The sequence below is a fragment of the Corvus moneduloides genome, chromosome 4 (assembly GCF_009650955.1).
Source record: "Corvus moneduloides isolate bCorMon1 chromosome 4, bCorMon1.pri, whole genome shotgun sequence".
Taxonomy (NCBI): domain Eukaryota; kingdom Metazoa; phylum Chordata; class Aves; order Passeriformes; family Corvidae; genus Corvus; species Corvus moneduloides.
This window is the reverse complement of record NC_045479.1, coordinates 71,134,035-71,276,941: the sequence shown is the minus strand read 5'-3', so window position 1 is coordinate 71,276,941 and position 142,907 is coordinate 71,134,035. Positions and strand designations below refer to the sequence as shown.

General features: G+C 45.4%; 1 protein-coding gene across 2 annotated transcripts; it reads right to left on the bottom strand.

Annotated features, from left to right (window-relative positions):
- Window positions 1–71,206: 71,206 nt before the first annotated feature.
- PRKCQ (protein kinase C theta) lies at window positions 71,207–133,077 on the bottom strand. Of its 2 annotated transcripts, XM_032107203.1 has the most exons (19): window positions 132,780–133,077; window positions 116,644–117,042; window positions 115,377–115,502; window positions 109,881–110,080; window positions 108,687–108,747; window positions 106,888–107,050; window positions 106,283–106,314; window positions 106,101–106,186; window positions 104,898–105,027; window positions 104,128–104,237; window positions 103,850–103,973; window positions 102,301–102,476; window positions 99,055–99,228; window positions 82,574–82,665; window positions 81,029–81,091; window positions 77,304–77,442; window positions 74,451–74,639; window positions 73,742–73,870; window positions 71,207–73,109 (listed from the first exon to the last, which is right to left on the bottom strand). In XM_032107203.1, exons 3-19 carry the CDS (start codon window positions 115,492–115,494, stop codon window positions 72,954–72,956), a joined length of 2,142 nt encoding a protein of 713 aa, XP_031963094.1. In that variant the 5' UTR covers window positions 115,495–115,502; window positions 116,644–117,042; window positions 132,780–133,077; the 3' UTR covers window positions 71,207–72,953. The 2 variants fall into 2 exon arrangements, with proteins under 2 accessions (XP_031963094.1, XP_031963095.1); XM_032107204.1 differs by lacking the exons at window positions 115,377–115,502; window positions 116,644–117,042; window positions 132,780–133,077 and having other exon boundaries at window positions 108,687–108,743; window positions 109,881–109,958.
- Between the last annotated feature and the right edge of the window lie 9,830 nt (window positions 133,078–142,907).

Genomic DNA, 142,907 nt, shown 5'->3' with positions numbered 1-142,907 from the left:
TCTGTACTCCTCTTGCAGGTTATGGATCAAAGCTGTGGAAGTGTAGAACATCTCAGACTGGAAGGCACCCACATGAATCATTACATCCAACTCCTTGCTCCTCACAGAACCTCCTAAAACTAAACCATCAATGCTAAAAGAAACACAAACAACAACTAATAAACATGAACTGTCCAGAAAATCAGTGTTGAAGTGCTAACGAGCACAAGCAAACTGTTCCTGCTCCAAAAGGGGATGTGCTTGCCCCTGTGCAAAGGGAAAGTGAAGTATCGAGCAGCTGCCGAATTCCTGCATTGTTTTGCAGAGTTGATTTGAGATAAACATCTGCAGAACCCATCTCTGGAAGAGGTCTGGGTGTCCAGTTTTGAAGGGTACAGTTCAAGGCCAGGCTGCATGGGAGTTCCACTCTCACTCACCATCACCTCACACTTCAGTAGGCAAATGCCAGAGATCAATATATCTCTGGATGAGAAAACATTTACTAGGAGGGCTTAGGAATAAATCCACCCAAGGAAATGGATCTAATGGCTGCATCAGAATCAGGCTTGGTGTCCTCATGTGAACTGGACATGTTTCAGACAGATCCCATTAGCTGCAACCCTCTCTGGGTTATCATCACCTCTGCTGAGACACAGCACGACGCTGAAGCCATCAAAAACTGATGTATTCCAGGGTGGAAATCCAGTAGCATCCTCTCCTAGGTAATTAACCAAAGGACCAAAGCAACTATGTGCAAAGAGCAAGTTAAATCACTGTGTACTGGTCATGCCTGCAGTAAATAAATCTGCCATGGAGGTCATTCCTGATGCTGGCTGGAATTATTTATAGCCACTGTCTGTAGGAGCTCATTCGAGCAGGCAGGGATCATAGCAGGGCTGTGGCTGCTGGGAGAAATCATCTGTGTTTAAGTCAGGCTGGGAACGCAGGCAGAGCCACGCAGGATTCCTCTGGGTGAGCTTTTTTCCTAGCTGAAAATGTTGGTTTGTCAAAAATTGAAGCCCTCTGCATCAACATGCCAGGCTGTATTTTTACTGGCAAACCAACAGGGTCAGGGCAGGGGTCATCAGTGGTGTTTTGTTATATCACTGGTGTGTGGCCTGGACTAACCAGGAGCAGTGCAGGGGAGGCCACAGATCAGGGATGCAGCCACACTGTACCCATCACCCAGCCTGGGTACATGCATCTGCTGTGGGGGTCTATTGTCCAAAGATACACTCCCAGAATAAATCAGAGTGCTCCAATCAGCTCCTTACTTGAAGCACACTGAGAAGGATCTTGACCACAGGTGCAGCCTGTGGACCACAGGATTGTGTGGATTGTAATTACAGGATCTGTGAACACAGCTGAGGGCAGCAGGACAATAACCATGATGGATGAACTGGGTAGGACTGGGAGCAGCTGGGGCCACATGAGCACGATGCACACCATGGCCACACCATGCACAGCCCCAGGAAAGTCCCAACACTCAGAGGGAAACTCCATCCCCACAGCTCTGTCCCCACCGCTTGCACGTGGAAGGGGAGAGCTGTGGGAAAACACCTGGTTCTACACAGTTTTGGGGCAGATGCATGAAATATTTTCTCTCTCAGCTGCCAGCTCTGGTTGTTGAACCACTGAAAGCTGCCTGCTGTGCTGGTGTCTGAGCATGTGTGTGTGTAAATCACCCCAAGGCATGTCTGGCCTTGATGGGCAGAAAAGTTGTATTTTTGTTATTACTGGTATCATTGTTGTCTTTGTTACTATCACTGCTATTATGTCTGGGAGTGCCATGAGCTCATCTGTGCATCTTGGGAGCCAGGAGGTCAGAGAAGGATCCAGAGAGTGGATTCAGGATAGATCTGTTGGAGCTCAAACCCCGTGTTTGGTTTATTTGTCCAGGAAGGGTCTGACAGAAGAGATGAATTGCCTCATTTCTCACCCTCTGTGATCCCCAGGGATACTTCACTGGTTCCTGGAGGGATAAATTTCTGTTACAGCCTCTAGGAAGAGTCACACACCCACCTGGATCTCCAGCAGTTTGAGTGATTAATGAACTTGTATGGGAAGAGATCAAAGCCAGGGCTCAGATGTGGAGGCCATTCTGCTTTCAGACATAGCCAGGGCAGCATCTCTCAAAAGAGAGACAAGGTGGAAACAACAAGGAGCCAACATCCCCCTCCTCCCCATGGTCCCAGTTATGGATTTTCTGCAATCCTGAGACCTGCAGTCCCAAGCAAGCAGTATTCCCACAGGGCATGTCAACCTCGTGCTCTCACCTCACTCTGGTCACTGCCTTCTAGTTTAGGATCTGCTGGGTTTGGGGGATTGCAGCAGAAGGGATGTTGTCTGATGGGGCAGATGCTGACAGCATCACAGGGTGGTTTGGTGCTGGAAGGGACCTTAAAGATCATCTGGTTCCAAACCCCTGCCATGGACGGGGACACCTTCCACTAACCCAGATTACTCGTTCAACCTGGCCTTGGACACTTCCAGGGATGGGGCAGTCCCAGTTTCTCCGGGCATCATATTCCAGTACCTTACTACTCTTTGAGTAAAGAATTTCTTTATAACCTCTAATCCAAATCTCTCCTCTTTTGGTTTAAAACCATTCCTCCTTGTCCTACCACTATCTGCTGATGGACCAGTGGAGTCACAAAGCACAGGAGAACCTCCAACTGATGTCCAAACTGGATATTTACCCTTTCTTTAGCTTCTTGGCATTGCATTTATTAGTGCTGATGCTTTGATTTACAACCTGTGCCTTGCCTGGCAGGTGCTGCCACTGGCAAAATTTGCAGCTCCTTTTACAGTTGACAACCAGGCTTTAATTGTTGTATTCCTAACTCTCCACCAGGCTGGAAAAGCTTAACAGCAACCAGCCTAAGCCATAAAACTGCTGGACTTCAGGTGCATTCTGTCCACCCATTTCTCCAAAGCCTTCAGAAGGCAGGCAGGTTTGGGTCCTCCCTGGAAGGAGGAATCCTGCAGGCAGCCAGGGGCTGTGAGTGCAGCGGTATTTCAGGCTGTGGGTAGTTATTCCTCCGGCAAACGCAGCCCTGTCTGTCACACGTGGTGAGTGGAAGAAGTGACTGAGATTTGCATCTTCGCCTGGCGCTGGCTCAGCCACTCAAAACCGGCGTCACGGCTGCATTCACATGGGGAGAGAGGGGAAGTGAGGGGGAGGAAGTCACCACATGTCACAGTCAGCCTTTTCCAGTAACTGGTATGTGCTTAGGCAAAGCTCATGTTTAATTTACCACCAGGCAGATGGTGGAGAGCTCTCCCTCTGCTTGGTCACAGGGCTTGAAGTCTCCTTTTTCTTCTCTGCTGTTGCCACAACAGAGACAACCAGCAGCACCGATCTCGTGATCCATCCCTACGTGTGCCCTCCTGGTGAGAGGGTTTCTTCCAGTTAATTCACTGGAGTTGTGATTGAAGGGCATCCTGAGCTACATCACAAGAAGCGTGGACAGCAGGTCAAGGGAGGGGATTCTCCCTCTCTGCTCTGCTCAGGTGAGACCCCACCTGCAGAGCTGCCTCCAGATCTGGGGTCCCCAACACCAGAAGGATGTGGAGCTGCTGGAGTGAGTCCAGAGGAGACCATGGACCTGCTCGGAGGGCTGGAGCCCCTCTGCTCTGGAGCCAGGCTGGGAGAGCTGGGGATGATCACCTGGAGAAAAGAAGGATCCAGGGAGACCTTAAAACACCTCCCAGTACCTGAAGGGGGCTTATAAAAAGGAGGGTGATTTTTCACACAGGCAGATGGTGATAGGACAAGGCAGAGGGTTTTAAACTAAAAGAGGGGAGATTTAAGTTAGATAAAATGAAGAAATTCTTGACTCTGAAGGTGGTGAAAACCTGGCACAGGCTGGCCAGAAAAGTTGTGGCTGCCCCATCCCTGGAAGTGATGGCCCTACCACTGCCCCTCATCTAAATTGCACGAGATGGGGTCAGGTGCTTTGGGTTACCTGGAGGGGGGCTCCTGGCTCAGCTCCTTCTGATTTTGCTCAGCAGGTGGATGTCAGAGGTCCCAAACTGGCTCCCTGACTCCAAGGACACTGGTGCCTTTGGAAACTCAGGTCCTCAAGCCAGTAAATTCCAGGACAATTAGGTCACGAGGGCAATACCCAGAGGCTGACCAAGATTCCACCCTTGGTGCACGGGGACTTCCGTGGGTGTGGAGCTGCAGAGAGGCCTTTGCCATGCTGAATTACCAATCCACATGGTTTTTGTGCAGAGCCCAGGGGCTGCACTGGAAAGGCAGTTGTGGGTGGGTGGGAGGGAAAGAGATGAGGAAACAAACCATACCTATTGTTTAGGTGCATAAATCTAGCAAATTCCTTGCCAGCCAGTGTTTGCTTTACAGAACAAGCTGGGAACAGAGTTTGTTAGGTATGCAAAGCCGCTTGATTATGAAAATAAAATCTCAGACAAGCCAAGCTTACCTGTCATGAAGTCCATAACAACGAAAAAAAAAACAACACCAAAAAAAAAAAAAAAAAAAAAAAAAAAAGGTTTTAGAGAGAAGCAAAACCAGCTCTCTGCTGGGAGAAATTGCCTGGTTGCTAGATCCAGGACTGTGCATCAAGTCCAATCTCATCTCCCAGACAATGCAGCGGCTCCTCGTCTCCTCCTCCTCTTGCCCACGGGATGTTTTGACTCCGGCACTGAGCAAAGAGAAAGGCATATGTGACCTAAATCAGGTTTTACTTCTGCTCACATCCCTGCAGCCCGAGTAAACAGCAGAGGATGTGACTGAGAGCACATACGGTGCCTTGTCAACGCCTCCTCTGCTCCAGGTCTTCTTTCCCCTTCGCCAGAGGTGAGTTTGACTCACTCTGTATTTAGGGAGATGCTTCTCCTTTCCCCACACTGCTCATTAAAGCTCCCCCGATGAGCCAGTCCCCAGCCCACCTCTGCAGGTTTTCTTGTTACACAGAGCAGCGTTGTCCGACCCTGCCTACCAAATCCCACCGGAGGGCTGGGAAAGGACGGGCAACCCCCCCGGAGACCGACAAAACAAACACAAAAGAGACTCATTTAATCAGCCTGAGTGCCAGCCCCACCCTGGGGTGTGGAATAAACACTGGCAGGTATTTATTTATTGCCAGTCAGCATCCAAGTATTTGTTTCTCTGTGTCACAAGGGCACGCACTCATTCATGGATGATGGATGCCTTTGATCCCAGCAAACCTGGGCACACTTTCATCTGCTAAGGCAGGGGAGGAAAGGAGCCTGCAAGATTTGTTATAAATATGCTGGGATTTCTAGCAATTTGACATCTAGATGCGCAAGCAGATTTCTTTTTGAATATTTGATCTTCTCTTCTGCACCACACATTTTTCTATCCATTTCTAATCTTGCACTCAGACATTTTTACATATTCATGTGTGTATGCCAAAGTATTTAACACACACGCATATCGATCCACCCACCTTCACCTACGTACGATACACAGTGCTGGAAATTATAATCTGGGTGCCTTGGCATTAATAATGCATAAATCAGATGTTTGCAGGAGGGAGTGCATGACAGATGATGCCATTTCAGTCTTGGCACACACACATGTGCATCTTTCTCCATCTGTCTAGTTATGAACGTTTAGGTGTGCTTAACACCAGCATGGGCTTTTATGAGGATGTTTCTGGGATGAATTAAGTTAGCACACAGCACCAGTTATCCCAGCCAGAGTAAACCTTAGCAGGAACAATTAATTGAAAGTCACAGAATAGTTTGGGCTGGAAGGGACCTTAAATTCCACCTCATTCCAGCCCCCTGCCATGGGCAGGGACACCTTCCACTATTCCAGGTTGCTCCACACCCTGTCCAGCCTGGTCTTGGACACTTCCAGGGATCCAGGGGCACCCACAGCTTCTCTGAGCAGCCTGTGCCAGGGCCTCACCATGCTCACAGGGAAGATTTTTTTCATAATATATTATCTAAACCTACTCTCAGCTCAAAGCCATTCCCCCTTGTCCTGTCACCACGTGCCCTTGTTCCTGCCCATAAAAAAAATCATACTCCTGTTGTATTTGACAGAATCAATATGAATCCAGTGTGGGCATCAGTGTCCTGATCATCTCAAGGTAACTGCCATGAGGAGAATGAAATGTCCTTATGTGACTAAAGAGGGTAAGTTCCTGGCTTGACCCCATGACCACTGAAGAGCTCCAGCCAAGGTCTGATTTAATGAGGCTGCAGGTGAAACGTGGAGGTGTTGCAGCTGTGAGCAAAGCTTCCCCTCACTGTGAGCACACGCAACCACGTGTGCTGTCTTTTGATCTGTCCCAGCTTTATTGATGTTAAGGGAAATGTCTTTAGGGCAAGCAAGGTGGAAATATTGACCATGGAGATTAGATAAGGGGTGTTTATTGAGAAACTTAATTTCCTGTCTAAAATGGTCACAATGACCCGCGATGTGATGGGTAACCGTGGGCTGCTGGAGGTCAGGGAACTGGCCCCAGGGGAAGGTTTTTCCCAATGTCTACAAGGGTGTGAAAGGGAGGGGATTTCTCAGCTATCCTGAGTACTTTATGGAGCTGGGGTTTATCCTGATATGATCCTCGGGGTATTTCTCCACTGCCCTGGTGAGACGCCTGAATTTGATCAGGTGACTCGAAGAAGCATTAAGGGCAAGGTGGAGATTCTTGTCTGGCCCAGGCATGGCTGCTCCTGTCCTCACAGGCAATTTAGGACATATTTTATCCTTATCCATTTTTACAGCCTTTATGACACCAGTTTGCCAGGAACACACAGTACTTAACTGAGGCGCCCCAGCACCTGCAGTGCCCACATTGCAGTTTAACTTCAAGGGAAAGGTGGGTGATGCCCAGCTCCCAGAGAAAGCAGTGAGTGGGATGCCCATTTTAGGCGACAAAATGCCCGTGTGCCTTTGACTCAGTTGATTGGACAGGGAGCCAGGATCAGGCAGATCTGGGCATCTCCTCAGCTCTCTCTGAAGTACAGAAGGCACAACTCATCTGAGTCAAGCCGGAAAGTGTTTCAATATGACACATGCTCCACCTGAAGTCATCCTTCCACTGCTCCTTGCTTTGGGGCACCTGGAAATGTGCATTTCTTCCACCCAGCAGTGGAATAGACAGTAACTTGCATTTTTTCAAACCTTTGTGGTCCCAGACCTGAGTAACCATAAGGTACAGCCTCCTCCAGCCACACCACCACGTGTATATCACCTACAGAGCAGGCAGAAGGAATATCTTCCTCTGCTTTTTCCTTGAAACCATCAGAAGGATAGGCAGGGAAGACTAGAAGGTCACAACAGTTTTTTTCAGCCAGATGTGTCACATTCCACCTAAGGTACAGTGTGTTCTATCAGATAAGAGGAAGTAGGATGGCTTCTGACCTGGGAGCTCTCACAACCCCCAGAGGTCTCATGGTGACAGTGGCAGACAGAGCCTTGGAGCTGCCTTGCAGCACTACTATAATTGGAGACACTTCTGAAGCTATAAATGTAAATTGCCTCTGGAGAGATTACTGAGATCAGAGCAAGGAGCCATCAGCTTCTTTGTGGCCATGTGGAACCCTCCAAATAGACTGGTAGTGGAAAAGGCATTACACAGAGCTGCTGTCCAAAACCAGGGATCTTCTGTGGTTCCTGGCTTGTTGCCATTTTCATACTCCCAGTTAGACCCTCTAACCATCATCCACAGCATGTGGTCCCAAAATGTCTCAGGTTTCAGCGACAATGTCTCCCTGTGCTCTGCTGTAAGAGGGGAACAGAGCGGGGGAAGGTTTTTTGGGAAGCCCTACAAGGTGGGAGTGGGTTATCAGGGCTTCTTGATGGGCTCCAAGGTCTTCAGCGCCATCTACTGCCACGCCACGTCTTGGCTCCCTTATGATCCCTCCAGGAGTGGATTTATAGGATACTTTCAGGATCATCGGATTGAACAATTAGTAGCTAGACCCTGTTTTTATGGGCTGACTGCAAATTAAAAACAAAACAAAAACCAGTGTCTGGAGATAAAAACCTGGTGCGATTTTCCTTACAAATTCTTAGAAAAGGAGAAAGAAAATACCCAAGGACTGTTATCTGAGAGGCAGCAAGCTCCAGGCAAAAGATAATGACTGGGAGCTACAGTGCAGTTCTTTCTGATCTGTGTCTGCCTATAGGATGTTCTCCACTGTCAGCATAAAGTTGTGAAGTGAAGATTGAGCTGATCATCCAGTGAAGGTCAGAGGGAAACAAAGAGATGTTTCCCAGAGAAGCTGTGGCTGCCCCTGGATCCCTGGCAGTGTCCAAGGCCAGGCTGGACAGGGCTTGGAGCAACCTGGAATAGTGGAAGGTGTCCCTGCCCATGGCAGGGGGTTGGGACTGGATCATCTTAAAAGTCCCTTCCAACCCAAACCCTTCTGTGATTCTGCAATAGGGAGGTTATCAAATATGGGTTCATTGAATTACCTGTGAGCAGATACAAAACATCCCTCCCATTAAACAGTGAAGAAATATTAGAGGGACACATGATAGGATAGGTGTGGCTGAAGCAATGGGTCTGTCTCTATGTCATGTTCCAATCCCAACCAACTTGAAGCAAATCAGTTGAACTCAGTGAGGATATATTGAATTTCCAGCCCTTGTATTAAGCACAGAACTTGATTGTTTGTGCTCTTCCCACGAGAAAAAACCTAGAGGTTCAAAACTGTTCCTGGGAAAGATCAAATTTCTGATGTGTCCCAGGATTTCCTCCTTGTGAGCAGAGCCTTGATGGCTAGCCCCAAAATCCATCTCTTCAGCCATTTAGGAGCTGGAGTTGTTCTAAGGCATTGTGTGGGCGTGTCCCTGCCCTTCACTCTCAGGTGCAGCAGGGGTTCAAAATACACACATTCCTCTCCACCTGCTCAAGAATGTGGTTATTAATTTTATAAAATGAGGTCTCAAAATTGATTCTGTTCAACTCTTCTCCTGTAGATGAAGCCAAAAGCCATGCAGAAGGTTTGGCATCTCCCACTCCTCAGCAGTCCACACTCGAGGCAAAGGGGAAGATGAACCACAAATTGTGAGCGTTTTACATCATCTATAACATCATCAGAGAGTATTAAAAGTATATAAAAGTATAAAATTCAACATAATGGAAATGAGCAGCACTCAGGTCTCCTCTGGTGTGAGCAAAGATGTTTGGGGCTCCAGAAAAAACATCAATCATTTTTAGTTGAACTTGCCCTTATTTACAGAGTACAAAGCCTTCCAGATGCATAAATGACTGATCCCAGCTCAGTAACATTTTATGCTCTTGTGTTTGCCAGTAGCCAAGATCAAAGAATCCTAGGATGGTTTAGGTTGGAAGGTAAAGATCCTTCCTTATATGTCTTAAATACCTATAATATAAATATAAATATAAATATAAAATCCTATAATACCTTAAAGATCAGGTATTTCCAAATCATTGCCATGGGCAGGGAACTTTCCTCTAGACCAGGTAGCTCAAAGTCCCACTTTGATTCTTAATCACTTAATTCTTAATTCTTCTGGTTAGTGAAACCATTATTAGGAACTTTGATTGGTTTGACCAAATGAGAGGGGCTGTGGGATGGCTCCAAGTCACAATTTTGACAAAATGTGCACATTCAACTTTATATTCCTCTCCTGTGACCCATGAGCAGGGCAGGGAATCCTGCAGGTGACCTGGAGATCATCTAACATCTTGGTTGAGAGAGTTGGGAACTGATCTCAACATGCTCTCACGCCACACAAACAAACAAACAAACACACAAACACTTTGCTTTCCCCAGGGTCTTATATGCTGTCAGATTCTCTGAGTCCTGGAAAACTGACGGAAGCAGCTTTAGAGGAGCTCGTAGCCCAAAAGGAGGGTAGATTTTGGAGGATGAACTGAAAATTGGAGATTGAGATTATTAAAACCAGTTTGCTTAGTAACACCAGCAATCATCTAGGAGTGCTTGTGGACTGGGGGTTAAATACCATGTCAGGACCTCTTCCTTGCTCTTCTGGTGAGGATGTGATCAATCAGGACATCAGTAGATATTAGAAACAGTTGGGAAGCTCCCATTAATGAAGTTCAGAACATAGCCTGGCATAATTGCAACCTAAAATCTTCTGCTGAGCTCCAGCTGGTGTTGATTCACCACCAGCCTTCTGCTGCAGATGGTTGGGTAAATTAGGAAGGCTGTGCATAGCAACCTGTAGGCTTTTTCCAAGGAAAACAAACAAAAAACCTCAGTGTGGTTTCTGCAGGGATGAAACTCCAGCTGTAACATTGGCTTTGTCCCTCTTATGCAGACCAGTCCTGGAGACCAAGGCTAAAAGAGGATGAGAAATGCAGACTCCTCTCAACCATGCATAACCTCCTGAAAAAACGTGGTTTTCACCAAATCCTGATTAGCATCTCTTTTAACTAACATGCTTGTGCTGCTCCTCCTGGCATGCTAAACGTCTGGATAAAGGTGCACTTATGCAAACACACCCAAATTCCTCATGGGCATTGCCCAGGTCTCCAGCTGGGAAATTTGACATGCAAAATGTGACCTCGATCACATGCTGAATGCTCCAGGGATGAGGTGTTGCAAGCAGCCTTTCTGGGATGGCTCTTGGGCATGTGATAAGATTAACTTGTGTTCTCACCCACCTTTGGTGTCCCGGTGTACATCCCCCTTTGGCATTCCAGCACCTTGGCATGAGGAGAGCTGGGTTTCAGGAGTTCACAGCAACCTCTCTGATCCCAGACATGCCTGTGACTGAAAAGGACAGGCTTGGGGTTGAGTGATTTGACTTTCCAGTGCTTCCATTGATGTAGATGTGAATTACTTACAAGGAATCCTTGGAGATCTCTGCAGACTGCATCATGCCTTGCTTATGTAGGAGTTAATTCTTCTAATTATTATATTCTTTTTACTACCAGTGATTCAGCACAAAGGAATCTACCTGAGGTGATGGGATGAGGAGCTTTTGTCAGTGCCCCATCAGCAGGTTTTAGGGAGGAGACATCTGAGCTCTGTTTCTGAATCTGTGGCTGAGACTCCTCCAAGACCTTGGCCAGGAGGTTGAAACATCTCTGTGGCTCCGGTTACCTGTGTGTAAAACAGGAGGAACACTGAGAACTCCACAGGAGGGACGAATTCCTCGCTGTCTGCAGCATGACTGAAAAAGCCTTGGGTGCCAGGGAATGCAAAGATCCTTATCATTTTCAGTTTGTGGCTTCAATTTGTGACCTCAGCATACATGCCATGCTCTGGAGCGGTCTGTGATCACAAGTTTGGATTTGTTTTATGACAACCAACAGGAACAAAGGGATCCACACTTTTGATAGAAAATGCTCCAAAATCAGGGGGAAAAAGTGAAAGCTTGGACTTCTCTGCCCTATTCAAGGCCAGGCTGGATGGGGCTTTCCACCTGGTCTAGTGGAAGGTGTCCCTGCCCATGGCAGAAGGGTTGGACTAGGTAACCATTCTAAGGTCCCTTCCAACCCAAACCATTTTGTGATTTTGTTCCAAACACACAATAACAGAGATTTTTAAAGATTTTTATATTAATAGTCTCTAACTTGATGAAAAAGTGACTCTTCCTCAGTACCCACAGCAATCAAATTCTGCTGATGTGGTGTCTGGTCTGAGCTAAGGCTGCCTATTGTGCTCACTCTACCCGTGGGTGGTTTCTACAGTGTATTTCTCCACTGAGAAGTTGCTTCTCTTTTACTCCAGCACAGCTTAAATTAGTCTGATGATAACTTCGGGCCACCTTCCCAGAGATGTGGCTATTTCCAGACTTACGGAGATAAACATTTCCAAGCAAAGAGTTAAAAGCAGCTCAGATTTCCTCTGTGGAAGAAAAGGGACATGTTTGATCTGTTCTTATCCACCAGAGGATCATCTCTTACACCTGCTCTTCATCCTTTGCTCTCCGTAGTGCTTTAGCAATTTTTTTTCTTTATTTCCTTTTCATTTTGTTTTTCCACGTTCTTGTCTATTCTGAGTTATCTGTGGAAGAACTGTAAGAGTAACAAAAGATCCTGAAGGACACAGTTTGCCACGTCTTTCACCTCTCTTCAAGGATGACTTGGGGCAGAATTGTCTTTTCAGTGCCATTTTACACATGGATCAAATGAAATAGTGGTAACTTGCAGTGGGAAATCCCACCAAAATCATAGGGAATAAAGATGAGTCACACGTGTGGAACAGTTATCCAACCCAAAGAGTTTCCATTATTCTCACCACTCCCTCATGTTTAGAGCCTGCTAACATGGTGATGCTTGAAACAATAGTGAACAAAAACAATTCAGGGAGAGGAGTGATGTTGAAGTTGGCCAGGGCTTCCCAGGAGTTCAAAAGCACCTGAAGATTCTTGGAAGAGAATTGTAAGGGCAAGAATTTCATTATTATCAGTTTAAATTCTGCTTTCCAGGCACATGAAGTAGCAAAATCCCAAGGTCAGGGCAAAAGAGAGCTGCACACCACATGCAGCAGTGGAACTTGATCCTTGCTGCAGGCTGAGCTGCTATTTGGACTTTGTACCACCTCAGACAACATTTCCAGTCACAGGTTGCTTGCAAGAGTTGAAAATGGAGTTTTAAAGCAAGTAAATAATTTGTCAGCCCAGGACAAAACCCCTGAGATTTAATTCCGAGATGTTCTCAAAGGCACGAGGCAGAATAGCACTGTTCTTAGCAAATTAATCTCTTGGTGTGGGAGCTGACCTGGACTTAGCTCCTGGAATATGGGAAAATTTTGTCTCACCTTGCAGGCATTATTAGCAAAATAATGGATTTTGTGTGTGGTCGTGTCTGTTTGTTGCTTTTGCTTTTCCTTCCACATCAGAAATTTGAAGAAATAAAACCAAAAAGTGAAACTGTATTTGGCAAATGAGGAGCTACATGTACCCACTCCTGGTCATGGAGCAAGGAAGGGCTTGATATGGGCTGCATTGTGGAGCTCATTGCTGAGGACTGCTGGAGGAATGATTTAGGGATGCCCTTGGCCATGAAGTGCTCCAGGCACTGCAATTGCCTCTGGCTCCAAACTTAACTAACAAAATAATAATAACAATAAAAAAAGCCGTATTTTGACTCATTGACCAGAAATGCTTTATCTTCAGCAGGAATGGTGATGTCAAATGGAATGGCTTTTGTCACCAGCTCTTCCTCTTGAGCACTGCACAAGACCCTACAGGTGAAAATCAGGTTATTTGGTCCCAGGCACCACTGTGGTGAATGCACTGACAACCTGAGCTGAGAAGTGATAGTTTGCAAAGCCCAAAGTTCCTTTCTCCTCTGTGTTGTCCCCCCTCGGATCTCTGGAGCTGGCCCAACTCCCCAGGCTCTGTGAGACCTCCTTGGCCTAAGTTCAGGATGGGGGGAAGAGTCAGCTCCTCCCCTGGAGATAACCAACATGTGAAAGGGTGACACCTCTACCTGGACCATGTGCCTGCCAAAAGGAGTCTTCTAAGAACTCCCGAGGTAAAACCCAGGTGTGACTGTACAGCAACAGCTGGGTGATCTTCCCATGGACCTGCCATTTCCTTGGGCCCAGCAGAGCTGAGGAGGGAGACTTTTCCTTCCCAAAAGCTCCCATTGTCTTGGTGAGAACAGCACTGGGAATAGAGCTGGTCTTTCCCTGGTGAAACCTTTCAATCCCCCTCCTCAAGACCTCCAGAGGAACCCCTCCAGGTGAACATGTGGCTGGATGAAGCCCATGTTCCTCCTGAGGAGGAGCAAACCTGTCACCAAGAGAAATTCAGTGGGAGATCTCTTCAAGGATCAACCATGATGGGTCTTAGGACTTACAGCCCTGCAGGACAAGGGGAAGGCTGGAGAAAGAAAGAGAGACATGGATCCAAAGTGGATCCTGCAGCCTGGTAGTCTTGAGTTATTGCTACACAGGTGCTTTAGTTTGTGCAGGGGCTGAAAATTATTTTGCATAAGAAAATGAGACAACATGAATGAGAATTAGTCCCCAAGCTTTTGCTTTTGGGTTAGTGTCACCCAAAAAGTAAGGCTGGATTCTGCTTGGCTGACCCTGAAGGCTGGAGAGGGACTTTTTGCAAGGACATATAGTCATAGAACAAGGAGGGATGGCTTTAAAGTGATAGAATGGGTTTGAATTGGATATTAGGAATAAATTGTTCACTTTGAGGGCACAGGTTGCCCAAAGAAGTTGTGCATGACCCATCCCTGGAAGTTTCCAAGGCCAGGCTGGATGGGGCTTGGAGCAACCTGGGATAGTGGAAGGTGTCCCTGCCCATGGCAGGGGGTTGGACTGAGATGAGCTGTAAGGTCCCTTTCCAACAAAACCATTCTGTGGTTCTGTAATGACATTTCTGTCATTATAAGTGACATATAAATGTAAATTCTTTTGGGGCCATGTTGCACTACAGCAGCTGACAAGGACAACATGGTGCAAGACAAGTGACAAGACTCATTTTCTCATGTACTTGTGGGATATTTCCACCCAAAAGGAGAGGGACACAATAACATCACCTGCTGCAGTCCAAGCCTTTGTGAGGCCTGGGAGGAGGTGTTGATAATTAGGCTCGTGACTCATGCCTTGGGTGCGAATTTCTGCTCTAATGCTCTGCTAATTAGCGCACACTTCCTGATCAATGGCGGGGTAATTACGGGATTAGGGTTAATGGGTCAGACTCATTGAAGGCTTCCTCCTCTATGTCAGATTAGTCCTGCTGTCATTAGCTTTACCTTTCCAGGTTGCTGGATACAGACAGAAGGAAGCACCCACAGGGACAGAGATGAGGCTCCGGGGACCAAGTCGCTGTCAAGGGAGTTTTGCTTCCATGACTGTGCCAAAAATCAAACTTTAAACATACTGAAGTCTTCCAAGTGATGTTTTTCATATACCCACAGAATCTTTTGCTTCTCTGCTGCATGGCAGGCAAAAGTGGTTCCTCTGCAGGATTATTCCAGTGAAGTGGTGTGAGGGGACCTATTTTGCTACAACAGGCTCTGTTCAAGTAGCAGCTTGTCTGAGAAACAGATATTCATCACACAGGTTGGCGGAGTTCATATTTCCCTTGCAACAGGATCTGAACCAAATCTTGACATTGCCCTGACAGTTTCAGTCATTTAAAGTATTTTTTCCTGTAATTTTTAAGGTTTAAGGAAGAGTTATTTGATCCTGTGATATCATAGAACCATAGTTAAGGTCAGAAAAGACCTCCAACATTAAGTCCAACCTTCAAACAAATACCACCATGACCACTAAAACATATTGAGAAGTGCCACATCTACAAAGTTTTTTGAACATTGACAGGGATGGTGACTCTACCACTTCCCTGGGGAGCCTGTTCCAGATTCCTTTTTACACTTCCTCAAGATTTTTTCCCACACCGTTTAAATTCCAAAATTATTCCATTGCCTTTAAAGTCTCAGATTTTTTTTTTGTTGTTTCCAGGAGTCACAGCCACGTTGTAGCCTCTCTTCTGGGATACTTGCAGCCAAACACTAAAACAACCAACATACCTGGCAGCAAAATCTCAGGTCTGCCCACGAGGACATACAACACAGATGTGACTGCTTTTAGACACTCCAGGACATGGGGACGCAAAGAGTTTCTTATCCAGCACACCAAACACCTGGATTCACCTGCTGCTGCCCATGCAGCAGGACTGTTCTTCACAGAGTTATTCCAGTAACACAGCTCAGGCAAAATCCTATTTATTTGATAGTAGTGGTCCCATTAGACATCCCCAAATAACCCAAATCTGACCATAGAAAAGGAACAGTGTTAACATCTGAGGCTTTTCTGTGCTGTGTGCTGCTCTTGTCTTTCTCTGGGACCTTCACCCCAATCCTGGTGCTGCTCTTGGAGCTGCAGCACCTTCACCTGTCTTTTTAAAGCACAGGGGATGAAAAAGCAAAGCTCTGTGTATCCACAGATGTTCTTCATTGCCAGGGACATATTTTCCATCACCAAATATGCCACGGACACAGTCCTGCTGCTTTCAGGGTTTTGAAAGTTATTTGCACAAATTCACTGGGACAGCATTCAGGAAAAATGTGACCATATGTTTATCTTGTCATATTTTCCCTTAGGTCACTGCTGTCAACCAAAATACTGGGCTAGATGGCCCTTGAGTAGTCATTTTTACATTGTTTTCTACAAATAAGTACAACACTTGTGTTTGTACTCTGGTTCCAGCCCACAGTGCACAGGATGAGCACAAGAGTGGGGTGAGAGAGGATCAGTCCAATGTCGTCCCTGAAATGAAAGGAAACAAACTTGTAAGAACAGGACGAGCATGAAAGCAGCTGTACAGGATCACACTGATGGTCCATGTGAACCACTGCCAGCAGTGACTGAGCAGAATATGGGAGCCTTCTCTTAGGAGAGCCTTCCAGTAATCTGCGGCAGTGAGTCACAGAATACTCATGGGAGGGGCTGAGGTTGGAGGGAAAGTCTTGGTCTGAGCTGCTTGGAAAGTGAGGTTCATCAGCTGTGGACATAGTTGCTGGCTGTTCTTAATCCTGTTTCTTCTACACTGGGTCTCAGCTGTTCAGTGTAAAGCACTGACCTTAAAAATCAACAAGGAAACTGTGCAGAAATTCATGGGGACCTGTGGGACCGTGAGCAACTGGTGTCGGGGTGGTTGTGTCTGCATTAGACACTGGAGAGGATAAACTGGGAGAGCTGAGAGGGCTCAGGGCAGAGGACAGGTTCACCTCTGCAAGCACTGAAGAGGTGTTTTGTCACCTTCAAGCCCAGTCCCAGAAATGTGGGAAGCATCTGGGAGAGATGCTTCAACCTGCATCCATGACAGAGGGGCAGAGGTGCTGCTGACCCATTTTTTGCCATACCTGGCCAATGAACCACCAACCCTAGAGAAAAAGCCAGCCCAAAATCCCTGCCCTGAAAGTTTAATATCAGCCAAAATCTCCCATTCAAACACTAGGCAAGATTTCCTCACCTGTACATGTCTGCTCTGATCCCTCAACCCCAAATTCCCCAAATAGTTTAGACATTGAAAAAGTGCCTGTTTGCATTTGCTTAGAACATTATTTCTACCTTTTATGAGCAGGGTGGCAGTTTTCACAGAGAAATAATTCCAGACAGAGTTATTAAAAGATTAAAAAACACACCCAAAAAGGAAGAGAAAAAAAAAAAGAAGAAATCCAGGCTGAAAAAACAAATATCTCTACCAGAACTCCGGGCGTTTCTCATAACATCTTGCTTATGTTATGAAGTCTGATTTTTTTTTTTACTTTGTTTTTTTTTTTTAATGGGGTGAGGTAGATCCAATTACTTTGCTGAAATTCATACGACCTGCTGATAAATGAGATTAAAAGTCACCTGTTGCAGCCTTGAAGTGCTGCAAGAACCTCCTCAGCTCTGTAATCTTGTTGGTTCCTGTGCTGACAGGAGATGCCTGGCTCGCATTTCCAAGAGGTTCATGCCTCATTCTCATGACAGCTCAGAACTCACCCCCTGTGTGAACACGTGTTACCTGTGGCCTGGCAGGTCCCTGGGGCTCGTGACTCCTGGCAGAGCTGAGTCACAGCCCCAGGTAGTGCTTGCAGGTGTGTCAGCTTGTCCTGGAAAGAAAAGGTGATGTGGTTGCAAGTGGCTCTATTTCCACTCTGGCTGAAGAATTGAAATATCAGGGATTTTTTACCTGAAAAACCTGCAAAGAAAAAAAAAATATTAAAAAATACAGAAAAGTTGTGATTTCAAGTAAATATCAGTGGAAACTGAGAATCTGCAAAATGATGAAGGATTTTAGGTGACTTGTGCTTAAGCTGGTGCAAAATTTGCTGTACTGAAACCCACTATGAACAGTGTCAACACTGCAACTTTCCATGGAATTGTTCAAGGCCAGGAGGGATAGGGCCCTCCGCAAGCTGATCTGGTGTGTGATATCCGTGGCAGGGGCTTGCAACTGGATGATCTTTAGAGTCCCTTCCAACCCAAACCTTCCTATGATTCTCTGACATTCACATGCTGCCCCAGCACTGCTTCACCTCGCCCGTGTGGGATGAGATACTCGCTCCTTTTAAAAGTAAAAAGTGAATGTACAACATCAAGCAGGGAAAGCAGATGTATTTATAGAGTTACTAATGTTTGCTTGAGCCGGCAGATGCTGGGCATGTCTGAAATATCTTCACTGTTTTGTTTTTTTTTTTTTTAAGTTGCAGAGTCTCCTGAGCTGAAGTCACTCTCAGGGTGACTTCAGGACACGGAAATCACCTCGAAGCTCCGTTGGACTTTTGCCTTATGTCTATACCAGGTGTTCTGCAGCACAGTTTGCTTTACACATACTTCTGTCTCTTGAGAACCAAAAACAAAGCCCAAAACAAAGCCCTGTGATCCCCTTTCTCTCTCTTGGTCATTAAAATCACAATGATTCCTTACAGCAGGCATGCTGCAGCTCAGGTCTAAATATGGTTTTAGAGGAAACTCAACATCCTCACTCAAAAGAAAAGCCAAACAACCTCCCCCCCTTCCTCCCCCGTAATTACAGTTTGACATAACAAGTGGTGTTTATTAACTTCAGCTCTCAGAGCTGATGTCACAGCCGAGTTGGGGTCCGGGAAGTCTCTGAGTCATGTGGAAGGTGCAGAGCCAGGAAATGTCAGCAGAAGGAAAAGGAGTAAATATTAAGATGAAAGAGGTTAGAAGCTGGTGGCAGCTTCCTGTAGGAAGCTGTGGGATGCTGGTCAGTGCTCGGAGCAAATCGTGGCCTTGGGTTAAATGTCAATATTCAGCTTGGTTGACAAATTAAGGTAGAATATTTCCCTGTGATGATTCCCTAAGGATGTAAAGGAAAAAGGAGGCAACATGCTCGAATGTAACCTGAGGTCCTGGACTGCAAACTGTCCTTTCTCTTCAGCACTTCAGATAACTGAGAAAGCAATCAGTGCCTCCGTGAGGTGATGGGGAACCCATTTCCTTCTCTCTTCATTTTTCTACCAGACCCAGCCTTGCAATACGTGGGTAAGGACTGGACGATGCTGAAGGCATTGGTCTCCCAGCGACTTTAAAGGCTCAGGACTTGGGCTGAGAGGGTGGTCTTGGCATGAAGCAGAGCTTCAGATGGGCAGAAGCTCACTGTGGATTCTGCATGAATTCAGCAAATGATCACAGATGTAGAAGAATTTGGAAACATAACCTTCTTAAAAGCTGGGGTGCAGACATCTTTTTATAGTCACTGCCTGCTAAAATCCATGCAGTTTTAATTTTTCTTCCTCATTCTTACCCACTGTATTGGTGGGAGGTGTTTTGTCACTAGATATGTAGAAGAGAAACCAATGACCCATGAGACCCTGATGCTCTGCACTAAGTATAAATTCAGACTGAGCTGCCCCTGTTCCAGGTGGCTTGATGGGGTGTCTGAAACCACACGGGACTAAGGCAGACTGTGGCTTCTGAGAAGGTTGAAGAAAACCCACAGAACCAAACCATGAACAAAACCCCAAGGCTATTTTTTTTTTAAACTTTTCTCTTATTTTAAATTCCAGTTTTCCCTCATGAGGTCTTCTTAGTTACAGGGGTGCAGGGCTTTGTACAGACAAGCACAGGACTGGGGAAGCAGAGAAGATTTGTCCTCTCCTGCATCAGTGAAGAGAAAATGTCTGTCTGGTGATTTCGGGTCAAGCTGGTGGGTTTCTGCTTGATCTGGTGAAGAAATTCGAGTTTCACTTCACTGTGGGAACTTTGCCTGTGGTCTGAGTTTGCCGTCACTTGCGGCATCACGTAGATTTTGATACAAAGCTTTCGTTCACCTGTGCTGAAGCACGGCAGAGTTTAATTTGATTTCACCTCTGCAACTGCAGCCCAGACTGGGGAAATGGAGTGTAAGCACAGGGAGAGCCCAGGACTTTGGTTCCAACACTGGATGTGCCTGGTCACAGAGCAGAAAGGACATGTTCACACTTCCCTCTCAGCCCCTCTTATGTGGCAGCACACTGCAAGCCTGCGACAAGGAGGAAGCTGCTGGTTTATGTTTCCTTTCAGATCTGTCCTTTTACAGCATGACTCATTTTGTGTCCATCTTTGCCATGTAATTTCTAACACCTTTTTTGTCTAAAATAAAAAACTCTTTAGCCACAAAGAGCACCTCTTGCCTCTGAGGGATGTGTGTGTGCAATATAGAGGTGATGGAGTGGTGTGTGAACAAATTTAAGAGGGATATCTCAATGAGATGGGCCTGCACCAGAAATCATGAACCTTTTCTCCAGTTCCTCAAAGTTATTGAGAGAAGCTTTCTATAATCTCCAGCCTCTCAGAAATCCCAAAGTTGATGCTGTGCCTTGGTTGCATCTCTTTTAAATGGAACTCTCTGGATGTAAGTGGGTTGAGGCAGATGGGAATTGCAGGGGCTGCTATCAGACCGTGCTTCCCCCGCTCTCCTGCTGCCCTCCCTCCATCACATGTGGCTCCATCCCTCACTGAGTCCTGCAGCTGCACAGTCTAGACAACCTGCCCTTCCACAAGGTTCAGAGTGAGCGGATACAGCTGCACTTCATGTGCCCTTCTGCTCAGTCTCATGCATTTGCATTTTTTTATCACGGATCCTTCTTGCTTTTTGTCCTCGTTCTGCTCTTTCGAACTCCTGCTGACCTCCTGTGAGGCTTATCTCTGCCTCATGCCAACTTGTGATATGCTCTGGGAAGCTGGAACAGCTGACTCTGGATAAAGCAGTGAAGGTTGGCATAATCTCTCGTAAGTATGTCTGGAAATAAAAAGTTTGAATAAAATCAGGAGAATTCAGGTGTTTGCAATTTCCCCCTTTTTGGCTAACTGTGAAGAAATCTTTGTCCTATTTCGAAGCACAGTGAAAACAACTGGACATTCTGGTTCTCTTCAATGCACCAAATTTGATACAACGAAAGTGATTTTAAAATCACTCCCAAAGGGCTTTATTCCCCAAAAGGCTGGGATCAAAGCCTTTTGCAGAGTAATTCCTTCGAGACTCAGATTAATGCTATTTACAAGATGTTTAATGATTAAAGGACAAGTTTAGCATTAAGCTCTCTGGTGCATTAATGCCACATGACTTCATGTAGCTCCAACATTTTGGCCACCCTTCAATCCCAGTTTTATCTCTCATTGCTATATCCCAGTTGAAAAAAAGGGCCATGGGAGGCAGCAACAGCATTTCTGGTTGTTCTATCTCTAATAAAGAGCCTAAAAATGTGAGACACCATGTATTGATACGTGGTGGAAAGGTGAAACCAGGACCTGACTGATCACAACTGCTCATCTGCCCTTCTAAAAGGATCAGTTACACACAAGGGGTTTCTCAGTGCTTTTATTTAGCCTGCAGGACACACATATTTCTTACCACGTGATTTTTGAAGTAAAATCAGCACCCATAAAATCATGCTCTCTGCAAAAACAGAGAAAAAAATCCCCACTGAAGGCTGGGTTCTCCTTCAGCCCCACCACGTCTTCATGTCTTTAAGTGGTGACACAACGTGCACTGATCCAAATTTAGTTTCTGTTGAACTTTTCCCTCTTGTTTGTTTCCATTATGGGATGTGTCATCCTAAAACAGACACTCCAGTGTCTGTTTTAAGGAGGTGTTTGAGTGAAGGCCTGCCAGGCAGGGAACAGGGTGTCCTGAAGGAGGAATTGGGGTGAGGACAGAGGCATAGAGTGGCTTTATTCCTGAAGCAAAGGCTGCATGGATGGAAAAGGGTAGGAAATGAGAGCAGATGTGTAACCCTGTCCTGATGGGAAGGAATATGTGAATGTGATGCAGAAGATGAATGGAAGCTTAAAAGTCAGGAGAAAATGGATATCATCTGATGTGTTTTGGGTGGAGAAATAGGGGAGAACTTGCAGGAAGAGCAATAGGGATTCACACTATTTTCATTCTGATGTCTAGGACTTATGTGTCTACTATAGAACTATTTACATATTTTAGTGTAGGATTCTGAACTTTTACAGATATTTGCTCCAAAGTGGGACTTCCCACCTTCTTCATCTGCTCCTGACCCCCCAGAGATGATGCACCACATCTGCAAGTCCTTTGAAGATGTTTCAGGTACCCAAGGGTGTCTCAAATGGTGCTGGGTTCCTCTGTGCTATTGAAACAACCAACTGCATCAGGTTCCTGGATTTGGTCCCAGCCAACTCCACAAGGCAGAAGGGACCATAAGTGGGATTTTTGTATCTGCTTGGAAGAGCTGATTAGTGGGATCTGGATGTGTCAAGGCAGTGAGGTCACACAGCTGTGAGTGAGAGCAGAAATAAAGGGCAGAAGGGAAGTGCTTTGTTAAAACAGTTCTCTACACTCGTTCTGTGATTCCTTCCTCATTTCACTTGTTTCCTGTTTCAAGCACTGGTGCTGGTACCATGGTGGACCGTGCAGAAAACTGTGTGTTTTGGGCACAGAGTGTGTTGGAATGACAAACTTCCCTCCTGCCAGTCTGTGAAAAAGTCAAAGGAGGACACAGTGCAGAAAACACCAGCAATGGACAACTTCCCTGCTTGAAAGAGTCGTCCCTGCTATTTAGTGGCTCTGTAAAACCCTGAGGGTTGCATTAAAGTGTAAATTACAGCTGTGACACTTAGAGACCCATATGTTGTGCTATGGCTGTTGTTTGAAGGCTGGGAAATGGAGCCTGCAGGGCAGAAAAGTTGAAATCTCACATTTGGAGGGCACAGGAAGGTGAAGCAGAGATGAGTCTGGGTCAGTTTATAGCTTATTCCTGCCCTGGCTGCGAACTGGGCTTTTCCATCACTGAGATGCATTATGCAGAGTTAAAATTAAATGAATATCACACATTTTTGAGGACCTGTGGGTGAAGATGCCAGCACAGCTTGTGGGGATTGCTGCTGGCAAGGCTTTCTGCTTTACTTTTGCACTCACCAACTCCAGGTGAATTGGCAAAAGATGTTTAGGGATGGGGCAGTAATCTCACCCCACTTCAGGACCTTGATTCATGAGCTCAAACTTGCCCCAGGTATGAGACATCCATGTGGAGCTGGCAGATACAACCCAGGATCTATGGAATCTCAAGGCTATCTTTGGGATTGACAGCTGGAGATTGTGTTGGTTGACACTGGGTGTCCCCTTCAAGGGAATTCCCCACCATAAGGGTGGTAAGAATGGAATTCTAAGGGCTGGATCCACAGGGATAACGGGGTGTGGTCCCTCTTTTAGCACTCAGCCACCCGAAGGTCTTTATGGAGGCTTTATCTGACTCACCTGCACCCAGGGGAAGTGGCTGCTCCAGCTAAAGCTGAGAAAAGCAGTCAGAAAATTCTTAGGAAGCTGCCCAGGAAGCCCCAGGGATGTCTGGCACATTAGGAACACAGTGTGAAAAAGCAGCCTCTGCTCTGAACTGCTGTGCGTGGGGCTTGAACATCAGCTTTGAAGAATGAGGCTCCTGACCTTTGTCTCAACCATCCCATGAATTAAAAAAAAAAAAAGGAAAGTTACAGCTGTAATTTAATAAAGCTCCCCTTTCCCATTTTTCCCTCTCCTACCTAAATTGCTTTCCTTATTCATCTCAATTTTCCCAGACTTTTCAGTGCAGCAGCTGAGAGTAGTTTTTATATTGAACCATTTCCACTGACAGGACCTTTCTTCCAGTAAAATCACAGCACATTCCCTTTGTTTTCAGACTCGTAGACAATCACATTTATCTGCTCACTGCCCTTCAATAGCAAGCAGCTTCTAATGGATTTCTGCATGAGGACTGTACCCCCTACCCACTAATTGAAATTCAGTGCACAGAGTCACATCAGTGCACTGGGGTGGTGGAGAATATCAATGCACAGAGCCAGGAGGGGGAACGGGCAGAGGAAATTTTCAAGTTTTCAGTGCCCAGCAGCAAATGAGAGTGGGAATTCCGGGTGCATCAAAGCAGTGGGTTATAGTCACGTGCTTCAAACCTTCCTCTGAGGGTCCCAAAATGTAAATGAGATGGACATCTGTCCTCAGTCACTTCAGGAGTGAGGCTTAGGGGCTTGGATAAACTGAATGTTGGAAACTTCATTATTTGCAACCTCTGGTTATGGGAAAAAAGGAGCCCTCAGCCAGCAGCTGGAGTGCACTAACTCCTGTGCTGGATCTGAGGATCGGAGGCTAGGATAAAGAGCTACGCCTCATGGTTAGAGGGCCTGGATTGATGGCCAAGAGAACTGGGCTTTTTTCCCAGCTCTGCCTTCTGGACGACCACAAGCATCTCAGGTCACCTCCCTGTGCCACACTTCCCTCACCCGTGGAACAGATCCTTTTCCTTTGGAAAGTCATTTGGGATGCTGCTGGAAGACAGTCACAAGAACAGAGGAGCTCATAAGAAAGATGATGAGGGATTTTTATGACCCAACAGAGATAGGATGCACTGGATGGATGGGATTTCTCTCAGAGGTTAGGGACATGATTCCACTTCCCAACAGAGGTGTCCTGTACCATATGTGAAGCTCTACACTACCTCCCACCTTCCACCTGCCACTCTGAAGGGGAATTATTTTCCACAGGTCTTATGTCTTATGTATTTGTGCTGCTTTGATGCTTCAGGTACGTCAGAACATCTCACCTGACTCTTGGCAGCTCCAAGTGCTTGGTGGAGCCACAGGCCCGTTGGGGGACGCCTGCACATAGAGAAGGATCTGCTGCTTAAACAGAGGTGTCTCTTGTCACTTGAGATGTCCCCACATGAGGCAGGCAGATATGACAGAGGTCTGCGAGATATCCACGCCTTGGGGAGCAGCAACTGGAACCTTCTGGGAAAGTGTGGGGTGGAAAGAATGACACACCATGCTTATCTTTACTCAGTTGAGCCCTGTCCCTTTGTCACCTTAGGCACTGTAGGTCTCCCATACACCCCAACACTCTGGTGCCTTAGAAAACAAATGCCTGCTTTAAAGTAATCCCTAAAAACACCAGCTGGGCTGTGATTGGCATGGAATCCCCAAGGAGACCAGCCCAACCAGATTCCCTTAGTGAGTCTCCTTGGAAGCTTGACTTTAAGAGGTGGGTTCTCCTGGGTCAGGTGGTCCAGGCAGTGACACCTGTAATCAAAACCTCCCATCCCCAAACTCCAGTTTAGAAGAAACCAGGTTTCTGCTCCTCTGAACTAGGAAGGCTGAGCTTAGGGAGATCTTCTGGTAGGTTTTGGGGTGAGTTACTTCATCTCCCTGTGCCTCAGAAGGAGATGGCAATGCTTCACTCTTTCTTATCTACTAGGAGATAAAACTCCTTGATAAGAGGAGTTATCTCTCAGATAGATAATTTGGGCTGCACTTATCAGAACTTTCTTGCATTTCCTGAAGTCCCCTCTCCTTGTACACACAGGGCAACCTTGCTGTTACTGGAAAGGACTATTTTTTACCATTTTTGTTTATTTTTGCCCTGGGAGAAGGGACCATCTCTCACAATATTTGCAGACAGCCCTTGCTAAAAGGAGATCTGATCTCAAGCACAGTCTCCAACCAGAACTACAATTTGAGTGGTGATAATAATAATAACAAACACAGCAATAATCATGCCCAAATATAGCACTTGGCACTGCTTTTCCTGTTCAAATCCCAGTTCCTGTGACTGTCATTCTTTGCACGCTCCCAAATGCTGGCATTTGGAAATGGCAGCCGCTTCCAACAAGGCCTTTTGTCCCAAAGAGATCATTTCCAGTCGAGTGCACTGCAAACTGCGATGCTGCACTTCATCCCTCCAAGGTAGGGATGGGGACAGCGTGTGACTCATGCCTCTCATATGATCCTGGAAAGGGAATGTGTCCTAGGTACAGGCTTCAGCTGAGTGCTCTAATTTCAACTTGTGCCTTCCCCTTTTAGACAAGGAGAAGTCCACTCTCATGATTTCCTCTTTTGGCTCTACAAGCTCTCCACAGATCCTCTTTCCCCATTTTTCTTGCAGCGCTTTCCTCAAACTTGCTCCATCTCTTGCACCCACCAGGACAGGAGCCAACCTCTAAAGAGCCTGGGCAAACTGTGTTTCTCACGAAAGATGTGGATTGCCCAGCTCCCAGGAGGTCTGGAGATGCTGAATGTGGGACTGTGTTACAGCCAGTCAAAAAAAGAGCTGCAGGCCCAGAAAAATGCCCTTATTTTCTTCCCAAGTTAGTCAAAACCAGTCTGAAATATTCTCACTTCCAGAACAGCTGTCCCTCCCTTTAAACATGTCTCTGGAAAGACTTTATTTTGGTATTTCTAGTCCAAAGGAAATATTTTCAAATTCCTGGATTTAATAATGTTTCAGTTTGTTTGGGTTTGGTTTGTTTCTTGATTTTTTTTTTTTTTTAATTATTAGTTTTTGTTGTGGGTTGTTGTTGTTTTATTTCATTTTTTCCATAACAATTAACCTGAATCTTTCTGAGCTGTCAGAGACCATCTGTGTTTGGGTTTAATGGTATCAGGCTCCCCTCTACCCCCAGCTAGACACTGCATTCCCCCCTTTACTGGATGAACATGGACACGGTGCAAGTCAAGGTCTAGGGCATACCAAGGAAAATGTTGTCTATCCTGGAATGTTGCCTCCCAGCTGATGAAAAAGGTCTAAGACACTGGAAAACACTTTTATGAAGACCCTGTGTAATGAAAATAGGCGGAACATGAGGTCAGCATGACCCAAGCAAAATGCTTAGTTTCTGCTTAACAAAACAAAACAAATGGATTCAAGTGATCTTAAGCAGAAATGAAGCGGTTTGTTTTCATTTTCCCCAAGGGAAAAGAGTAAAACTGTGCGTACATGTGGGAATTCAGACTTGCAGGCAAATTATATAAACCTCCAGCCATACAGAGACTGTATTTTCCATTAACCTAATGCACAGAAATGGGTAGAAAATCCTCAGGCTGATGGAGTGATGGAATTTCTCAGCCATGCTTGGTTTCATGAGCATTCGAGAGAAATTAATGGAAATTAAAAAAAAAAAAAAAATTAAAAAGCCTCTTTATCCAGGAAGAAGAATGGACTGCCAGCCTCACTCACAACCTGGAATGCAATTAGGAGAAATAAAACGTCCTCAACAACCTCCTAGATGGGTGGGAATGTGGAGGGCCAAGGACAGCAGTGAGGAGGGAGAGTCTAAGAGACTGAAGGAAGAAATAGACAAAGCAACTTCTCTCCCTACACTGTTTTGGATAGGATTTACTGCACAGATGAAGAGGGATGGACAATGCTAATGAAGTTTTCATCTCTTCTGCCCCACTGTGGCTGGTGTAGCTCACACTGACAGCATGGCATTGTCACACAGACCCTGCTCTGGGCTGGATGGAGAGGACTGATGCCTTCCCAGGACTCACAGACATGAATTCCCTGTGGTGTTATGGCACTGGAGTGCCTTGGCCTTGCTGCAAGGCAAAAGGAATGACAGAATCACAGAATGGTTTGGGTTGGAAGGGACCTCAAAAACAATTTTGTTTCATCCCCCCTGCCATGGGCAGGGACACCTTCCACTATCCCAGGTTGCTTCAAGCCCTGTCCAACCTGGCCTTGAACACTTGCAGGGTTGAGGCAACCCCAGGTTCTTTGGAAAACCTGTGCAAGGGCCTCACCACCCTCACACTGTAGAATTTCTTCCTAATACCTAATCCAAGCCTGCCCTCTGTCAGTTTATTGGCCACATCCAACACACCCGTGACTGCCAGGATTTATTGTCTCCCTTATCAATTCAAGCATTTTCAGTGCCTAAAATCATTGAGCAGGATCTGGGCACGATGCTGTGAATACAGTCACTTCACTTGGATCAAGGGAAAGCAGTGGTTTGTTTTTTGTTGCTACGACTGATATTCTGGATGTCAGGTGAAATAGCTCAGGCTCACACATGCCTTTGCACTTCAGCACTGAAAGACCAACCCATTAGTGTGGGCTCTCTGACCCTTTTTGGAATGCTGGTTTTCAAATAGTCACAACTATCTGCCAGAAAGGAGCATCATGATAATCTAACCTGGCCTTCACACCTGTCAGAAACCAAGTGATTTCATCCTGTGTTTTCAATCCTGCAGCGAGGTCTTAGATCAGCATTCCTTGGCATTGCAGTTGAACCTATAGGCTAGAAGAGGAAAGTTCTCTCTTCCCAGGCATGGAAGGACCAGAGAAGAGATTTGAAGGCTTCTCCTGACCCCTAACCTGGTGTATTCCCCTTCCCAGGAGGTGAGAAAGAATTTGGCACCACAAAAGCTGAAGTAAAGGGACAGAGGTTTTCTTTTCCTTCTCTCCTAATTCCACTGCATCCACGTGGTTCACGTCCCATCCCAAGAAGAGGGATCTTCACTGAGAAGCCAATGCTGACCATGCCTGTTGGTTTTACTCACATTGGGAAGGCTGTGTCCTTACCTGCTGTCCTGAGTGAGGGAAGCCAAGGGTTGTGGGGAGCTGGCTGGAGGCAAGTTGGACCTGCCTTCCAAAATCTGTGGAGCTGTGGGAAACCAAGAGGGCAAAGCGTAAAACCCAGCTGTTCACCTCCCACCTGTGTTTCCTTCCAGGGATCCACTCATGGTGAACACTTGACTCTCCTGCAACCCCAGGAAACCACACACATCCAGGAATGATGTGTGACACTGGAGGGGGACAACATTTGCTTGACTTGTTATCCCCAGACAACAGTGTTTAGTGTTAAATTGCACTTTCAGTGTCTGCTGTGCAGACATCACCTCAAGCTAACCACTGACAGCTTCCTTCTTCATCCCTGGAAGACGTCAGACACTTGGAAGTGTGATTCATTTGCCCTATTTAGATTCAACAACCCTCAGTCCAAACAGTTTCTCTTCACTGACATTGGAAACAACTGGCTCAGATGTTGGTACAGTTGACTGTGTTTGAGCTGTTGAGCCCCATCCCCACACCTTAAATCAAGCAGGATATTTTCCTACAAAGTGTCCAGCTCAATCAGGACAGCAGAGCTGAGTCACGGATGAGATAGCCACAACGACCCCCTTCAGGCTCCAGCCTTTGTGTCTGTGAATAATCACTGCTGAGTGGCAAACTCGGGGTTTTATGAGATCCAGGGCTGCGTTCTTGGATCTCAAAGGTCAGTTGTCGTCCTGCATCTCATCCACCCTGAGTCCAAGTTACACTCAATAATTGCAGAGCTGAGTGATCAGACCAACAGTGGCAAGATCCCTCATTTGTCCCTGCTCTGTCAGATTTACTGTACCTATTTATACAGGGAGGGGGGAAACATCAAGTTCTAAGATTTTTACATTTTTTTGTGTGTGTGCTTATATGTGGTTATTTTATTCTTGCTGTCAGATTTTCTGCATTAGGAAATTCCTTGAAAAAACCTCTTTTCCTGGTCTTATCTATGCTGTGAGGTGTTTGATGGTACTGATTGTGTCCATAACAGTGCAGGCCCCATCAAAGGCTGCTGGATTTATCTTCCTTTTGTATCTTATCCTGGATCTGACAGTGCCTGATGTTATATACTTCAGCATAAGGTCAAACAAAAATCTCCTTTCCTCACTCATCCCTCTCTTTCCCCTTTTCCTGGCCTCTCCAGATGGATTCAGCTTCATGCTTTGGCACAGGTGTGACTCTATGCAAGCAGATCACTTGCCTTGCCTGTCATTCCCCTAGTAAACCACAAAATTTTAAATTATCCCAGCTCAACTCTTGTTTATCACCACTGCTGACAAGTTTCCAGCTACCACAAGCTGTGATTCCCACATATATTTTTGCATTTCCATTGTTTTTTCCACAACAACCCAATCAGATGGGGATGGTTATTGCTCTGCATAAGAAACCGGTGTCAGGTGTAACAGAGAAGCTCAAGGGGTATTCAGGTGAATTGTTTTCCTGGATTTAGAGAGGAAACATGGAAGCTCTTCCCTGTAGCTGGAAGTGCTGGATGGCTGGTTTGCTGAGACTGAAAAAAATCTCTCTTTGGGCAAGATGGGGAGTGGTTACAATGACAGAAGAGAAGACAAAGATAGAGGAAACAGACATTAAGAGTGTCAGAACAAAGAAACAAGTTTTTTTCCTGCTACTTTTATTTTTCAGGCTGCTAAAGCTCCGCTTTAAATTAAGCTTAACCTTTACTTTTAGAGACAGCTGAGGAAATGTATTTTCAGCTGAAAAACAGGCGGTTGCTCTCTGAGACAGACTTCCCCTTTGGGGCTGCCAAATCTCAATGCAGCTCTCAGCACTGTCCTCACTTAACCTCTCCCAGAGCCAAAAAATATCCAAAAAACATCCAAAAAACTGGCTGCCTCCTGCCCTGGCCATTAACACAGCTCACACCAATCAGACAAATTAATTCCAGTGCGTTTAAACGAAGCCCTCCTGTGGCTGTCAGACAGCCAGCTGAGTCCCCCAGTTTTACTGGAAAGAAAGAGGGAAAGGTAAATAATTCCAATCAAAAGTCCTCTCCAAGAGTGTGAGCGTGGCTGTCCTGGGAGTCCTCTGGAGGTGGAGATCCCACAAGCAGGGGGACCTTGCTGTCCTTGAGGGGCACATCCATGCTGACCTTTCCTGGGCCAAAATGACCAGGACATACCTGGATTTCTGTGATATGGCCAGGGGTCCTCTCCTGGAATTATAGAATCACTAAGGTTGGAAAGGACCTCCAAGAGCATCAAGTCTTCTTTGTAATTATCAGAGTTAATACACCTGAGATCACAGTGTGAGCTTTTCAGAAAATTGCTTTTCAGCGTGTGGCATCTCTTAGGTAGATACAACTACAAAACCCCATTTTTTTGGTATCTACATGTTGTGCAGGAATGAGAAGATGAATGTAGAAATCCCCTAAAGGCTTTTAGGCAAAGTGTTAGGGTAAATCCCAGTCAGAGTCTCCTTGATATAAATAAGTCAAATCTCCTGAAAACCAGCGAGATGTCCATGGACACGCATACATATATAGAGAGATATATAGATATATAAATAGGTAGATAGATAGATAGATAGACAAATAGACAGACATTTACACACACACACACTCTGCATGGGTGTATATATAAAAATATATCTGATAGTGGTTAAATATCTGGTAATATATTTCATTTCTGATCAATCTTTAAAGTCAGGATAGTATTTTAAGCCCCTGGTGCAGTAGATTTAGCTTCAAAGCACTGGATTGCTAATAAAACTTGTGTTTGATATAAGCAGTTCCTGCAGATTGATGTCTGGTGTGACCCCAGAAAGAAGCATCCAGCATATCTCGTCTCGTCTCATCTCATCTCATCTCGTCTCATCTCATCGAGGGAGGGCCTTTTTAAGGAGGAGGAGGCACTGCACTGAAACTTAAAATGAGGACCCAACACAGAAGAACATCAGTTCTACACCTTTCAGCACTGATGACAACTTTTCCTCAGCAGAGTGTAGACAGTGAATACAGAAGGGCTTGTGGATTCTCTTAGTGGCCCTAGTGGCAAAGAGCTTCTTCGGATGTAATAAAATGGGAGACATAAACTATAACCAACACAGATAAGGTGGGAGAACATTTCCAGGCTCTTGGCACTGCTCAGGCAAAAATCCATGTACAAACCTGGGTTTGGGATCCCTCACAAGGGCTGAGGGAAACAGGCACTGTTGTCCCCAGGGAGAGGTTGTCCTCTAGCATCTCTCTGTGACTGCATTGGCCAATCCCACCACACTTCTCCCTTGGTTTTGCTTGGTTTGCTACCTGCTCAGAGGTCACCACCTGCCCATGGGACAGAAACCCTGGCAGGGCTGAGCAAGTTGCTGCCCCAATCCAGCATCCCTTGGTGAAATTTAGCTGTGAAGTGGCATGGTGCCCTCTGCAGCAGATGGGCACAAACATGTTGTCACTCCTAATGCAGGCCCACGTCCCTCCCAGGGGAGCTCAGGGGGAGTGCCAGGCTTTGTCTGGGATGTCACCTTCTGTCCACCCATATGCTGGTTCTGCACTCACTGAGTTACCCCAGCTCAGAATACACTGTGTCATGTTTTGTCCTCCTGAGAGCCAATATTTACATCCACAGCACTGTGAAAGACGTTAAAGGGCCAAGCAGATGGTCTCCAAGGCTGAAGGCAGCCCTGCCTCTTCCCTCAGCTCTGCTCCGATTTAATTTCCTACTGTCTTCTCCAATCCTTCTGACTCACTGATGTCACCTGCAGCTGGGGCCACCCTGGCTCATGGTTTCTATAGCCATCATGGCTTGAAGAAAACAAGCAACGTGGGACTTTTGTCCCTATCTTCTCCCAGGTGCTCTTTTACCCATAAAAGATCTGTATCCTTAGGGCCAAGGACATGTCCTATTCACCAGGACAGAGACTTCTGTGACAGCTTCTCAGCTAGCCTGGGGAGTGGGGAAATTGATCCTGCTTTTAAACACACCAGCTTTTAAAAAGATGCTGTAGAAACTTAAGGTGGGGATTGGATTATGGGAAGACTATGGGATGGACCCTGGAAATGCTTTGTGGCTTCATGTTTCTGGGGACATTGAATTTAGGGGTTTAACTGAGCCAAGGCGAGAAGTGGGCAGGTGCCAATCAGGAAAACTGGTCGTTTGGGAATGCAGAACAGGTTAAATTTGTCTAGCAGGAACTGGCAGTTACTGGATGTCTTTGATTCTCTTTCCCAGCTGCTTTCATAAAGGGTTTGTTGCTGTCTGAGTCTGTCCCAGCCTGACTGTCTGCAGCAAAGTCAACAGCCCCGAGTGTGCTCCGGCGGGAGCGTCTCCGCTCGCAGGGGTGGTGGCTCTGCAATACCTGCCCTGGGCTACACGGGATGAAATCCCCTCCTGCCTTTGCCCTCCAGCTCTGCACTCTGCCAGTGACCTAGAGTGGCTGTCACACAGCTGTGCTGAAGTCCCCTGGCTGGATCAGGCTGCAGTGATACATTTTTTTAGTGAATGAGGGTGCAATGAATGATCTCACAGTGTTTTGTTAATTTATTCTCCTTCTTGCAGGCTGATAACACACACACACATACACACACACACACACAAAAAGGATGAATTGTGTATTGTTGCCTAATTCTGAATAAAACCACTGCGAATTTCACAAGATGTGCATAGCATAGACTCAAGGGGTCCTTTCTAGCAGATGCCTGAAGCCAAAAGCAGATAAAAATTTTTAGCAGGGTCTGATTTATGGTCTGGTTTGACAAATATTCATATGGGTGTGAAAAAGCTTCTGAAGAAGTGCCACGGAGCATTGCATCCCCTGTCATCTTCCTTGCTGCCTGCTCCCCCTCAAATTAGATTTGGTAATTCAAGTGGTTTCAGCTTCAGGCTGATTTTTCTTGCTTCAGTTAAATCTCAGGTTTCAAGCTGATGATGTTTCACACATGGCAGATTGGCACCTGTTATCTAAAGGTCCAGCAATGCTGACCATGATTGAGTTTGTCCCAGACAGCACGCTGGAATAAATCAACATGATGGGTTGGAAGGGCTGTTGCTGGGCTGTTTTACACCAGGCCGGTTTTACTCCCAGCAGGATTAATAACAAGCAATTTTCTAATGAGCCCATAAAGCTCTGCCTTAGTGTAATGTGAGATCTTTGCCCTTTGCTTTCTCAAAATCCTGCAGTACGGTTCTGTGGCTCCAAATGCCACGGGTGGCAGAAGACAATCTCAGTTTAATTGCCCAATTGTGCAGGCAGCAGCCATGCAGAAGGTGCATGCCCAGCACAGGCAGCCAAGGACACGGCAAGAGGAGGAGGCAAAGGAAATGTGTGGTTATAAAGCAATAGAAAGAAAGTAATGCAAAGATAAACATTTCATGCACACACAAGGCACCTTTGCTGCCTCGAGTAATATCCAAAAGGATGTCAGCTATTTCGGAGTATTTTCTGGAGTGTTTTCCTTTTTTCTTTTTGGCCTGAAACAATGAGCATTGGAAACCCAATTTCATTATGTTTTGAAACAAAAGCAAGGCAGCTCTCACAGTCTCTCACGCACTGTGTAGAGTTCTTTTCCAGTGTTAATGATTCCATGATTCTCTAACAGCAGCAATAGTGGCTGACAATGTTTCCCTAAAAGAAACACCTGAAGCTTGGGTAGCAGGTGGAGATAAAAAAAAGCAAAACTTGCCCAACAGCTTGATTTCCTTGTGTGACTAATTCTGTGCCTGTTCACAGCCTGTTTTCCTGAAGAGCTGGGGAATGACTTAAAAACAAATGATGTCTTTGCAAGACCAAGTTCCCTTGTTTGTGCAGGTAAATAATAAGGTCGTCAAGGTTTTATGTAGAAACTTCAGCTCTTGAGCTCAAAGATCTTTACAAAGCAAGGGGTGAAGAACCAGGTCCTCATTTTACAGAGGGTAAAACAGAAGCATAGAGAAGTAAAATGTCAAGTCCACTCTGAAGGTCTCCTGCAGCTCATGCTCTGGCTGTGCTGCTTCTATCAAAGACCTATTTTTTCAAAACTTGAAGAGAGGAGGTTATCCAAATCCCCCCTGACCTGACTGAGCTCCTTGAATCTCACTTCCAGCCTAAATATCTGAGGTTATTTATGTGAGAAAAAATTGTTATGCCTACTCTAGGAGCACAGATCCGATGAAAGACATAGACTCATTTGGAATTCTCATCTTAAAGCCATTTAGTGACACACACATTTTACCAGAAATGTTTAATGAAGTCTTTCAGATGGACAATTTCCCTGAGCATGTGACAGCTCACACTGAGTTGTTTTTGGATATGAATATGAGCAACAAGCCAAGACGGGCAGTCAGCAAGAGGCAGGGGCAGGAGTGGGTCACTGGGACACCGGGAGCTAGAGCTGGAGGACAAAATGGATCTATGAAAATCAGCTCTGGACTTGCAGGAGGAGTGTGAATGCAGCCTCTCTTTTTAATCACTACCCTCTCTGTCCAGCCTGAGAGGATCAAGAGAAACTCCCTCCCCAAAAGCCTCAGAGTACAAAAACCTTCACAGAAGCCACTGTCACTTATTTTTTTTCTCTGTTTGGTTGCATTACAACTTTGCTCAAATTTCTGAGAAATACTGTCTCTGTTGGAGTTTGTCTCTGGGCACAGTTACCAACCCCCTTTGTGGTTTGGGATAGGAAGTGTTTAAAATTGACAAAGTGGAGCATCCCTGGATTTGAAAACTTTGACTTCGTCAAATGTATCTGTTGGGTGCAGGAAACAAGGAAATCAGGATGAAAAAAAAAGGAGAAATAAGTGGCAGAAGTGTAGCCAGGATACCCCTCGTGCAATTTTTCCCTGTTGATATTTTTTCCCATGCCTGCTGAATCAGCATTTTCCATCTGCCAGCCTGTAAACAAGAGAATAAAGAGGCTGGTGACCTTGGCCAAACAAGACCATTCCACTCTCCTGGAAGTCCTTGGATCAAGGAGAAAATCTTTGTCCATCTCAGGGCACAAAGCCCAGCCAGCCCTCCTGGAGTGCCCAGTTATTGGTAAAAGGCTTTCCAAGCATGCAGAGCTGAGACCTTTGAATCCCTCAAGAAGGGGAGTGAAGCCAACATTTCAACAGAAGCTGCCATCCTCAGCTGTCATTGCCACAGTAAAGATCGTGTCTCAATACAAAAGAGAAAAAAAAAACCAGGACAAAGAGAAAAGGGCGTTTCAAGGCCAGAGAAGATCTTGGAGGAGAAGTTGCTTCTAAGTTCACCCCGAAGTAAAATGTAACACCTTGCAGAACTGAGACTCCTTGGTGCTTTGCCATGTAGGGCTGAAAAGAGCTTTTTCTTTGAATTCAGATGCTAAGTAGACCCAGAGCTGCTCAGTGCTTGCACGTGAAGACGCCACAAGCGTAACTGCAGAAGTCGGGGTCAGGCGCCCTACTCCAGAAAATGCTGAGATAAAAAAACCCAAAATCCACCCAAGAGGAAGAAGAAGAAGAAGAAGAACAACAACAACAACAACAACGTCTTCCCAGCAGCTTTGGGCTGGCAGAGGGGGAATGAGGAGAACTTTGCCATGCTGACTCATGGGGTACAGCCTGCGTGTTGTTGACTTTGCTCTCTGTTTCCAGGGATTTCCCTTCTACCAGCAAAGGAGCAACTGGGCCTTAGCAAAAAGGAGAAATTGATATTTTGGTCACATGTCAGTGGCAAAGACAGTGTTGACAATGAGCTATTTTCCTCTTGCATTGAACAAGGAGCCTCAGTTACAGGGAGAAAACAATATCATCTGAACAACTCTCTGTTTCCTCGGCTGGCAGAGGCTATCAAGGGTCAGGCTGGCTGGGAAGTGTCTGGACAGAATTATTTCCAACTCCCAAATCTCAGATCAAGTGCTTCTAAACTGTGGTAACCATGAGGTGCTGGAGGCTGAATAGGGATGTGTGTGACATATGATCTTGCCATACACCACTAAATTCCCAGAGGTTTTCATAGTGAATGGCAGGGATTCTCTGCCTCAAAGCAGAGGGAAAACCTGCTGGACCAGTGTCAGTCAGCAGGGACACAAGAAATGATGGGGACCTTTCTATTTTGGGGGTGAGAAAAGCTATGTCAGGAGACAGGCTGGCTGTGTAGGCTCCCATTTGAGGGCTCCTGGGAAAACTGCTATGAACATCCTTGAGAACACAAGGAGGGACCTACTCTCCACTGTTTTTGCGTTATCATTGGGTCAAGAAGCCAAGTGGCTCCCAGTTTCACCGGCTTATTCATCATCTGAAGGATAGGTATGAAGTGGCACCTGCTCAAGAAGCCTTTCCATGGATATGTCATCAGGACTGTGCATCAGCCAAACCTTCTTCCCTCATAAAACTGCTTAATTGATGACGCATCATTAGAGAAAATTGTTTAGGCCTCTGTATGTTTCTGCAAAGCTGGTCAGACAAACAGGGCTTAGCATTCCCAGTGGGATGCAAATTCCCCCTCCCTCCGTGGCTCCTTTTGGAGGAGGGAATGTATCTGTGAATGTATAAGCTGCAGTTCATGACACATTTGCTCAGGCTCCAGGGTTGATGTGTTTGGCAGCCTCTTGAACTTGGTCCTTCACCAAGAGAACGCATCGGATGTGTTGGGGTCGGGAGGAGGTTTCACGTGCTCCGATCCCTCCAGGCTCCATGAAAGCAGCGCTGTCTTCAGTCAGAGCCAATTTGTGGGACACCTCGTCAAAAGGCAGGCAGCAGAGAGCACCCACAGGCTGTTTCCAGTGATGGTCTGGAAGGCCTGAGGTCTCCAGAGAAGTGGGCAGGCACCTTTTTGTAGTGTGAGGGAGAATCGGCTGGCTGGAAGTACGGAACGAAGAAACCTTTTGGAGCAGATTCTGAGACCAAAGTTCTGTGGCTCCATAATGATCTCGAGTGCAAGCCACATGGGCTGTCCAGCTGGTGCTCATGGCCCAGCCTGAGCTCCCCAAAGCCATCAGTCAGGTCTTATTACCCCAGTGGAGGGACTGTGAGTGGATGCATGCATGGCGCCCTCCGGTGAATTTGGTGGGTAGCAGATCCACTTCCCTGGAGACTCCTGGTCCGTGCCCAGGGGCAGGGAAGGTCGGTGATGTGTCACCTCCTGGTGTTGGTGCTCTGGGGTTCAGCTGGGGGCCTATGGACGTGTGTGTTCGCGCCCCCATCTAGTGGCTGTCCCCAAGGCTGCACCGTCCTCTCCTCTACCTCAGGTGACATGCAGCTCCGAGGGGAGAACTGTGACTCTGCTGGTGGTGGTTTTGGGGTTCTGTCTGGCTTGGGACTGTGCCCTTTTGCAACTAGGCTTTGTGGCACATTCCCTCGTAGTAAATTACTCGAGCACAAAACTCCTTGGGGGGGCAAAAAATCAAATTCTGATAAGATGAAATGCCTGTAAGTGCAACAGGATTGTGTCTCTTACTCCTTTCCATGTTCCCAACACACAATCTGGCACTGAGGAATGTGTCCTTGCATGGATTCCATCACCTCAGTGAGAGCTTCAAAGAGGGGATGAAAATATTTTGGTGATGATATATCAGGTTTTCCCTCACCCTCATGCTTATGACTTTCTTTTGTGTAAGCAAAATTCACTTTGCAATGTGGTTACCTAAAAGAAAAAAAGTGATAAAATCATTGAATGGTTTGGGCTGGAAGAGACCTTAAAGACCATCAAGTTCCAACCCTCCTGCCATGGATAGATTGCTCCAAATCCTGTCCCACCTGGCCTTGGACACTTCCAGGGATGGGGCAGCCACAGCTTCTCTGGGCAACCTGTGCCAGGGCCTCACCACCCTCACAGGCAACAATTTCTTCATAATTTCTAACCTGAATCTCTACTCTTTTAGTTTAAATTTGTTCCTTTCTTTCTTATCACTGCCTGTATAAGAAGACTCCTTCCCTCTTTTTTATAAACCCTCAAAAGTCCCCTAAAATCATCACCAGCAACAAAACAAAGGACTGTGTGTTCAGACGTGAGCTGCTTCCCCAGGCACGGGGTGAGCCTTCAGACAGTGTCTGAAGTGAAAGTGGAAGTTGTGTGTAAACATTTGGCTGCTCTGTCAGAGGCTGGGGAACAACACAATATGATTTTAGTGCTGAGTGTAACTGGATTCTCCCAGTGAGCCTGAGACACTCCAGCAGTCATGTGTCTTTCCCACAAGCTGCATCACATATCAGCTGCAGTAGTGATATAAAGGGATTTCTATTTTCTGTAGGTATTTTTACAGCTCCTGTTACAACATTATCTCAGCTCTTTACAGCCTTTATTGTATCTCCTCCCACTCTTCAGGCAGGTAGGTAGAGTTATTTCTGGGAAAATTGAAGTGCACAGAGAGATGTAATGAAGATCCCAGAGGAAATAACCAGCAAAGAATGTAGGGAATTAAACTTAGATCTCTGCTCTCCACTGAGCTGCCTTATCTTAAATAAAACCCTAAACAAAAGCCACAGAGCCTCTTCAGCAAGGGCAAGTTCCTAAAGATCTTAAATTTGTGAATAGATATAATTTAGGTGCATCCTTAAGGCTTTCTGGTTGGTTTTCCATAGCGTGCCTTGGCTGCTCTTGCAGGCATAAAATAATTTTCAACAGGAGAAAATCATTATCTTTCAGCTATGCCTGCCTGATTTAGCAAGTGCAATCCCTTGTGAAGAAAAACCACTTGTCAGGACGCATGGATTGGGGACTGCCAGCTCTGACAAACACAGCGGCACAGCCAAGGCTCAGGAGCTGGAGGTGGGGTTGGTGTTCACTCTGATTTTTTATCTAACAGCTCTTTCAGGCATTTTATTCCACTTGCAACACCCCATTTCTAGCTGAAATGCTTGATTCCTTGAAATTCAAGGTCAGATCTGTATCTCAGCCCTCTTATTGCTCCTCTCTGTATCTCTTCCAGTTTTGCTTGTCTTTTTGGAGAACAAGAATTGTGCTTCATTCCACATTCCAAATGTGAAGAAGGGCCTGGATGTCTGTGGTACCCTGATCTTTCCAGTTACATGCTGACTTTCATTCCCATTCTTCCAATGTCCTTCTTCACCACCCACCTTGAGCTGTCCCCAAATTTCTCCCCCGTCTCTCTGGGTTCTCACATGGCAAAGTGGAGAGGTGAGTAGTTTCTGATATACAACCTTCTCAGGCCTTTTTCTGCCCAAAATAACAGCAGCACTGAGTAAAGTCTTCCAGAATTAAGTTATTCAGTCAACACCTTCCTGGAGGCATGGAGGAGAGCAGGATGATCTCGTGAATCTCTTTTCTCTGCTCTCAACCAAAGGTCACTGACTGGGGAGCTGTCTTGGCAAAAACTCTCCAATCCAAGGGCTAATAAACAAGCCCTCTTGGATGCAGTATGGTTTACAGTTGGGCTGGAAGAGAGAGGAAGAAGTTTTCTTTCCAAGCCCTGCAGCGATCCCAGATTTGATAAACCCACTCTTTTCCTTCCCTCTTCTTCCCTCACCTCCCAGGGGTACAGCTCCAGTATTTATGAATGCAAATGCTTCTTGGGTCAAAAGCAGGTCAGAAGATGCTGTGCAAGCAGGATAAAACATCCTCTGTTCCACCAGGGCACATGCTGCAATGTAGAAATGCTGCCCATGCCTCTTAAGCGCTCTGTTCTCACTTCCCCGCCCTGTCCTGCTCTGTGGAGGGTTTGGCTTTCTGAATTCATGAAGGCTGAAATGATCAATATTATCCTGATCTGCCGAGCCCTGGGTCTGCGTTTCTAAAAATGGATGGGGTTACATAATTTTTTTGGCGGGGAGGGAAGTAAAGGATGGAAAATCACCATCAAAAGCTAAGGCTGTTCTCATCGGCTGCAGGTCACTGCTAAGGCAGAGAGGTTTCTCAGGAAATGCACAAACTCAAAGCCTCTGTGGCAACAAGCACTTAGTGCCCATGGATTTTGGAAGAGAAAACATGATCCTCGGCTTCCCAAGGCACAGTGCCTATGCAGATTGTGGGCTAGGCTGAGCTCTTTGGCACCTTGCTCACCTGCCTAAAAGCCTCTTGAAGCCACTAGGGAGAGTTTTGAGCTTTACTCCCTGCAGTTGCCAGCTGAGTGTGGAGGAGCAAGGTCTGCTCCTTGGCAGGGAGCAGCCTGAGCCTCCCCTTCCATCCCTCTTGGTCCCCTCAGCAGTGCCAGTTATCCAAGCAGGTTCCTGTGCTGTGTGAATGGTGCTGTGAACTCTAGAAGACACTTTAGTTTGGCTTTCATTGAAGTATGAACCCAGAGAAAACCCTCCAGATCCACGCCAGCATTCCTGCCTCGACAGACAGTGCATCCCTGCGTCGTTCCATGTTTCTGCCTGCCTGGGGGACATTGGCATCTTATTAACTAATTGGTCCTCATGACAGTCCTGTGCTGCATCTGTTCCAGGTCAGGGGGAGGGAGAAGCTGATTTCCATCATTGCCTGGGGAGCTGATGGGGAGCACAGACCCACCCTGCCCAGCTGGCAGGCGCCCAGCCCTCTCCTGTCTGCCTGTGGTGCCTTCAGAGATCCCCCAGTGCTTGTAGCAAGGTCGTTTATGAGTGCTCGTCGTGCTCAGCCCCCTGCAAAGGAAATACAGGCAGAATCTGAGCATGATCACAGTATATTTATACACTAGTTATTCCTTTAACCTTGGTCACCATCTGTAAGTTCTGATTCTATTTATACACCGGCTGTCATGCTAAGTAGAGTTGTGCTGGCCCAGCTGGCCTCCTTCCTGCAGATAATGATGAGATAATCTAACTTATCATCCTGCTTCCTGCTTGTAAGACTAAAAAACATATTTAAACACTGGCAGGTGGGAGGGTAGGGTTAATTGTCACCCTCACTGATGCTCTAAGAACCAGCTTGCAGGTAACCCAAGAAATCGAAATCATCCCTTCCCTTTTTGTTTTCTGCTGAGCAATAGCTGACACAGATCACGCTGCTCAGTGAGCAGTGGAGGCCACGTTCAGTGGAGAAGAGAGATGACTCCTGAGATTGCAAAGTCACCTCTGGACCAAATTCAACTCTTGATGTCAGTGGAAAAGCATTTCCAGCCTGGGCTGCACATGACACTGCCCTGCATTAAAGTGATCTGTGTGTAAATGAGCCTGGAGTTGCACTGGTTGCTTAGAAAAAGGCAATATGGAAATAATACATAAGACCTTGTAGAACTGATTAGATCATCCTCCTCAAAGGTAAGGCTAGCAGGGGGAGGTCACCCTCCAAAGCAAGTCACCCTCCAAAGCTCCTGTCACTTTTACTTCATCACAGTTCTTCCTTCCCCAGCAGAACACTGACCCATCCTTGAAGAGCTGCTCACCCTGTGTGTGGAGGAGAAAGACATTTTGGGGGAGAAGAAGCTGAAGACCTAGTCCTGGTGCGTGAGGAGGGCAAATTGCACTTTCCCAAGGATCAATCATCTGTCAGCTTCCAACAGTTTGCCATCACAGCTTGACAGCTCACTTATCTGATGGAACATATCAGAATGTAATCCACAGTCGTGCAGGCACAGATTAACTTCACTAAGAGCACTCATGGCCTTTACAAAGAAAAGGACAGCCAAACGAAATTCAGTGGATGTATTTCTACTAAAACCCATGTGCCTGCAACTGTCTGGGTTAGAGCACGCACAGCCTGGCTGCAATTCCCCTCCAAATGAGGTCATTTGAAACGCTACAGCAAACATTGCTAATGCTGCTGCATCATGCTGGGCTGTCAGACAGATCCCAGGGCTTTAATGCAATGCTATATATATATTTATACAGTTGCCCATACTTATTTAATTAGGAGATGCAAATGCTGGTGAGAGACAAAGCAGAAAATGCCAACAAAGGCAGACCATGCTTCCATTCACATGGAGGCGGTCGCTCCTGGCGGGATACAGCTGCATCAGCGGCTTCTTTCGGGGCTGTATCTGCCTCTGTTAAACCCTATTGATTAGCAGTAAATTGTCTGGAGTGATGTCATTTTCCAGGGGAAGCAGAGGGGTAAGGGTGGAGGGTTGGAGTTGTTCCTAAGCTGACAGCTCTGTGGGGGGGGGGGAATGTGCTCACAGAATCACAGAATAATTAAGATTGGAGAAGACCTCTTATATCATTAAGTCCAACCATTAACCCAGCACTAAACCATACCCCCAAGTGCTACATCTTTTAAATCCCTCTAGAGATGATGACTCCACCACTTTCCTGGGAAACCTGTTCCAGTGCTTGGCAACCCTTTTGGTGAAGAAGTTTTCCCTAATATCCAGTATAAACCCAACCTGGCACAACTTGAAGCTGTTTCCTCCTGACGTATTATTTGTTACTTGTGAAAAAAGCCTGACCCCCACCTGTCTACAACCTCCTTTCAGGTACTTGTAGGGAGTGATAAAGTCCCTCCTGAGCCTCCTTTTCTCCAGACTAAACAACCCCAGTTCCCTCAGCTGCTTCTCATAAGACATGTGCTCCAGACCCTCAAGGCATGAGACAGGACTGTCTGGTCTGAAAAAGCTCAAAATCTCAGAAAAACCTTGTGAAAGGTTGGGAAAGGCTGCCTGGCACGGGACAACATGGAGGTGGCTGTCCCTCCTTGGTCTGGTCCAAAATTTCCTGGTGCTGCAGCTGTGGGTGGGCAGGGGCATGAAGGGGATGAATGTAGTGTCCTTTGCAAAGCACAGAGTGGGTGTGTGGGATGGGGCTGCAAGGAGCAGCTTGGATGAAACGAGCTTTGGAACAGCTGACCCTGATCATAGAATCATAGAATCAAACTATCATAGGCTCATAGAATGGTTTGGTTTGAAAGGGACCTTAAATATCATCTAGTTCCAACCCCCTGCCATGGGCAAGAACACTTTCCTCTAGGCCAGGTTGCTCCCTGTTTTTCTTGGCTGGGTGTGCCCAGTCATCTGGAACATGTAGTGATAGGAAATGTCCAAAATTTGGATAAAGAGAGGTTGATATTTTTGCTGTTTGCTGTGAAAATGGGAAAGAAAGGAAGAACCCAACTGCAACACCTTGTCAGGATGTCCAGACACCATCACACATCATGTTCCACAGCAGGTTAAGTCTGTCCCAGTCCATACGGGGAGGCATCACTCCCCCAGCAATGGTGTAGAGACAGATCCTCCAGGCACAATGCCCAGATGTGCAGCAGGGACCTGGTGGACAAGATGGAGGTTGACATAAAGCAAGCTGATTAACCTTTAGGACATTCCCAGTGCTCCCATTTGCCATAGCTTTCCTCAGAAAATTGCTTTCATGCCATTAGGAGTAGAGTGCTTGAGGGATGGGACCGATTGCAAGGCTGTGTACATGCTTCAGACTATGGAAAGGGGTTTGGGATAGATGAACTTTAAGATCCCTTCCAACCCAGGCCATTCTGTGATTCTATGAATTTCATAATAGAAAAAAAAGTAAACCAAAAACCCAACAAGGAAACAACCTGAAAGCTCAGCCGAGTTTAACTTCATCTTGTACAAAAAATAAAACTATTGCCTGTCACCATATTCATTTGGGTCTGAAGAAGAATCTGGAGTGAAACCTTCAAATTAAAAATATCATCTCTCTATCTATTGATCTTGAAGGCTAACCTGTCCCAGAGCTGTAGGATGTTCATATTCTGCTGAATGGCACAGCTCAAAGTGGAAAGATTAAATACTCATGATTCTACTATCTCAGGGACACGTCTTCATGGCATTTAGAATAAATGTTGCTGACATATACAGAAGTGCTTCATATACCAAAATCAGTGTGGCTGTAGCAGAATGGTATTTCAACTAGAATTCCAGTGTAGGCAAGTCCTTGGTGCAGAGGCTTAAACTAGGATTCAACTCTGGTTGAATTTCCAGCCAGCCAGACATTTTTCACTTCTTTATTTTTCTTGTGAAATGTGTAAACCCTGAGGTTAATATGTTTGCTTCTCCAATCTCAGTGAACTTGATGTTATTCTCCTGAAACTGCTGGATCCTGAAGTGTTCATGTGTACTAAATACCCAGAAAGCTTTACTTTGAAGCAGTGGTGCTGGGATAATATTTGATACCCAAGAGAAGATTAGGAGAAGACTCATTTTTCTGCCAAAATTAAAGTTTATCAGAATTGCTACACAGACTTAGAACAGAGTGAAACTTTTTGGAAGATCTTCTTAGCTTTGGCTTTGGCAAACCCTGCTGTTTTGAGCTGCCTCCTATTCCCCAAAGAACCCTGAAAGTAAAAGAGAAAATTGTTTCCAAATAAGAATAATTAAAGCTTGCATAACACAGACTTGCATTCAGTTACAAAGTCAAAGAAATCAGGGCATCTAGCTTGTACAAACAATGTCTTAAATTGCATGGAGGAATGTTTTGTGATACCCCCAATTTCAAAAAATATCCGGCTACACTTTGTTCTAAGTTTGAAAGTTCAAAAGAGTCACAAAACCTAAACAATACTTGTACTTTGTCCCACTCCCTCTTGCTAAAGACCTGCCCTGAAAACCAATTCCTAAAGTTTTGGGTTGAGAAAATACAAGTAAAACCATCAGTTTTGCCCTTGAATTTCTCTGTACTTGCCCCAAGGTCTTTTGTAAGCAAATAATTTTGCACTTTTACACACTGTTTTCTTTCCTCTCTTTTTTATTTCATCTTTTTCAGGCTGTACATGCTTTAGGTGATGGATATATGTGTTTCAAGTGTTTTCTTTCTAGTTGACTAGCATGTAGGGAGACAGGGATCTCTGACTGCAATATTCCCAATAAACGAATCATGAACAATTCAGCAGTGGTTAGTTCTTTGGGGCAGAACACTGTAATACAGCTCACCCTAAATAACTCTCTCCAGTCATGTTTTGGGAATAGGAGCTAATATAATAATTCTGGGGAATTTTTTTAATGAAAGCAAAGGCATGCAGAGCAATGCCCTCCTACTCTGAAGAGCATCTGCCAACACCCTGGGATGCTGCACGGGCATGGCAATTATTGAAAAGATGGAATAGGCTGGCAGTAGTGCCAGCAAATTCCATCCTGTTGAGAAGGAGGGTTGCAGTCTTGGTAAAAGCTGGATCAGATAAACAGAAGGGCTGCTTTTCAATAGCTGGTGCCCAAGGGCTGGTGCAGTGTAGCTCTTCCACTTGAACATATCGAAACTGAGCAGCCTGCAAACATTTTTCTGGTGAAGGAGATCAGCCCAGGACGGGGTGTGCAGCTAGGAATCCAATGCAGGTCCTTGTTCTCCAGATACAAGTTATGGTGTGATGTGCCAGCAGACCTGACAGCAGTTTTCACAGTTATCCACAGTCTGGGGTGCCTGGAGCATCTGCCTTGTCCTCACTGCCTGTATAGAAACCAAGTGACCATTTCTGACTAACTGGATGTCCCTTGGGAAAAGTGCAGCTCTGTTCTCAGGCACAGGGGGTTGTTCTTGCAGCTGTCCTGTGCAGGGCCAGGAGCTGCACTCAATGGTCTTTGTGGGTCCCTTCCAGCTCAGGACATTCAGTGATTCTATGTAGTTTCACCTCTCCAGATTTAAGCTCCACACATTTCCAAGTAGGAGAATATAAATGTATTTTCCTTGGTGCTGCCGTTTCAAAGAAGGAGGAACACCGGGCTCTTGCACAGTCATGTTGGAATAGCGTAACACAACCTACCCTAAAGATCATCTAATCTGGTTTAAAAACAACTTCTATTTTCACAGTGGTGATGAGCCCACCTGTTGTGTCCACAGAACACTGAGGGACCTGCAAATCCCAGGGCCAATGGCAAGGCAGGAGAAATTTCCATTTACCTTTTTTTCCTTCCTTTCTGTGGAGCTCAGAGACCACAGAAGTGTTCCATGCTGTTCTTTCCACCTCACAAAGCCAACTCGGGGATCAGATTCTTCTTAGTGATACAGGCACCCAGTGCAGGCATCCAGAGGTGTCTCCTTGTGATTTAGGAGCCCAAAGGAGATTTAGTTAAAATAGACAACAGAATCTGGGCAGGGATCCAACCAGTCACATGAAGGTGCCTGACACAGAGTGAGTTATGTCACTGCCCAGATTATTGATCATGATGTTCGATTCAGTTTTCCAAACACAGATGTGTAGCAGAGATATTGTGTGCTAGGAGTGTTTCACTGGCTGTGGAGGGTGTCTAACCCTGGTGGTTTTTATGCAGAAGACATCTGTGAGGGGTTGGTTTGATGAGCTCATCACAGGTAAGGAGGTGACAGGAGCAAACCATCTCCATTGCATTACTTTGAAAAATGTACAGGACAGACAGATTCTTGTCCCTCTCTTCAGATTACGACAGCAAGAGGTTAATCTTCATTCTTCTGCTTAGATAATTAGGGATAAATATCTCCAGTTCTCTTGCCTGTTCCCTCTTCCTCTAAATCCAAGAGGAAAAAAAAAAAGAGATTTTGAACATCCCCAAGGAATATTTTCAAGAGACAAAGTGAGTTTGAGTGGGGAAATCCTCTCTGCCAGTGCTCCATTTTCAATTAGTTTTATGAATTTCTGCAGTTTGTGTTTATTTCCAGAAGATATTAAGGCACTGACCTGATCCAACATGAGTAAGACCGAGGTCCTGTAGACACAGAATGGTGTTCAGTACCATTTGTGGTTTGCTTGAAGCCCTGGTCACCACCAACATACCTTAGTTTCCTGTTGGGACATGGGGTTCAGTGTGACACCAAGAGCATGAGACCCAGGCCTGGGCAAGAGGGGAACCAGAGTTATGGGGCACACAGCCCATCCCCACAGCCAGGGATCCTTCCCAGTCCTTCTCATGACCTTCTTAAACTATCCAGAGTCCTTCCAGGACAGAGGGAGCTTTGTGGGCACAAGCCACATAGGTGGGGAAACCCAAAAGGGAGAGCTGAAGGTAAGACAAGAGTGTGAACCTTATAGAAACCCCTCCTAGGGGCAGAAGAAACCCTCTGCTACAGCCAGGAATGCCAATAATGTGGGACAAGCCCTTGTCCATCATTTTCCATCAACATTTCCTGTATGGGAAGCATTTTGCACTGAAGGTTTCCTTAGTTGCAGTGTACTCTGTGTGTGGAGCCCAACATGGGAATTTATTTTGCTTTGGGGCCATGGCTCAGCTTGAGAATAAATTGCCTTTGGGTGGACACAGGAAGGGAGCAGGGTACATGGTGTCCTCCAGAGTTCCCCCTCACCTTCCAGGCCGGGCACAGGCAAGAACAATAAACAAGATCCATCCCCAGTGCCCCTCCTACCTGAATTCCCATGGCACATGTTTCTCTCACGTGGCTCCTACCTGAGACTGAGGAGCTTCGGTGCGAGTTACAATAGTTCCAGTCAGTGCCTCCCCTCTGCCCCTGCACCCTGTGATCTTATCTGAGTGTGAGAACCACAACTGAGAGCTCTTTCTTGCAGAGGGGAAAACATCAGAGGTGTTATGAAATGTGTTCCTGGTGCTTGCCTCGCTCCGTGGTGGGTGGAATGATTGAAAAACACCAGCGCTTTCCCTCTCTTACCTGGCTCCTCTCCCCACCAGCATCCAAAACCTCGCTGGAGGGCACTGAAAAGCCTCCCAGCTGGAAATGCCTGAGTGTTTTGCAGACTTGTAGCTCCTTCAAAGTTGTCTCCATGCTCGGACCCTGGCCCTACTCATCTGCCAACAGAGCAAAGCACATGCCTGCCAGCTTTCCCCATGAGTGCAGCGAAGCTCAGTTCCCTCTGCCCAGTCCCAACATGTTTCAGGTCAGATCAAAAGCTACAGAAGCCTGATGCTGCCTTTAAATGAAGAGATGTGGGTTGATTACCAGGGAGTGGTCACTTCACTCCTGCTTTCTTGGCAGGGGTAAGGGGAGAGAGGGAGGAATACACCAGAGAAGGGCAATTCACTCTGCCAGAGTCTCCCTGTGCACAAAACAGAAGCATCTCAGGTATGCAAGCTGAAGCAGACACTCAGGCAACAGTTGCAGCTCTTATCTCAGGAAATCTAATTTTTTTCCTGGAATTTGTGAGGCTGGTGACACTGACACATTCATGGGAACTGCCTCATTTTTGAAGCCTGTCAAAATCTCACATTTTTCCAGCTCCTTTCCCGATTTCTAGCTGTGAGGATGCTGGACAGCTGAGGTGAGTCCTTCCACCCCAATAGCTTTGGGATGCTACAGACTGTTTAAACTGAACCTGGCAGAGAGAAAAAGGCTTCAAAAGTACTGATTCCAAGGAGTTTAATGAAAGAAGGTAGCCTAAAGGAAGACAGAGAATGTAGCAATTCCCCCACTGAAGGAAGGTCTATGCCATGAAATCATTCCGTACAAGGCACCAAAGAATTCAAATTAGAACCTGAGGTAGAGGGAAAGCCCCACTGGAAGCTCACAGGTATTGAAAATCCGACCATGAGCTTCCAAACAACAAATCCGGGCAGGCTCTGCCATCCAGGAACAGTTTGTTTAGCCCTGGTTAGAATAAAATGGATTTAGAAATAATAAACAAACTTTCCCTCCTGCCCCACCCAGCTTAGGCTCTGCTAGAGGCTGAGATGGATTTACATTTTCATGGATGCCTTTCCCAAGAACCTGAAGGCTCTGGGCTGCAGCTGCTCAGTCTTGTGGAAACGTTGCCGAGGTTTTTGGGATGATAAACACGGTATTATTAAAATGTCTTTCTGTGATTTGCCTGCCCATAAATAATAAGGTGTTGTGCTTACACAATTATTCAGTTTTCGACCACTTCAAGGAAATAATATTCAAAATTATGGCTTCTGTCAGTGTGGGGGAGAGGAAGGAGTCTCTCTCTGTTCTTCTTCTGGAGAGAATAGATGAAAACTTGGGAGGAGCAGGTCTGGAGGGTAATGCTGAAGGAATTTATGGAGTCCTGAAGATGAAGCACAAACACATGCCAGAGGAGGTTTTAATCCTTATAAACTAAAAAGATCTTCAGGACTTAAACCATTGCATGGGAAAGGAGAAGAAGCCAAGAGCTCAGGGTCCCTGGCAGGAGAAGAAGGGTCTTCCAGATCTGGACATTGAAGATATAGGCTAATAAAGTAATTTAATAGGCAATTAAATGATGAATCCCTGGAATTTAATGAAGAATCTCAGCTCTTCCATTGAACAGGAGACAGTAAAACAACTCTGGAAGAAGAGTGGTGGTCTGAGGATTGACTGCAATCAGGCTGTGGAGGAATTCAAACACCTGGATGTGCAACAAATGAGTTCTTTGGCCTTGGTTCTTCTTCTTCATCATCATCTTCATCTTCATCTTCATCTTCATCTTCATCTTCTTCCTCTTCATCATCTTCATCATCTTCATCATCTTCTTCTTCTTCTTCTTGTTATTAATGTTATTAATGACACACAGAGAGCAGAGGAATTTCCAGCAGTCCAGGAGAAGTCTTGCTCAGGGATGTAACACAGGGAATTTTGCTTCTAAAACTAAAACACCTTACAGTGGATGGAGTGAAGGCGGGTTACAGCTCCCATTGTAAATGTCTGGTAAATGAAACCCTTGGGGAAGTGGGTAATGATCCCAGTCCTGGAAATTTCTTCATTCTTTCTGCCCCTGCTTATTCATCTCTTTTGTCCCAGTCCCCCCCTGGATGAAGTTTTGGGAGATGTGATCAGGACAACCCCTTTTCTGGCTTCTCCTGTCTGGAAAAGAATATTTTTGAGGATGTAGCTCCATCTACTGCCATAAAGGGAAATTTCAGTCCTCCACCAGCATCTGTCTTGGTCCCTTCTGCTGGTGCATTAAACAAAGTGAACTCACCATAGAAATGTCCCACTCAGCCTTTTTCTGAATAAAAATAACCTTAATCGATAAGAAGCAAATTGTCATTTCTCAACATTCAAAATTCCAATGAAAACAATTCTTTTAACGTAGAAAATAACAATATGAAGACTTTTTGGGTGCTTAGACCTACAAAAGCCATTTTACCGGCAATAATTATCCAAAATTGAGGAAGGCTCTGAAAAATTTGGCCTGAAACACTGTGTCTTAACCTTGTGTTGGCCATGGTCAGTGGGATGGGTTTGCTTTCTGTGGGTCAGTTTTCCTCTGGGTTCTGTCAATGAAAGGGCAAGGTCGTAGTGCAAAATACGTAGTTTGGTTCTCCTTGTGGTCAATATGGAGAAGATGACAGTTCCAGAAGGCAACTCATCCTCCTCTTGGATCCCTGGCTCAGGATTTCATGGCTTCATGTTTGAATTTTTTTTCCCCCCCAAATCTGAGAATCGTTATAGTTTTTATCAAGGACCAAACAATACCAGGATGTTATTAATGACACAAAGACACTGAGAGCAGAGGAGATCCCAGCAGTCCAGAAGGAGCCTTGCTCCGGGATATAACCCAGGCATTTTGCTTCTACCACAAAAACAGATTCTTGGATGGTTTCAAACAATTAGCTGATGCTTATTTGCCTGGTCTCCCATTTCCCAGCTCAGTTTTTCACTAGAAAAGGTGTTACTATACCCAGGCAGTGGTTTCACATCACACCAGAAGAGCTTCTAGGAGATGCTATGCTTTCAAAAAGGGTTATGTGGGAGTAGGAGAAAGGAGTACATGATCCAAGTGTGGTTGTAAGAAGTCCTGCTGGGAATAAAAGACACCTAAAAATACTAAAAACCTGCTGAAAATCTAACCCTTTATCCTGCATTCTCTGAAATGCTCAGAAAAAGGCGATCATGGATTTCAGACTTCTGAGGGACACGCGCCGGGGCCCCGTTTGGATTCAGCAGTGCCCACTGGTAATACTTATATTGACTTCAACAAAAGCAGGAGCCAGTCTCATTTTGCAGAATCCAGGGACAGTGCTTTGGTCACCAGAGACAATGACAGCCTTTCTGTTGACTTCACTGGGCTCAGGCTAGGGCTGTGAAAGCTGGTCTTGTGCTGTGCAGAAAGGGAATGGCTTTGGGACTGCATAGCTCCAGGGATTAGTGATAAACAAAGAGCCTTTAACTTCTAGGTCAGTGCTCTGAAGCCCTGCCAAGCTTCTGGCCAGTGAATGCTGCTGCCATTTGTACAGAGGCAGCTGATGAATGAGTTTGACAGTTCTTGGCATGGTCCTGAACAGAAAATGTCCATATCAGTGCAAGGCCAGCATTCTGTGCCCTCCTTTAGGAATCAAGGGGACTTGTGAGGTGCATCATTTTGCTGCTGGCAGTGTTCCCAGGTGTGGGGTACCTGATGACAAGGGAGCACAGAAGTGCTTGGCCTTTGAAGAAAGATGCCTCCACCCATTTTTCTGGCCACTGATATGGTCCGGACAACATGTTCTTGCTTAGCCTCTGGTGATAAACAGATTAAATGAGCAGCTGTAAGGACCTGAATTCCTGACAATCCATGTTTTCTCCTCCTGGACAATGCCTGTTGCTCTCTGTCTCCGCTCCAACAGGTGGAACCTGAGCTGTGTGTACATCCTTGCAGGCCTAGGTGTGTCCTGGATCCCTGAGCCTGATATCCAACTCTCTTTGAGCTGATACTCACTTTTCCCTGCTCAGACATGTTGTGAGCTTCCCTGATTTAGCTCTATTTCATAGGATCACTGGATAATTCCTCTGGGCTTGTAGTCTGCTCATCCTCCTCACTGGGTAGGGTTGGACATAGCGGTAGGACATGATGTACAATTGTGGTGTTGAGAGGAATCCAGGCTGTTTGCCTGGAATTGCTTTTTGGCAACTGAAAGTTCACGTGAGTACTTTCCCACTTACTTTGCACTGGTTTCCATCCCATCCAGTATTTACCCTTTCTGGTACCATCCATGTATCTTAAAAACAATCCAGAGTGTTGGACTAGTGAGCTGTGTGTGAGTCTGCCTGTGAGTGACTTTCCCCACCACATCCGTGTTGGAACCCTGGGTTTAGAGAATTTGGGTTTCTGGGATATAATAAAATATATATGTGTAATGATATGGAGGATTTTGGGTGTGGATTTGTTCCTTCATCTTTTCTCCTTCTTCTTCACAAATCTGGCTGTTCTGGTATTGGGTCAAAAAACCCACACTGCGGGTCATGAATAGATAGGTAATGGATCATAAATAAAAACATATTACTTCATTTCATAATTGGTTGATTTGGCCTTTAAATGGCCTTGGAAGTTAGAACTTGGAAGTTAGAGGCCATTTTCCACCTTGTTAACTAAGAAGCACATCTTGTGCAGCTGTGCTATAGATAAGAAAATTATAAACATCAATGATAAGAAAAGCCTGGCATCTTCTGCATTTTAATCCAAACTCTGAGTAAAAGAACTCGTGGTTCAGAGGCAAAATGAAAAAAGAGAAAACTGACACATCCCCAGTCATATGCTATTTATTTTAGAAGTATAGGCTGGCCCAGAAATAGGGACAGAAAGGAGGATGCTCGTGTGACAGCAGAAAGGCCTTTCCAGGAGGGGCAAGTCTTTCCAAAAAAGTGATCCTGAAGATAAACCAGCACAAAGAAACAGATTGGTTACTACAAAGATCGAGGTAATTGCAGGGAAGGGATGGCTAAGTGGGGATCTGAAGAAGGATGAGGATTTGACCACAGGATTCAAGGCCCACCCACTGAATTGGTGAATATCTGAGCCATCCTGCAATTTTCCACTGCTCGGTTTATTCACCTCTAACCACCCAGCCATCAATGCTGTCAAATTGCAGGTGAACCTCAGAGCCCAGACTGAAAAATTACAGGCTGAAAATTTACAGCCACTTCCAGGGGAGGATTGGCTTTTGGTAATACATGTCCATGCCTTTTAGGAGGAAACCTGGAGACTTCTAGGAATGGCTTCAAACCAGTTTGAGGGGTCTGAGAGGAGAAGGTTGGTTTGGTTCAGGGTTAGAAATATCAGTAACAGCTTGTGGGTTTTCCCTGTGTCACTGACACCCACATGGGTTGCAATTTGGATGCTCCCAGGATGGCAACTCGAGACACCTCTGCTGGAGCTGGATTTCGGTGGTCCTTGTGGGTTCCTTCCAGCTCAGGGTATTCAGAATATTCCAAGATCCAGTGGCATGGCTGTGTGAGGGAGAAACTATTCGGGTTTTGATGGGAAAAAAAGAACAAACTGTGAAAATGTTAAAGCCACATCTGTACAAACCACAGCCCCTGGTCCTGCCACAGCACCATGAAGATGGGAAAGACAGAGATCTAAATTATCTACTCCAGACAGGGAAGCCAAAAAATGAGGGGTGGGACAGGGCTAATGCAGTAGAGTCACTCAGAGTCCAAAATCACGGAGCAGCTCTCCCTCCTCATGGAAAGAACATCTGCATTATGTTTTTTAATGTGTGGGAAAGTCTCCCCAATGAGGAAAGAAATCCCCCTTTAGCCTCATTTCCTTTGGAAAGAGACTTACCCAGTGCTGTGGGTCCCACCAAGAACCACTGAACCACTTGGCTGGTTCCAATCACAGTCAGCAGCGAGGGAGATGTCTCCCAGGAATTGGCATGCCCATGGATTTTGCAAGCAAGGGGCTGGCTGGAAAGAAGAATCTCTATGGGAGCCTCTAATGAAGGGGAGACAATCACTGGGCACAAAAAGCCCAGCACAAGAGCAATGAATATAAACAAGTGGTTCATAAATGTCTCAGTCACATGCCTACAGGGTTTAACCACAGAAGCCAAGTGAGGAAGGATTTTGACTTTATGAGGAATTGGTTTCCTCATTTTCATTAAAATTTGTTAGTCTAGCACATCTTTTTTGGAGTAAGCCTCACAAAATCACACGGCTCTGGGATCAGTGAGTTGCCATCTGCTCCATCTCCCTGGTAGATGACGCCTCTTTTCCCCGGGTTCTTTTTGATGTAGGCTCAGTGTTGTCCAGTGGCTCAAGTCTCACACACATCAGTCAGAGCTTTTCCTTAGAGAGGTGCAAAGAGCTGGGAATTTTCGATGTATCCACAGACTGAGAAGTCTTTCCCAAATGCTGACTGGGGTGGGAACACTCCAGACAGAGCAGCTCTGAATTTGGTTACAGTATAATCTCGGATAGTGCATTTTTTTGTTGCTAGATTTTGCTCAGCTTGTGTTGCATTTGCCATCTGGCACTTTCTGCCTGGACTAATGAGGATTTTCATAGAATCAGAGCAACATTTAGTTTGGAAAAGATCTTTAACGTCATCAAATCCAACCATTAACTCAGCACTGCCAAGTCTGACCCTAATCCATGTCCCTAAGTGCTGCATCTACACATCTTTTAAATCCCTTCAGGGATGGTGACTCCACCACTGCCCTGAGCAACTCATTCCAATGCTTGGCAAGCCTTCCAGGGAAGGAATTTTTTCTAATATCCTATCTTAACCTCCTCTGGTGTGATTTGAGGCACGTGCTGGGTTTAGATGTACTTCATCTGGGTTATTGATCCCACCACAGTTTTTGGGGGAGAAGTCCAAATTTCTACGTGACCATTCTCAGGCATTTCTAATAGCTCTCATTTTAAATCCCAAGAATTGGAAGCAGTGTAAAGCTACAAGCAAGGCCGGCAGTTCGTGGGTGGCAGCACCATCTTGTGTTCACTTCTGGAGAAGGGACAGAGGCTTTTTTTTCTTCACTGAAGAGATTCTCTGTCTCTTTGGCAGCTTTCCTGAGAAAAATAATAACTATTGGCAAACTCTGGATCAACACAAGACAGAGGCAAAAAGTCTAGACCAGGCTTGATCTCCATCCCACCCAGTGTCTCTGGGTAGTATTTTAATTTTTTTTTTCACATTAAAGGTGTGTGCCACTCGTATCCCAAGAGGTGCTCCAGCTTTGTGCTCATTCCTGTCATAAATGGTCTGGCAAGTCACTACAACCACCCTTTAAAACCAGATATCTGATTATTTTTCCCACCCTGTAAAGTTTCAGTGCATAGAAACTTTGCATTATCTAGTCTGTTGGGCTATATCTGGACTTGATTATCATGTTATTAAATCCAACCAGCAACTCCCTCCCAGAAAGAGCTCTTGAAACTATGAAAGACAGCTTCAGCCTGTTTTCAAAAAGCGGGGCACTGCCACGTTAAATCCTGCCCGGTCAACCTATGTGTACAACAAAGTTGCTCACAGCACCATTTGTATTTGTCATTCTGTGCAACTCCTGCCATGCTGTCACCTCAGTGCCCAGTTTCTGAACTAGACCTGCACTAGACATTCTCAAGAGAAACCAGGCAGATTTGGCCAGATTTGAAGCAGTGACAGATTTGCTGCTGGTTGCAAAATACATCTGTGTCATAACTGCTCTTGTGAAAACTGTGAGATCAGAGGCCATGGTTTTGAAGCAGGGGTGAGATTAACCACCATTTACTCGTTTATGTGATCTGCTTTGAGGGATAATTAGGAATTCCCACTGTGGACCAGGTCTCCCTGGTATAACTACACCAGTACAGGTATACACCCCGTGTATAATTATGCAGACAAAACTGGTCAAGGGTGCTGGAAATATTTTTTGCCACTGCCAATGTTTGTGAAATATTAGAACATCCTCTGGCAGAAATTTGGCTTATTTCTACTAAGTTACCTCCAAACCATTCACACATCTGGCAATTAGTCCAGTCCAGGGACCAGCTGGCAGTTTGTTCACAGTACCACAGAGTCAAGGCATGATGTTCAAGGTGGTCCCAGTACATGGGAGCATCCCCTGCCACAATTATTTCACTCATTAGTGTGAATGGTTTTAACCCCACTGCACTGGGAAGATGGGAAGTTTTATAATCCAGACAGAACACAGGAGAGGAGAGGTTGATACAAGGACAAGGAAGATGCAAACAGATACCATGAGTGGGAAGAAGGTTTTGCACTGGCATTTCCTGCCCTGTTGGCCACCAGGCCATGCCAGCGTGGGAAAAGATAATACAGCTGGAGAGCTTTTGGAAAAGCCTCCCCTTTCCTTTCCAGCCGCAGGGTTTGGTCACTGTGTTTAATGACATGGAGACCTCAAGGAGAGGGATAAAGGAATTTGGAAAGATACAAGATGTGATATAAATTGTCATATTTCCCAGCCATGCAGCTCTTGCACAGGCAGCACAGAGGAGGTTCAGAGAGAAAAAAGTCAATTGTGGCCCTCCCTGAGTGCATCATCATAGAATCATAGAATCATTTAGGCTGAACAAGACCTCACTGAGTCGAACCATTTAATCAGAAAACAGTTCAGAGGAGTGTGAGTGCCCTGTTCTGCTGCCCTGAGCAGGGGTGGCAGCTTTTTGTCCCTCTGAGCTCAGAGGGGGCCTGGGATGGTGCATGATTCCCACCCTGTGGATCCGAGATGAGACCAACCTCGCTCATCCACCCTCAGGCTTCTCTGCAGGGAATCATGAGAGGGTTGGGAATTATTGGTGAGGCCTCTCAGCAGCAGGAAATGAGCTGTGGTTGCCAGCTGATTTTATTGTTACCAACAAATGGCTGTCAGATAAAAATGACTTCCTTTCATACCCGACCTCAACTGGATTCAGCAGCTGTACAAGTGAAGTGGATGTATAGAACAGACTCAGACAACTTCAGCACTCAGGAATCATGGTTCCAGGCATAAAAATGCCCCAGATTTAATACATCATAGCAATTACTGTCAAATCAGTGCAGTGGGTAGTCACTCTAATTTCCAGACACGCTCACAACTGATAGATATTCTTCTGCATTTACCTTCTATGCATATTTTAGCAAATGAGTTTGCTGGCAGAAAACTCCACTCCAACAGCTAATTAAAGCAACTCATTTGGAGAGCAGATTTCAAATTTACAAGAATCAAACAGGCATGCTGGAAATGTGCTCTAAGTGCAACACTCACCCAGGTGGGCACAATAAAAATGCTGTGAGTGACCTTGATGGGGCTCACGGTCTCACAAGGATGGGCACAAATCAGCAGGCTTGGTCACCCAGAGCTACAAAATGTCTTCTTTAATTCCTTGTTTTCTCAGGAAAAAGCTTTGCTAAAAAGCTCTAGCAGAAGGTCATGATCTTAGAGCTATTTTCAACTCAAGGGCGTCAGATCCCAATTAGTGTGGTCTCCACTTAGAGTCAGACTAAGTTTGTGACAGAGAAGTGTTGCTTGTGGAAGAATTACAAATAATTCAAGGGAATTCAAGGGGATTCGAATCTGAAGAAAAATCCCCATCTGCTGATTCCAAGAACAAGGGAAAAGAGGGAAAGAAGGTATTTCAGATTACTGGCCATGTGCTCCCTGTGTAGCTCATGCTGTCCTCCACTTTAGAGCAGTTTGGGAAGGATCAGCTTCTTTCAGAAAACCTCTCCTCACCTCTCCTCTCCTCTCCTCTCCTCTCCTCTCCTCTCCTCTCCTCTCCTCTCCTCTCCTCTCCTCTCCTCTCCTCTCCTCTCCTCTCCTCTCCTCTCCTCTCCTCTCCGGCTCTGATAGGTCAAAAGCAGAGATATGGAGTAATCTGGCAGTACAGACATGGTTCTTGACTTGCCATGAATGGGCACATTTTAATCACATCTGTCTGGCTGTGTCCATAGCAAGAAATTGCACAAGGCCTGGATTGAAAAGGTTCAGTTACCAAAGTGACTTAAAAAAAAACCCCAAAAAATCAAACTCTCGCTGGCTGAGGTTCTTCCAGATGACTTTCACCATCCAAAACTTAGCATGGGTCAAAGGGCAGTTCAAAAGTCAGTTTTGATGGGATCTTTCTTGGAGGAGAAAAAGTTGCACTTGATGGAGATGAACAGGTTGTTGTCTGGGACCTCAGGGCCGTAGGAAGAGCCCTGACCATGGTGACTTTCCTTGTAGGCACTCTCCTTTTTCTGTTTATTAATTTTGTTTTCAGTAGATCCAGAAGTTGGACAGAGCACAAGGAAAACGATAAGCAGAAAAGAAATCAGAGAACAGGATTGTTAAGTCTTATTTAACTAGAAAAGGAGGAGGAAGAAAATGAAGACTGAAATTCTACCTTTACTCAAATTGGTTTAATGCACTGTCTGGTGTGATACTTCTACTGCACTGAATTATGTTAAGTCTGCTGAGTTCTTAAGTCTAGGTTAGGTCCTAAATTCAGCTCAGGTGCCTGAACTTTAATTGCTTTTTCCTCTTGAGTGTACAGGATGGCAGAATCTGTAGACTTGTGTTTTAGGTGGCCATAATCACTTACTGGAGGTATCAGATAGCCATGTTGATTGAGTTCGTGTTTACCTTTAGGAGAAAGGTAATTATCCAGGTGATTGATGTTAGGCTCAGGATCAGGCTGCTGTTCTGGAGTCAGAGTTCCACCCCTCTCCTGGCTGCTCTCTGTTATTCCTTCTTTCCTTTGTCAGGAGGGCACTGACACGACTATTTTGAGGAGAAAAAGTTGACTACAGATGGGTATTGCTGGTTCTACCCTTTTCTATGCAAAGGGTTTAAGGAGAGAACTATTTAGAGCCAGTACAGTAGCACCAAATATGGCTGACAGTAGTCCCCTTGAAGCCTTTTTCTGAAATTTTACTGGAAATTGGTTGATTATGAGCCAGCTCTGTCTTGGGGAGCCTTCTTTCATGCCATTGTTTGCATTTGAACTTGTCTCTTCTTTATTTTTGAATCTGACTCAAGTATACACAAGGGTGATCAACTTGCAATGTGGTTTTCTGTTTCAGAGAAAAAAAAATTCTGTGAACTATAAAAAAAAAGAAAAGGCTGGTGCCATTGCCATGGGAATAAGCTGCTGTAGTTACAAGGAAGAGGGGTTCTGAGAAAATAGGATATTTCTCTGGCACGCAAGACCTGAAAAGTTCATAAGAAGTTTTCTGCAAGGCCTTCCTTTGCTAACAAGCTCAGACTGGCAGTGAGATATTCTCTGCAGTTTTGGCTTGTTTTATACTTTTTAAAAATTTATTTCACCCTGTTCTCAATCTGAGGAGAACCAGTTTAGGAGGGACAAAATCCACAGACCAAAGTACTAAGCCTAAATCACGATCCACCAGGAGAAGCTTACAGTGGACATGAGTCTTGGATTTAGATTTATCTCTGTGCTCAGGCAGGGCTGCAGATAAAACCGAAGGGTTTTAGTAACTAAACACCAGGAATTCATTAGATGAAAACAAAACATGTAGTTATTCCTGGAAATAGAGTGTCCCCTTTAACCAGAAGAGATGTTAGTTCCAGGTTTTGGCTAAATAGGGTGGCCTAAAAGTGAAGAGCGTTATGGACTCATAAACAGCAAACAAAGGAGAAGATCTACAGTGAGACCACCACCCAACCAGGCTAATTAAATGCAAATAAAGACAGATGTTACAAAAGAATAAGCTACAAAGATCAGTGATGAGATGGCTGCTCAAAGCACTCCTCAAATAGCTGTGACTGACAAATGAGTTGGTAAAAATTAAGTCTGTGCACAGACAATTCTTAATCAGAAGATGCTGTGATCTTTTTTTTTTTCCCACTATTTTGATTTTTTAGCTGGCTCCAGTGCTCCAACATCCAGATGCTGCATGTACAGCTCTGGAGCTTCTGTCTTTGCATATATTAATTACTATGCATGGAAAAATGAAAAACATTATTTCTTAAGTTCCAGTTATGTCTAGAGAGTCCATCCAAGTCTCCCCTGAGTTTTTATAGAGGTACAGACAGGGAGAGGGTAGATCTGTGCCAGAGAGCTTGGTGTAGTTACACTCTACCATGTCATCTATGGTGAGTTCAGGTTTCCAGTTTCTTAAAGGAAGTTAAGCATCTCAATATTCCGAAAATGTAAAGCAGTGAGTTACAGTTGATATTGAAATGACACCTAATTACATGAAACCAGTCTTTGTAAGTAGACAGCATCTCTGAAGGCTTTGAAACATCGCTGGGAAACACAGAACACATGTCTTGGGAGAACTTGGGCTGTCTAATCCCGTCCTGAGGAAATCTGATCCTATTCTAGCTGGGGCCTGGATATCTAGAGGGTTCAGTGATGGCTTTTGTGCTTCCATTTTCTAAGCACTGCTGGAAACACATCTGTAACAAGCCAGCCGTGCATGGAGAAGGCAAGACATGTATGAGAAGGGTTGAAGAAGTCGGATGGCATTTTGAGCTCTTATATGATTCCTTCCTTGAGCTAAAATCTGGCTGTGCTCCTTGTGAACCCAAAAGCTGTCAGTTCTGTTTCTTTTCCACCACTGCACATGCTTTTTGCTAGTCTGATTTTCTCTGCATATTCAGAATTTATTTACAGACATCCACACTTAACGAGATTAAAAGGAAATACTGAATAATTCTTTCGAATGAAGAATTGAACTGCAGTGACCTTTATGTTAATAAAAGTGCCCCTTTCCTCTGTGCAAACACTTTAGCCTTTGCAAAGCAGGGAATTCACTGCATCTGTTGAATTCACAAGTGGCTTTTTTTTTTTGTTTCTGTTTGTTTTGTTTTAAATAACTGCCTAATAGCTGGAACCAGCATTGTGTTCCTCCTGCTGACTCACTGGTTTGCAAAAGCTCTGCGATGAGTGTGACATCTTTAAACACCACAGAATATACAGTTTTCTTTCAGCCATGCATAATCTGCAACAATTCAATTCCTGTAAAAGAACCATGTGGGGAAAAGTATCCCAGCTGAATACGTCACCCTCCATACCTCCAGCCTCTGTGCCTTGCACCCGACGTGCTGCTGTGCCATTCAAATGCTACTCACTATGGCAATCGGTGAAAAGATTCTGCCTTTGTTTCAAAAATCATGCAATGGACGCAGAATTTGGCTGAGGCAAAAGAGTCCATGCTCATTAAAGTGGATAATTTCAGTTCTTGCCTCTGCTAGGATGTGGAGGGTACTACACTAACTACAAAGTCCTTATATAGGGGATGTGGTCCAGGGGCACTAGGACAGGCTGGAGAGGTGGGTCTGTGCAAACCTTGTGAAGTTCAAAAAGGCCAAGTGCAAGGTCCTGCACCTGGGTTGAGGCAATCCCAACCACAAACACAGGCTGGGGGGAGAATGGATTGAGAGCAGCCCTGAGGAGAAGGACTTGGGGTGTTGGTGGATGAGAGGCTCAGAATGTCTGGGCAATGTTCACTCACAGCCTGAAAGCTCAGCCACATCCTGGCCTGCATCTCAAGTGTGACCAGCAGGCCAGGGGTGGGAATTCTGCCCCTCTGCTCTTCTCTGCTCTGGTGAGACCCCACCCTCAGTGCTACTTCCAGCTCTGGAGTCCCCAGCACAGGAAGGACATGGAGCTGCCAGAGTGAGTCCAGAGAAGGTCATGAAGATGCTCCAAGGGCTGGAGCCCCTCTGCTCTGGAACCAGGCTGGGAGAGCTGGGGGTGTTCACCTGGAGAAGACAAGGCTCCAGAGAGAGCTCACAGCCCTGTCCAGGGCCTAAAGGGGCTCTAGGAGAGCTGGAGAGAGACTTGGGACAGGGGATGGAGGGACAGCACAAGATGGAATGGCTTTAAACTGAAAGAGAGCAGGTTTTCATTAGATATTGGAAAGAAATTCTACCCTGTGAGGGTGGTGAGGCCCTGGCACAGGTTGCCCAGAGAAGCTGTGACTGCCCCTGGATCCCTGGAAGTGTCCAAGGCCAGGTTGGATGGAGCTTGGATCAATCTGGACTGGTGGAAGGTGCAGAGAGTGAAACAAAATGGTATTTAAGGTCCTTTCCAACATGACTCTAAGATTTTACATAGGGAACTCTTTATAGGGTAGCACATTGTTTGGAGTTATCAAAGAGCAAAAGGCCAAAAATCCATACAATAAAAAATCCCTAAATCACTACCTGGCAAAAAGCATTGAGATCTATGTGCAAGGATGGGTATTCAGGGAGACCAGAGGCTAATTTTGTGATTCTTCTCTTTGCTCTCTGATTTAGAGCAAGTCTCCTCTGTGGCCAGCATCAGCTCCATGTCTGGAAAATGAGGACAGTATTGGATCGATTTTTTTTTTGTGCACTTCGACCAAACTCTCCACTAAGGAGGTAATTTCTCATCTGTGCATCTACAGAACTGAACACAAGAGGGCTTTTCTTCTGGGTGAGATTTCAAGATACGCTGCAAAATAAAGAATTTGTGAGTTTTCTTGTGTTTATGTGCAAAACCTTTTTATTTGCTTTTTGGAGACTGTTTGAATGTTTACTTGTAAGAATGTCTGCAGGAAGTTAAGTTGTCAGGAGAATTGGTAAGAATAAATATTCATGAGAATACACTCCTTTCAAACACTTTTGCTGCCATCTGTAAAAGCTTTTTTATTATTCAAACAATGCTGAGCTTTTTGCAGATAATTTGCCAACAAAAAAAAGGAAAGGCCTTTTTTTTCCTTTTTTTTTATTTTTGAGAGGCAGCTGATGCTGTAGTGGCAAAATCATAATTTCTGATGTGTGATTTAATATCCAACAGTGACACAAATAGCCAGGAAGGAATAACGAGAACACGACTGATGCGCTATCAGAGAGATAAAAATATGTTTAAACGAACTATTTTGAACAGAGAACAAATTAGTAAAAATACCACCTGTTTGTGAATAATTAAGGCAAACAAACAAAATATTCTCGATACATCAAATAAGTTGTTTATAGCAGCAATTCTCTTTAATGTTGCTGTGATGCCTTAGTGTTGTTACACAGCAACCTTCTGCTCATAAGGAAAATTCTTCTCTGTGGGAATTTTCTTCTTTTTTTGATGTGAACCAAGAGTAACACAACTTAAAAAACTTTTCCTTTATTGGTCTTTTTATCTAATATCTGTGTTTTTCATAATCATATCAGCAGATAATCTCCAAAGTGCTTTGACTCTGTACTAACCACACCTGGTTTTTAAGGAAGACTGGTAATCTCTTTTTCATAGGAAAAGAAGCATGCAGAGGTAAAATTTGCCCTTTGCTAAAGGCAAATCTGGAAAATAGGAATATACCCAAATCTCTCTGTATTGCCATTGCCACAAAATTATCTTTTCTGTTGATATTCTATTCCTTCTCTACATTAAGTTAGGAGCTGAAAGAGAGGGAAAATTAGGAGGACCCCTCTTTTTTTAGATTTTCCCTGCACAAGGACGTCTCACTGTGGTTGGGAAGATGATTGTGTAACATGAGTTCTATTGATCTGACCCAGCTATGAGTTTTCTTATCATATATTTTCCCATTCCACAAATGTTTTTGATAAAAATGACTAAAACATTTGGTGTGCTGTTAAACTCCACATTATCCTTCAGCAGCGATTTCCTCTAGTTAATTATTCATTGCAGGCAGTTTGTTTCAAAATCTTTAATTGATTTGTCTTCTTGGTTATGAGGCTGTGTAAGAATTTTTGCTTCCCTGAAGTGCTGTGTATTCCAGTGGGCCCATATCTCAGATTCCTGGGCTGTCGCTTCTGCTGAAAGTCCTGGGGCCAGATATTTAATTTATCTCTTCATTGTGAGGTAGAATCTGCTTTAAAAGTCTTTGGGATCTCTCACTTTTTCTTTAAATGAGGATTTTTCCAAAGCGCCTCGAATCTGTGAGAAGTTTCACCTGAAAACATCCCAAGGGCATCTGTTCAGGGCATTCCAATTTTTCTGAAATCAGTCACTGAAAACCTTGAACAAGCCAGAGGTGCAAAGGAGAGAGTTTCCTCCTGGCTCATTGCACCAGGGTAGGAAGAAAGCAGGGAGACGTTTCGTGGTGAAAGCAGGGAGACATTTCATGGTGAAAGCAGGGAGACATTTCATGGTGCCCAACCCCACATGACGGGTGAAATTCAGTGCTCAGGAGATGAAGGCAGTGAGATTCCAGCATTTTCTTGTGCAGCAGCACTGATGAACACTTGAGGGAAGCAATGTCCTTCCAGAGGAGTCATCTCCAGCATTCCAGGGGACAGGGCCAGCCCTGCCATCAGTGTGGGTGCACCATGTCCTTGTGCACCTCCTTGGGTGAAATAGGTCAATGTGACAACAACAGGGAATGGGTCCGTAGGAAAATCCTGTTTTCTCCCTAACAAATAACTTGCAAGACCTTTTATTTCCTCCCTTCTCCTCCCTTTTTTATTTTGTAAAAATATCCGGTTCCTCATCTTGAGCTATTATTATAACTTTGAACACTTCTCCTGCAGTGACTCAGTCTCTGCTGCAGACTTTGTCCTGATTCTGGTTGATCAGCAGAGACATGGATCAGGAAAACATGGCATTTGCACGAGGGATAATAGCAGCCCAAGCTCAAAATGAATTTTATTTCTCCAGATCTCCTCTTTGATACATAACCTTAGAATTTTAATCTGTTTTTTTATATCTACCATGATAATTGGGAGTCGCAACCAGCTGGGTACTGTGTGGTTTGTGGCTGGAGGAACAGATGGATTTTAAGCATGGACTTCACAAAGCTCTCAATTCTGAAGGGCTTTGTACATATCAAACCTAAACCAAATCAATAAGGATGCATCTCATCCATGGCTTTATACCATGCCCTGCCTTAGACCCCAATTTGGATGTCACACACAGCAGTAAGTTTGGGCCCAGACTCTGAATTTATGATGAACAATAAATTTCCCTCCCCACTCCAAACAAAACTGGCTCGCACTCTGCAGCTCCTGTCCTCCTGCTCTCTCTCCCGCATCAATTCTCTTTTCCCTTTCACACATCAGCTGCAAACATCTCATTTGGCTGGGATGCTGAAGGCAGGCTCATCTCTGGCAGTTCCAGACTGTTGATTCAATCAGCTCTTACATCAGCACTAACATAAGTAAGTGGAAAAGGCTCTTGAATTTCATCACCTTGCTAAAAAACTTGGATGGATTTCTGGGAGGATTATTCGATTTGCTTCACTAGGTTTTATAAAGGTTTGTACACAGCATTTAAACTATTATTATTTACTTTTAACAAGCTATTTATGTCCTACTCTCAACTGCCTAATCAATACTGCTCTCCCATCTGTTCCGAGATCCTGACATCAGCAAATTTCAATTCTCTGCTGAGTGAGTAAAAAGGAAGGAATAATTTAAACACAGTGAGTGAATGAGAGAAAAAGACCCAGAGAGAGACTGGGATGAACTAAATCTCCATGTCCAAAGACAGCCAGACATGCAGGAATTGTGGATCCAAATCCTCAACTTGCTAAGGACATTGCTGAGAGCATTGAAGGAAGGATTCAGGGTAGATAAAACTGATTTCTTTCACTCACAGGAAGAATATTTTGATACTCATTACAGCTACTTGAATGAATTTTATTTAAAGTTAATTTATTGAGGCTTCTGGATTTTTTTTTTCTTTGCCCTGGAGCAGAGCCAGAGGCTTCACCTGGGCATTTCCAAGTGCACGACTGGCACAAAATAACTTCTGAAATAATTCTGGAGAGATGAAATCCCTCCTCTATAGGCTGAAAGGTGAGAGGAGGATGAACATCTGCAGACGCAGAAGAGCAGAGGGGTGAGCCAAAGGGAAGAGGTCTCAGCCTGTTGCTGCCCTGCCATTGTTAAGGACTCAGGAGATACCTGGAATGTTTTACAGTGGTGTGAATCTGGAATAATAACTCTGAATTTTTTGGATGAGGTCACCTCAGGATGGGCTGATTTCTCCTTATTTGGAGATGGCAGATCTAGGAAGTGAGGGATCAGGGTAATATTTTCAGCCTGTTGGTGTTATCACCAGGAACTTAGCCAGGATATCATAGAAATCACAACTGGGTTTACTTCACAGCATTTTTGGTGCTTGCTATCGAGGTAATAAATACTTAGCACTCCAGGGGCAGGCCATAAGAGGGTTATAAGTTTCTCTGACAGTAATAATTAGTCCTTAGTGACTGTAGAGGGAGCTGAGGTTGTGCTTATTCAGGTACGAACACCTACACTATACACACTCTACGACAGGTATAAATCACAGACCTAATTTCTACAGCATTTTAATATTACCTGGGCTGCAGATGTGTCACTGACACAATATTGGCTCAGTCCTGGTGTTGATCTTACAGGCAGCTGGAGAGTGTTTCACTGGACTTGTCTGTTGAACCCCTGTTTGGGATGGGATCAACCTCCCTCTCTATGTGCCTCTGCTGATCGTGTGGGGAACCTCCCTGTCTTGTTGAGCTGGACCCTTGGAATACCTGGCAGTGCTGGATTAATGGCTGGAGTCCATGGCATTAGAGGTCTTTTTCAGCCTAAACCATCCTATGATTCCATGATCCCTATAGCTAAAGTCAGATGAAAGAAATAAGGCCTGTCCTATCATGGAAAATAGATTCCAAACTTAAAATTAAACTCAGGTCTACAGACCATGAAAAAAAGGGATCCTTACCATATTAAGCAAGGTTTATGTTGTCTGCAGAGCCACACTCAAATAAAAACACTTTCCAGACCTCTCCTCTGTAGCAGAAGCAGCCCAAGATTAATCAAAAATCTTTAATCAAATGAACAGGCAGATGTTTGGGGCTGATTCCCGAGTGTATATCAGGCGTTGTGCCAGGGACACTGAGCTACACCTGTGGTAGGGCATGGTCGAAAGCTGCCTCCACTGGAGTGCTGAGTTATTTCTTGGGAAAACAAAGAGCTTGGTCAGAGTTTCACCGCTCTTCAGAGTGTTTGGCTGAGCACTGGTGGCAAGGAGGAAATGTGCATTTCAGACAGTGACTCCACAGCCACCAATCTTTATTTTATACCAAGAAGAAATGCACATTTTCTCCTGCAGTGGCCCTCTGCAGCCCCAGCCTTGAATTTTCCTAGTCACCTTCTCAGCTATGTCTAGACATAAAATTTTGGAAGACTTTGGAAGCATGAGATCTTAATCTCCCATATGCTCCTGTGCTAATAAAAAACCCCATCACATTTCCCCAGAGCTCCACTGGAGACTCTCCATTTGGAACATGGGAAGTGCTGCAAGGTGGCTGCAGCTGCTAAAAGCAGTGGCTTGAGCTGATACAGCTGTCTCCCTTCAGTGGTTGCTCCACATAAGTCTGTGAAATTGTTGCTGATTCTCAACCAGGCTTTTAATTGAAATATTAAGGCACTTAGTCCTCATTTCAGAAGGTTCAAGCCCTGCTTTTGGCTGTTTTTTTCAGCCAAAGCTGCTGTGGTCTTTTGTGGAGGCTTTCTATTTATTCATTTCTTTTCAGTACCCCCGAAGAAAGAGAAGCAAGTCTGTGATTCGGTGTAGAGACAGCCCAGCACAAAGAAACAACTCTTCCCACCTGAATTCCAGTGTCACTGGATCTCCTGAAGAACCAAACCACATTATTAAGCTTTAACACCTTTACAAGAAAGGTCACTTGGTGTCACTGCTGGCTTCTGCCTCACCATCTCAAAAATGCCACTGTGCCCAGGGATTTATTATCCCTATGATAATTGTGTGCTCCATCTCCCCCATTTCGTCAGGTTTTTTCACTCTTTTCATTCTGTCCAGAATGACCAGAACTGGGTTGATTTGCTGGGTGGATTATTTTGTCCCTTTTTCTCCACTGCTTTGGCCCCATGACATTTTTTGGGCAGGAAGAGGGGAGGCAATGAGAGGTTATATCTTGAACAATTTCACCCTGGTGGAAAATACCAATAACTTAAAATAAATATGCTCACTGAGATATCACATTATCCTGCTGAGCTCATGAACAGCAGAGATAAAATGGCTTTTTTAGAAGTGATTTTTCTTTCTCCACCAGCTGAATGGAATATCAAAATACACAATTTAAAGTAACTGTTAGAAAAAAGGTTACACATGATGCTATCAACAGAAGGGAGCTGAAAATTAAATGGAAATGATTACCGGAGAACTCATTTCCTTTCCTACTGGGAGGCTAACAACAATAATAAAATAGAATTTAGACGTGAAAGCTGAAATTCTTCCTTTGATGTCTGAATATTTTCGGTTTATGTTCCTTTAAAATAAAAGGCCACATCATAAATTAAATGTGATACTTAATTTTTATTTTCTCTCTACTCAAGCAGCATGTTTTCCTCTAGGTGATTATTAAAATAATGATTCACCTCCCCAGCTGCTGTGCACTGGCAGGTTTTTATTTAGGCAGAGGAGCAGCATGAGTTGAGTGATCACTGGGTCCCAGACAGGAAGAATCCAGTTGACTCCTGGAACAGAGATTAAGGGGTTTTGTTTTGATTTAACATGTGAAAATGCAGAATGAGAAAGAGCTGATGCCTTTAAGCTTTGTCTTAACTGAGTCTCTCCTATGGTGATCTCCTGTGACTGGATCACAGAATCACAGAATGGTTTGGTTTGGAAAGGACCTTAAAGCCAATTTCATTCCACCCCTTGCTATTCTACCTTCCACTATCCCAGGTTGCTCCAAGCCCCATCCAACCTGACCTTGGACACTTCCAGGGATGGGGCAGCCACAGCTTCTCTGGGCAATCTCTGCCAGGGCCTCACCACCCTCTGATTAAAAAAAATAAAATTCTTCCTAACATCTGATCTAGACCTACCTTCTTTTAGCTTAAAAGTGTTTCCCCTCAAGAGCAAAGACAGTTCTCAAAAGATCGTAAATGCTGAGCTTTGTGTCTCTCTCATTGTCATTGCTTTATTATGGGAGAAGGGAATATGCTTGCCAGTGAAAATAGGAATGCAATGTCCCCTGGTCCCCCTTAATGAGGATGTACCAGGAGGATGGAGGATTTCCTTCATGAAGTTTCTTCAGCAACTGCAGAAATCACGTTGATAAGTAATTTTTGATGTTTCTTCCTACCAGACTTGACTGGCTGAGTGCAGGTGCCTGCTGGAGGGTGAACTCCAGGCCTGATTCTGCTGCTTACAGAGAGGTGTCCATGGCTGTTGGGGGTGGGATAAGTCACAGGTTATAGGAGAGAACCATATTCAGCAGAAGTCCTTCAGGATAACCCAGGGTGTCTCAGAGATGCTACCTGACTAAAAGTGAGCAGTTAAACTGCATTCCTCTGCTATAGACAGCCTAATTAAAATATTTTATTGGGACCTGAATCCAGATTCAAAGCAGAAATATCCTGATTTCTAAGGGAGATGCCAGAGCAGGAGTGGCATCTCTGTACTACCTGGGAGGCCAGATCAGAGCCATTCTGGTCTCAGCCTGTCCCATTCTCTGAAATCTCCAAAAGTTCTGTGCTTTGGCTACAAAAGCAACTCTAGGATGGTACGAGTGGCTTTGAAGGAAAACAGCAGAGCTCTAATTGAAACCAATGGATGAAGGGAAGTGTTACATAATACTACACCAACCTATATCCCTCTTTTCTTCCTTACTTGCCTTTTCTGCTCTTGCTTCACCTTCCATGACTCGATGCCGGTTTTTTCTTTGTTTCACTTCTCATCTATTTTTAATTCTATCTTTACATACATAAACATTGAGGGGATGTAAGAGATAAAGGACTCCAAGGTGGCTGTCACAAACAGCGGAATGGACCCCACTACAGCGCGTGCAGTCACTGAGCTGCACCCAGTGCCAGTTACAGAAGAGCCAAAAATACACTTATTTCCTGTACTTCACCAGCTCTGCATGTGCTGTCTTGGCTGCTGTGATGTACCAGAGATAAAACTTCTGTGTAAGCAAGGAAGGTAGAAAAGCTTCCTGAGGCCTGCACTGAGACCTCCGCTGGCTTCACACCACAAGACACATCATTGATGATGATCTGGTGGCTGCAGGTGATGTGGTATCCCTGGAGTGAGAGACCACGTTAGGTCCCAGCTGGGATCTCTCTCTTGGGTTTTAGATAGCTGAGGTACAAATATAATTACAAAGGGAAGAGCATTTCGACTCCCAGGACCCACTCTTTGGAGTTGTGTTGTCGGACAGGGACTTTTGGTGACACCTCTGCACTGCAAGAATGTCTTGTAACCACTGGGCAAAGTTGTCTTTCCTTTCAGCACAGGCTGCAAGGAGCATGGTGGGGTGTAGGACAGAGCTTGGTTTTGTCTTCTGAACGCTGAGGAGCTGTGAGACCAACCCACCTCCTCTTGGAAGTCTTTGCAGGAGTCCTGAAATTAGGGCTGTCATTTACAGGTGACTCCCACTCATCCTGATTTGGTGGATGCCAACAAGTAGGAATTCATATATCCATCAGGTGTGGCAGCAAGACCAAGTAAGGAGCATTTGGGTGCTTTGGGGACTCCCAAAGCTTGAGTTGAAACAAGTGGTGCTGGAGGTCAGACCCTGATGTTTGCTGGTGCCATGGCCCTGCAGTAGTGCTGTGATCCCACTGGGCTCCAGAACAGGATTGAGCTGTCAGGAAATGAATCACCAAACCTGGCAAGCCCCATCTACTATGCCATAAAATGAACATTTTTACGGAGAAGGGGAGAGAAAAAAGGGAAAGAAGATGGGAATGGAGGTGCCATGTTCAGCCAGGGCAAAGGAGCATCTTGGTGAGTACCTGGGCTCCTGCTCATTTCTGCGTGGGTGTTTGGCTTTCAGCCCTCCCTGGCTGTTATCTCTCAATCACTGTCACCACAGGAAAGCGTTTGCTGCTTCCCACGTCACTCTTCACACCCCACAGGCACAGCTGGGAGGCTGCTCACACAGTGGGACACACAGTGAGCACGTTCGTGGTGGCTCATATCCACCTCTCCCCATGTCCCTGCCCCCATCCTCAATGGGTTTACTGGCTTTTTAAGCTGAAGACGCCTTGCAAAGAGAAGCAGGTGCTTCTTCTTGTGGTTTGCATCACAAGCTTCACACTAATCCTAACGCTATGCCTGCTCTAGCAGTTACTCAACGGGCTCCTTCACAAGGCACTCTTACGTGTGGCTGTATAGAACCACAGTAGGAGTGCAGAGAGCCTGGCCTCTGATCAGAGAGGTGTTAAAGCCTGTTCCTCTTCAGTGACTTAACCACAAGAGGTGAACCAGCACCCTCCTTCTTTAGTCTATGCTCTTGGGTTGTCCCTGCATTGGCTTCAAGCCCAAACTGCTGTGCTGCTGCAAAGAGAACATCCCTCACCATCATTTAGGGATACTGCCAGTCTTCAAATGCTCAGAAATGCAATCCTAGTCTGGATCAGGCCAGCCAGACTCCACCAGAGTCATGGACACACTCAGGCCCTCGCAGGACTTGGATGACCCAGCCTCATTCGGGTGTTGAAGGAAGATGTCCCGAATCACTCACTTTTAGTAACAACCTGGACACATCTCCTCTGCAACCCCTCTGAGATACCCGACCCCATTCAGTGCCGTGTCACTTTTTGGCAGTGAAAAGGAACATTTCACTTTCTTCTTGGATACCTTTGCACAGCACCAAATCCTTGGTTTAACTATTGCCCTGTGGAGTAGTTACAGTTATTCAAGTGCTTGCTGCTGCTGTGTATTTATGGGCTGAAATTCCCCTGGGGAACGTTCCCCAGACAGCACAGAGTGATTTTAATGGCTTTTCTAAGCACCTCTGCTCTTTGTCCCTATTTAATCACTTCAATGCCTATTTCCCATTTATACACAACATTTTATTAAACTGTACAAACAGCACTGGCATTTAAAAAATTCATGTTAACTGTTCTAATTAAACACGATGACCAGCTCCACAAACTACGAGCACAGATGCCCCCTCCTGCGTTTCATACAGCACAAACAAGGATTTCATCAGAGTCACTGGACTGAAACCTTTCTCAGGGTGTTCTGCTCTTCTTGTCCACCTCACACACTTCAGCTCTTGTTCCTGCTGGATTCTGTGCCTGCAGTCACTGCCAGTGATATCCCAGTGCTGCCTTCAAGGCTGCATACATCCTGTTGGGAGGTCCAAATTGACAGCCCAGACCAGCAGAGCCAGGAAGGCACCTCTGAAGGGAACCTGAATTTGGGATAACTCACCTTCTAGAGCTTTTCTTCTTCATGGACATGAGGTTGATGCAACAAAGCTCCAAATGTATGTTCTTCAAATAGACCCCAACACCAACTTGAGCAGCTGTCTAAGCCTAAGTTGTTACAAAATCTTCTTTTTAGGCTCTGACTTGATTTTGACCCAGCTTTTAACAGGTGTCTCAGCGACAAGGAGTAACTGGGTGGTTTCACAAATCTCCAATCTCAGAAGAGAGTGCACCTTTATTTAAAAAGATCCCATGATGAAAGGATCACAGAAAAGACTTTTTTCAAACCCATCTACATTCCCACAGGCTGCAAAGGGGTAGAACACACAGAAAAATGTCACAAGGTGAAGGTGAAGGCCACCCTCACCTGATGTGCCTCCTGCCCTGTGACCATCGTGTGCAGCTCGTTGACCTGTACCAAAGAGCTGGCACATCATTTAGAGAAACAGAAAGTAAATCAGCCTTTGCAGGACCAGTTATTACCTTTCAAGTGAAATACCCCAATTCTGTGACTTTTACAATGCTTAAACAATGGTTTGAGGAAACATGCTGCACTTTTCTCATGTGGTTTTAAGTTAACACGTCAGAAAGCCCCATCCAGACCTTGCCCTGAGTTTGGTGTGTGAGAGGACACTTAAAGCTTTAGAACAGGGTTCTCGAAGCATTCTGCAACTTCCCATCCTCCCTGCTCAGGCACTAAGTGTAAACCACTGTTTTTCTGTACTGATCTTGGCACTTCCTTTGGTAACGATCCATTGAGATGTACAGATGGTGGAATGGGCACCTGAAAGTCTCTTTGTCCCATGGAGAAAAATTGAGACTTAACACCTATGAACAGTGTTTTTAAAAGGTGTAGGGAGCAAATTTCTGCTTCAAAACTGTGCACACATGGGCAATTCTGCATATGGACGAGAGGAGGTTACCAAAGCATCCAATCAGGCCTTGAGCAAATCACTTTTCCTTCAGAAGAAGGTGGGTCTGAGTCAGAGTTGCAGAAATGGGCACTGAAATCACCAGAAGCTCAAATATACTTATTTTTCCTTACAGAGAAACCTGTTGGCTGCGTGTACAAGTAGTGGGGAACAGGTTTTGGCACCTCCTCATTTTCAAATGCTCTCAACTTCAAGAACATTGGGAAGAGAGAGAAGAGACACCAAAAGATACCACAAAGAAACTTTATCATCAGTGAAGAGTGGGCTGGCATCTGCTACGGACTGGAATAACTCAGAAGCCTCCAGGCATGGTACAAACTTTCACTGAGGTGCTTTTTTCTGGAGGGTTCTTGATAAAAATAACCATGCACAGTCTTCAGCTGACAAAGTGCTACTCAAACCATTACAGAGAATTCCTTCAGTAAGGCAGATCTCAGGAAAATATCTTCTCCATTTTAGGGTTCACAAAAGAGAAGTTGCTGAACATATTTTGGTCCATGCTGTTAATCAGTGCTCTGTCGGCGCAGGAGAGTCTGGGTTTTTCATTTAGGAATTCCTTGTCGAAGTTGCTACAGTCACTTGGAGATTTCTTCAAGAAAAGGAAAAAAAAACTGATGTCAAACCACTAATAGTCAGATCTTCATTACAATGGTACCGGCCCTATCAGGCTGCTTCCTATGGGCTCAGCTCAACCTTTAGATGGGAGCCAGTAAATATAAATATTATAAAGGAGGCACTGAGCTTGTGATCCAGGAATTCTGCCAGGCAGGGATGTTACAGCTTTGTAACATGGCAGACTGAACCCATCAACTGAATAACACTTGTGAAAGGCTGTAAAATAAAAGTATGATGTGCTTGTCAAATTAAATTCTATTATTGCTATTAATAGGAGTATAATAATTTAATTAGACTGTTATTAATAGTCAGAATGATCCTGATTTAGCCAAACACCTGGTTCCTGAACTGTTTTACCTTCTGCAGTTCAATGAAAGATAATCCTTTCAGAAGGGGCTGCAGTTATGTGGTGAAGGGAAAGTGTTACTCTGCTGCAGTAACTGAGAAAGAGATGAGAAATTTATGGTTTCTCAGGTGTAGGCGTGCCAAACCTGGGCTTGCAGCCACCACAAAGGAGTAGTTGTGAAGATCAGGTCAGGCAACCAGCAGAAATGCACAGTTTAGAAGACCTGAGATGCGTGGAATTGAAAGAAGATCCATCCTTACCACTCTCGGTTTGAAAGGAGGCTCCATCCTTCTCTCTTCCAAAGCTTCCCAGTTGATTTCCCGGAAAAAGGCGTGCTGGCGGATGTTCCCTCTTGCTCCCAGTCTCCTCTCAGGCTCTCTTACAAAAAGCTGGAATGTTGATTCCATAGGTTAAATTCTCTGCTGATAATGCAGACATTAAGCAGGGTGGAATGTGTAATTATCTAGAGTCAGTGCCATGAGAAGAACCCATAATGGAGAAAATGTTGGGATTTTTTTTCCTAAACAAGGAAGCTTATTGATTGGTGTAAATATGATAATTATCTCTAATCCTGACAGAAATACAGGCTGTTTGTGCAGAAAGATGGCAGTGGGTGCCCCAAAAAGAGATGTTCAACATCTCAATCTGCTTCAATCAAAGCCCTTAGTTTGAAGTATCTTTTCCAGGAGGTAACATGCCTGGCACCTTAGGGAGTGCTCTGCAAATAAACTGATCTCTGCTGGTGTCTGGTGCCCTCTGAGGAGCCACCATCACAACTCAGGAGAAGGAAGACACACAAATCTCCTCATGACATAGGTCATGTGAAGTCTGATGCCCGCAGAAAAGACAGTGACTCTCCCTGGTCCTAGGACACTAAATCTGTTTCTCTCTACAACAGCTGAAGATAAAAAAAATTGAAGACAATAATTCTGGCAGAAAGACTTTCGTTTGATGGATGGTGATTCTTACCTTCACCAAGATGTCCTTTGCATCCTTGTCCAGCCAGCGAGGGTAGAAGGGGTTATCCATACGGATGGACTGGAAAAGCTCCTCCTCATCTTGGCCATGGAAAGGGGATTGGCCAATGAGCATCTCATACAGAAGGACACCAAAGGACCACCAGTCAACAGAGGTGTTGTACTTCTGCCCCAGCAGTATCTGCCCAGAAAGAGGAGCAAAAATGGCAGAAGTAAAATGTCTGACATGAGTTTTTCAACTTCAGACGGGTGGCCAGACCATGGCCTTGCAAAAGCTGCTCTGCGGAGCGGGATAGCAGAGGTGCTTCCCTCTGCCTGCAGCAGGAGCCAGAAATCTGCCAGTGGTGAGGGGCTTGTGGCTCCTGGAGTGACGAGGCACAGCCACACCTGGGTGCCAAAACAGTCCCTGGCACTACAGACAACGGGCTGCATGTAACTCTTAAGTTATATGAACTAATCCTTGGCTACTGGAGAGTTCTCAAATATAAAAGGTGAGACAAGTTGTCTTTAGCCTGTTCTCTAAGGGTTCACTTCAGGCTTGTGAAGCCCAAGAAGACGAAAGGCTAGGTATTAGTGTTTTGGGATTGATTGAAGTCATACAAGCTGAGTTTTAGAACTACAAAAAAAAAAGCATAAGGGTACTTTAGGACCATCACTCAGTTAAAATGTTGTGACTCTACCCCAGAAAAATCTTCCCCAGGAAAGACATGAAAGAGGTTGCTGATCTGTCCTCTTGAGACCAGCTGAGTTTTAGGTAGAGGAACAGGAATTTGCCCTCAGTCAGTCCCTTGGTTTGTGCCTTTCAGTGTCACCTATAAAGTGACATCCAGCTGGAGTGACAACCTTGCCAGAGTCTAAAGGACCATCACCAAGTTCTCAAACTTCCCTTCTGGAGAAGCAAAATTAATCTCACCTGCCTTCGGATATCTGTTGTGGAGATACCTAAAGCTGAACCAGTTATCACTAGCTCCTTTTATAGCCAAGGAAGGGAATAAGCCCAATTTTAAACACCCAGATAAATATCTACCTGTTGTAAAATACAACCCCTGTTTGTCTCCTTTGGTTCTCAAAGAGCCTCAAAAACTTGCTCATATATAGATTTTTCTATTGCAGATATCTAAAGGTTCATATGATCACTGTTTTGTGTAGGATTCTCATCAGAATTTTAGAGCTGTAGAGGGGAAAATTTCATTTAAAGGCACAATCTTTACTTTTGAGCCCACAGCTTGGTTGCAATGGGATGCTTTATACTACATCTGTCTCCAAAAGAGGAGATGCAAAAAGGACAAAAAAGAAATTTGAATATATGATGTAATATATGCAATGAGTTCCACTCAGAGCCAAAAACCAAAAAAAATCAGCAAGACCCCTTAGTATATTTTTTCTGAATCACTTACAGACAAAATCATCCCAACCTTTCCTTCTGAAAAGGGAAATTATTTTTACAAGGCTTTATCTTTTAAACTCTAAAATATCTGGAAATTGAAATTAAAGTGTTTCATGGCAGTCAGAAAGAAAAAGGTTTATTTTGTTTGAAATTCTCTGGGAAAAAAATAAACTCAGCAATTTAATTTCAGGCTGTCTTTTTTTTTTGTCAGGTATTTTTTGAAATGAAAAAAGTTGCTTGTCTACTGACCCCAAAACCCCTTATTTGCACGGCTGTGGCCAAGTTGCTGGGTCTGTAACAAAGAACAGTGGTAGCAGCTGCAGTGAAATACTGACAGAGTCCAGTGCTCCTGCCTGTGGCAGGAGAGACAATCCATAAACTCTAGAAGTGCTTTCAATTTAGAGGTAAAAGGTTTTATATGCACTCGTTGAATCCCTAAAATAAATACGGTGCAGAAGTAAAACTCTGAGCTATTTTAGTTTTTCTCTTTTCTATAAAATAAAATCACAGATAAAGGATCAACACTTGGCTATCTTTTTTTTTTATGAGCAAAAAATAGCATTTTTTTTCTTAAATAAAGGCATGTTGAAGTGGAATAAAAGACAATTAGCTTGATTGCAGAGTACACTTACACCCATTCTTAGGCAATAGAAATCCAACTGATTTGAAGAGACCCTTGAGCCAGCAGTGGTGTAACCTTGGCCAGAATAGAGCCCTTAGTGCACAGTGAAGGACCAATGAATTATAGTAGAGGAAAAATAAAACCCTGAAGGCTTTGACAGCTCTTTGGAAAGCACCAATATCCATCATGAAAACACTAAAATTACCAAATGGGATCTTGAAAGGTAAATAAATGGATATCAGACCGATGTCAGACATGATGCATGGATGACTTGTAGGTTTTTCTCTGAGCTAAGAAACATTTTCTTTGGCCACCTAATTAGTCAAAGCCTCTCCACAGTAAGATTTATCATTGTGTGAAGTCATCAGGTTAAGGAAACTTTCTCTTTTCTGGAGGGATCTAGTTCAAAACACCTACGTTTTCTAGGGGAAAAAGAAAAAGAACAAATTTCTCTCTGGTTAAAAATTGAAAGAAATAAGGGAAGGGCACAGTCAGCGTTCCTCGTGCTGTGTCAGTCCCTGAATTGTAGGACCTCTTGGAGTTTCTTCTGCCATGGCCCAAACTGAATTTCCATTAAGCATTCTGCTTCTTGGTTTAAGCCAAGCTCCACTTGTTTCCCAGAGTCATTCGCACAAAAACAATGAATTAGCCACAAAAATAAGCAATGCCAGACAGCAACACAGACTCTGAGTCAAGATGAAATCCAGTTCCTGGCCTGGAACTGCTCCAAACCAGGTTACTACCCTTGGCAGCCTCTACCACTGCACAACAGTCATGTCTTAAGACATATTTCCTGTCCCCCAGCACTTGCTGATCTCCCTGTGCCCCACACCTACCTCAGGGGCAATATAGTCAGGAGTGCCACAAAAAGTGCTTGTCTTCGCATCACCAAACATGTTTTCTTTGCACATCCCAAAATCAGCAATTTTGATGTGCCCCTCATTGTCCAGGAGGACGTTGTCCAGCTTCAAGTCTCTGTGGAGGAAGACAAGGAAACCCCCTTCTTTAAAGTGTTCCAGAAGCACACAAGTTACCTCAGCAGGTTACACTTATTAACTTGTTCTCTGCCCCTGTGCAGGGCCTACATGCTGGAAATACAAAGGAAGGCTGAGGGATGAATGAGGAACTGCTCTCTTGGGCTTCAGTATCTCTCTTCCTCATTTCTCTTGTCCCAGCACTGATTTATCTCTTGGAGAAGACACAGAATCATGGAATCACAGAATGGTTTGACTTGGAAGGGACCTTAAAGATCACCCAGTTCCAATCCCCTCCCATGGGCAGGGACACCTCCCACTAGACCAGGCTGCTCCAAGCCACATCCAGCCTGGACTCGAACACTTTCAGGGATCACATCACCCAAGACAGCTTCTAAAAGCTGTTTCCTTCAAGGATGCAGAATAGTGAAGCTAAGATGGACTTTGTGCCAACTTGTGCTTCAGCCCTAAGACAGCCCGGAGAACGAGAGCAAGCAGTGACCAGGTAATTCTCACTCTCTCCTCCCCTGGAAATCTCAGTATTCTCTCTGAAGCTGCTGCCAGATCTCCCTCCTAGAGCAGGCTCTACAAATGTTGCATGAGGTAAGGACCCACAAGCTCTGCAGAGGGTTAGAATAATCCCAGACATCAGCAGAACCCCCACCACTGCTGGGCTGCACCATCTGAAACCCGGGATTTACAAAGCCTTTCACACTCAGCTGCCAGGCTGTTGTCTGATCAGGGTCTCAGCTTTTGAGCTACTCCAGGAAGCAAAGAGCCCAGAGAGAGGAAGAAAACAGAAAAGCACAGAGAAGGAAATAAAAGTAAATGAGCTGATGACTCATGACCATTGATGGAGAACAAGGAGGTCCTGAAGTGGGAACTAACTACGAAAGGAGAGAAAAGCTCGTAAAGAAGAAAAGGTAGAAAGAAAGGAAGACTGGCATGGTTTCTATGTTAATTTTCTTAAATCTTACCTAAAAGTTTTGTTTTTCATTGAGACAATGACTCAGGTAGACATTTGGATCAGTGATGCTGAACTTAATCGGGGATGTGGGTAGAATTTGGGTGACCTGGTCTGTGAGCACACACATTCCTGCACTGCCTGGCTTGTGCTATCAATCACTGCTCCTTTTCAGTTCCAAAGCACCCAGACACATTTGCTTGTACCCACAGCTGAGGGTGTAACCGTTCTTTTTCAACCTCTGCTAATTCACGGCCTACACATATTTTGGCCAAAAAGGCCAAGTTGGATGGGGCCTGATCCAGTGGGTGGCATCCCTGCCCATGGTGAGGGGGCTGGAACTAGGTGGTCTTTAAGGTTCCTTCCAACCCAAACCACTCTGTGAATCTGTGATTATATGATTTTCCACACCTCAGGCAAGAAGCCTAACCATGAGGCTGCTGCACAGCCACCCTCCTGCTGACGACTGCTTTACAACGTGGGTTTCTTTTCAGAAATGTTCCTCAAAGAAGGTAATTTCTAATGCTTGATGCTCCTGAGATGATGGCCTGCAATTGCAGGAAAGATGATTCTTCAGCCTCCCTCTGTGCAAAGCTCCTTGTCTTGCTTGGGCTGGTCCTCAACAGTGTGGGGGACATTGTACTGTTTACACACTAAATTGTTGCTGTGGGGCCACTGTTCACTGCTGCAAGAACATGGCCCAAAACAAAATGGGAGTCATCAATCAAAGAGAAATACAGAGAAAACTGAGACATTTGCCTTCCAAGTGGCAGACACTCATATTGTCACAATTTCCAGCTGGAATGACTTATTTTAGTTACAACATTGAGATCAATCTCAGGCTGCCAGCACTGCTTTTATTCACCCGATAGATCGAAGCAAAACAAAGAAACCCATCACCTACAGTTCTCTTTCATTATTTTGATGAGTCTCAAACTCATTGGCTCCAGGGACTGGAGTTTCTGCCAAAAAACGCCTCAGCTCATTCGTTAAAATTTAAGCCAACATTTCCAAACGTGGGTGCATGAGACAGAACAGCTGGATTCATTATTCTTACAACATCACAAGAGATGTAGTTTCAAAAATGATTTCTATTCACTTTCCAAAGTGCTTAGTTTGCTCTGACAGAGATACTGATGACTCTGTGTTCTCAGCTGACCTCGTTGTCATTGTCTTCAGTGAAAAAGGGAAAAGAGAGTAGGGCTGGTTAAACATTTTCTCTCAACACTTGATACCCAGAGCAGTATCACCAGCTCCTGGGAATGAGATACTTTTTCCTATACACATGCTACCCAATGCCCAGATGTCCCAGTTTTCCCTCAATTCCCAAGGCTCCAGACTCTAAACACCCCTCTCCTTTCAGGAGGAAATGGGTCCCAAACCCCAACACAGCACTGGCGCAGTGATTCCAAGTAAAATTGTGAATTATAAATAAAATGTCAGCATTAGCAGTCCTGCCATAAACTCATCATGTCCTGCAGATATTTTAAATCAGATTTTCTGAGAAGATGGACTAAAAACAACAGACATGGCCAAGTGATTTGGGCACTTCAGAAAATTTTTCCTTTCACTCATCAAGAATAGTAATTAGAGCCAGAAATTTGCTGAGGCACCAGAGATCATCTTAGCTTAATGCCACTGATATTGATCGCATGTTTATGCAGTCACCATCATCGGTCAATAAAGACTATAAATGGCTCCCACATGAGTACTAATAGGAATCAAAGCTCGTGCTTTAAAGGGAGAATGGATTGTGAGCAAGCCATCCACTTTCAGCATTTGCTCTAATGTTCACACTACATGACAAACTCTGAAATAAGCTCATTTTGCGTTCAGCAAACATTGTTTGCTGTAGGGATCTTTCTCATTTGTTTGTGACAAGTTATTTGTTTCCTGCTTTTAAAGAAGGCTGCAGTGTAGTAACTGAATTTTGCTGTGAAGGTGAGCTTGACCAGAGCTCCCTAGAAATTCAGTTCCTCCTTTCAGCCATGGGAAATCAGACTGTGGCCTAATTTCTGGTAGAAATGGGTACTTCCCATAAACATTTTAACACAGGTTTGATGAACATAAAAATGCCCTCTGCTTTCTGCTTACTACAAGAAGAACTTGACAGACAGATTCACGATGGTGAGGCGAATCCCATCTCCCCATTGAACTGCGCACAGTAGAGCTGTTAATAATCCAAAATTAAGATATATCACTGTCTCCCTGCTGTTATTACATGGCTTGAGCTTGTCACCACTGTCCCAAGGTAACCAGCACAGCAGATGTACCAAATTTCTCGTGTCTAACTTGACCTTACACACCTTGATATGTTGAAAGCTTAAACAGGTTGCCTATACTGGGTGCTGTGTGAATGACTCTGTGTAAATGCATCCAAGGGTTTGTTTTAATGTTAACTGAAATAGGACAGAGTTCTGAAAGAAGGATCAAAACTGCCTTCTCTATACTATCTTTTCAAATTAAAACACCCAAACTCTGTGAAAGGGAAATGGGCAGAGAAATTCAATGCCAGTAAGCACAGCCAAGAAACAGCCTCTCTGTTGCCATCAGTGCTTGCAGGGAAAAGCAGAAAAAGTTTAGCATTTAGCATATTAATTACACTAAATTACAGTAAAATTACCTGTATATTATGCCCTTGGAATGGAGGAACTGGAGCCCACAAATGATTTCAGCAGCATAAAACCTGAACAGCAGAAGGAACAAATTAGAACAGGAGCTTCCCAAAGGCGCTTTCAACTGGACCCAAAAAGATGGAAAATATGTCTCCACAAGAGCCAAAATTGCATTAGGTTCCCAAAATGTCTGGGGTGTCTCCAGAAGGCTTGGGGTGACTGTGTTTTACTGGTGGGTGATGTGAGATTCCCAAAAGCAGGTGGGAGTCTGGGATGGGGAGCACAGACAGACTCCCTGGCTTGTCAAACTGTCCTCTTCCCTGCTCAGATTTATGACCTGCTTTTCATAGAATCCAAGAATTCTGGAATCGTTTAGGTTGGAAAACACCTTTGTGAACATTGAGTCCAATCATTAACCCAGCAGCGCCAAACCCACCACTAAACCATGCCCCAAGTGCCACATCCACATTTCTTGAACACTTACAGGGACAGTGATTCCACCACCTCCCTGAACAGCCTGTTGCAATGCCTGACCACACTTTCAGTGAAGAACTTTTCTCTAATTTTGAAAGCTTATCCATAATATGGGCCTTTCTCTGGAGCCGTTTTGAGCTTGAAGTCTTTGTTCTCAGCACATTTTTCCCCAAAGGACACCACTACATCCTGCTGCCAAGAGGCAGTTTCAGTGTGAAGAATGAAAGTGCTCTCCCAGGAGGGAATGAAACCAGAGGATCATAGCCCCTCCAATGTGGCACAGCTGTGCTCCCTCAGTCTTCAATGCATTGACCCTTAATTCTGGACATTCAAATGCTTTTGAAAAAAATCATCACTGATTTAAACGACAGTGTGGGGAATTTTTTATTAAATTATTAAATAAAAAGTAATTCCTATAGTAGTTTCAATATTGACTTTCAAAACACCTTTTGCTTGCAGAAGGATTAAAGGCACCTTTCATTTATTCTAATTCTTCTATTTACTTTAATCAAAGCTAAATACATTTTTAATTCTCCTTTGGTGTATTAATTTTTTGTTTAAATTTACCTTTTGTGCTTTTGATAGGTTTTCCCCCCACCCCACTGAACTTTAAAAGGGAAAAAAGGGAAAATCCCATTACTTCTAACAAACAACAGCTTCACCCCTGACCACTGGGCTGGGAACCTCAGGTTAAGCAGGTCCTGCAGCCTGGAGCCTACAGAGTGTTGTAAAGAAGCAAGGTCATGTCTGAGTGAAACCAACTGTGTGGATGGAGCCTAAAAGTCTTCTGTGGGAGGGAAAAGAGGATGGGAAGTGACTCACTCCTAGTCCTTCATTGAGGCAGGGGGATGACCTGCATGTCTTTGTTGAGTTTGGAGAGAGCTGGGATTGACAGTGACTTAGCTTCCAGCACAAGCATCATCCCCAGTTTGCAGCTGGGCAAGGTGAAGAGAGGTTAAATAATCTGCCCAAGGTTTCCTCTGCAAGGCAGTAGCAGAGCTGGGAATAAAATCAAGTTCCCAGTTTGCTTCTCTCTCGTGTGCACCCTGCAGGCCCAAAGGCAGTGATAAACATCTTACGTTGCTCTGGGAAGGTCGAACTTATGGCAGCTCTGGATATGGAACATGAGGTCTCCTCCATTGAGGTATTCCATCACAAAAAACAGGTTTTCCTAGAGAATGAGATAAAGTGAGAATAGATAAGGGGAGGTGAAGAGCAAGGTAAAAGTTTATATATATTTAAAAAAAAAAAATCAAACTGCTCAGAAAGCACCCAAAAAGAGGAAGGAAAGTATTACTGTGAGGGTTTTGGAAAGAAAGCAGCTTCTTTTTTAGATTCCTCATTTCTCCTCTTGGTTCCTTAAGCCTATACCCACCCTCCCTGCTCTGATTTGTATAAACACCATTAGCAAATATTGCAGAGCCACTTAATAGCCAGCTGGGGCTGTGGATTTTTACCAGCAGAGCTCCAGGCTCACAGAAAGGTGTCAGTAACTCTACAGTGCCTGTATAGCAGAAGGACAGATGGACAAGCTTCTCAGGGGACTAGTGGAAAAGGTAAAAATCAATTGTAAGTCTCCTCTGGTCCCCATTCCAGTACATTATCCATCCAGTGGTGTGACATCAAGCTGGTGTCAGCTGCATTCCTGCACATCTTCCGTGGAGGCACATGGGCCTGACCTTTACAAGTTATCAGAGACACTGGCCAGACACAGCAATTTGTTTTAAGCACATGCCTGATTTTAGCTTGAGAGCTGCTCTGTGTAACTTGCTGGTAGGAAAAGTAATGAATTAATCATATTTCTGGATACCCACTGAGCACTTGCACATCAGAGAAGCCTGGAAAAAAGTCCAGTCCTTGTCCCCAGTTGCATGCAACCATCAACTGTTCAACCAGGGCAGTGAAAAACTCTCCTCATGGTACATAGAAATGATGGAATCTTTCTCTGTAATAGCAGAAGAGATCACTGAGGTTTCCTTTCCAATCCTTGATACAGAATCATGGGATCACAGTATGATTTGGGTTGGAAGGGACTTTAAAGACCACCCAGTTCCAACCTCCTGCCACGGGCAGGGACACCTCCCACTAGACCAGGTTGCTCATGTACATGACACTGATTCTCTCACAGCTTCATCAGCCAAAACTTCACCACCAGAAGCCTGCAGAAGCTGGTTTGATTGATTGATCCCTTCCATGCTGAATTGTCTCCACAAAACAGAAAGGACACCTTTTTCTGGAGGAAGAGCATCTGAACACTGAGTTATGCTCCCAGTTTAAACTTCTGTTTTGGGAATCTCACCTTCTGTGCATAAATGAAGGAATAAAATAAAATGGGTGCAGTATTTTTTTCCCTTCAAAAGCCTCTCTCTGTTCTGTACACACCTGAAGTCAGTCATCTTTAGGCTGTGCTAAAAAGTTTAGGAATATCTTCCTTTCCCTGTTGCCTATTTCCCATTACATTTTTTCTGGGGGGGAAATAGAGTTATTTTCACTTATATTTTTAACAGTTGAAGACTTTTTATCCATAAGATCTAATGTAAGTGTCTCTGGCAGCAAGCCAAGAGCTGTCTATGTTAAAAAAACCACAAAAGTGCTTGTGCCTTTCAAACAACAGCTGTCTGCTCTAATTTGTGCAATTTCTTTAGCCAGATCCTCTTAATTACAGCACTCTTATTTAAATGGACTCACTGGAAACCCCACCTGTCATCCAACAAGCTCAAAGCCAGATCTGGCCTCCTGGGGAAAGAATACAAATTCCATCACTAAAACAAATGGGTTCAGGTTCTCAGTTTGAAGTCCTTGCATCTGCAGGGGGCCGTGCATGTAAATGAGTTCCAGCAAGTAAAAAGGCCAAAGGAAGATGGGCAATTTAGTGAAGAAATGTAAAAATATTGGAAGCAACGTGAGATCAGGAGCCCATTCAGGAAAATACTTGAACAGATGCCCTTTGGGAAGGTACACAGGGAGGTGATGGGGTTTAGCCAGCAACACACCCGCAACCACGTGTCCTGCTGGGACTGAAGAAACCTCATGGGTCTTGAAATGAGCCAGGCTCAGCTTTAGTGGGCTGGGAAGGAGAAAATCTCTCAGTCTCCCTATAAAGTCCACTGATTTTGGCTACACCTTATCACACATCTCTAACTGTAACTTGAAATCCATGTTTATTCAGCAGAATGAGCAGTCACACTCTGCTTGCTCATGGATTTGAGCAACCATCTGATGCACCTGTTTAACTGAACCAGGGACTCTGACTTCCAGTTGGGGACTTTGGCAGCATCCTGGAGGGAAGAAAAGGTGGGACAACCCCTCAGATTAATTTACATCCAAATATACAAACCCTGTTGCTCAGCTGCCTTAAGTTATGAAGCTGGAGAATACAAACTTTACTTAGGCATGTTTCGTGCTGAAGTTTATGATATATCAGGTGCTATAGAGTGGTACATAAACACTACTGAAAAGACAGACAGAATCACTCTGGCCTTCCTCCTCAGGGGTTTGGAAGCTCCTCTTGCTTCTTGAGAAGTGCAGATGTCTGGAATAGCTCGCGAAGGAAAATTGGTTGAGATAAGCCCTACGTCATTTTAAGTAGTGAGGTGTAACCAAGCAAAGTGCAACAAGTTACTGGAGTCAGATTCCTAAACCTGAGATCCACAGAGCCACAGAACACATTAAAAATGGGAAGTGGCAAAACCCATTCTAGAAACCACCAAAAATTCAAGAGAGTGCTAGAGGTCAAAGGGTTAGAGAATGTTCTTGCAGACAGGCTCCAACTTCACTTCCTCTTGTCCTGGGAAAGTTAACTGATGGCTCATGCCTGCTGCTGAGAGGCTCTGGAGTCTGTCAGCACTTGGACCAGGCAAGGGGGCTTAAGGGGGTGTTATCTACTTGAAAATGTCCCTGCTCACCGCAGGGCAGTTGGACTAGATGACCTTTAAAGGTCCCTTCTAACCCAAACCATTCTGTGATTCTCTCATTCTCAAGACTCTGCCATGCCCTTATCCCCTGCAATGGTCCTGCCAGTGGATGTCAAGCAAACAAGCAGGAATGTTGTTCCTCAGTGGTGAGACTCACAGAGCTCTGCAGGAGGCTTGGAAAGAGTGCCCTGCCCCTCTGCCTTGCAGACAGGTGACAGACAACTTGCTGACCACCCATGGGAGCATTCCTGGAGAGCAAATGCTCAAGACAAACTTCTGGTCATGATTCCGGACTCACATGACAGAACAGAAATAGTTTGGTCTCATGGCAGAGCTCGGGACAGCCTTTTACAACCACAAAGCTCAAGAAGAACTGAAAAGGCACTTACTGCACCAGGATAATTATAAAATTATAGAAAAATTCTGAGTTGGAAGGGACCAACAAGGATCATCAAAGTCCAACTCTTGGCCCTGCACAGGGCACCCCTGAGAATCACACCATGTGCTGGAGAGTGTTGTCCAAACACTTCCTGACGTAGCTGGAACCGGTTGTCTTGAGAACATCCATGTATCAGCCATTCCCTACTTCTAGGCCATCTTCCAGGGGCTTTCTCCATTGCAGCACAGGGAACAGGACAAACCCTCCTGTGGGAGGGTGAAGTGCTGCTCCTACAGCAGACAGAGCCCTTCAACACGATGGACAACACACCGACACGGCAGCTGTGTGTCCTGCACAAAATAACACAGTTCCTGCACACAAAACAACCCAGTTCCCAAGTCGAGCCAGTCCTGCCAGGTGCTGAAAGCCTGGATTACTGCAAGAACTCAATTTCCTGCCCTTTCAATCCCTCAGTGCCTGCGCTGAGCTGACTCCTCCCCACAGAGCCACCTGCTCCCTCTGCCTGTCCAGGACACGGCAGGGATGGAGTTAAACCAACCTGCTCCTGCTCTGCTTCGACTGCTGTGAGAATGAATAGTCACTATCAGAGATGCTTTCAACTTTATAAACAATGAGTATAAAGCATTTAAATTGATCTTTTGAAGGTACATCCTTTAATAGGCTCTTAAAATCCTTTAACCAGCTGGAAGCCCTCCAGAGCACTTTTCTGCAGAGATTTTCAGATTTTGTTTTCTTTGCATTTTGAAAGCGCTTGCATACATACAAATAGGCGATTTAACACCATTTACTGAGAAGCAAAAATTCTTCTTCCCAGGGCTTCCAGGAGGATGAATGTCAGAATAATTAATGCTGCAGGACAGGCTTTACCTGTGTTTAGAGCAGTTACCCTAACGAATGGCTCCACGTGGAGAAGGCTCCAGATTAAGTGACCTAATCCTGCTGCATTCCCACTGAATTATGCTGTCCCTGGCCAAAAGAGAAAGGCTGGACCTGATGCAATTCCTGCAGCTGACTCTTGTCTCACCTTTTCATGCAGCTCAGCACAGTCTGGGTGCTGATCCACACTTCGGATCTACTTTATTTCGTGAGATAGTTGACAGCCAAAAGCATCTCAGCCTTTTTCACCACATCACTCAGTGTTGCAATCCCATCAGAGCATCCCATCCAGTAGGAAAGAGGGCAATGCAGTCCTCACTGTGTCTACTGCCATGAGGAACAGTTAACACAGGGTTACTCCTTGCTAGGAGGTGACTACAGGCGTTCACCTGCGCTGGAATTTGCACCAGAGCAATCACAGGTTTAATTTTGTTCTCTGGTTTAAAGACTTTTTCCCCCTCTTATGTAATATCTGCCTATCTTCTGGAGATGGCAGCATTTCTTACAGCTGCCCAATAATCCTGTCCAGCCCCTGATCTCACTATTTATTCCTCATTCTAATCTTTCCACTGTCAGCATTTTTAACTGCATGTTAAGATGCTCATTTGGGATGCTCAGCATGGTGTGCCCATCTGCTTGGTACAAAGCATGGCAATATATTTATACACATAAATAAAACACATCTGCAGAGATAAAGGTGCAGACTTGGCTGGCAATAGCTCCTTCCAGTCAAGCTCTAAGATCCCAAGACCTTTGCTCACACTCAGAGCAGACAGAGTCCATCACTCACTGATAAACTGAGGTACTATCAGCCCATGTCTTGCAAGAGGAAGTGGTTTTCCCTATCAGAGTCCAACACAATCTTGGAGAGGGACTAATTTTCTCAAGTCTAGAAAAAGATTTGTCTGAAGGTTTGTGGATTAAAAATAAAATAAAAATCACCAGACCAAAAACTAAACAAAAAATAGACAAGTTCGTGAAACATAAATATTTTAGCAGCTGAAAAACAGGCAAAAAATTTTAATGTTTTCATTTTAAGAAATTTTTTTTTTTTTCAGGATAAAGTGCAGCTAGACTGCAGATTTTTAGAAATCTCAGGCAAAGCTGAATGCATTTTGGGCTGATTTTCCTCAGGCTGGACGATGGGAAGGCAATGACAATATGTGCATTGAATATGGCAATCATCTATCACTTAAAAAACCTCAATCCAGTTGTGAGCTGTCCTCCTCTTTTCCTGGCCAGTGCCTTTCCCCTGTTCACACCACATGGGCTGACACCATCTAGAAGAGTCTTGCAAAAACTTCATATACTTGATATTATAATTACATCTGCTCACACCTTCTCTGGCACAACCTTGTAGAAATCCCAAAGCTCTGCTGAGATGCTGCTATTTCTGCTAAACCACGTTGAAATTTTGGCCAGAATTGAACAAGGCTTTGCCAGTTTTCCTGCCTGTTGGCTGCAAGAGGCAAAATCCTCAAAGCTTTCCTCAACTTTCCCATCAGCTGGTTCAAATTTGGCCTTGAATCAGATTTTTTCCAAGCTCAAAATATTACGAGGATGGACAGATGTTTTCAAGCTGATGTATCACCCCCAAAAAAGGGGGAGGATGGAGCTAGGGGTGTTCAGTAGGTCCATGGCACAAACAGGCAGTAGAGCTGAGCATCCTAAAGGTGTGAAATGCCCATGTGCCAACCCCATGCTCCAGTCCAGGGCAAAGAAATCAGCCCTGCCCCTCAACAGCCAGTCAGAGAGAGAAAAAACCTGAAATTGCACTTGGAAAAAAAAATATTTCAGGAACTGAAGTAACCTCTGAGGAGATATTTTGGTGAGAAATCTGAAAATACTCATGGAAAACAGAGCCTGAGAATTTTCAAATTAGGACCACACTCCCGTTTTACAATTCTTTTCTCCTTCCTGCCAGTGTATGAGATTTTTCAGTCAGTATTAAGCCCATGAAGGTAACAGAGCATGTGAAAAGGGCTCACCATCAGGAGCAAACATACCATACAACAGTAAAGCAGAAAATAAACATTTCTGTAATATTTTCTTTTAAATTGCAGTAACGATTACTTCTCTTTTGGGTTGAGATAGTCTCCTCTGGTGCTATTTTGTGCTACAAGTCAAAATGCTTCAAGATTTAATTTGCATTTAGGTAAAGGGTGTTAATAAAACTTGGTCAATGATGTAAAGAGGCAGTTAGAAATAAAAGTGACTTTCAGAAAGGGAAAGCCTATTTTTATGGCAGAAGATCAGTGAAATGCAAAAAAGAATAAAACATAAGCACTGGGGTGCTAGTCACTGTTTGGGCATTACTGATTTTAGGATCTCACAGAATTATAAACATGTTTTTCCTCCTCTTTAACATAACAGCATCCCTTCAAATCTAATGCAGCAGAATATTTCTCTGAGCTCGTTGTTAAAATTCACACTATGTAATTGTGTCAGCTGAGTATCTGGATACAGAGATGACTTCAGTAAAATAAAACAGTCAAATTCAAAAAGAGATTAGACAAAAAAAACCAAACACCATGGGCTTGCATTTATTCTCATGCAGTAAAACAAGAAAGGTATTCTGAGTTTTGAAAACACTGATCATTCAGACCCCACAGGAGTGAAGAGAAGCTTTAAGTGCCTGGTACCAATTAAAACCTGTCCAGCTTTACACAACTGAGCACTCATTACCTGGGTGGAGGTGAGGAAGAATCTCATCCCAGAGCTCAGGCAACTGTCAACAGATTACAGGGCTTTTTTTGTTTTCCCCTTCTGGAAACATGTGGACTACTGAGGTCCTTGTTTTGGTGTAGGAATATTCCTGTTTTTACTGTCCTTTGCAGAGACACTCAGCACCTGGAGCAGCTCAGGTAAGCCAAAGCATGAAGGATTCAGAAAGGCATTGGCACATATGTTTCTGTTTGAACCTACTTGTCTATCCAATGAAACTTTAAAAAAACAAAAAAATGTCAAATTTTCAATAATAAAATCCATAGAGGGACTCTACACAGCGGTGCTGTGGCGTCTGCCCATGGCAGGGGGGTTGGAAATAGATGATCTTTAAGGTCCCTTCCAACCCAAACTATTCCATGATCCTAAAATGATTGCTATAGAAGACATTCTGACTGAACCACGCTGTCCTTTGAGCCACGAAACACCATCCAAGGCTTCTCACAGCCCCCCTGCTCTGGGTGGCTTTCATGCATTGAGTGATCGCTGCTGGCTTGCAAAGGTCAGAGGAGAAAAAACAGGAGCTGAAAATTAATCAGAGCCCAGAGCAGCTTTGGTCTTGGCAGCCCCATTCCGGCTACTCTTTTTGTGAACTTGGGGGAAAGATGGGGAGATCACACAGCTTTAAGTGGCAGTGAGGGCTTGGGATGAGATGGATGGAGATTCTTTCTCCATGACAGGATGGCAATCCTGTGCTGCTGCCCGTAAGTGTAGAAATAAATTGACAGGGTTTTTGAGCCTGGCACTATGAATTTTTCAGTCACTCATTGCTTTTCCATCCTTCAGGTTTTCCATGGCTTCCAGGCTGGAAGCACACCCTTAAACGGTCAGTAAATCCCACCTGGATCCTGACACGACTCCATTTGGTCTCTCCTCTTTTTGCCATGGTCTCATAAGGGAAGTGGACACTTGCAGGCCTGCACTGCCTGAACCCAGAGCTGCAGAGTGTCCCTACTGTGTCCATCCTGAACCTGACCTACAGCTTCCAGACCAGGCTGGACCAGGCTGGAGCACAGACAGCATGGTTCAGCTGCTGGCCTCAGTCAGCATCCCTCTGGAGATACAGGCAGCATTCCCTGGAGTAAAGGCCCCCTCATAGAGCTGTGACTACTGTGAGCGTTTTGTCTCTTCAATTAAATCTTGATTGTCTTTGCTTTTGGAGTTGTGGCATTTGTATTTTTCTCTGAAAACCAGCTGCTCTCAAGTAGGGAGTTAATTCCTTTCCTTGCCAGTCAAGGATCCATTCCCAGGACACACTATCCTCACTGTCAATCCCAAAGGAGTTAAACATGAATGCCTGGGCTCGGTGTCACCTCACCTACGGCAGCTCCCAGATGTTCCCTGGTATAAATTTAACCTATCTTTAAACAGGTGCCATATCCCACAGATGATTGGGATATACCACAGGGGTTATATTTGTTTCTCCTGACCCTGCACAAGAGTCTCTCACTGAGCAGGTCCTTACTTCACACTGAGCAGTGGCTTGTGCCACTAAATCCTGAGGCTGAGCAGGGACTGGGAGCATCCTAAAAAAAACCCAGCACGAGGCAGTGCTGCTCTGAATTGGAGATAAGAGATATCAATCATCTCTCAGGAGTTGTTTGAGTAGGTCGGACAGATGAGACAAACTCTCAAACTTCCATTGTTTCTTTCTACACCTTATGTGTTCTTTGGTGTTAAGACTAATGGTTGTGGCTGTAGGAAAAGCTCTGGAAAGCTAAGCAGCTGGTGGATGTTGGCATGTAGGGCCATGAAAAGATGTGTATTACTTAAATGTCACTTCAGTTTTGATTTGGAGTCACAAATGAGATTTCAGGTGATGCTGCCCCTCTGAACTGCAGAACCACCAGTGCCTGATGCCATTTAACAGTAACTGGGGGCAAAGAAGTGAGTGATAGCATGTTTGTCCTCCAAACCCAGAGATTCTCAAGCTGGCTTTGATCCAGGCTAGCTGCATGTTGGGGTTTTAGTTTAGTCTGTTTTTTCTCTGTTAAAGGAATTTTCTCCCATATGCATGTTGCTAGGGGACAAATAGCTGTACTTAAGAAAGACAAAAGGGGAGTGGGGCGGACCTGGCTACTCCTTTGTCTACACCTGGGTGTGGGGTCAGTTCGCTCTGAGCGTCCGGAGAGAGAAACTGCAGAGAAAGGAGCTGCTGCTTCTTTCTTTTTGGCCGTTCTTTCTTCCTGCTGGAAACAACGCCGGGACCCCAAAAGCCGCTTTCCCTGCCCTGCTGGAGACCGAGCTGTGGCTGCCCTGCTCCGCTGCTGCTTCGAGCTTTCGCTACGCTGTAGCCCTGCTCGCCCTGCCTGCCTGGGCCTCCGTGGGTTTTTCCCATCTGGATACATCTCGTCTGCCACCCGGGATTTGCGTTTGTCCCTGCCGTTTCCAGCCTGCTGTTCCTGAGAGCCCGGGATCAACTGCCCAGCGGTTTGTGAAGCCTTTGTTCCATCCCTTCCCGGGATCCCGGTGCACCGGTGCCGCGTGTGTTCCGAGCTCGCTCCGGAGCGCCCCCTGCAGCCGCGGGGGAACCATCGCACCTGCCCTGCTCACCGGGAGCCGCCAGCGCCCCTGCCGGCTGCGAGCGGAACTGCACCCGAGGGGAAATAACCTGACAGCCGAGAAGGCTGGCACTGGGTTTGTGATTGCTGTTACTGCCTTTGTTGTTGTTGTTTTGTTTGACTGGTTATATACATATATATATATATAGTAAAGAACTGTTATTCCTATTTCCCACATCTTCGCCTAAAGGCTCTTGATTTCAAAATATAATAACTTGGAGGGAAAAGGGGTTATATCTGCCACTTCAAGGGGGGCCTCTGCCTTCCTTAGCAGACACCTGTCTTTCAAAACCGAGACAGATCTTGGCGCCCAACGTGGGGCCTAAGGGCATTAAGAGATAGAGGTGAAAAAGGAATAACAGTTCCTCGATAACTTTATTTTGTGTGCTGGATATTGGAACCTTGTTAGGCAGCACTATGTGGTCTAGTTTACCCTGGTTCGGGTGGCATGTGGCCGTGGCTATATTCTTCCCCTTTGCAGCTCCTTACTTGAATATGGGTCCTCTGACTAAGGCTACCATTGCTGTTATCCAGCTTGCGTTATGGGTCGAGAAGGTGAGGAATTCATGGGTTTTTAACTTCCTCCGGAATGTGGGCACATGGATAAACAGCTATCACACACTGAGCACATGTTTTTGGGGTTATGTTAACAATGGTACCTTCTGTGAGGAAATGACACCAGGGGAAGTTTTCTCCCAACCCCTCAACCAGTTCTTTGGGCCCACCCCATCAATTTTCGAAGGGTTTAAATTCCCTCTGAATACTAACCATCTGCTGCTGATAGGCCTACTCTATTTAGCATTCAAGGATAAGTTGAGATTGGCTTGGATATCTACCCGGACACCAGCCCCAGAGACTAGAGATCCTACCCCAGAGCCTGATCCTGCCCCAGAACCTGACATGGCCCCAGAGAGTAGAGTTCCTACCCCAGAGCCTGATCCTGCCCCAGAGCCTGACACGGCCCCAGACACTAGAGATCCTACCCCAGAGCCAGAGCCTGCCACAGCCCCAGACACTAGAGATCCCGCCCCACAGACTGATACTGCCCAACAGTCCACCTCAGAAATGGACTACCCAAACTGGGTGGGGGTACTGGCAAAAGGGATGCAGGAGATGTGCCAAGAGATGGGTCAGGTGCGCCAGGGGATATGCCAGGAGATGGGTCAGGTGCGCCAGGAGATATGCCAGGAGATGGGCCAGGTGCGCAAGGAGATGTGCCAGGAGATGGGCCAGGTGCGCCAGGAGATATGCCAATTGCTAAGGGAATACACCTCCTCAGCTAGTGAAAAACCCTCTCCCTGCCCCAAAGAGGGTGAGTCCGATGGTGCAGCAGTGGAACCCACGGATGTTACAACCATCCAGGCTTCAGCTGAACCACAAGGACAACCACAGCCAGCAGCAGTCGCCCCTGTGCAAAGGAGGAAGTATAAGACCAAATCAGTACGACCAGTTAATGATGATGGGCAACCAGGGCCCTCACAACCAGCAGGAGAGCCAGAGCCAGAAGTCATCACTGAGTCCCTGTCGCACGACAGTCTCCGTGCTATGCGAAACGACATTGTGCGAAGGGGGCGTGAGCCTTATACCACCTGGCTGCTTCGGGTTTGGGACCTTATGGGCACAAGTGTGCAACTGGATAGTGGTGAGGCAAGGTATCTGGGATCGTTGACCCAGGACCCAGGTGTGGACCAGATATTTGTGAGGGAGCCAAGGCCTCTCTCTCTTTGGGAGCGGCTCTTAATGAGTGTGAGAGAAAGGTTCATTCACAAAGAAAGAATGCAGGAGTATCATCATAGAATGCAGTGGAAGACACTCGAGCAAGGGATCCAACAGCTAAGAGAGGTGGCAATATTAGAGGTACTCTTTGGGAAGGATGGACAGCATGATAATGACCCCGATAAGGTCAGGTGCACAGGACAGATGATGTGGAACCTGGCAAGGCTAGGGCCATCACAATACACCACCTTCATTGCAACGATTGATGCTGACAATACCCGAGAAACAGTGGGCTCTGTTGCCAACAGGCTCAGGCATTATGACAGCATGATCAATGGCCCGCTGAAAGCTCATGTCTCTGCTGTGGTCCAGGACCTCAAAGAGGAGATGAAGGAGATGAGGGAAGAGATGAGGGAGGAGATGAGGGAAGAGATGAGGAGGGTCAGCGTGGCACCAGTGCGAGTCACAGGCCCCCAAGTCAGAGCCCGTCGTCCCCCTGCGAGAGAGAGAGGGTACACCCCACGAGCTGAGCTGTGGTTTTTCCTGTGTGAGCATGGGGAAGACATGAGAAGGTGGGATGGGAAACCCACCTCTGCCCTGGCAGCGCGGGTGCGTGAACTCAAGGAGGGAGGCACTAACCGAGGGGGTTCCGCTAAGGTGAAGGTAGCCTCAGCCTCCCGTGACCGAGCTGCCAGGCACTACAGAAGGGAGGATGATATGTCGGATCCCCTTGAAGGTACCTCGAGCATGTACGCCCAGGGAAAGAATGATAACCAGGGCTAGAGGGGCCCTGCCTCTAGCCAGGAAGAGGCACGGGAGAACCGAGTTTTCTAGACGGTGTGGATCCGATAGCCTGGCACATCAGAGCCACAAAAATATGATGCATTGGTTGATACTGGAGCACAGTGTACTTTAATGCCATCGGGACATGTGGGGGCAGAACCTGTATCCATCGCTGGGGTGACCGGGGGATCACAGCAGTTGACCCTTTTGGAAGCTGAGGTGAGCCTGACTGGGAAGGAGTGGCAAAAGCATCCGATTGTGACCGGCCCAGAGGCCCCGTGTATTCTGAGCATAGACTTCCTCCGGAATGGCTACTACAAAGACCCAAAAGGACTCAGGTGGGCATTTGAGATTGCTGCTGTGGAGGCAGAGGGCATTAGGCAATTGAACACCCTGCCTGGACTATCTGAGAATCCTTCTGCAGTTGGGCTCCTGAAAGTGGAAGAGCAACGAGTGCCAATTGCCACCTCGACAGTGCACCGCCGGCAGTATCGGACAAATCGAGATGCTGTGATCCCCATCCACAAGATGATCCGCGAGCTGGAGAGTCAAGGGGTGGTCAGCAAGACCCACTCACCCTTCAACAGCCCCATCTGGCCTGTGCGCAAGTCTGACGGGGAATGGAGATTGACTGTGGACTATCGTGCCCTGAATGAAGTGACTCCACCGTTGAGCGCTGCCGTGCCAGACATGTTGGAGCTCCAGTACGAGCTGGAGTCCAAAGCAGCAAAGTGGTACGCCACTATTGACATTGCCAATGCATTTTTCTCCATTCCTCTGGCAGCAGAGTGCAGGCCTCAGTTTGCCTTCACCTGGAGGGGCGTGCAGTACACCTAGAATCGACTGCCCCAGGGGTGGAAGCACAGTCCCACCATCTGTCATGGACTGATCCAGACTGCACTAGAAAAGGGTGAGGCTCCAGAACATCTGCAGTACATTGATGACATCATTGTGTGGGGGAACACCGCAACCGAAGTGTTTGAGAAAGGAGAGAGAATAATTCAAATTCTCCTGCAAGCTAGTTTTGCCATCAAGAAGAGCAAGGTCAAGGGACCTGCCCGAGAGATCCAGTTCCTGGGAGTAAAGTGGCAAGATAGACGACGTCAGATTCCCATTGAGGTCATCAATAAGATCACAGCAATGTCTCCGCCGACCAACAAGAAGGAAACACAAGCTTTCCTAGGTGCTATAGGTTTCTGGAGGATGCACATTCCCGAGTACAGCCAGATCGTGAGTCCTCTCTACCTGGTTACCCGCAAGAAGAATGATTTCCACTGGGGCCCTGAACAGCAGCAGGCCTTCGCCCAGATCAAACAGGAAATTGCTCACGCCGTAGCCCTTGGCCCAGTCAGGACAGGACCAGAGGTGAAGAACGTGCTCTACTCTGCAGCCGGGAACAAGGGTCTGTCCTGGAGCCTCTGGCAGAAGGTGCCTGGTGAGACTCGGGGCCGACCACTGGGATTCTGGAGCCGAAGCTACAGAGGATCTGAAGCCAACTACACTCCCACAGAGAAGGAAATCCTGGCAGCTTATGAAGGAGTCCAGGCTGCCTCAGAAGTAATCGGCACAGAGGCACAACTCCTCCTGGCACCCCGACTACCGGTGCTGGGGTGGATGTTCAAAGGAAAGATTCCCTCCACGCATCACGCCACCGACGCTACTTGGAGCAAATGGATTGCCCTCATCACGCAGCGCGCCCGAATTGGAAACCCAAGTCGCCCTGGGATCTTGGAAATAATTACGAACTGGCCGGAAGGTGAGACTTTTGGGTTATCTTCTGAAGAAGAAGAGGAGCAGGTGACACGTGCCGAAGAAGCCCCACCATATAACGAGCTACCAGAGAGTGAAAGACAATACGCCCTCTTCACTGATGGTTCCTGCCGAATTGTAGGCGCTAGCCGGAAATGGAAAGCCGCTGTATGGAGCCCCACACGACAAGTTGCACAGGCTACTGAAGGAGAAGGTGGATCGAGCCAATTTGCTGAGCTCAAAGCTGTCCAATTAGCTCTGGACATAGCTGAAAGAGAGAAGTGGCCAAAGCTCTACCTCTACACTGATTCATGGATGGTAGCCAATGCTCTGTGGGGTTGGCTGGAAAGGTGGAATAAGGCAAACTAGCAGCGCAGAGGAAAACCAATCTGGGCTGCTGAAGAGTGGAAAGACATTGCCACTCGGGTAGAGAAGCTATCCGTGAAGGTCCGTCATGTAGATGCTCACATCCCCAAGAGCCGGGCTAATGAAGAACATCGTAACAACAAACAGGTAGATCAGGCTGCGAAAATAGAGGTGTCCCAGATAGACTTGGATTGGCAACATAAAGGAGAACTGTTCCTAGCTCGATGGGCCCATGATGCCTCAGGTCATCAGGGCAGAGATGCCACCTATAAGTGGGCACGAGACCGAGGGGTGGATCTAACCATGGACAGTATCTCCCAGGTTATCCATGATTGTGAGACATGCGCTGCGATCAAGCAGGCCAAGCGGGTGAAGCCTCTGTGGTATGGCGGGCGATGGTCCAAATACAAGTATGGGGAGGCCTGGCAGATTGATTACATCACACTGCCTCAAACCCGCCAAGGCAAGCGCTATGTGCTCACAATGGTAGAAGCCACCACTGGGTGGCTGGAGACCTACCCTGTGCCTCACGCTACTGCCCAGAACACCATCCTGGGCCTGGAAAAGCAAGTCCTTTGGAGGCATGGCACCCCTGAGAGAATCGAGTCTGACAATGGGACTCATTTCAAGAACAGCCTTATAAACACCTGGGCTAGAGAACATGGCATAGAGTGGGTGTACCACATCCCTTACCATGCACCAGCAGCTGGGAAGGTTGAGCGGTGTAATGGACTGCTTAAAACCACCTTGAAGGCACTGGGTGGGGGGACTTTCAAAAACTGGGAGATGCATTTAGCAAGAGCCACCTGGTTAGTTAACACTCGAGGTTCCACCAGCCGAGCAGGCCCTGCCCAATCTGAACCCCTACAAACAACAGACGGGGATAAGGTTCCAGTGGTGCACATGAGAGGTATGCTTGGAAAAACTGTTTGGGTAAAGTCTGCCTTGAGCAAAGACAAACCCATCCGTGGGGTTGTTTTTGCTCAGGGACCAGGTTGCACCTGGTGGGTGATGCAAAAGGATGGAGAGACCCGATGCTTACCTCAAGGGGACCTTGTTTTAGGGTGAACTACCCATGGCTCTGTACTTGTATCAGTATCAGCATGTATATTTGTATATAATTTGGGTAATGCATAGATTTATATGGTTAAAAAAGTTAAGTTTCATGTAACATGTTAGTATGGGAAAAAATTCGGGGTGGATAATGTTGGGGTTTTAGTTTAGTCTGTTTTTTCTCTGTTAAAGGAATTTTCTCCCATATGCATGTTGCTAGGGGACAAATAGCTGTACTTAAGAAAGACAAAAGGGGAGTGGGGCGGACCTGGCTACTCCTTTGTCTACACCTGGGTGTGGGGTCAGTTCGCTCTGAGCGTCCGGAGAGAGAAACTGCAGAGAAAGGAGCTGCTGCTTCTTTCTTTTTGGCCGTTCTTTCTTCCTGCTGGAAACAACGCCGGGACCCCAAAAGCCGCTTTCCCTGCCCTGCTGGAGACCGAGCTGTGGCTGCCCTGCTCCGCTGCTGCTTCGAGCTTTCGCTACGCTGTAGCCCTGCTCGCCCTGCCTGCCTGGGCCTCCGTGGGTTTTTCCCATCTGGATACATCTCGTCTGCCACCCGGGATTTGCGTTTGTCCCTGCCGTTTCCAGCCTGCTGTTCCTGAGAGCCCGGGATCAACTGCCCAGCGGTTTGTGAAGCCTTTGTTCCATCCCTTCCCGGGATCCCGGTGCACCGGTGCCGCGTGTGTTCCGAGCTCGCTCCGGAGCGCCCCCTGCAGCCGCGGGGGAACCATCGCACCTGCCCTGCTCACCGGGAGCCGCCAGCGCCCCTGCCGGCTGCGAGCGGAACTGCACCCGAGGGGAAATAACCTGACAGCCGAGAAGGCTGGCACTGGGTTTGTGATTGCTGTTACTGCCTTTGTTGTTGTTGTTTTGTTTGACTGGTTATATACATATATATATATATAGTAAAGAACTGTTATTCCTATTTCCCACATCTTCGCCTAAAGGCTCTTGATTTCAAAATATAATAACTTGGAGGGAAAAGGGGTTATATCTGCCACTTCAAGGGGGGCCTCTGCCTTCCTTAGCAGACACCTGTCTTTCAAAACCGAGACACTGCAGCACAACGCTTCATGGTCTGAGAGGTTCAAATAACACATCAGTGTGGGCACATCCTTACCCTGGCTGCAGGTGTAGCCTTTGCACATCCTTGGCCCAGGGTACCAGGATGCAGATTTTAAGAGCAGATTTTACCTCAATGAGCCTGGGATGCCATAATCCTCAAATACACCATCCCACCTCCAGAATAATGTGGAGAAAGATTAAATTTCTAGAGCCACTTCCCAAGTGCTTAACCTTCCCTTGGCACCACATCCTGTCCAAAGTACACCCCAGAAGGCTGAAGCCCTTCACCAAGCATCCGTATTTCAGTAAAGCATTCTCAGACTGTGGAAGAAAGTGGAATATCCTTGTCTTACCTTGGTCTGGAACGTGCAGAAGACATGGGTCAGGAATGGGTGTTCCCAAGCCAAGGAGAGGACTCTCTTCTCCACCATCGTACACTCAACATCATCATCCATCAGCACCACGTCCTTCTTCAGGGCTTTCACAGCAAAATACTGGTCTGTGCTCTTCAGCTCGGCCAGGAACACCTAAGGTGGAAACAGCTGCTCAGAAAGAGGGATTATCTCCTCTGAGAACAGCCATGTGAGGGTGGGAGCTGAGCTCCTGGGAATTCACTGGGGTACACTTTAAAAACCTTAATGTCTAAGGCCCCATTCTGCCATTAAAGACTTTGTAGGCTTTGAGTTTGCTCCCCACACCCAGAATAGTTTTCTGAAGTTGAGCCCTGGGGAAGGATGAGAAGTTCTTGGCAATTGCAGGAGGAGGGTCCTACATGCCCAGATGGACAGGACAAGCCAGAGAGCCAACACCTCTGATAACAGAAACCATCCTCATGCAAATGCTCCCGAGATACATTTCCTGTTTTCTAACTTCAAATAACAAAACACAGAATATTGCTTTGTCAGCATTTGAAATGCAAATACCCTGCACCAGATCCTCAGCAGCTGGAAAATTATGTCCACCAGTAGTTAGACCAGTTTTTATATCAGATGCCTTTCTCTCCTTCCTCCCAGTCAGCAGGTCTGAGCAAACAGGGTGAGTTCCCCATGCTTTTGCAGAAGTTCTTCTCTGAGAAAACACATCCCGCAGGAGTTACAACCTCTGTCTGTTTTTATAGGCAGGGGAAATGAGGCCTGGAGCAGAAGAGAAAGGTTTTGTAGAGACCACAGAGCAAAGAAGTAGCTGCTGGAAGGCAGTGACAGTCCTGATCATCACACTAACAGCCTGTTGACCCTGTTTCTATAGACTGACTAAATGTGTAAGATTCATCAAAGAGGTCTTTGAAGTTCTTTACCAGACACTATTTACTGAGTGAGCTCTGACATGTTTTAGCCCTGACAAAAGTTTTATTTACCCTTTTGGCTACTGCTGCATTTCACTTTGTAGCACCAGACAGAGAGTAGAGCCTCCCTCTGTCTCTGCACTGAATGACCAGAAATGCTCACTGTGCTGATGCTGCAGGCACCCTTTTTACCCTCGTTTTTGTGCTGGGCACTGCTCTCCTGGGGAAACTGGGGAATGTGCTACATTTGTGACCTGTGCCGTGACTTCCAAGGAGCAGGTAGGCAATGCCAGACCTCATGCAGAGGTGGTGGTGGGACACATCCTCATGGATCTGGCTCCCAACCTCCCAGGACCACGCAGAGCTGGAGAGACCCCCCAGGCACTGAGATCTGCACACCTTGTCCCCTCTGTGGGGAAGTGAATCTCGCTCCAAGCAAATGAGGGCTCCAGGAGCGACACCAACACAGGAAGCTTGTGGGTGACTTTTTGTTGCAGAAAGACACAAGATGCCCCATCCTCTCCACACCCGCAGTGTGCACTTCAGAGAGATGCAGAAGCTTGCAGGCTTGGAGAGTCCATGTCAGCATGAGGGCTAAAATAAGGCACAGAATCTGCTTCAGTGGAGCCATTCAAACACCTGAGCAACCTCATCACATTAGACCTATTTTGAGGAATGGTTTAGATTAGAAGACCTCCAGAGGTCCCTTCCTTCCAATAAAAATGTTTCTGTGATATCTATGCACTTGAGTCCAGGATCTGGAATGTGGGTTTTGGGGTATTCTGGCTTAGCATGAGATGCCTCAGCTCTGGTTCCCATGCAAACTGTGGACATGACAGGTAGACACAACACATTCTAGTGGAAAATATCCCTGAGTTGGAACTAGGTGATCTTTAAGGTCCCTTCCAACCATTCTATGACTATGATTTTAATGAAAAATGAACACAGCAAAATTTTTGACCACTTTAAGAACTGGCTGCAGCAATTGCTCCAGATCATTTAGCAGGCAAAAAGCAGCCCTTTGTCAAGGCACAGTTTCCCCCTTGGAAAGATGTGGGATGTGAGCAGTGTGATCCATAATGATAATCCTCCTTATTGGCTGTGAAAATACAATGGTGAGTCCCTCTGAAATTCCTTCATGCAGCTTTGTGCTGGCACTGAGTAATATGAGTCCCCTTCCAGGGGAAGTGCAAGTGGATCTGCAATGAGGAGAAACAATCCACAGATCATCAGGATTAATTAATCCACTGAAAACAGGTGGTTCTTGTTTCAAAAGCACAAATTCTTGGCTGTTGCAAAATTTGCTTCATGCTCCAGCACAGATCAGAGCTGGGAAGGAGAAGTTCCTGTTCCCAGCTGGGGACCTGCTGCTCTGGAGAGCAGAGGTGATCCACACTCAGCTTCTCAGCTCATGCTTCCACCTCCCTATGAAGAGGGACAGCACAGAGACCTGTCCCACCAGCTCTCTGTGGAGGCCCAGGACCCATCAACCTGTGGAGAAGGGGAAGTTGAAGCCCTACCTGGGGCATTCCTGTCCTCTCATGGGCAGTCATGAGACAGCAACTAATGGGACAGAGAGAAGGACAAGGCAAGGAGAAGATGAAGTTCAGGATTCAGCCATGCCAGAGCAAGGATTCTTTGAAAACTTGGAGATTTATCAGCCATCACAGCCCTGGCAGCAGGGCCAGGACAGTGACCTGTACTGGGCACTGGTGAGGCCACACCTCAAATCCTGTATTCAGTTTTGGGTCCATCACTAAAAAAAGACATTGAGGGGCTGGGGAGTGTCCAGGGAAGAGAACAGAGCTGGGGAAGGGGCTGGAGCACCAGGAGGGGCTAAGGAAGGTGGGAGGGCTCAGCCTGGGGAAAAGGAGGCTCAGGGGGGACGCTGTGGCTCTGCACAACTCCCTGACAGGAGGGGACAGCCAGGTAGCGGTCAGGCTCTGCTCCAAGGGAACAAACAACAGGACAAGAGGAAACAACCTCAAGTTGTTCCAGGGGAGGTTGAGATGAGATATTAGAAAAAAATTCTTCACTGAAAGAGTGGTCAGGCATTGGAAGAAGCTGCCTAGGAGAATGGTGAAGTCACCATCCCTGAAAGTGTTCAAAAAACATGCAGATGTGGCACTTGGGGACATGGTTTAGTGATGGCCTTGGCAGTTCTGGGTTAGCAGGTGGATGCAGTAACCTTAGAGGTCTTTTCCAGCTTAAATGGTTCCATGTTTTTTCCCACGTGTCCCTTCAAACCACATGTTATTTAGTGCCACACAAAGCAACATGCAAATGCACACAGAGGTGTCTGAGTCCCAACACTTACCTTGCCAAAACTGCCCTTCCCCAGCATCTTGTGTAGGACAAAGTCTTCGATGGTCAGTTTTAACTGCACTTGGTGCTCTTGCTGTTCCTGGAACTGTTCTCCCAAGTCAGACTCTATGAGAGACTCCCCCTTCACCGTGCCCTCCACCGGAATCTCCCAGGAGATGCCTTGTGGCTCTGCAACACGCATCAAAGCACTCAAATATACTCCTGGTCAGGAGCAGAAAATCCCCAGAACACTCACAGGTATTGTGTTTAGAGGTTTAAAAGGGTATTTCAAACAAATAGAAGCATGGTGGCCATGTCTAAGTAGATTGGCTCTGCTCCCACATTGCTTTCTCTCCAGAGAAGACTTTACTCCAGTGGAAATTCCATCTTCTTCAGTGACTTTTTTTCTTGTTTAGAAACCATTTTACAAACCCCTTCATCTCTCTTTCTGTTTTGTGGCACCAAACCCTTAATTTCTGGCCACCTGTCTTCTCCAGCCCTTCTTGCTGCTTGCCATTATGATATGGTTCCATTTTTTCAAGGTCTTTCTTTTCAAAACCCTAGGCAAAGCCACATGAAAAGGTGGGATGGTATTTTCATGTCATGCTCCTGCTCTGGATGTGAAGCAGTCCAGATCAACCATTCCAGCCAGCCTGGAGTGGAATCACTCAGAGTTTTTTCAATACTCTACTAACTGGATTTATAAGAACTTGTAAGAGATTTTGTCCCTTGCTGGATTTATCCCATTGCTGAAGCTGTTCTAAAAGCATGAACTGCAAGAACGCTACTCAGCAGACAAACAGACCCACATGTGAAACAGATGTGAAACCAGCTGGGGCTTTACTGATTCGTATCAGCCTAGCCAGTTCTACTTGAAGGACAGAACAAAAATAAGCACAGATGGGGACATTATTCATTTCTCCTTGGGGGCCAAAGGGCACAGGCTCTCATTTACCCTCCTAAACATTTGTTCTTTTAGCATAGACAGCTGTGACACCTGGATCAGCTCCTGGGTGAGTGAAGTGGGGATCTACCAATGGTTTTCAAAGCTACTGAAAGTCAACTTCCACCCAAAAATATGAAATCAGGAAGAGAATTGGCCATGGCGATCAGAAGGATTCCAACTATCCCATTTAGAGCTTGGTTTCTCTGTAAAGTACTCAGATTTTTAAATCTATGAGGCCCAAGCAGGGCATAAGCACATTATTGCTGGTGGAGGGGTGAGATGTGCTCAAGCACGAGGTCAGAGGAGTTTTCAGGGGTCGACTGAAGGAGTGGTGGTTGGTGTATCATGTCACCAGAGGCTGGGATGGCATGGGGGAAGTGCAGGTCTCTAGAGAAGGAACCAGGCTGGGATCCAGGGTCTCTGCCATGTCCAAGGGATGTGGCTGGGAAGAGTCACTGATACCCTGGGATCAGAAAGGGTCTCTCTTGCTCTTGGCTGGGGGGCTCTCATGAACAATTCACTAGAAAATAAATTCCCCACTTGTGTCACCTCCAACTAACCACACACAAACCAAACAACAACAAAGCTGCTGCCCCCTATCACCAGGAGGAATTACCTTTTTTTCCTGTTGTAGATGCTGGCAAGGCCTGAAGTGGTGTCACATCCTTCACAGGAACAGGGAAGCCAATTTCCAGAGGTCCATCCCTGGAGATCTGTTCACTGTCACGCTGGCAGCGAGCCTGGGGTACAGAAAACAGGAAACTTTTGAGCCAAAAGTCATGTGCCAAGCTCATGAACAACACTGTGGCTTCTTGAGTGTGGCTCATAAAAGCCAAGATCTAGGAGAGGTCTTTGCTTATGAGATGAGCATTTCAAAATGCTTGAACTATTTACCTGCTGAGTGCTCTCTATCATTGCCAGAGCTTCAGCCATTAGTTTCTGGTTAACTCCACAAAGATTTGCTACTTTTGTCTGGCACTTGTGGTGGACGTTCATGCCACACGCTGAAAGAAAGAACAGGAGGTGTCAGGACAACGAAGACTGTAAAGAGTTGGGCAGGAACATGCACTGATGCTGGCCAGGGGCAGAATTTAGCCGCTTAAAGAGTTCAAATGTCTCTTGAGATGGCATTCAGGTCATTTTTTTGTTCTCTGTGGAGACTATTTTTGTATTTCCTTCTGGCCAGAGGTTGCATTTCCGCATCCATCAGCCTTTGCAGGTACAGGCTACCAAAACTCTACAGTCTATTAACTCAGAGACAAACAGTAATCACAGAACAGGATCCTCCCACTGGTGTAGGATTGGGAAGACAGTGAAGTGTCTTGGGTCTGATAGTGGAAATAGAGCTTGCAAATTGATACTGGGGGTGATTTGGGAAGATAACATTGTCACTGTGATGTTCTTTGCCTCTTTGGAAAGCAACTCATCCTCCTTCTGGATCAAATATCTCTCTGTACATGGACAGTTGTCCTCATTCTTGAAGAATGATTTTCATTGAAGGATAGTCCTGTAGACCATTCCTTCACCCTCCTGGATGCCATCTTATACTGGCTTTGCAAAGAAGGGTGATAAATGAGATTGAGATTTGGATTTTCAGACTGCCACCCTCTAAAGACAATGACCCCTCCCGTGCTCAGCTGGTGCCACCTTTACCAGGGACTCACCATCACACTTCAGCCCCTGCCGTGCCAGGCCCCAGAGGAGAGTGCCACAGTGCTCACAGAAGGTGGGGCTCTTGTAGTTGTAGACCTTGAAGCGGTGGGGCATGTCAATCTTGAACCTCTCCTTGTGGAACTGCAAGACAAAAGCCAGGCTGAAAATCCACTCCTCATTCCCACCTCAGCTCCGCATGGAAAACCAAACGTGTACTACAGAAGCTGGGTTGTGTACTGCCCTCTTTTCCTTGGGTATGACTGCCAAGCAGAAACTGTCTATCAGGCACACAAACCCAAATTTTGATACATAATAACTGCAATTCAGAGGGAATTGGGTCATTTCATCCCTGGCCTTGACCAAAGAACTGCTTGTGCCTCATTTCCATACTCAGGCTCCCCTAACACTCACTGGGAAAACATTGGTACTTTTAAAAATTATTCACCTCATCTTGCAAAGGATGGGTACACTTGTTATCATGAATCACTCCTTGGAAGAGCCTGTTTTAATTCTTTTAGTACGAAAGGTGATGACAAAGTTGGTTACATCTACCCTGGAGATGTCAGAAGAGAAGTGAGAGGAATCTCATCTCTTAAAAGTGGTAGAAGGACAACAGGAGCCAGGGTGGGACTGAGAGTAAACAGAAGTTGTAGGACACAAGGGAAACAGAATAGTACTATCAGGAATTTAAGTTCTGGTTTTGCCTACCAAAAAGCAAAGTTTAGAATAAACTGATATGAGAAAAATAAAGCAAATAATAGTGGAGATGTCAGACCTCCCACTGACTGCTTCAGATAACACAGAATGGGACGTTCCAGCACAAATCTGAAAATTCAGCCTGATATCTGGCCTGACATTGGATAGGGAAGAGTTTTCTCCAGAAAATCTCTACCTCATGTCCATGACTTCCTTCTGAGTTATACTTTATGCATTAGAAAAATGTCAATTCTGATTCAGCAACTGCTTATTCTGCAGCTGCATTTGATTAAATCTTAAGTAGGAGGTAATGAAACCACTGGGAGCATAAAAAGCAAAGGGCACAGATCAGATCACAAAGTCCTTAGTTCAGCAGGACCTTTTGCTTCATCAGAAGTTGCTTTGCAGTGATGTAGGAGAGATCTGAATGGCACTGAATATTTCTAAAAAAGAGAATAATAATTAATAATAACAATAACAATAGTAATAATAATAATAGTAATAGTAATAGCACCTACCATTGTTTCCCTGCTATTGATTGCTGATCCTGTACACTTGGCTATTACTTTATCAATGCACTTCTTATGAATGGCAGCGTTACATTCTGCAACAGTAAAGGTGTCAGGATGTTAATAAAGAAATTCCTTAAGAAAAGATTAAGTAAATAATGACAATGAGAAAATAAAAAAAAGTTTCTTACGTCTGCATTGATAGCCTTGTTTATTCAGACCCCTGAAATAAACAGAGAAGTGGTTAATTCTGAGTTGTCTGAATGCCTCAGCAGAAGAAAGGAGATCAGCATTTACGAAAGAAAGAGAATAAAATTGCTCTGCTTTTTATCGTTCTTTGCAGAGCTTATTTAATTTCATTATCTTCATTCAGTCTAATGGTGGAGTGATTCTCTGTTCTCACAGCCTTTTCAGCACACATTCACATTCTGAGTTTCACAATATCCAAACAGCAAACTGGACCGATGAGAAATGCCTGTGCATTTGGCCAAACCCAAAAATACTTGTAAATAATAAATTAAAAAATGATGGGAATTTTCACAGTTGGAATTACAGCTGCAAACCACATCCTTGAATTGGTGCAATAACTCTGCACATAAGGTGTCAGGGGTCCTACAGCAGGAGCACAGATATTCATCAGGGAATTACAGAATCTTTAGGTTGGAAAAAATCAAGTCCAACCATTAACCCAGATCTGCCAAGTCCAACACTAAACCATGTTCCCAAGTGCCACACTGACACTAGAACTGGTTCCTAGGGTTAAAAGGAGAAGCAGCATTGATCCATTTTCATTTACCATACAAACTCGTGACACACAGAGCAGAAGGTGGGTTGTGGAAAGAAGGTGGCTGTGAACTCGTGACACTTGACATTGTGGATTTTGGCCTGTTTGATGGCTCCCCTGCGCTGGTGCAAGGAGAAGAAGCCTTCAGTCTCACAGTCAGCCAGGTCCTTTGCATCTGGTAGGAGAGGAAAGATATTTAAGCATACCCTGTCCTGATCAGGTGCCTTGAGAAAACGCAGTTGCCCAAACACTACGTGACTGAAGCTGATGATTCACTCATGGGAATGACTACTTAAAGAAATATAATGTTATGAAACCCACACGAGTCTCATTTGGATGGTTTTTATCCACCATTCCTACACTAAAATGTCTTTAGACTTGGGACTCTGAGCTCTCTTGGCTATTCATAGTGCTGTTTTTGAAATGTAGAACAAAAATTTCCCAAGGAGAGATAGTTTAAACATTAAACTTTAACTTTGTATGGCACCGAAGAAGCATGCCTAAAAAAGGTGAAATTACATAAAAATTAATAATTACTGATATGTGGACACAAACACACGTGTATACATACTTATATATATGGGTATTTAACAGAATCCTTTCTGTGTCCATATACATGTGTGTCAATAAGCAGATATTGAGGTCTCTAGGATATTCTTCTTGTTATTTTCCCATGCCAACACTTGCTTTGCTGTTTGCTGTGCCCTTGCTGTTATTCACAGCTCACCTTTAAGCTTTTTGGAACAGCAAACAAACCACTTCTGACTTCACATGAACTCCTGCACTTCTAGACACGCTTGTGCCTACAAATCTGAGATTCACACAGGAAATCAATCTCTGCTTTGTTTCACTCCTGCATTGCACAGCAAGTCACAAAAGTAATCTGTGGCAACTGGCCCTCTGTGTGATCTGATGCTGATCTCGGTATTTGCAATAGAAGCACAACTTGAATTTTCCATGCTTTGGCCTCTCTGACACCTTATAACACACAAGTAGACAACAGCAGTCCAGTCTATATTAAAGGGAGGGACGGTTCAGAAAATATCAGCATGGCCATGGCTGCTTTCAATGCTTCTCTGTTTCTCTAAATGGAAAATCCTTCCAGATATCTGCACCTCACAGCTTCACCCTCCACCTGAGGGTATGAGAATTTTGGCAATGAAAATGGGAGAATAAGAGCAAGCATTTGGATTCAATCCATTTCTTCAACAAAGCAAAATGCAGCCCTTTCCATGAGAAATTTTCCCTAATATCCACCCTGAGCCTCCCCTGGCCCAGCCTGAGGCTGTTCCCTCTCTCCTGTCCCTGTTCCCTGGGAGCAGAGCCCGACCCCCCCGGCTGCCCCCTCCTGTCAGGGACTTGTGCAGAGCCACAAGGTCCCCCCGGAGCCTCCTTTGCTCCAGGCTGAGCCCCTTTCCAGCTCCCTCAGCCACTCCAGCCCCTTCCCAGCTCTGTTCCCTTCCCTGGACTCACTCCAGCTCCTCAGTGTATTTCTTGTAGTACATAAAGTACAGTGATTTCAGAGGAAGCCAGCTTCTTATGTATCTGTTCTGTCTTGTTTAGCATAATGGGAATATCTGCCATTTAGTGGTAAACCAGCCAAAACTTGGCCTTGCAAATCACAGAAGAATAGTCAGTCTTCATCCCCACCACACAATAAAAATGACTTTTCTGGAGTTTTTGTTTCAAATAGTTATGTCTGTTGTTAGGGAGCAGTCAGTAATAACATAGGCACTGCTTTTAGTGAAGACACCACATCTTCCCCACAGCCCAGAAATCACAGCTATAAATTAACAAACACAATCACTTGCCACTTATTTCCAGGAAGTATCTTGCATTCATCAGCATTCGCCCTTGAGGTTTCAGTTCTAGCTGGTTGAGATAAGTGAAAAACAAGAAAAAAAGTCCATTAAATAGTCACTCAGAGAAGGAAAAATAATTTCAGATGACTTTCAAGCGATCTCCTTTTCCCAGTGGGAACTGATGAACAGCAATGAATGCTGATTTTTGGGTTGCTCATACCCATGTGAGGCAACAAGGCAGGGTAGGAGCAACTGCAGAGAGAGGAGGGCTGATCACCTCATATCAAACAAGCAGAGCAGCATGATAGGAGAGATGAATGTGATTAAACCACAGAAGATGTAGGCAGTTTTGAGACACCAGATTAGCACCAGTACTATCTATAGAGAAAACTTGTTCCCAATGGACCCTGCAAGAGGAAAGTGGGAGCACTTCAGAAAACCCAGCCAGCTTCAGACAGCTGATGCTGAAATCTTTTAGGCACTCAGTTCTGCAAGTCTAACTTCTTTACAGTCAACGTGAGGGATGCTACAAGCTTACTCAGGCATTTTTTTAGGGGCCTTCCCACTGGACTTGGCAATTCCCACCTACCTGACTCGTTATCCGTAACTGCTTTTGGAAATCTGAATCCACTGGACTATGTATAAACTGGATACTACATTTTAAGGACTTCTGTCAAGATCTTTCTTGCTTGGACTGCCAGGCAACACAACCTTACGTTTAGCACTCTTGTGAAGACTGTTCAAATTTACTCCACCGTAACTTCAGTGATTTTTAAGGAGTTGCTCTGACATAACTGAACTCAGGCAGCTGTGAATCAGCTACTTGACATTAGATTAAATTTTTAAAGCTGTTTCCCCAGAGAGAATAAAATAACTCACGTTCAGCCACTCATACTACCACTTGTTCCCAGTGGGTCTCCTCAGCAAAGATTAATTTGTGGGCACAGCTCACCTGAAGCAGGATCCTCACTAGCGCAGGGCACATTTCAACACAGCAGGTAAAATAAAAGTGCCAAGCTCTTCTCTTCTGACAAGTCTCTCCCTCAAGTCACACCCAATTAGTCTCAAAACATTATTCCTTGGGTGGCAGCCAGTCCCTGCTGTCCTGCTGGTGACAGCCACAGCCTGGCACGGACACAAGGCATCCCCTTACCCTGCAGCAGCTCCCCAGCACATCCTGCAGGAGAGGACAGCGATGCTCACCCATATCTCTGTCTTCCCATTGCTCTTTTTGCACCTCTCTGCCAGCACCTTGAGCTCCACCGTGGTCTCTGAGACCATTTCGGCGCTTTTGTCCTTGACCACGATGTGCATGACCCGGCCGTTGTTGATGTGGGCATCAAAAGTGCTGTTCCAGGGTGGATACATGGTGGGCTTCTTCTGCACGTACACTTGGCCATTCTCTGTCAAGAGGGAGAATACAAATCCATGCAGTGAGGACAGTTCATGTTACCAAATACAGACATCTACCCTAAAAAAATGTAATTTCCACCCTAGACTCCGTCAGCTCCATAGAAGAGATCTCTAATGCAGACTCCAACACCATAAATATGCACTTCTAATCAGGTGAATCTCATCCCAGACAGCCACCTTGTTCATCCTCTGTCCCAGGGCACTGCAAAATGAGACAGGTTTGCTTCAGACCCCCAAAAAGCTGGGTGCACTTTGGGATTAAGGTTCTGCTGGAGCACATGCCCAGCCCAGTAGCCAACTAAGGGGTGTTAAAACATGAACTGTCTTGCAGACCTGCAACCACCCCACAGGGATGTAGAGTTTTCAACAAAGCAAACTTCCCCTGATGCTTTAATTCCTCTTCCCTCACAGCATCTTAAAATGTTGATGGGTAAAAGAATGGGCATCTCTGAGGCTTGCAGAGGGTTCTCTCTAATTGGGTCTCTCTGAAAAGAGTCTCAGCCAGATTTATTTATCTCACAGAGCCAGTTTTACTCCATACAGCCCCATAAAAGTATTGGATGCTTACTCAAGGTAAATTCTATATCACAATTACCCTCTGCAAATGTTCAACCCATCAAATGCTGAAGCTGAAGGAATAAGAGAAAAAAAGCAGGAGACCTGTGACCCCCGTCTAAAGACCCTGCTCCTATGTCCAGTAATCCCAGCATTTCCCTCCTCTCACACAGCTGGAAAAGAATATGCAGCTGATAGCCTGGAAGGTGACATGTGCTGAAGAATATTTTTCCCTATATGAGAGGACTAATTCAGGTTTCTTCCCTTTGCTCAGCTTTGATTTACACAGGCAGGAACTCCAGGATATCTGAGGCTTGTGCCACACCTTCAGGATAGATTAAAACTGGCAAATACGCTCCAATGTTATGGAAAACAGGAGAGAAGGAAAAGAAAGGCAACGATGATTCCCGATTATGTGATATTCACCTCAGGAAATGAGAGAATGTTTACTGAGGAAAGAACAAATATCAGGGCCATGAGATTATACCAAAAATCTCCCTTGACCACTCTGTACATGGAGAAATGGCTGCCAGAGCTTCTACATAACCTACACTCACTAGACTGATTTGAGGTGCAGCTTCCTGAGGACAGCATCCTGCAATCAGCACTGACTGGCTGAAATTCCTCCCCATGACACCACACCTGGCTCACACAAAGCAGTTCTGCATTTGGTCCCATCATGTAAACTCGATTTAAGCTCTGACCATCAGCACTGGTCTGCATCACAAATTGAGCGGAGATTGTTGAATCATTAAAGTTGGAAAAGACCTCCGAGATCACCAAGTCCAATCTTCACCCAAAACCCACCTTGTCCACTAAACCACATCATCTAGGGCCACATCTACTCAGGTTTTGAACACTTTCAGGGATGGTGCCTCCACTATTTCCCTGGGACAAATGATCTGATTCCCAGATCATTCCTGCAGCGCAAAACAACTTCTCAACCTCCTGCCTGGTGTGATAAGCAGTTGTGCAGCTAAATTTTAGGCACAAATTCGATTTCCCCAAAGCTCAGAGCACCTCAGTCTAAGGTGAATCCACCTCTGTCACGAGGCTGAGTTTTCATATAGGCAGATTGAGGCAATCCTATACTGAGCTCATTGTCTTCAGACTTAATTCATTCCCATCAAGCTTGTAAATATATATCCAACACACTCTTTCAACAAAAAGCACAAAAAATCAGAGACAAAAATGAGACATAAACTTCCCAGCATCCCAGAAAACAGAAGTCTCAGTAAGGGACCATTATTTCTTTGCTGCATCAGTGAAAAAACCACAGATGTGAAGCACAGCACTTGCAAAACAAGTGCTTTCGTTTGCATTGCACTCCAGAACACCAGGCTTAAATAAACAAACCCTTCAATGTGAATGAACTGCCCGATATGTGGGATCAGACAATCACCCCTGCTGCATCCCCGCTGATGGCTGTGGAATTCTGCCAGGGATTAATCTAACCCCGGGCTCCTGAAAAATGAAATAGCAACTGTCTTTCCCAGGGAGCAGCTTCCACTGTAGCTGGGAGTGCTTTTCCTGGAGGCTTTGCTGAGTTCAAACACGGAGCAGGACCTTCCATGAAGCAAATGTCACCAAGGCAGGTGGCAAAATGGCACCTGGCCAGGTGGCTTGTGAAGGCAGAAGCCACTTTTAAAGGGCAGACTCTTTTTATATCTGAGAGGCACATATAATGTCTGAAATATTTTGTCATCAATTATAAATTGCTGTAACACTTCCAACTGTATGGAGGTGTGGTTTGTTTTTTATTTGTTTCGGGTTGTTTTTTTTAAAGATTGTATTATGATGTGCCAGGGTCCCTTTTACAAAATAAGCAAGTGGAAAAATCTAAAAGGCTGCCCTAGATCTATCCAGAACTTCTGAAATTCTTTGGGGTGATCTTGCTGTGACATCCCTGTGTCCACAGATGATGCTCATCACTCCCAGATCCCTGGGAACCTCTGTCCCAATGACTTTTTCGTTATGTCTGGTCAACAAGAGACAGCCTTTGGCATGAACCCAAAGTCAAACTCCCTGTTTTTGGAAACCAAACACATTTATCATCTACCACTGTTCTGTTTGCAAAAACACACCCAACCAAGCAAAAAAAATCCAAAACCAAAAATCCCCACACTTTGCCAATGCTAAACATAGAACCACAGCTTGGTTTAGGTTGGAAGAGACTTTAAAAACCATCCAGTTCCATCCTCCTGCCATGGCAGGGACACCTTCCACCAGACCAGGTTGCTCCAAGCCCCATCCAAACTGGCCATGGACACTTAGACTTGTCCTGCCGTGCTCAGTAATCATTTTTGCCCTGAAAAACATTTTAATGGCCAAGTGTCAGAGCAAAAGGCTGGTGGTCAGGATGATTTGCATCTCACACCAGCTGCGCAGCTGATCCACTCCTACTTCTTGGTCATGCTAAAATTTTAGCCAAAATTTGCATATCAAAGAACCAGTATATATAGATATATATATATTTTTTTTTTTTTTTTTTTTTAAATCCCATTACAACTGAGTAGCAAGTGCTTTGTCAAATCAGGCAGTTGGAGAACAAACTATGACCAAAAAATAAAATCATGAAGCAGGGATAAGACACAGTTTAGTGGTGGAACTGGCAGTGTAGGATTAACAGCTGGACTTGATGGTCTTAGAGGTCTTTCCCAACCTTAATGATTCCATGATTCTACCTCAAATATGTTCAGCTAATGTTTGTCTGGAGACCTTTTGCCTTCTTGAAGCCTGTTAGAGCATGACAGCTCCTTGGAATGGTCATGTTGAGAGCATTCCTGGCATTTACAGTCAGGCTCATACGTCAGACATGGACCTCTGGGTGGTCTGTCTGGTCAGGGGAGAGCACAGGGCTTTTTCCAGGGTGTGATTCACCACACTCATCATGGATGTGTTCCTCAGGCTGGGATTGCTCAGACATCAACATCCAGGAATTATAGGGCAGATGGATCCTGTGGTGGCCTCACTTTCCTGAGTCCCCTTAAGGTAAAGTTGGCCATCCACACATTTAAACACCCTCCAGCAGCAGCAGATTAACACCTCCCAAGGGTGCTTCAGCCCACCCTCGGAGGGGAGTCTGAGGTGAACCTGTCCCAAGAGTTTCACTGATGTGTCCCTCTGGTTGTCCCACCACGGTCTTAACAGTAAGCAGATGAAATTACATCCCAGCAAACAGAAATCTCCTAATAGCAGAATGTCACTTTTCCTATGTTCAGTCCTCGCTAATGGAGAAAGGTTCCATCAAACACAATTTTTAATTTCTTCTTGGTAGAGAATTTATTATAATGATAATTACAATAATTACAATTATTAGAGTAATAATTAAAATAATTCTAATTATTATAATAATTATGATCCTTGACTCTGAGGAGCACAAAAATTATATCCCTTAGAAAGTACTTTTGTGTTTGTTGGATACCAGAAAACACTTTCAGCTCTGTGTCAGACAAATAAATATAGGTCTGTTCTGACCAAATTGATTTTATTCACTTTCGAACTGACACAGATTTCAATTTGAGTTATGGCTTTCAAAAGCCTCATTAAAGCAAACAGCCAAGCTCTGCACAGAGCTAAAATAGAACGTATTTTCTGATAAAAGTGAGATCTTTGGGATATCTTGTCATGTAGTATTTTCTTTCCTTTTGAATTTACTATTCACCACATCTTCCATTATTATTTTAAGTATCATCTAAGGCAAGACAAAGTTCAGTGTGATAAATGCTGACTCTTAAACAAAAAATGAACCCCAGTGAAATACTGAACTATTTTAAAATTCTAATTTTTTTAAACTACTTTAACATTCTCTGGGGATTAGAGTCATAGAGATTCTCAATAAATAGGGATTTCTGAGTGGATTTTATTTTTCAAAGAATCACAGCAGGAAAATTAGAAATTTATCAAAGATTTAAGCTAAACATCAGCCAACATGAGTAATTCCCTAACACTGAAGGTCTTGCTCTTCATGATTCTTCAAAAGCACAACTGGGGAACTTTCCACCCTTTCAATGGAATTATTTTCATGCATAAGACATATAATAAATGTTTTCTGAAGGAGGACTCATCAGTGTCCTGATGAGAATCGGGAAAAATGTGAAACAATCCATAGATCCAGACACAGCAAGCAGCTTCTCAGGAGGTTTCATTTTCAAACTTTTTACACAGCACAGCAATTACACAGAGAAATTAACTCTCCCTGCAAAGACTGGACTGTTTTAGTGCCTTTTTTTTTAAATTATGGAGGTGGCTGGGCCTGTCAGTTCTCCCCCACGAAAAATGTGATTAACAAAGATGGCCCTGCCAGAATATTTTAGGACACTCAGATTTCACCTGTCTGGAGTCCCACTGAAAAACCAACAACTGCTCGTGGAAGGGTGAAACCAAATACAGCTCAGCTCATCTGCCTTGTCACATGCTGGGGCTTGTAATGTAGCTGATAATAAACTCAAACTGAAGACATGGATTTGTTGGGCATTCTCTTAAAATCAGACTGCCTTGCAGACCACGCCAAACCCAAACTTCCACTGTGCTGGAACACAAAAAGGACTTCACGAACCCTTATAAAGTGGGGTTGGAACTGGATGATCTTTGAGGTCCCTTCCGAGCCAACCTATTTCATGGTTCATTCTATGGTTTACCAGCATGTTACCTACACACATGAAATGACACAGAAAAGCATAGACATGACTTATAAAAGCCCCCATCCACATTCAACCCATCCCCACTTACCTGACTCCACAGCTTCTTTAACCATCACAGCACAGTAGGGGTTAATCACCTCCCCCTGGGATGGCAGGTAAGGGCCACTGTCATAGTTGGACAAACCAATACGCAGGAAGGGAGACATGACAAGTCCTGTGCCAAACAAAAGACAGGCGACACTTGGGAGAGAGTCTAAAAATTCTCCTGGTTTTAACCAGCCCCTTATCTCCGTCGGACAGCGGGACGCCGGCCGCTAGTTATCCATCCAGCTGGAGCCTCTCTGACTTCCTTCCACGGACTGACCCAGCGCTGCTGGATGTGCCCAAGGTAGTGAAACTCAGCTGTCGCCTTAACCACGGAGCTGAACTCATCACAGGGCTGGAAAAACCCACAAGAGCAGCTCTGAGCACTGATGACTTCACGCTGACCGTCAGGAACGAGGATGACAATGCACAGGAGTCAAATCAGAGCTTTCTTGGCTTGGGATAAACCTCTGCTGTAATTTGTGTTGAGTCACATCAAGAACCTGAATGCTACAGGAATAGAGAGGGGTTTGGGAATACTGTTGGAAGCCTGCAAGCTGAACATGAAACTGTGAAATAGCTGTGCACTATTTATATACAGCATGGAAAGGTTCTCGGGCATTCCTGGGTGCTGAACAATATTCACAAGCTATAAAGAGAAAGTTCAGCTCCTATGAACCACGCTGTATAGACAGTGAAACAAAATACCCCACCAGAAAAAACAGCACCTTGGGATTATTTTAAGCAGCGGAAAAGAGAAACAAATAAAATGAAGATGCCAGGAAACACTGCAAAACCTTTGGGTTTAAACACTACAGAATTTTCTCTGCAAGGTCTTTCAAAGCCTTCAGAGAGAAGATTTAGTGAAACCAGAAATTATTAACTGCAGTAGCTAGTGCCCATCATTGCACCATCTGGGCCCAAAACTGAGATTTACTACCCAACTTTTGTCTCATCATCTGAGCTTGTCATTCCTGGCTTCTCTTCCTGTCAATGGGGAGCAAGAGGCACTTTGAACTCGGCTGCAGATGTCTGCCTTGGACCACCAGAGTTAAAGGACATCAGTGCTATCACCAGCTGTTATCTGTCAAATATATTGACAATGACACACTGTTCAAGCACAACAGCAAAAGGCTGAATGACTCGTGGTGTGGGATGCAGCCAAGTCTCTTCTGCATTTTACACACAAAAATGATCTCTCTGAAGGGACGCTTCTCTGGCCTCACATGGAAGATGTTCCAGGTTCTTTGCTGGGAATAGCATTTTCTTACCTGTAAATGGTACTTTTCTGACAGATAAGTTCAGTCTCGGAGAGGAGCTTCTCTTTTCATCACAGTTGTGGACAACATGGAAAGGACTTTCTCAGCTGAAAGAATGAGGGTAACTGCTCCTCTGGCCGGGCTCACTTCAAAACCTGCCTTTCTGTTTGAGGAGACAGGAGGCAAAACCATCAAGGGGAGAGGAAATCTTGAGGAACCAAGAGGTAGCCCTTTGCTTGAGTGTCTTCTCTCTTCCCCAGCAGTGTGGAGGGATGAGTTTCCATCAGCCCCTTGTACAAAAGTTTGGGGCCGCTACAAAACCCAGAACAACTTCCAATCAGCGCATGGCCAGGTCACAGCAGGTTGCTGTTCCACTTGTATCCTGGATCTGATGGGATCTTCTCCTTCCTCCTGTTTTATAAAACAAACAGATGCAGTTATTGCTGGGACTGGAACACCAACTCTTCTGGCTGAGTATTCACAAGCACTGAGCACTCACATTCCAACACTTTCCGACACAGATGGCTCATGAAGACAACTGTCCATGTTCTCTGACAGAGATTTTGCCTTCCCAGGAGGTTTCCCTGAATTTGCTACCCTATATAAGGCCTGTTTATACAATAAACAGTATCTGAAGACTCTTGTTCCCATTTGAGCTCCTGGGTGTGTTAGCCAACAACTGGGCTGAGTTTTCAGGAAAACAGCAAAAAGTCATAAACCAACTTGGATGGATGGGGCAGAGAAAGAGAAAAATATCCTGTGGCTCATGTCCATTGTGTATCCCTAGGAATGCACAGGTCATGGACCTCTGCATGTGGCATTGCCCTCCACTAGGAAAACATCAGCACTTCTGCAAATTTCCAGAAGCTGATGGGGAAGGCAAAGCACCGCTTGGGGCTGGGTATAGGAGATTAGGATGATCTTGGTCTCCCCTGGATGAGGGCAGCATCTTGAAGGATGTTTCACATTAGCCAAGTGCCTGACAAAGCTGCTTTGGAGAGCCATTTGCATTTAGATAGATCCTCAAACACAGGTAGACCTGTGGCACTGCAGAGAAATACGGTGAGTGGTTTATGAGTGCTCCATGGCAAGAAAAGGCTAAAATGTCTGCCTCAACTGTGAGAAGCAGAGAAACCTGATCAAGAAGGGAAAAATCTCTTCATCAGAAAAAAAAAAGAAAGTATAGACATATTTTTCCCCTCTCTGTGTGATGCAGACATTTATTATTATTTAGACATTTTCTTTGTTTCAAAAAATAAGAAGCTTACTTAGTCTAAAGACAAAAGGAAAAACAAATCAAAGGGTCTCCGGCAGCAGAAGAGAAATCCAAGGAGTTGTATGTTCTGTAGCATCAGTGTGGAAAGCTAAAGATGGCCAAAGACTAAAGCCAACAGCTAAAATATCTTCATTGTACCTGTGTGTGTGAACAGAAATGTCCTCTCTGCCTCTACCATACTCCACCAATTCTGGTCACTGCTGGACAAGAGAAGATTATGATCCTCTTCCAATTCCCCAGTTCCTACACTTTTTGCTTTAGGATCCTGTTGTTCCACAGGCAGGAGCAGGAGGAAGTGCAAAGGGTTAAGCATTCCCTTACCAGGACTTTCAAAATTCACCTTTAAAAGCTCAGAGTGGCTGTCATAATTATAATCAATATGTTGGGCATCTAAGAACACAAGTGTTGCTAAAAGAATCCAAAGTTCTTTTGATGGCTCCTCAGCAATAAAATGTGGTGACACTATTGACTCAGGTACAAAAGAAATAAAATTAGGGCTAGAATTCATCACACTTCAATTAAATCAATGAATTCACAACATAGTTAGAACTGTGAAAGCCTCTTGTCCTGCTAAATACTCATATCACTGCTCCAGAAATCACTGCTTGGATGTGCTACAAGACATCAGTTCAGGTCTGTGGATCAGCTCCCTGAACAGTGACATTTAAAACTTTCCTTCGTCTTAAATGCTGGATGTTCCCTCCCTCCCCTCCAGTGCAACGCTTCATTTTGGCTCTGTGCAATCAAGCACTTCCTGATCAGGTCCACAGATGACGTGGAGTCTTCATTTTTGAAGATATTCAAAAGCCATCTGGGCATGATCCAGGGCAGCTTCTGGTGTCCCTGTTTGGACAGGAGAGGGGGACAAGAAGAGGTCACTCCAAAGCTCAAGCAGCCTGTGGTTCTGTGAAGACACAGTGGGGTAGATCTCACCAAGACCCAGATGTCTACAGCATCTGCATCCCCAGGCAGTCACCTGGGCTCCTGAGAGAGGAACAGAGGGAAATTGGCACCCTCAGATCCTGAGCTGGAAACACCAATGCAAGATTTCCCTCCTTCGAGAGTAAATGGGAGTACCTGGGTATGATCTGTTCACATGAAGCACCTTCACTCTAAGAGCTGGTTTTGACCAGATTCCTCAAGCCATTAAAACTTCAATAGATCCCTTCAATGTATCAAATCTAAAAGACTTGTGCTGGGACTTCACATAAACCAATTTATGGCAGGAGATGCTCTGCAGCCTCCAGCAAACAGGTGAGAATTTTCCACCAGCTGCAAAGCACATAGGTTTGGCACACTGAGAGTCAGCACTGGTAAACCAACAGCTGCCCTTATAAGCCTTGCAAAGGCTGGCTCGAGCTTGCTAAAACCAGAGTTTACTGCTGTACCAGCCTCATGTGAGCACTCTGCCCTGGGGTGGTTTTCTTTACCCTGCCTAATAAATCAGACAGATAACTGGTTTCCTGCTTCTCTCCCACTGTCTTTCCTGAAACCACCTTGGCTTTGGCCCAAACATCTGTTTTCCAGGTCAGATATCCAGCAAACTGCTACTTGGCTGGCATCCACGGCCATAACCAATTAAGGAATAACACAACTCAGCTCCAGCACGGCTCGCTGTAATAGCAGCAGTTTAATTTAACACCAGAAACAGCTGCAGTGGATATGGAGACTGTCTGCTTAATTTCCCAGTGGAAAGGATACTGTGAGGTATCTGAAAACCAAGGATGAAAAGCAGCTTTCTGTAAGAGGCCACCTGCAACCTCTCCTCCAGAGAAACATTAAATACGGTGCAATTGGGGTTCAGCAATGCTGCACCCCACTTTGCTGGAACAGGAGAGCTCTGCCCACTCTGGAGAATAATGCAACATATGGAAATCATTCTCAGATGATATTAGGAAGTAATAAGCTCCTTAACATCCTTAATCAATTGTGGTTAAGTAGAGAGGAAGAAATGAGCTCCTGGTCCCAGTCAGCGGAAGATCTGGGTGGAGGACAGCTGCCTGTGGTGGGATTTGTGCTTTTGCCTCTGACTGACTGAAAATGGATGCATGTAGGACACAGTAAAGATGGCAATTTACTGAACAAGGGCCAAATGAAAAGGGAAAGATTTCTGGGTTTGAGATGCTGCTTTCCTAATGTCATCAAACTCTCATTTTCTCGAGGTCAGAGGGAACATTTCCAGCTCTCTCTCCTTTTTTTTTTGAGGCAAAACTGTGCTTGCAAAACGAGTTCATAATCTTCAGATCAGTATCACTGAGAGGGAAAGGATCCAGGAGTTATAGCTGGAGGGTATGAACTTTCTTTCACCCCCTTTCCAAGGCATCTCCCAGCAAAAGAGGCAGGTCCTGACCCTGCAGAGTTCTGTTTGTAAGGCTGGTGGAGACATGCACATGAGCATAACACACCTCAAGGCCTTCCTGCAGATTTCAGGAGCAACACTGAACACCAGCAGTGATGGCTGAAGTCCCTCTCTCTGTTCCTGGACTCCTCATATCCTACAGACCAAACAGGAGGGAATGGGGATGTAAATAACTCCCCTGACTGACTCATTTTGGGTGCCCATATCAGCTGTTATTTCAAAGGAGCTCAAACCAGCCTGCTCATGAAGGAGGAAGTTCAGAACCTCTCTGGGTGCCACCCAGCATATCTCACTTTCCTTTGACAAGGATGTGGATCAGAGGAGGAAAAAGAGGGGAATTTGCAGAGCCATTTAATTTTCACTCTCTCCATAGTCAGCCACCCCATCCTCAACATCTCACAAAGGTGGAGAAGGGAGAGGGGGAGGCAAGCCAGGACCAGTAGTCTCTGATGGGACTGGGACAATACCAGACTCCATGCAACTAAAGAGCCTCCCAGAACTTCCTGGAACCACTTGATTTCAAAAGTGAGGTGACTCTTCCCACACAGACCCTTTCCCATCACTTGCAGACACAGAGGGCTGGGCAAAGCATTACTTTGCCCTCTGGAAATGAGGCTTTCAGGCTTTTCTAGGACCAGTGGCAGGCACAGGGATGGGTGTTTCTCTTAAAAAACCCCCTGGGATGTCTTGTGAAGCTGTGTTTGGAACAAGTGGTGTGTATTGATAACAAGACCTTTCTCCTATATATACCCTACAAATTCTATTTGGACTCTGCTGAGCTCAGGGGTTTCTTTTGTTGCATTTGTGAGGCACAAGGCAAGGCCAGAGCCTCAGGTCTATTTTCAGATCTTAAACATGATTAAACTGCAGTGGAGTGAATACAGGTGAACAGATTTACAGCTGTGGAAGGGTTGGTGTCCATCCCACTGGGGAATTGCAGGAAAGAGCTGTTGAGAATGCCAGTGGTCACTACATTCATCCGTGGACTCTAGGATGGAATCCTCAACCTTTCTGGCAGACACATGTATAGCTGGGCCTTAAAATCAGAGAAATTGTGCTTTGCTATCCCCTTAGGTCTCCTCATAACAATTCCTTCAACATGACATAAACACAGGCTGTGCCCAAGGATATGGTTCAGCTTTTCACCCCATGTCACACTGCAACTTCCCAATCTCTTCCAGCACAGCCTGATGTCTCTTTAGAGCAAATTTGTCTAAAAGAAACCTCTATTTTCTCTGCTTGACCAGCGAGTTTGCAGCTGCATCCACCCCCTGGTCTGACTGACCTGGCAGGGATGCGAGGGCCTGTCCCAAGCAGGAATGATGATGATGATGTGTGGGGGTGGCATGCAGCAACTGCACTTTGGCTGGGACAAAGAGGCTGGGAAATCCTAGCCTGGCTGCCTGGGAAGAGATTAAGGGTGGATTCACATGGATGTACAGAGACAACTGCACTGCACATATGGGCTGCCACCCCAACTCCCAGAACACCCAGCACGGAGATATAAACATTTGTAGGGGTGCATCTTCCCATCCTAAAGAGAATATTTTAAATAAAGCCAAACCCATCCTGGAGCTGCTGTTTCGGCCCTGTGGTTACACAAAGATGGCCAAGGTCAGTCCTACCACTGATGTTCAGATATCCAGTGAAAAGGACCCAGATTTTAGGGTTTGACTCAGGAGCAGATGCATTCATGCCTAACAGTGATGACAGCTTGGAAAGACAGTGACAAACAGCTGGGTGAGGACTTCACACCAAAACCATCCACTCTGGAATTTGCTTAGAAATGGAAAAAAGGTCCAATGCACAGGAACACCACTGAGCAGTTTTTAATTTGCTCATCAAGGAGGATACAAATTCTTACAAAAAAGAGAAGAATCTCTCTCGGACATGCCTTTTGTTTTCCTGCAGACAACATGAATTCCTTGCAAAATGGAAAGAGAAGCAGAGCAGACCCACCAAATCTTTATTTTGATTACAACCCTCCAGGTCCTGTCCCTGAAGCCAGGCCAAACCCCTTTTTTTCCTCACATTTAATGAATTTTTGTCGTGTATGGTCCTGAAACAAAACAATTTTTCTCACTTGTACTGTTAAAAAAATGCCCAACTATTCAGTTTACTCTCCTTTGTAAAACTTTTCTCTTTTTTTCTGCATTTTTGGGGTCCAGCGTATTAAGAGAAACTTGTCAATTTTGCTTCCTTATTTTCCTGGAAAGCTTCTGGTTATTTTCCTTCATTTCTGTAAGATCTGGGCCACACAAGTTAAAAAGAAATGTTTCTGAAGTATTTATCCCTACTGTACTTATTTATAATTTTTAATATTGTATTTTCAGGTTTTGTCTCCTAACAAACACAGACCAAGCTAGAGGTGGCAGCGCCCTGTTTATCAAACACTGAACACAAAATTCTTTCAAGAGATTTTCGATGTAACAAGGGAAATAAAAGTATCTTGAACTGAGATGTAGCTACAATATGTCCTCTCCTTTTTCCTCTTGTTCATTAGCACAGCAATTTCTGTATTTCTGCATGATTTTGGCACTGGTTCATAGATTTCTTGCTATGGCTTTTTGGGTGTTTTTGGTGCTTTTTTTAATGACACAGGTGGAGTGTTCCTTAAATACTTCATCGTCTTGTACCAGGATGTTTTTTAATGCACTGACTTCCTGCCAGTGCCAGCATCTGCACGTATTTTTTTACTTTCTTTCTCTTAAAAAGAAAGAAAAATCCCATGGAGGGGTACAGCCTTATGAACATCCTTCCTTCTGCAGGCACAGTTTCATGCTGTGATGAACCTCATTCAGCAGTAGAGGTATTTAATGTCTTTGTTTAATCCAGAAATCTGCTCAGGGTATTTGGACCCTGGATTACAGAAATGTTGGGCTGGAAAAGAGCATTTCAGTCACCCCTCTGCCACCCAGCAGACTGTGTCTACACATCATCCTTGTGGTATCTGTCTGGCCATCTGTCAGCAGTGAAGCTTCTTGTGTGCTTGGTGTTACCACTCCTCAAAAAAGTGGGCAAATTTACCTCAGAAACCTCAGATCATAACTGGAGTCCACACTGGACATGCACACCTAATTACCATGAGACAAAATGGACTTTGGAGATGTAGGCCAGGCTGGATGGGGCACTGAGCAACCTGGGATAGTGGAAGGTGTCCCTTCCCATGGCAGGAGGTGGGAATGAGATGATCCTTAAGGTCCCTTCCAACCCAAACTATTCTATGATTCTATGTATTTTAGGAAACTAGTTTTGATCTAGGATTGTCCCACGTTTCTCCAGATCTTGCGCCATTATTTAAAGAGAATCGCTGTTTTCTCCTCACTCCTCTGCACTGGATGTTTCCTCTCAGGCTCAGCAGAAAGGAGCTGCAAAAAGATGTCTGACCATCCAGAGAATTCATTTTAGGCACCCCAACACCACGAGCCCAGCTCTGGTCCACAGCCCTCAGCTGCCTCCTCCTTGCCTGAAATCCTCCCAGGAAGTCTGCAGGAATCTCTGCCCCTGTGAGTACCTGACCCAGCTCACATTTTACAATGAACAGCACCAGGAATATCTCAGGTAATTCAGCTTTTCCCACACCTTTGCAGCTTCCTGTTTATTCTGTTAATTTCATAAATATATACTAAAATTGGAAATATTTCTTTTGCAAAGCAGGTGCTGGCAGATCTACAGTTTCTGCCTTCATTCTCTGCTCCATCAATTTTTGTTGCCATGGCTTCACCACAATCACCCCCAATTATTTTTTTTGTTTGTTTGTTTGTTTCCCTCAATATCAGGTGCCACATCTGTGCCATCTCTTGTCAACACCATCCCAACTCCAGCTTCCATGTCCTTCCCACTCCCAGTGCCTCTGGACTCCAGCCACCGCCTGTAATAAACTCTGATATATAATTTCCTCTTCTTCAGTCATATTCAATTTAAAACTGCACTTCTACTTAAATAAAGAAGGTCTGGCTCCAGTTAGGCTGAAAGTCCTCTTCCCATTTATAGTCTGGTGTCCTGTTCTCAGTGTCAGAGCTCCAGATCAGTTCCTGGGAGACTTTCCACCTCTCCATATCTTTCCACTCCACTCACCATTGAACTCACATCAACTTTATCATTTATCCACCAGTTTCTTTCTGTGCTTCTGCCCTTAGCTATCTCCCTGACTGGGAGGGATATAGGACACACAGTGGGTGGAAAAATGAAATATAAAACACAGAGAAAATTAATTTTTGCCCAAAGTGCTGAAAATCAGGTTTTGGGGATGTTTTGTTGTTGTTTTAGTTTCTAATTTAGTTTCTGGTTTTTTGGTTTGGTTTTTTTGATATCACCATATGGCTGCTTAAGCAAACCTTCATGAGTTCATCTTCCCGCTGTGAGAAAAGCTAAATCATGAACATGCAGACAAAAATCTGCTTCACCTCAGCATCGCTGTCCCAGCTCAGCTAAGCAGTGCAGAGCACAGGGAACGTGCTGTCCCTCCTCCTGCACACACCACAGGCCAGAGAAAGACTCAGCCACACCCTTTGGTGTCCAGGTACACTCACAAAATCCCAAACTGTGACACACTGAAGGCCCCTTCCCTCTCCTCTCCACCCAAAGAAACCAATCCCTGACACCCAGCATCAGAAATTCACTCTCCTACCTCCTCCATACACATTTGCATGTGGACTATTCACCCCAGGCTCTCTTCACACACAGCAGAAAGAAAGAAACCTGCTGGGTTTTCAATTTCCATTATCCCCATGTTGCTGACTAAAATGGGTCAAATGCCTGGTGGCCTCAAATGCCTCTTTCCCCCCAGGGCTGAGGGAAGCCAGGCCTGGTTCAGGTGGAGGTGTCTGTCTGGCATCCCAGCTTCTGAGGCAAGAGGGGATGGCTCCCACATGGGGGGTCTCACCTGCTAGAAGCTGAGTAAATTCAGAGATCAGCTTATGGGTGTTTTTTCTGCATTGAAACCCCCATGAGCTAACACAGGTACTGCAGATAGAAAGAAATAAGCTGAGGACAGGAGGGTTTACAGCTCTGCCAAAGTAAAACAGACCGAATCAAAATGCACTGAAACCTTTATTTACTTTCCTTGGGGTTTGAATCTGATCTATAAATAAGGCAGAAAGACAATGTTAATGACTAGGAACTGGAAAAACTGTCAGAGTCCATATAATTGAATTTTCTAATGAAGAGATTTGGTAAAAGCACCATCCTTTCCAATTTCACTACAAAATACATTGCAGAGAATCACCTTGCATTGTTTGGGGGGACAAGGAGAAAAAGAGATGTTTTCAGGAGTTCTTTATTTACTTAAACAATGTTTTAATTGTTTTAATAACAATGTCTGTAGTTGTCCTGACACCCTCCCCTGGCATGAGGGGGAGGAGGGACAGGGGAGCTGAAAACGGAAGCTGGAGGATGCACGCTCTTTACTATTTCACCTGTGCTGTAAATCAAAACATAAATAGCAAACTGTTACTGTAAGGGTGGGAGGGGAAAATCTGAGTAAATTCAGCTCTCAGCACGTGCACAGTGCTTCAAGATAAGCAACAGTGACTCCCACAACTGCGCTTGTCCCTCTGTTTTCCACGGATAAGTAGGGTATGACCTTGTCCAAATCCCATTCACAAGTCAGAGCAGATCTCCGTAAGTCTCAGCTGTTCTTTCTGTTCTTTCTGTTCTTGACATATCAGCCCCAAAATGCCTCCTCTCTTGCTCAGATTCTCCTCCCACCCCAGCTTTCCCTGACTTTTGCTGGTGAATTAGGTGAGAAAGAGGAGCAGCCTCACCAGCACACAGATATTCCACAGCAAAGTGAAATGATCACATCAAAAACCTCCTCAGAAGAAAACACTTGGATCCAACTGAAAAATTAATTATGTTAGTTATTATGTGTTAGTTTAGTTTAGAAACAAAATCAAGTTAAGCTTCTGCTCCCAACAAAATCTGGAGTCAGGTTCCTGGGGATTTATGGCACCAGGTGACCCCAGAGCTTGGCCCCTTTGGGAATGTGACATCCTGCTGCTGGCTGTGGTGTGCCTGAGAATCCCTGGGGATTGTTAACTGCTATTTACAAAATCATGGGGTCGTAACAAGACCAAGCTGAATTAGGACTTCACTTGGACCAAGGCAAAGCTGAAACATGCCTGTATGGTTCAGGAAAGTCACTCCAGCTTTATGTGAGTGTGTGTGATCTCCTTCCCCACCTCTGGAAGTGTTCAAGGCCAGGATCTGAGCAACCTTGTCTAGTGGAAGGTGTCCCTGACCATGGCAGGGGAGTTGGAACAGTCTTTAACCCAAACCATTTTGTGATTCAATGATTCTATGACAATCCTACTGCCACCCTCTAGCAATTCTCTCTTTTACGTTTTTGGGAATTTTTTTTTTTTTGGTTAAAAAATAAAATTAAGGCCACATATCTGGGCAGATTAAATCTGGCCTCTCAAACAGAGGCATTTAGTCCAAATGAGGAACTGCTGTTGTGTGTTTGATCCCAAGGAAAGAATTGGGCACAAAGTGATGAGCTACTGCATCATTGAGGACAGACAGAGATAAAATATTCCCCTACTAAACCCAAGAAACACCTTGCTGTCAGTACAAAGCTAGGGGTACATTTGTCAGAAGGGTTCTTTACTCACAAAAAAACCCAGAATAACTTCACAAAACAACTCAGCCAAAGCCCTACAACCAGTCTGCTTTGAGAATCCTCTTTCACGCATCCCTGAGATGAGCTACACTAAACCCACACTCTCAGCAACTGGGTGCATTTACAGCAGCATGACAGCCCTTCTGCTTTTTGGGATGCACTGGGTTTTTTTGCTTTTCCGGAAACATGTGGTGCAATGACATTTGAAGCAGGAATTGCACTTCCTGGCCTGGGTGGGCGGCTGCTGTGCAATAAAATATCCCAGTGAGATGGCAGAAGAGGAATCTATGCTTGATTTAGACTATTGTTTGGGGTTTAGGCTGTCTGCTGTACTCTTCCTGGATCTTCCAAATGCCTCATACTTCACGGAATCATAGAATGGTTTGGGTTGGAAAGGATCTTAAAGATCATTTGTCATGGGCAGGGACACTTTCCACTAGACCAGGTTGCTCCTGTACATTGCACTGATTCCCCACTGCTTCATCACTGTAACTTCAGCACCAGAGCCCTTCAATACAGTGTGTTAGACATAAACACAGCTGAATCTATACCTTAAACCTTCACCCTTCTGCAGGAGGGAGGCCTGTACTAGCTGTCCCCAGCCTCACACACCCTTCTCACCTCTTCTCACCACAGACCTGTCTAGCTTGTACCCGCCTCACTGTTACCAGCACCTTTTTCTCAGTTTTTTTTCTCCTCAGGTGTTTTCCTGACTCAGATTGTAGTCCTGATTAGTCTGAGGTCTAATCCACCTCCTCAGCTCAGGGATCTGCTTCTGCAGGCACACTCACACCCTCTCCCATGTTACTACCAGTGTCTGGGATGACCTTTTCAAATCAGTTTCAAACATCATTTTCCTGCCTTTCTATATGATAAAACCCATGAGCAGCAGGTGGTGAGAAGTGCTTTTTGTTGCCATAGAAAATTCTGGTAAATATATCTGATAAAGAATCACTTTTTCAACTAAAAAACCCACATATTTTCTGAGGAAAAGTGATGGGTTTTGCTGTAGGGTCTGAAATGTTTTGATAGAGCTGACCAATCACAACAACTCATCAATAAGGTTCCCACATATCTTCATTCTTTCTGCCAACCAGATTTATCCGCAGATGAACACTACTGCCATGGACACTGGGGATGGAGCCAACACCTTTCTGCACCACATGAAGAATTAATTTTGCAGCTTGGAAACCCCAGGAAATAACTGAATGGAAATGCACGTATCATCTTTAACTAAACTCCTACAAGACACAATAACAGTGCTCAGAATCAAAACATCTTTGTTGTGGACCAAAATATTTCCATGAAAGAACTTAAAAACCCTGACCATCTTCTGTGTTTTGGAAAGGAAATCACCTTCATTTCTCTGGTACTCTAAAGCCATCTTAGTCTGTAACCCTGATGCTTCCAGCTCAGATCCTGCTGTTTTAACACCTTACCAGGAAACAGGTCAGTGTGCCCAGGAAGAGCTGGAATCTTGCTACACACAAGGCTGCAATACCTCCTTCTTCTTTCCATCTCCTTCTTTCACCTTTTCTACTTCCATATGTGCCATGGCTTTGCTACATTTGCTTTCACTCATAAACGTTGTATATAAGAATATGCATGGCAAAGGGTCAACTTATTTTTATGGATTCATGTGTTTCTCATCCCCAGCTCACGTCAGGGCAGTTGTAATTATGGAGAGAGTCCTCCCACTGACATGTTTGCTGATAATTACATCCTGATAGGTACAAAAGTTTTTTAATGTCATTTTTGGATTCCTTTACATATCATGGAAGATGTTCCAACTTTCTCCTGTAGACGTCACATCAACTACTTTCCCTTAATTGTCCATGGTCTGGTAAGCCTGGATGAAAACTGATTTTTTTTCATCACTGTGGATGCCTTGTCTATGCCAGGAGGTGATACTTTAGTAAATGAATGCAGATTTCTCATTAAAAAACCTTGGCAGCGTTCAAGGCCAGGTTGGATGGTGCTTGGAACACCCTGGGACAGTGGAAGGTGTCCCTGCCCATGGCAGGGGGGTGGAACTGGATGATCTTTAAGGTCACTTCCAACCCAAACCATTCTGTGATCTATGATTCTAGCAGAATCAGGCTGAATATGATACATGGATGGCCTCAAGATTCATCACCTCCCTGTCCTCACTTGTTTACTAATGGGAAATTGCTTTTGTCTTTCAGGGGTGGTATTTCCTATGCACATGCTCTGACTATTTTGTATTTCCTGCAGATAAGTGGGATGATAAGGAAAAGAGGATACACTGCTTCACAATGAATGCCAAGCACATTAAATGCCATAACAATTGAGGCAGTTGATTACTGAGAAGCAATCCAGCCCAAAATGGGTCAAATGTGAGGTAGAAATGACCATTTAAAAAGGAAACAAAACAGAAAGATGTCATGTTGAGCTTATCCCCTGTACATCTCATGAGTCTTCATGGCTCAGATAAATACGAAGAAATTCACTGGAGAGATAATTGAGCCCTACATCCTCACTACACGTGGCACTGGGGTGACAGAGATGGGGCACAGTTTTGTAAAAGCTGCACCATATTCTTTTCATCTCACCCTGGGTGCATCCTTTAAAACTGTACACTTATTCCACTCAGCATCTCTGCCCAGAAGGAGCAAACTCAGCACATGTTCTTACACATAGATGGAAATAAAAATATCCCCAAAAGAGGTGGCACCATTCTGCCCCAGCAAACTGTCCCAAAGCAATGGTGTTACTAAAAGGCATGATACAAACCAGAGGAATTACCCATTGCTAAGACAGCTGGGTGTGATTTGAAAAGTAATTTGGGTCCTTTCCACTCTCACCATCACAGTTAATAAATGTTATCTCTGCTACTGGATGTGATCTGGCTGGTGGTGAGATGAAAAATCTCCAACAGGCCTGATAAATAACAATATTAACACAAAGCAGCAACGATGCAGATAAATCACAAAATTGACACAAACAAGCCATGATACAATAAAAACACTGTGCAATTGGCTACAGAGAAGGGTTTGCAGTTTAGGCTGCCTTTGCCAATGTTTTCCTCCCAACCAGGAGCTGGATGCGAGGCGTGGAGGCAAACAGAGAACAACAGCACGGGATGGAAACAAACTGTCAGTGAGTGTTTGCAGGCTGCTTCCAATGTCAATCACCAACGTTTCTGTGTGAGAACAGGCACGTGAGCAACCCTGTGAGGGAACTGTGCAAAGCTGCAGCTACCTGGGACTACAGGGTCAAGGCTCTGATTAATCCTTTACATCATTTCACACATACAGGTTTTGGATGTTCGTACTCCTGTATTGACTTTCTCTTCCTTTTCTATTTTAGGAGTCAATTTTTCGAAGCTCAGGCAAAGAACAACACTCTGTTTACACAAATCCTGGCTTCAGCAAAATGGGAAGCAACAGCAGAACTTGTAGCCAAGTGTTTTAACTTGGATCCACAAACATATGCATTAAAAAAGCCAAGAGCAGAAGAGCCCTCCTGACAAAGTCCTGGAAGGTGCTTCATACTTCACCTCCCTCCCAGGCTGCTGCTGAGCTCTTTGCAACTAAACTCAGATAATGCAAAAAGAAACCAAAAAAGTTGCCTTCAGAAATTATATTCACCGTATCTTTTCCTTCAGAATAAAGTGGGAGGATAAACTGAGACTAACCTGGAAAAGATCCCAAGGAAGAAAAATAAAACTTGGCATGCTGGGAAAGCTAAGCTGCTTCTCTTGTTCCCTCCATCCCTCCTTCCTTGTCTCTCCCTCTTTCCTTTTAGCTCTCTACCTCTGATGGGATACTGAGCCACACGCTGCTTCTCTGAGAAGCTCTGAGAGTCAACGAAGTGACTTTCTTTGAAAGGAAACACACTTGAGGCAGAAAAAAAGACCTTATTTAGCTTTACCCTGGCAGTGTAATAACCCTCACAGCTCTCCTAGGGGTGCAAAAAAAAAAAAAAAAAGCTGAAAAGGTTTCCCCAGTGTAGCAGCCTGAGTACCAAACCAGCCTGGACACAGGGGACAGCTGAGCTTCTGGGTGGAGGTTCAGGAGGGAGATCTGAATCTTCAATAGGGCTTTAAAAATAAGCAATCACAGAACACGTGTAAAAGCAAGGAGAAACTCTAACTAAACTCTGCATTGCCTGTGCCAGTGAAGCTGGCATCATCTTAAGGCAGGGAGTCTTTCCAGGCTAAAACCTTTGCACAGGCTGAGCATCACTTGCTCAATTCACCACGTGTCCTCACAGGGGTTGGCTAAAGAGTCATGTGAAGAAAATGAGGGATCCAGCAGGGCTCAGGGAGCCTTGGCAAGTAAAGGCTGGCAGACACCAAAGTCTCATGCCCAGCTGAGACAGCAAAAAAGAGACAGAAGCAACAACATTGGGATTCAGATTCAACTCTGCTGCCAGGAGTTCAGGCAATGGCAGCTCCTTGGTGAACTCCAGGAAGGCAGCATTTTAGGAGGCCATGTGATACTTCCAGCTGAATGCAGCCCTGCTCCACCACAACCAGGTGGGACAAGAACCTCCTTGGAGCAGGTGCTCCTTGCTGGGTCCTCAACTCTGCTCCTAAAGCACATTCCCCAGAAACTCACAGTGCCTGGTGGCCTCAACAGGGATGTGAAGTCCTTTCTTCAATTAAAAAGAAGGATAAAAAAGAAATACAAAAACTGCACATCCAGGGCCTCAAGGACTGGGCTGTTCAAAAACACTAAAGTTCAAACATTGTCCTTTTCACTTCAAATAGTTCTGCTGCTCCCCCCGCCTTTTTTTTTAATAACAAGTTCAGTGAAACTTTATCTCTTCCTGCCCTAGTAACCCTACTAAATAATCTGCTGTTAGCATGACTCAATTGAGTGGCTTTCAGCTGCTGAAGTCGGGGGTTTTTTTTGCTACTGTTCTTTCATCGGTGGAAATTAAAAAAAAAAAAAAAAAAGGCTTTAAAAAAGCTTTCCCCATCTGAAAAGTATCACACTACTGGAGATTAAAGTACAGCTGAGAAGTTGGTTACTTGCCATGTAGTTGCAATTAAAAAGGATCCGATTACACCCAAGAGTTTAACTCCATTCGCGTTCAACGTGCGCGCAGGGAACTCAGCCAGGCTGGGGCTTCGAGTCCCCTCCTCCGAAAGGAAATGCAGCTCGAACACGGCGGAGCGGAGGAGGGATGGAGGCCGTTCATTCCTCTCTAAGTGCCCAAATCTGCTCTCAAACTTATCGCAGCTCTTGTTTCTAGAACATTACAAACTCGACCCAAAAGTGATATACCCAGCTGCTGAGATACAACATCGCGTCTAAAACTAGACTTCTGTCTGGCTGTCTTATCCCACACTGCTGTAACCATGAAACACCTACAAAACATCGCTGAGCCCAGCAGGGGAAAGGATTTTCCCTCTATATTTTCCCCAGTTTGTTCACTATGTTGACTAAAACTGTTTGTAGTCGGTTTTCATTGTGTTTCTCACTTTCCCCTTTTCTCTGCTGTATGAAGAGACACGGGAGAAAACAACACTCTTTTTTAAAGGCAGGAAAATGTGATGGCGAAACCACAAACACTGGTTTGAGACATCAGGTGTAGAAGCTGAAAGCAATTTAGTCTCTTATTTACGGGAAAAAACCCCATAAAATCATGAAACACAACTCTCTGGACAAATGTCAATTTGTCAGCTTTAAAACCCCGTAACAGCAGAGCCGGTGGCTGCAGCGGAGCCAGGGACGGTGAAACACCCACAGCACCGAGCAGTGCCCTCACCTTTCCCGGTGCTGCTGCACAGGTTCTCCCTCCGGGGGTCCCACTCGCCCCCGGCACATCGCCCTGCAGTGGGACACCCGGCCCGGCCCTGCCCGCGCATCCCCCGCGCATCCCCCGCGCATCCCCCGCGCATCCCGCTCCGCCGGCGGTACCTGCTGCCCGAGCACCGCAGCGCGGCTCGGCTCGGATCAGCTCGGATCAGCCGCTTTCGGCTCAGCTCTGGTCGGCTCGGATCAGTCCCGTTCGGCTCAGTTCAGCTCGGCTTGGCGCAGCCTGGTTCAGCTGAGCTCGGCTTGGTTGGAGCCCGGTCCCGCCCGGCTCTGCTGAGCTCCGCCCGGCGCAGCCCGGCTCGGCACAGCCCAGCCCGGCTCGGCACAGCCCAACCCGGCTCAGCGCTCCCGCCGCCCCCGCAGGGAAGCAGCGCACTCCGGGCCGTCCGCAGCCACCGCCGGGGCTGCCCTCGCCGCCTCTTCCTCCTCCTCCTTCTCCTCGTCCTCGGCACCACCCCGCTCCGCGCCCCGCCGCGTCCCCCTCCCCGCCCCCGGGTGTCCTCTCGTGTTTGCCCCCACACGTCCCGACCCCGGGGGTTGGAGCTGCTGAGAGCTGAGCATCGTGTCCTTCCTGTGCAGGACCCTGCCTTAGGGCTGTGTTGCACGGGGTCCCTGTCGTAGACAGGCAAACAAGTGGCTGCAGTGAAACTCTCTCCCAGAAAAATGAGATAGGACAACCTGGTTTTTTTCCAGGCTGCAGAGCGTTGTTGTCGTGGCTGGCAGGGGGGGTTGCCGGGGGTTGCAGAGGGAATGTCAGCAGAGCAGCCCTTTCCTCATGCATCTCTCCCATTGTGTTACGTTCTTGGACGTAGGTGTTTGAAACCTCGGACCAGGCTGTTGTGTGGAAGAAGGACAATGTTTGGTGCTCCCCTTTCAGGGGCTGAGGGTATCAAAAGTGAGTTTTCCCCTGGGTATTTCCTGGGAGATCTCAGCTCCCCAGGAATCATGGTTTCTTCCCATGCTGTCAGACAAGGTGTGATGGTGGCAGTCGTGGACAGGTGGATCTGGAGCAGGAAACTGGCCCAGGAACATGGGAGAGGAGCCACAAGAAGGAAAGGAAACTCCAGGAATGGCAAGGGATTCTGAAGAAGACAGAGGAAATCCCCCATCCTCCAGGGCCACAGCAGCTCTGTGAGACTCGTGGGCTTCGCTGACAAAGAAACCAATATGATTGCAGCTATAGCAAGGAGACCTAAAGATGTTGTTTACCCCTCTGGTGTACCCCAGAAAACACGAGGCCATGTTCAGCCACCTTCTCTGCCTCCAAAAGCTCCAGTGAAGAATTTAAAATAGTGTTTCCCTGAAAGGTCAATGTATAGAACAGGACACCTGCCAGATCTGTGAAAGATGTCTTATTTGAGATCACCCAAATGAGGTGTTTAGAAATTTTAGGGCCTGTAAGTGTTCACTTTGAGCAGGCTGGGATAGTTCATTGAATATTATTGTGATTATTTTCGCCTTGATGCTGATCTCTAGAATGTAATGTATGCATCAAAATAAAGAAAAAGAAGGCAAGGCAAAGGGAAAGGCAGCTGGGACTTTGGAAATTGGGAGAAATTAATTGCTTTCAAAGAGTGGTTCTTTCCTATTTTCTGGGGCAATTAGAGCTAATTTTAATACCTATTCCTGTCACTGGCAGGAGAGAAAAAGACATTTCATGAGGCAGATGATTTTGCATTTTAATTGCTCACACCCCATTAACTTACGCATCCATCCTCCCTGTCTGCCTCAGAGTCCATTATACCGGGCTGTTGATACCACAGGCATACAGAATAGGTTCTTCCACCCCAAGTCAAGGTGAGCTGAAGATAATTAAAACCCAATGTATTCCCATCCCAAGCTTAAGTTTTCAGCTTTACTGGTTGCTGATGCTGTTGCTAAAATTTACACAGGAACCTGATGCTTGGGGGACCATATGCACCTGCATTTAGGATGGGTGCAATCTTTGGGCATTGTAGTGGCATACCCCTGGCTGGGATGCAGCCCCATGGTCTGTCCCCATTGCCTGACCCCATTGCCTCCCCCACATAGATCAGATCCCATCCCTGGAAGTGTTCAAGGCCAGGTTGGATATGGCTTTGAGTAACCTAGTCTAGTGGAAGGTGTCCCTGCTCATGGCAGGGGTGACACGGGCAGGCAGCAACACAGTGGGTTGGAATGAAATGATTTTAGAGGTCCCCTCCGACCCTAACCATCCTAGGATTCTGTGATCCTGTGACCTGGGGGACAGAGCATGACACAGCAGGTGTATGTGAGGATCGCTTTGCCTATGGGAATTTTGCGGATGTGCAAATATTTAGGGTCAGGATTAGTTTCCATGTATCACACACAAAACAGTGCACTAGGCCACTTACCTCCAATCTGGCAGAAGAAGGTTTGAGCCTGCATCCAGCAAAACGTTTGACTGTGCAACTACAAGATCTCAGATCAGGGAAAACTGTTGGCAAGACAAGCCAAGAATTCCAACCCTTGCTGCAAGGGAAAATAAATCAACACGAGCCCTTTCTGAAGGGACATTCACCCATCTTGTCACTCCAGGCCTCTGGTGACAGTTCCCCACCTGCCTGTCACAGCCTGTCCCAACGTTTTCCTTCACTGACCTTCATGCGTAACCTAAACCTTCCTTGCTGGGATTTAAGCCCACGTCTTGTTATGGGATCACAGAACCACAGGATGGTTTGGATTGGAAAGGATCTTTAGAGGCCATCAAGTCCACACCCCCTGCAATGAGGAGGGACATCTTCAACTCCATCCTGTCCACCAGGGATACAGAGAACAGATTTTCCACTTCTTACCACTTCTTTTTTTTTTTTTTTTCCCCACAGCAGCTTTTTATCATATTTAAAAGCTCTGGTCTGGGAGGCAGCTGCCATATTAATTACCCGGACTCAGGATAATTACCCAGCTGACACAGAGCTTCCACTGAAACACGCATCAACTGCAGTGCATTGTTATTGTCATTTAACTTGACTGGTACAACCATTCAGGCGTTGCCTTCTACAACAGACGAGGCCACTCCTGTGGGTGGAGGTATCTGGAAACCAAAAGCCCTTAAAGCTGCATCTTTCTGGTGGAAAATATCACCACAAGCCATCGTGTTTTCTTTCCTGTATTTGAAAACCACCCACATTTTCAGTAAGAAAAAAGAAAAAAAAATCCAAAACTGATTGAGCGTTTCTCCTGGGCAGTGGGTCTTTCTGAAGAGTTTCATTCTCAAAATATTTTGTCTCTGTTGTTTGTTTTTAAGGGTAGTTGTTTATAATTTGTTGTTAATTTAGAGGAGGAGGTAGGGGAAGTAACAAGGGAACATATTTAATAACTGCTGTGAAAACAGATATAATATTCCTCTTGGTGCTTTGAATTCATTGAAATGAATTAATTAATGCATTTGAAAAATAAAGAAGAAAATATATCAGGTTATTTTCGGGTTTTTGGTATTTTTGTTTTTTTTCTCTTTTCTGCCTCAAAGATTCTATTTCTGCCCCAAGTGTGCACTGCATGTTACCATGAGGTTTATTTTACATTTCGGTCTCTTCTAGCAGTCTAAAAAAGGGCTTAGAAAGGAGCAGAGAGGTCACTTCATCCCTTTTACCATACAGTGGGTCCAGCACTTCCCAAAACCCCCGTTCCCACGAGATATCTGTCCAGCTGGAGGTTACACACTTCCAGCTTGGGAGTTCCCCGGCCTCCCCAGAAGAGGACAGGAAATGCAGTGAGCAAATTACACTGCTTGCAAAATGCCCTGTGACGATGCCCATCTCCCAGGCTTCACCAGAAAACATTGAGTAAATCTTTCTATGGGGTCCAGCCTGACTTTACTTCCTTGGAACTCCTTGAGATATCTCCTGGAAAAATGTGTTGTCCCTTTCAAGCTGTAGAGAGAAATAAATCAATTGTGGTGCTGGTCCTATCGCTGGTGGTGTTAAAATATCCTTCAACAGTTGTTAGTCTCATGCCAAGGATCAACTGAGCATATGGTGCTAAATGTGTTCCCAGCCCATAAAGTTTGCTCAGCTGTGATTTTACAAAGTTTCAAAGCTTTTTCTCTGTCATTTTGGGCTCAATACTAAGGTTTGTCAGCAGCACTCAGAATAATCAATTTAAGCAGGTGTAGAAAATGCATTTTAAGGCACAGGTTGAGGGAGGCAAAGCCTCTGCCTGCCTTCACCTGCTGGTTCCCACACTTTGCCTCACTCCTGCCTGTCTCCTGCCTCCCCACTCCAGGTCGTGGCTTCCTCACTTTGCTGACTCAACCCATCGCCTCATTGCGCTCTCAGCCAGAGCAGCACAACAGCCTGGATGTAAGAAACACAAGCAAAGCAAAACTGAAAAAGGAAAAAAAAAACAAAAACAAAAGAAAACTAAAGAAAGGGGTTGCCCTTTGCCTGTAAGAGGCATCATCTTCACAGGAAACGGCCACATGAAGGGCTGAGTGATCAGAGTGGTGGGGGGAAAGGGGTGGAGGGGTGGGAGTGGGTGAAAACCTCCCAAAAAGTTCATGGTGTGTGAGCACACGCTCCAGCTGACACTGCACGAGAGGTGAGGTGCTTTGAAACTGCTGGGAAAATGCAAAGTCACTTGTGACTGAAAGCTCCTCTCCTGTCCTGGAAACAGACTCCCATTGCTGTGTGAAAGCAATATCCCCCCCACTGACTTCTGCACTGAAACACCATCCCTAATAATCCTCCCTGAAATGGGGATCATGGAAAGCCAGCTCCAGGCTTGGACTGGACATTACTCTTGACCACGCTTGGAGACAAAGTGCTTGGTTGGAGGGTTACAGGACCATTCCTGTCTCTTTTGATAATGTTAACTAATTACACAGGGGAATCAGAAGCAAAATCAGCGGACAAAAATCAGCTTAGAAATCACAGAGTCACAGAATGTTTGAGGTTGGAAGGGACCTCTGGAAGTCACCTTGTCCAGCCTCTTTGGTCAAGCAGGGCCACATAGACCTGACTGCCCAGGACCATGTCCAGGCAGCTTCTGAATGTCTCCAAGGATGGAGAGTCCACCTGAATGACATTGGGTTCTTTTTGTTCTGTATTTACACATCCCCTGTCTTGCCAGTTAAAAGACTTTTTAGTTTCATTTGGAATCAGTAGAAGACATTGCCCAGGGAGGTCACAGAGGTTAAGAGATCAGCAAGATTTCCAGTATGCTCACATTTATCTTTGAGGTTACGCTTTTTACCCCTCTAGAGGGTACTCTAAAGGCAAGATGACTGTGAGGCTGGTGGGGTTTTTTTTAATTATCTTAAATCTTCACTTTTAGATTTGGGTGTCTGAATTTTGATCCTTTCTGCTGACAACTCACACCATGGTATCCTCCCCGGGCTGAGGTGTGTACCAAGATTAAAGCTGCAGCACAACTGAAATCTGAAAGGAGCATCATGGCTGGAAGATGCTGCTAATGCTTGCAGAGGTTCTTGGAGACAAAGTCACATCCTTCAAACTAAAATCTGGTTCTTGAATTTGATGTAGTGCACTCACAGCAAATTTGAAAACTCCTCCCAGGAATCCAAAAATGTTTTTCATTTTACAATTTCAGCAGGCACACAGGTAAAATAGTTTGCCAGAAAGAGCAATAAGACACCAAATTTGAATCTTAAAAGTCTGCCATTTCATGTAAGGGTGAGGAGGTGAGAGGTTTTGCCTGATAACTTTGATTCTGGGGTATACACTGCAGTAAATCAAAGCAGTTTATCACTCATAATTCAGAAGTGCTGCATGTCCAATACAGAAACCCCTCGTGCTGGGTCCTAAAAGAGACCAACTTCTAATAGCAAGTAGTCTGGATGGGGAAAGCCAGACAGAAGCAGTTGTTTAAGGCAGGACCAAAGGTTTTCACATCCACTATATTCATATCTCCTGGTTTTTAATGCATTTATCCTTACTGTGCCCTGAAAAGGATCAACCTTCCCTCTTTAACAGGCATGGGAGAGAAGCCTGGGGAAACAGAAGGGCAATGTCTGGCTCTTGTGTAATCAGTCACACATCCCCGTGTTATGAGTCCCAGGACATCTTATTTCCAGGTGTCTTTTGCACTTGGACATCTCTGTAAGGCATGTGGAGAGAACTGATAGTTCAGGCCTGACAGGAAAAAGGTGAAGACTTGTCCCACTGGGGAGTCTTTCTTGAGGCAGAGCATAAGTTAATGATAGATTCCCAGAATAGTTTGGGTTGGAAAGGACCTTAAAGATCATTCCAACCCCTCTTCCATGGGCAGGGACACCTTCCACTGCCCCAGATTGCTCCAGGCCCCATTGAAACTGGCCTCGAACGCTTTCAGGGACGGGGCAGCCACAGCTTCTCTGGGCAACCTGTGCCAGGGCCTCACTACCCTCTGCACAAGGAATGAGGGAAACTGCTGCAGGTGGTGAAGATTTAAGCAAAGGAAGAGCTGATTTAGCATGGGAAAAGCTTGAGGAGATGTAGTAGGGGCTGGTAGATGTGCACCCAGCACTGGTGAAGATGGAAGCACCAAACTGACCCCTTCATGATATCAGGTGCTCATTAGAGATCTTCACACTCTCAGTAGTGTTTTTTCCAAGAAAGGCTTTGAGAGAAGCCATCAGTAGTTTAGGAAATGGGTCTGTGAAACTGAGACGGAGTATGGAAGGCACTAACACTGACTCAGCCCATTCTGCCTCCCCCCAGCCCAGCACAGGGTGCTGAGCAGCCCCTTGCTCCACTCCCATCCCACTGCTCCTCTGTGTGCTGAGGCCATGCTGGCCCCTTCTCGGTGCTGCAAAATGAGCACTGATCTGCCCCCTGTGCTTGCTTCGCCGGTGCCACCCCTCAGCTGGGACCAACCACCCAAACCCCAGCCCTTTCTGTGAGTTTTACCCCTCCTCTGTAACCCCCATGGGCAGGTGAGAGCCAAAGCTGATCTGTGAAGGTACTTGTTTTATTTCTCTGAATTCTCTCTGTGTTTCTCACATGAGCTTGCTTAATAATTCTTGTGAAGTGCCCTGTTCACAAGAAACAAGGGCGCTGCCAGACAGTGTTGTTTCCCAGAGAAATTTTGCTAATATTGGGTTATTCAGTTGGGTGCTGCGGTGTGCTCCTTCTAAGTTTCCCAGAAATCGTCCTTCTCTGCTGCAGAGTTAACGTAAGTCAGGGTGAGCAGAGGCTGCTGACGGTAACATTTCAGACCTGACCTCTGTGTGGTGAATATTTTGGGTGAGGAGTGGGTTTGCTGGCTTGCTTTCTCTTAGTGGTTAAGGTGAAAGGTCAGAATGTTTTCTTGGCGCTATGAAAATGTCTGATGTGAGTGCATTTACCATCAGGGCTGGCTGGTAGAAACATGTCAGGGTCTGGTTAAGGGAACCACTGTCTCATCATTGTCACACATTTTAATTGATTCTGTGACTCTGCATTAATTGATTCTGTGGTTCTGTGTTGACAAGGTGGTGATTGGTCGTAGGTTGGACTTGATGATCTCAGAGGTCTTTTATAACCTAATTAATTCTGTGATTCTGTGGTTCTGTGATCCTTTCTATTATGGCCATAAAATTCTCCAAATGATGATTTTCCACAGTTCCCTCAGTTCCCTGGAAGACTGGGCATCTGGCATACTTTTTCCTTCAATGACCTCAGCTTTGGGATGCACAGAAAGAGACAAAACTGACTCAATTTTCAGCAGAATGGAAAAGAACAAAATAAGATGGTGTCAAATGTGTCACCTTCCCTCTGAAAACCAAGTGCCCTCAGGCCAGCTCTGGCAGCCAGGAGAGGCAGATGCTCCAGAGCTCTCAACTAGAATCAGGAGAAGATACTTGGGGCAATGTCCTGAGCAATTCCAGCTTTAAGAAGGTACCTGAAGTTAAAGTAAGCAATGATCCTCTCACTCTGTCACTGGCCACAGTCAACTGATTATAACCCACCTAGGTGCCCAAGTGTCTGCAGCATTGCTAGCTGGAGTAGAAATGGGATTTCAGCAAAGGTAAAAATAAAAGGGAGATCTCCAGGCATTTCATGGCTGTGGTTCTCACTTAGTATTTTCCTATGGCTGAAGGCCACTCCATCAACCCCTTTGAAACATAACTCAGCTTGGTGTCCACTGTGGTCAACGGGTATGGCAAGGTGGACAGGAGCACTGAAAACGTCACACTCCTGTTAGGAGACCAGGGGGAGAGAAAAGGGTAAGAAATTAAGGATAGAGTATTGCTGTAGGTGCCCTTCAGTACCCTGTCTAAGCTGTGGGAAGAGGAGAGGGCTGTGAGGGAGGCAGAGGCAGAGCTCCCATGCAGGAGGTGAGGGTTTGGGGCAGCACACAGCGGGGACGCTGCCGTGGGCAGGTGTGAACGCAGAGGATGTCGCCTCACTCGGGTTGGTTTCGGGAATGCCGGTGCTGCTGCTGCCCTCAGTACAGTGAGGAAATACCTGAGCTCAGCTGAAACGAGCTCTTGTAGCTGCTCAGGGAGCTGCTCTGTGATAGTACAGATGTGGAGGAAGGGCTGCTTGATCGTTGTTATCTGTGCACTGGATCACAATCTTTGTTTACTGTCCTTGTCACTGCAGCAATGAAAATGCAACTTTGGGATAACCTAACAACCAGCTGCAAATTGACCCCTGGCATGAAATAAATCCTGGGCTGCTTCATTGAAAGCTGGACTTGGTGATCTTGGGGGTGTTTTCCAGCCTTAATGATTTTCTGTTCCTCAGTGCTCTTGTTGTATGTTGGTAACAAATGAAAGCCATGGTACCACTGCATGATCTAGTCCCATCACTTTCTGGAGAAGGTCAGGATCTGAAGGGTGAAAAGACCCCAGAGTATCCTTCTTGTAGGATATCTCCTAGCAGTGCTCTAGGGGCCTCACACATTTACCCCAAAACCACAGTTCTGAACCATTCCTTTATTAAAAGTAGGTCATCACGGTGTCAGCTCAGGCTGTTTTGTCTCTGGAGGATTTGAACACTTTGCTTTCCAGACAATGACAAACACAACCGTGAATGAATCATTTTTTACCTCCGGCTTTGTCTGATTCTTAGAGAGAGCTCTCAGAGAGGATTAGGTGGCTGGAAGCCTGCTTGGCAGTGCCTACTAATGAGAGGAGAAACAAAAGATGGAGAGGAAAAACAAAACTACAATCTGTTTTCTGCATTCTGATCCCAAGTGGTTGATCCTATGATTTCCTTTAGGATGCATAAGAAAAAGCTCAAACATGCCCTGAAATTAAATGACTGTATTATGGAGAGTCCCCTACGCAGGAGTTGAGTGTAGCACTCCAGTTGTACCTGAAGTCTATTTTGAAGGCTCAAGTGGGACTTTGGTGATAAGAAGGCTTTGTCTTTTATCTTCCAGTACAGCCTTGCAGATTTAGACTTAATCTGAGTGTTGTGTAAGGCATCAGGGTGCTGTAGCACTAAATGTAACAATTGAAACCAGCAATTCTTTTCATTGGTGCCTCTGCTTTGCACTCAAATGCTCTTACAATTTCTGAACACTCTTCTGTGCACAGTAGCGTTTGTCAAAAGTCCTTTTCCAGGTGAGGGAATGCAGGGCTCCATTTATTAGGAACAGAAGAGACTTAATTCTCTTGAAGTCCCAGTGTAAAAGGCTGCAGAACCAGGGGAAGAAGGGAATAGTGCAGCGACAAAAATGATTTTTAAAGGTCACCGCACATAACTGAGAAAGTCAGGTCTTACCCACCAACCCTAGGAAAGGCAGGGGCTTGTTTAATATTCATTGTGGGCTTTCCCTAAAAGTCAGTGAATGTTTAAAAATGTCACTGCACAGACTCCTAATTCATGGTATCTCTTAGGCCATTGCACGTTCAGTAATGGGGAATCAGCTCTGTATGGCAATTGGAAGGTCGTGAGGTGCATGGGGCCCTGACTTTTTGTAATGTCACTACACTTAGCACTGGATATGAAGACTGCATTTATTTTTGTAGTTTCATTCCAGTGGTGTGCCTTTCTTCCCCCAGTTCTTTTTGATTTGGATCTTTGAGCTCTTTGGAACAGCAATTTTCACTTCTACAGGTCTGGATACATCCTAGCATGAGAGCTTTTCACCAAGGTGCTGGTGAAATACAAATACTAAATAACAACTGGCAGTATATATTCCCTTTAGGAATCATGTCTTTGCCTTCTGAAATTCATGTAGAACTTCACTTCCATGAAGAACTGCCAGTCTAATTCAGATCCAACTTCTCGAGACGGTGAAGTCAAAGAGGCAGCTCTTTGTAAATCAGTAAAACTTCATTGACTTGAGGAGGTTTGT

What these genes read in the sequence shown, in the direction of transcription:
- PRKCQ (XM_032107203.1), bottom strand. Translation starts at nt 115,494, where the DNA reads ATGTCTCCCTTCCTGCGTATTGGTTTGTCCAACTATGACAGTGGCCCT. An exon ending in ACAAGGCTATCAATGCAGAC is followed by an intron (nt 106,187 to 106,282) that starts GTAAGAAACTTT and finishes TTACTGTTGCAG; the next exon opens with AATGTAACGCTGCCATTCAT. An exon ending in GCAGGGGCTGAAGTGTGATG is followed by an intron (nt 104,238 to 104,897) that starts GTGAGTCCCTGG and finishes TCTTTCTTTCAG; the next exon opens with CGTGTGGCATGAACGTCCAC.